This window comes from Coregonus lavaretus, assembly GCF_964263955.1.
Source record: "Coregonus lavaretus genome assembly, chromosome: 2".
Lineage (NCBI taxonomy): Eukaryota > Metazoa > Chordata > Actinopteri > Salmoniformes > Salmonidae > Coregonus > Coregonus lavaretus.
In genome coordinates this window covers 20,938,351-21,082,529 of record NC_139989.1, presented here as the reverse complement: position 1 = coordinate 21,082,529, position 144,179 = coordinate 20,938,351, and the positions used below count along the sequence as shown (strand labels likewise).

At 42.7% G+C, this 144,179-nt stretch overlaps 3 protein-coding genes across 4 annotated transcripts in view; 1 reads left to right on the top strand and 2 right to left on the bottom strand.

Annotated features, from left to right (window-relative positions):
• Positions 1-237, bottom strand: part of rnf32 (ring finger protein 32) — a gene marked incomplete at both ends in the record, with an annotated part of 64,782 nt that extends 64,545 nt beyond the window's left edge. Inside the window, one exon of the mRNA XM_084173341.1 lies at positions 186-237. Within this exon, the coding sequence (XP_084029467.1) occupies positions 186-237 (52 nt within the window). The remainder of the gene's footprint in view (positions 1-185) is intronic.
• Positions 238-61,434: 61,197 nt separating this feature from the next.
• LOC311145070 (sonic hedgehog protein-like) lies at positions 61,435-68,597 on the top strand (the record flags this gene model as incomplete). The annotated part of the gene is made up of 3 exons (XM_084181253.1): positions 61,435-61,743; positions 65,582-65,843; positions 67,903-68,597. 3 exons carry the CDS (start codon positions 61,435-61,437, stop codon positions 68,595-68,597), a joined length of 1,266 nt encoding a protein of 421 aa, XP_084037379.1.
• Positions 68,598-78,346: 9,749 nt separating this feature from the next.
• On the bottom strand, positions 78,347-128,028 carry LOC311144790 (RNA-binding protein 33-like). 2 transcript variants are annotated; one of them, XM_084180918.1, is made up of 19 exons: positions 127,863-128,028; positions 127,233-127,311; positions 125,594-125,642; positions 124,967-125,037; positions 124,589-124,838; positions 122,849-122,953; positions 116,842-117,022; positions 116,385-116,617; positions 101,621-101,951; positions 99,049-99,113; positions 95,278-95,413; positions 94,287-94,666; positions 93,277-93,582; positions 92,733-93,044; positions 89,279-89,950; positions 87,082-87,249; positions 84,193-84,399; positions 83,688-83,776; positions 78,347-83,521 (listed from the first exon to the last, which is right to left on the bottom strand). In XM_084180918.1, the coding sequence occupies exons 1-19, from the start codon at positions 127,879-127,881 to the stop codon at positions 83,473-83,475; spliced, it is 3,702 nt and encodes a 1,233-aa protein (XP_084037044.1). In that variant the 5' UTR covers positions 127,882-128,028; the 3' UTR covers positions 78,347-83,472. The 2 variants fall into 2 exon arrangements, with proteins under 2 accessions (XP_084037044.1, XP_084037045.1); XM_084180919.1 differs by having other exon boundaries at positions 94,299-94,666.
• Between the last annotated feature and the right edge of the window lie 16,151 nt (positions 128,029-144,179).

The following is a 144,179-nucleotide window of genomic DNA, read 5'->3' as shown; positions in this document are numbered from 1 at the left end:
ACGAGCGACAGCTGCCTCTGATTGGGAATCACACCCGGCCAAACATAGAAACACACAACATAGAATGCAAACATAGAAATACTAACATAGATATCCACACCCTGACTCAACATACTAGAGTCCCATAAGTCAGGGCGTGACAGCCAGCTGGTTTGCGCATGCTCTGAGAACTCGCCCTGGAATACCGTCTGGCCCCGTGGCCTTGCGAGTGTTGACCAGATTAAAAACCTTACTCATGTCGGCCTCGGAGAGCGAGATCACCCAGTCCTCTGGGATGGTGGGGGCCCTTGTCCACAGCTTGGTGTTGTTTTTGTCGAAGCGTGCATAAAATGCATTGAGTTAATCTGATAGGCATCGTTGGATAGATCACAGCTAGGCCTACATATGTAATCTGTAATGGACTGTAGCCCCTGCCACATGTCGAGCGTAGGAGCTGGTGTAATAGGATTCCACCTTGCTCCTATATTGTCCTTTTCCCTGTTTGATGGCTCTGCGGAGGTCATAGCAGGACTTTAGCAGGTCCTCTGCCGTAGCCTCGGGGTTAGCTGCGATAGCCCTGTGTGCGGTAGCTCTGTCCTTTAGCTTAGCACGTACCTCGTGTTAATCCAGGCCTTTGATTGGGGAAGCAGCAAACCTTCACTGTGGGGACAACGTCGGCAATGCATTTCCTGATGAAACCCGAGAAAGAAGTGGTTAGCTCGACGATGCTATTGGTGGAGTCCTGAAAACATATTCCAGTCAGCGATAGCAAAGCAATCCTGCAATATAGCCTCCGATTTGGAGGATCATTTCTCTATGGAGCACGCCATGGGTACTTCCTGTTTGATCTTGTTTGTAAACAGGAAGCAGGAGTATAGAAACATGATCTGATTTGCCGAAGGGGGAACGAGGGGGGGCCTTATATACTTGCTTGTGGGTTGAGTAACAGTGATCTAGGACTTTATCGCCCATAATGGCGAAGGAGACGTGGTGATAAAAGTTGGGCATCACGTGTCTTAGTGACACAGAATTACAATCGCCAACAACAAGAAAAGCAGCCTCCGGGTGCTTGTTTATTGCCTTGTACAGGTTCATTAAGTGCCAGCTTGTTGTTGTTGTTGTCCTAAGGTGGAATATACACTACCGGTCAAAAGTTTTAGAACACCTACTCATTCAAGGGTTTTTCTTTATTTTTACTATTTTCTACATTGTAGAATAATAGTGAAGACATCAAAACTATGAAATAACACATATGGAATCATGTAGTAACCAAAAAACTGTTAAACAAATCAAAATATATTTTATATTTGAGATTCTTCAAATAGCCACCCTTTGCGTTGATGACAGCTTTGCACACTCTTGGCATTCTCTCAACCAGCTTCACCTGGTAGTCTATACAGCAGTCATGATAACAGATGAAAACTATTTTGGGAGGTAGAAGGGTTGGCATTTGACAATCAGGTATTCCAAGACTGGTGAACAATAGGATGAGACTTCCACTGCGCTAGAGTCTGCACACCATCTGTTGTTGATGAAGAGACGTACCCCTCCCCCTCTGGATCTCCCTGAATCCGATATCCTATCCGCTTGGTGAATAGAGAAGTGGTGGTCAGTTTTGCCATCGCCTTAGTCTCAACAGGACGTCCGATCTCTTGCCTCTTTTTCGCCTCCGTTTCATTTTGGGTAGCCCAAAGATTGGATCAGAGGTACATAAAGAGTCGAAGTTGAAGCCGGAATTGAGGTTAGTAACTGACGATCTAATGTTCAAAAGTTTTTGTAGATCATAAGAAATTATAGCTGATACATTTCGTGCAAAAAAAGTAAAGAGGATTTTTTTTATTCTGTCTCTCACTGTTAAAATAAACCTACCATTAAAATTATAGACTGATCATGTCTTTGTCAGTGGGCAAACGTACAAAATCAGCAGGGGATCAAATACTTTTTTCCCTCACTGTAGATACTTTTGTACCTTTTTCCTCCAGCATCTTCACAAGGTCCTTTGCTGTTGTACTTGGACTGATTTGCACTTTTCACATCAAAGTACGTTCATCTCTAGGAGACAGAACGCGTCTCCTTCCTGAGCGGTATGGCGGCTGCGTGGTCCCATGGTGTTTATACTTCCGTACTATTGTTTGTACAGATGAACGTGGTACCTTCAGTCGTTTGGAAATTGCTCCCAAGGATGAACCAGACTTGTGGAGGTCTACAATTTTGGTATCATTAAAACTCTTTTTTCAACCACTCCACAAATGTCTTGTTAACAAACTATAGTTTTGGCAAGTCGGTTAGGATATCTACTTTGTGCATGACACAAGTAATTTTTCCAACAATTGTTTACAGACAGGTTATTTCACTTATAATTCACTGTATCACAATTCCAGTGGGTCAGAAGTTTACATACACTAAGTTGACTGTGCCTTTAAACAGCTTGGAAAATTCCAGAAAATGATGTCATGGCTTTAGAAGCTTCTGATAGGCTAATTGACATCATTTGAGTCAATTGGAGGTGTACCTGTGGATGTATTTCAAGGCCTACCTTCAGACTCAGTGCCTCTTTGCTTGACATTTTTAATTTAATTTAATTTTTAAATGTCATTTCACCTTTATTTAACCAGGTAAGCCAGTTGAGAACAAGTTCTCATTTACAACTGCGACCTGGCCAAGATAAAGCAAAGCAGTGCGATAAAAACAACAACACAGAGTTACATATGGGGTAAAACAAAACATAAAGTCAAAAATACAACAGAAAATATATATACAGTATGTGCAAATGTAGCAAGTTCTGGAGGTAAGGCAATAAATAGGCTATAGTGCAAAATAATTATAATTAGTATTAACACTGGAATGATAGATGTGCAAAAGATTATGTGCAAATAGAGATATTGGGGTGCAAATGAGCAAAATAAATAACAATATAGGGATGGGGTAGTTGGGTGGGCTAATTTCAGATGGGCTGTGTACAGGTGCAGTGATCGGTAAGGTGTTCTGACAACTGATGCTCAGTGAGGGAAATAAGAGTCTCCAGCTTCAGAGATTTTTGCAATTCGTTTCAGTCATTGGCAGCAGAGAACTGGAAGGAATGGCGGCCAAAGGAGGTGTTGGCTTTGGGGATGACCAGTGAGATTTACATTTACATTTACGTCATTTAGCAGACGCTCTTATCCAGAGCGACTTATAAATTGGTGCATTCACCTTATAGCCAGTGGATTACTTTATCCTATCCCAGGTACTCCTTAAAGAGGTGGGGTTTCAAGTGTCTCCGGAATGTGATGAGTGACTCCGCTGTCCTGGCGTCGTGAGGGAGCTTGTTCCACCATTGGGGTGCCAGAGCAGCGAACAGTTTTGACTGGGCTGAGCGGGAACTGTGCTTCCGCATAGGTAGGGGGGCTAGCAGGCCAGAGGTGGATGAACGCTATGCCCTCGTTTGGGTGTAGGGACTGATCAGAGCCTGAAGGTACGGAGGTGCCGTTTCTTGTAGCAGATGCGAGCTTCAACTGGAAGCCAGTGGAGTGTGCGGAGGAGCGGGGTGACGTGAGAGAACTTGGGAAGGTTGAACACCAGACGGGCTGCGGCATTCTGGATGAGTTGTAGGGGTTTAATGGCACAGGCAGGGAGCCCAGCCAACAGCGAGTTGCAGTAATCCAGACGGGAGATGACAAGTGCCTGGATTAGGACCTGTGCCGCTTCCTGTGTAAGGCAGGGTCGTACTCTCCGAATGTTGTAGAGCATGAACCTACAGGATCGGGTCACCGCCTTGATGTTAGCGGAGAATGACAGGGTGTTGTCCAGGGTCACGCCAAGGCTCTTCGCATTCTGGGAGGAGGATACAATGGAGTTGTCAACCGTGATGGCGAGATCATGGAACGGGCAGTCCTTCCCCGGGAGGAAGAGCAGCTCCGAGATATACCTGCTGGAGCGCATACTACGGGTGGGTGTTGCTATGGTGACCAATAAGCTAAGATAAGGCGGGGATTTGCCTAGCAGTGATTTATAGATGGCCTGGAGCCAGTGGGTTTGACGACGAACATGTAGTGAGGACCAGCCAACAAGAGCGTACAGGTCACAGTGGTGGGTAGTGTATGGGGCTTTGGAGACAAAACGGATGGCACTGTGATAGACTACATCCAATTTGCTGAGTAGAGTGTTGGAGGCTATTTTGTAAATGACATCGGCGAAGTCAAGGATCGGTAGGATAGTCAGTTTTACGAGGGCATGTTTGGCAGCATGAGTGGAGGAGGCTTTGTTGCGAAATAGGAAGCCGATTCTGGATTTAACTTTGGATTGGAGATTCTTAATGTGAGTCTGGAAGGAGAGTTTACAGTCTAACCAGACACCTAGATATTTGTAGTTGTCCACATACTTTAGGTCAGACCCGTCGAGAGTAGTGATTCTAGTCGGGTGGGCGGGTGCCAGCAGCGTTCGATTGAAGAGTATGCATTTAGTTTTACTAGAGTTTAAGAGCAGTTGGAGGCTACTGAAGGATGGCATTGAAGCTCGTTTGGAGGTTTGTTAACACAGTGTCCAATGAAGGGCCAGATGTATACAAAATGGTGTCGTCTGCGTAGAGGTGGATCTGAGAGTCACCAGCAGCAAGAGCGACATCATTGATATACACAGAGAAAAGAGTCGGCCCAAGAATTGAACCCTGTGGCACCCCCATAGAGACTGCCATAGGTCCAGACAACAGGCCCTCCGATTTGACACATTGAACTCTATCTGAGAAGTAGTTGGTGAACCAGGCGAGGCAGTCATTTGAGAAACCAAGGCTATTTAGTCTGCCAATAAGAATGCGGTGGTTGACAGAGTCGAAAGCCCGCGGCAGCTTTCCAATCTCTGGGGATCTCAGACGTTACAAAAGAGTGGTTGAACAGGCTATTAATAGGGGTTGCGACAATTTCGGCGGGGGGGGGGGGCATGGGCAAGTTGCAGCGGAGGGTGCAGAGCTGGTGGCCGGGGTAGTGGTAGCCAGGTGGAATGCATGGCCAGCCATAGCAAAATGCTTGTTGAAATTCTCGATTATTGTAGATTTATCGGTGGTGATAGTGTTTCCTAGCCTCAGTGCAGTGGGCAGCTTGGAGGAAGTGCTCTTATTCTCCATGGACTTTACAGTGTCCCAAAACGTTTTGGAGTTAGTGCTACAGGATGCAAATTTCTGTTTGAAAAAGTTAGCCTTTGCTTTCCTAACTGCTTGTGTATATTGGTTCCTAACTTCCCTGAAAAGTTGCATATCGCGGGGGCTATTTGATGCTAATGCAGTACGTCACAGGATGTTTTTGTCCTGGTCAAGGGCAGTCAAGTCTGAGGAGAATCAGGGGCTATATCTGTTCTTAGTTCTGTATTTTTTGAATGGGGCATGTTTATTTAAGATTGAGAGGAAATTACTTTTAAAGAACAACCAGGCATCCTCTACTGACGGAATGAGATCGATATCCATCCAGGATACCTGGGCCAGGTCAATTAGGAAGGCCTGCTCGCTAAAGTGTTTTAGGGAGCGTTTGACAGTGATGAGGGGTGGTCGTTTGACCGCGGACCCGTTACGGACGCAGGCAATAAGGCAGTGATTGCTGAGATCCTGGTTGAAGACAGCGGAGGTGTATTTAGAGGGTAAGTTAGTCAGGATGATATCTATGAGGGTACCCATGGTTACGGATTTAGGGTTGTAACTGGTAGGTTCGTTGATAATTTGTGTGAGATTGAGGGCATCTAGTTTGGATTGTAGGATGGCTGGGGTGTTAAGCATATCCCAATTTAGGTCACCAAGCAGTACGAACTCTGAGGATAAATGGGGGGCAATCAATTCACATATGGTGTCCAGGGCACAGCTGGGGGCTGAGTGGGGTCTGTAGCAACGGCAACAGTGAGAGACTTATTTCTGGAAAGGTGGATTTTTAGAAGTAGAAGCTCAAACTGTTTGGGCACAGACCTGGATAGTATGATAGAGCTCTGCAGGCTATCTCTACAGTAGATTGCAACTCCACCCCCTTTGGCAGTTCTATCTAGACGGAAAGTGTTATAGTTGGGGATGGAAATTTCAGAATTGTTGGAAGCCAGGATTCAGACACTGCTAGAACAGCAGGGTTGGCGGAGTGTGCTAAAGCAGTGAATAACTCAAATTTAGGAAGGAGACTTCTGATATTAACATGCAAAAGCCAAGGCTTTTACGGTTACAGAAGTCAACAAATGATAGCGCCTGGGGAGTAGGAGTGATACTGAGGGCTGCAGGGCCTGGGTTAGCCTCTACATCACCAGAGGAACAGAGGAGGACTAGAATAAGGATACGGCTAAAGGCTTTAAGAACTGGTCTTCTAGTGCGTTGGGTACAGAGAATAAAGGGGGCAGATTTCCGGGCGTTGTAGAAAAGATTCAGGGCATTATGTACAGACAAGGATATGGAAGGATATGAGTACAGTGGAGGTAAACCTAAGCGTTGGGTAACAATGAAAGAGATAGCATCACTGGAGGCACCGATTGAGTCGGTCTCGGCGTGTATGGGGGGTGGGACAAAGGAGCTATCTAAGGCAGGTTTAGCTGGGCTGGGGGATCTACAGTGAAATAGTACAATAAGAAATAACCGAAACAGCAATAAGCAAACCATATTGACATTGGAGAGAGGCATAAAGCAATCACAGGTGTAATTTGAGAGAGCTAAGACAACAGCTGGTAATGGCGACACAGTTTGGGCTGAGGCTAAACATAAACAGGATGCGGTACCGTAAAAAGGAACAGTCCAGCAGGCATCAGCTGTATAGCTGAGTTATCATAAGGTCCGGTGAACAGCAATAGGATAGTTCGGAGGTAGTTCGGGGGCTGCTAAAGCACTAGCGAGCAAGAGGCCTTGGCTAGCGTGTGCTAGTGGGCCGGGGCTAGGAGATGGAATCTTCGTGGTCGACGTCGTAACGGGAAGCCTGTTGTAACCACATCAGACGATTTCGTCGGCAGACCAGTCGTGTTGGATCGGCGGGGCTCTGTGTCAATACTAGGTGGTCCCGTCCGGTTGTCAGAGAGGTAGATAGCCGGGAGATGGGCCTGGCTCATCTCATGGGCCTGGCTCAAAGCTAGCTCAGGCTGATTAGCCAAACCACAACGGCAAAATTGTTGCAGCTAGCTGGTAGCGATGAATCCGGTGTTAAAGGTCCAGTGATTCAGTGATTCCGGCAGAAAAACCGATATGTTCTGGGTCAATAACGCGCTGTGCAGACAGTGCAGACTGGCCGAATAATAGTCCAGGCAAGAGCTGCAGGTAGGTGGTGCAGGCCACGGACAATGGTGAAAAAACGCTAACGGTAGCTAATAGCAAGTAGCTAGTTAGCTGGCTACTCCCGTTCGGTAGAACGAGAGGTAGATAGCCGGGATATGGGCCTGGCTCTAGGCTGGCTCGAGGCTTACTGGTGCTTGCGTCGGGGGCAGTGGTGATTAGCCAAACAGCAACATCCATTCGGTTGCGGCTAGCTAGTTGCGATCCGGTGATTAATGTCCAGTGATTAAATTATTCCGGCAGAAAAATCCAATGTTCTGGGTGAAATACCGCTAACTGTGGCTAATAGCAAGTAGCTAGTTAGCTGGCTAGCTAGTTTCAACTGGAGATTCTAGATAAAAGGTAAGTCAATAATAGAATCCATTCCACATTGAGTGAGGCGGGTTGCAGGAAAGTATATTTTGTAGAAGGATGAAAAGTCTGATAGGGAAATATCTACGAAAAATACAAAAAAACAGGGTATTTACAGGCTGTTTACAGACACACGACAAAAACAGGACTGCACTGCTACGCCATCTTGGAAACATCTTGGGAAAATCAAAAGAAATCAGCCAAGACCTCAGAAAAAAAAATTGTAGACCTCCACAAGTCTGGTTCATCCTTGGGAGCAATTTCCAAATGCCTGAAGGTACCACGTTCATCTGTACAAACAATAGTACGGAGGTATAAACACCATGGGACCACGCAGCCGCCATACCGCTCAGGAAGGAGACGCGTTCTGTCTCCTAGAGATGAACGTACTTTGATGTGCAAATCAATCCCAGTACAACAGCAAAGGATCTTGTGAAGATGCTGGAGGAAAAAGGTACAAAAGTATCTACAATGAGGGAAAAAAGTATTTGATTATGTACGTTTGCCCACTGACAAAGACATGATCAGTCTATAATTTTAATGGTAGGTTTATTTGAAGAGTGAGAGACAGAATAACAACAAAAAAATCCAGAAAAACGCATGTCAAAAATGTTATAAATTGATTTGCATTTTAATGAGGGAAATAAGTATTTGACCCCTCTGCAAAACATGACTTAGTACTTGGTGGCCAAACCCTTGTTGGCAATCACAGAGGTCAGACGTTTCTTGTAGTTGGCCACCAGGTTTTTTATGGGATTAAGGTCTGGAGACTGGCTAGGCCACTCCAGGACCTTAATGTGCTTCTTCTTGAGCCACTCCTTTGTTGCCTTGGCCGTGGGTTTTGGGTCATTGTCATGCTGGAATACCCATCCACGACCCATTTTCAATGCCCTGGTTGAGGGAAGGAGGTTCTCACCCAAGATTTGACGGTACATGGCCCCGTCCATTGTCCCTTTGATGCTGTGAAGTTGTCCTGTCCCCTTAGCAGAAAAACACCCCCAAAGCATAATGTTTCCACCTCCATGTTTGACGGTGGGGATGGTGTTCTTGGGGTCATAGCCAGCATTCCTCCTCCTCCAAACACGGCAAGTTGAGTTGATGCCAAAGAGCTCGATTTTGGTCTCATCTGACCACAACACTTTCACCCAGTTCTCCTCTGAAGCATTCAGATGTTCATTGGCAAACTTCAGACAGCCCTGTATATGTGCTTTCTTGAGCAGGGGGACCTTGTGGGCGCTGCAGGATTTCAGTCCTTCACGGCGTAGTGTGTTACCAATTGTTTCTTGGTGACTATGTTCCCAGCTGCCTTGAGATCATTGACAAGATCCTCCCGTGTAGTTCTGGGCTGATTCCTCACCGTTCTCATGATCATTGCAACTCCACGAGTTGAGATCTTGCATGGAGCCCCAGGCCGAGGGAGATTGACAGTTCTTTTGTGTTTCTTCCATTTGCGAATAATCGCACCAACTGTTGTCACCTTCTCACCAAGCTGCTTGGCGATGGTCTTGTAGCCCATTCCAGCCTTGTGTAGGTCTACAATCTTGTCCCTGACATCCTTGGAGAGCTCTTTGGTCTTGGCCATGGTGGAGAGTTTGTAATCTGATTGATTGCTTCTGTGGACAGGTGTATTTTATACAGGTAACTAACTTAGATTAGGAGCACTCCCTTTAAGAGTGTGCTCCTAATCTCAGCACGTTACCTGTATAAAAGACACCTGGGAGCCAGAAATCTTTCTGATTGAGAGGGGGTCAAATACTTATTTCCCTCATTAAAATGCAAATCAATTTATAACATTTTTGACATGCGTTTTTCTGGATTTATTTGTTGTTATTCTGTCTCTCACTGTTCAAATAAACCTAACATTAAAATTATAGACTGATCATTTCTTTGTCAGTGGGCAAACGTACAAAATCAACAGGGGATCAAATACTTTTTTCTCTCACTGTATATCCACAGTAAAACGAGTCCTATATCGACATAACCTGAAAGGCCGCTCAGCAAGGAAGAAGCCACTGCTCCAAAACCGCCATAAAAAAGCCAGACTACGGTTTGCAACTGCACATGGGGACAAAGATCGTACTTTTTGGAGAAATGTCCTCTGGTCTGATGAAACAAAAATAGAACTGTTTGGCCATAATGACCATCGTTATGTTTGGAGGAAAAAGGGGGGCTTGCAAGCCGAAGACCACCATCCCAACCGTGAAGCACGGGGGTGGCAGCATCATGCTGTGGAGGTGCTTTGCTGCAGGAGGGACTGGTGCACCTCACAAAATAGATGGCATCACGAGGAAGGAAAATTATGTGGATATATTGAAGCAACATCTCAAGACATCAGTCAGGAAGTTAAAGCTGGGTCGTAAATGGGTCTTCCAAATGGACAATGACCCCAAGCATACTTCCAAAGTTGTGGCAAAATGGCTTAAGGACAACAAAGTCAAGGTATTGGAGTGGCCATCACAAAGCCCTGACCTCAACCCTATAGAACATTTGTGGGCAGAACTGAAAAAGCGTGTGCGAGCAAGGAGGCCTACAAACCTGACTCCGTTACACCAACTCTGTCAGGAGGAATGGGCCAAAATTCTATATATGGACCAAACTTATTGTGGGAAGCTTGTGGAAGGCTACCCAAAATGTTTGACCCAAGTTAAACAATTTAAAGGCAATGCTACCAAATACGTAAACATTTATGCACACATGACTGTAAGTCGCTTTGGATAAAAGCTTCTGTAAAATGGCATATTATTAATATATTATTACTAATTGAGTGTATATAAACTTCTGACCCACTGGGAATGTGATGAAATAAATAAAAGCTGAAATAAATCATTCTCTCTACTATTATTCTGACATTTCACATTCTTAAAATAAAGTGATTGTGATGAGGTGGTGTTGAAGGAGTCAGGCGCAGGAGGGTAAATCACAGAATGACAGGCTTTATTCCACAAAATATAGGATAACGCAGAAATGCGTCAAACACAGTCCAGGGCACAAAACAGGCGCACTGGAAAATACAAGGCACATGGGAAATACTCCCGTCGATACAAAATACACGAGCTCCACCGAGCTTCACTAACCTCCACAATAAACAATCTCCCACACAGACAAGGAAGCAGAGGGAACACTTATACCATGACTAATGAGGGAATAAGGACCGGGTGTGTGTGATTGAAGACAAGACAAATGGAGTGATGATAAATGGATCGGCAGTTGCTAGTAAGCCGGTGACGCCGAACGCCGAAACCTGCCCGAACAAGGAGGGGAGGCAGCCTCGGCGGAAGTCGTGACAGTGATGATCCTAACTGACCTAAGACAGGGAATTTTTACTAGGATTAAATGTCAGGAATTGTGAAAAACTGAGTTTAAATGCATTTGGCTAAGGTGTATGTAAACTTCCGACTTCAACTGTACATCCGGCCTGGGTCTCTCCAATAGAAGTTGTGGGTTATAATGTATAATACTGTAGTTATTTACTCCTGTCAGATCTCCAATGTCTACCATTTTAAGTGGCTAATTCTGAATGTCTGCATCATATGAAGAAAGGAACCTTGATATGGGTAACATAACATTGGCAATGAATTAGGCAACATGATGCATGAGCATGTCTTCTTTTCTTCGCAAATATTCATGTCACATTGCACACATTGGTGGATTATGGGGTAGCTTAAAGAGCTTAAAATGAGTTCCTTTTGTATGTGATTAAGTCTGATCAGTGTGCCATATAATGAACTGCTGAAAAGCGAAGGGCCTTGTCACAGCACCTCTCTCCCTATATTTTCAAGGTCTCTGGTACTGTCTGAATAGCTGACTATGACAGACTTACCCTGATTGTAGAGAAGCCAATAGGTGTTACCATGGAAATGGCACTCAGGCCACCGTCTTTGTATGTATTAGATTATTGGGCAAGCTGCTGAAATCATAAAGACATTTGCTGGTTAACGCTATGTCAGCTTGTAGTTGCTCAGATTCAGATAATGCAAATTTACTCAGAAATATGAAATATGTCTCTTATACACTGAGTATACCAAACATTAGGAACACCTTCCTAATATTGAGTTGCTGGCCCATGTTGACTCCAATGCTTCCCACAGTTGGCTGGATGTCCTTTGGGTGGTGGGTCGACCATTCTTGATACACACAGGAAACTTTTGAGCATGAAAAATCCAGCAACGTTGCAGTTCTTGACACAAACCGGTGCGCCTGGCACCTACTACCATACCCCGTTCAAAGGCACTTAAATATTTTGTCTTGCCCATTTACCCTCTGAATGGCACACATACACTACCAGTCAAAAGTTTGGACACACGTACTCATTCAAGGGTTTCTCTTTATTTTTACTATTTTTTACATTGTAGAATAACACATATGGAATCATGTAGTAAACAAAAAAGTGTCAAACAAATCAAAATATATTTTATGTTTGACATTCTTCAAATAGCCACCCTTTGCCTTGATGACAGCTTTGCACACTCTTGGCATTCTCTCAACCAGTTTCACCTGGAATGCTTTTCCAACAGTCTTGAAGTAGTTCCCACATATGCTGAGCACGTATTGGCTGATTTTCCTTCACTCTGCTGTCTGACTCATCCCAAACCATCTCAATTGGGTTGAGGTCGGGGGATTGTGGAGGCAGCACTCCATCACTCTCCTTTTTGGTAAAATAGCCCTTACACACCCTGGAGGTGTGTTGGGTCATTGTCCTGTTGAAAAACAAATGATAGTCCCACTAAGCCCAAACCAGATGGGATGGCGTATCGCTGCAGAATGCTGTGGTAGCCATGCATAACACCTCCTCCTCCATGCTTTACGGTGGGAAATACACATGCGGAGATCATCCATTCACCCACACCGCGTCTCACAAAGACACAGCGGTTGGAACCAAAAATCTCCAATTTGGACTCCAGACCAAAGGACACATTTCCACCGGTAAAATGTCCATTGCTTGTGTTTCTTGGCCCAAGCAGGTCTCTTCTTATAATTGGTGTCCTTTAGTAGTGGTTTCTTTGCAGCAATTCAACCATGAAGGCCTGATTCACACAGTCCCATCTGAACAGTTGATGTTGAGATGTGTCTGTTACTTGAACTCTGTGAAGCATTTATTTGGGCTGCAATTTCTGAGGCTGGTAATCATTGTCCTCTGCAGCAGAGGTAACTCTGGGTCTTCCATTCCTGTGGCGGTCCTCATGAGAGCCAGTTTCATCATAGCGCTTGATGGTTTTTGCGACTGCACTTGAAGAAACTTTCAAAGTTCTTGACATTTTCCGTATTGACTGACCTTCATGTCTTAAAGTAATGATGGACTGTCGTTCCTCTTTGCTTATTTGAGCTGTTCTTGCCATAATATGGACTTGGTCTTTTACCAAATAGGGCTATCTTCTGTATACCCCCCCCCCCCCCCCCCCCCCTACTTTGTCACAACACAACTGATTGGCTCAAACTCAAAATTCCACAAATTAACTTTTAAGAAGGCACACCTGTTAATTGAAATGCATTCCAGGTGACTACCTCATGAAGCTGGTTGAGAGAATGCCAAGAGTGTGCAAAGCTGTCATCAAGGGAAAGGGTGGCTATTTGAAGAATTTCAAATATAAAATATATTTTGATTTGTTTAACACTTTTTTGGTTACTACATGATTCCATATGTGTTATTTCATAGTTTGGATGTATTCACTATTATTCTACAATGTAGAAAATAGTAGAATTAAAGAAAAACCCTGGACTGAGTAGGTTTGTACAAACTTTTGACTGGTACTGTACATAATCCATGTTTCAATTGTCTTAAGTCTTAAAAATCCTTCTTTAACCTGTCTATACTGATTGAAGTGGATTTAACAAGTGACATCAATAAGGCACCATAGCTTTCACCTGGATTCACCTGGTCAGTCGATGTCATGGAAAGAGCAGGTGTCCTTAATGTTTTGTGTACTTAGTGTATATACCCTCAATATCTGCACTAATTGACTCAAAATCCAAACAACCAGCTTCATAAATAAAATACATTTTCATTAAATTCTTGATACAGATATCAGATGAGAAGTTGGATGTTCTATCATTGGTTTAGTCAACGCGTTTGGTCTTTGGTCTGTGCTCTTGAAGACATGAGACCTTCAGTTCTTGGGTTTGTGAATGTAATCCCTGTGTTAATCACTTGCATTCCAGACACCATTAGTATTTTCCTCAGGTCTATACAATGCATCACAAAGACACTAAAGAACACAAAAACATGTCATCGGTGAGCGAGCCCTATAAGTCATTAGCAACCACGCTTAACATAATCTCAAATTTGAATGTCTCTGTTTAAAGTTGGCTGTGGGAGAGAAACGTTGAGGGACAATTATCTTGTATGTCCTCAAGAGGTCTGTTGTTTTGTAGAACAGCTTCCACACATGAGATCAGAGAAGTGGAGTATATAAATAATTACATCTGAGGGCTCTTTAGATCCAAGGTATTACCAACTGTCTGACACTTGGCAAAACAGTCAGCATGTCATGTCTTTACAACTTCTTACTGAGCCTATTAACCAACCAATATTCACCAATGAAGTCCCCTTATGATTTTGCAAGCATAAATGAGGTCTTAAGCTTCCACAGAAGATGAATGTGGAGTGCTAAATTAATTTGAAGTATTTTCTTTTGTGTGTCGACAAAAGCGACCAGGTTTGTACTGGTTCCCATAGCTGATGACAGATCATTGGGCTCCAGTGTTTGCCCAGGTGTCAGGCCTCCTAACTGAGACAGTAAAAAGGGTTTGTCTAGGTCTTCAACCTGCACGTCTACACTTTTCAGTGCCTTTATTGTATGGAGAACCTTTTTCAATAGCTCTGAATTCTTTATTTTATAAAGATGGCCAATAACCTTTTAAACACAAACTCCTGTAACAAAATCAGTTTGAGACCAGAAAGATTAGTGTTGAACAAATAACTACCATTGAAACTGTGTACACATTCACAATACGGAATACTCCAACCTCAAAAAGATCTGATGCTTGACTTGTATCCTGTTTATGTATTGCGTGAATGCTTATACTAGCTCGGTAGCTCTACTTTTCCCAACCAACATTAATCATCAAGCCCAGAATTCACCTTGCACAATATGATTACACTGTATGCCCCTGGAGTAAAGTGTATAACTGCTCAGGTGTGTAAAAAAGGTATCTCCTGAGGCGGTTGGCAACATCCCGGCAGTGTGCGTTAAGGAATTTCTCGATAGATAAATATAGACACAGCAAAGCAGCTAAAACAGTGGTGGAGGACTTCATATGACATTTGTGTGTTAATGAAAAGTGCTCTAACAGTCTGGCTAAGGTTAGGTCCCTGTGTCTCGAAGTGAAGGGGCCATCCCAGGTTTGGATCCTGTCACTCAGGTACTTTGTTATATCTGCATTCGTGAGGACTTAGCTAATGAACAGCTAAGGGCAGGATAAGACATTTCAAAATTGTTCAACTTCATATTCATCATCCCCAGCACCACCCCAACATCAACATAAATGAAAATGGCGCATTTCTATTTTTTGCATTAAAAAAGATAGAGAAAGATAAGTGTTTCCAATGACATCATCAACCAATTATTAGGCAATTACTATGCAATTAGTAGGCAATGCACATGATCACATGATTTACACTGATGATGTCATTGGAAACACTTATCTTCCTTTATCTTTTTTTTTACTACAAAACATAGAAACGCGCCATTTTCACATGTTGATGATGGGATGGTGCTGGAGATGATGAATATGAAGTTGAACAATTTTGAAATTTCTTATCCTGTCCTTAGCTGTTCATTAAGCCAGGTCTAACTTTTTCCTTACCCTCCTTAACCCTCCAAACCGCTAGTGTTAATTCACATCCACAGCTGTCTCCTATAGCATTACTTAGGCATAGCAGGGCATGTTCTACCCATTGTAGCTAAATGCTAAAGCAAATGTCTTGCTTGTCCAAATAAATTGAGCTTGATATGCATGCTTCACAATGATATTAGTGTAATAACACTCAAACACAACAGTTTGCAGTGATGTTTGACAGGCTTTGAATGCATATTATCCTATGTGTACAGGTAAATCAAAGGTGCTTTAAATCATCCTCGATGCTTAGTCTTAGGGAGTGTTATTTACGCTAATCCCTCCGTCTGTTTTCCTATGATGTATTCAGCCTTTTGAAAAACTTTCACCTTGGACCACAGATCATGTGCTTACATGCTGTTCCTACAAGTTTATATTTGTCCCCCTTTTCGACTCTTGGAAGTTGATATTAGAAAAAAAGAAGATGAAATTGACAAAGTTGAAAAATTACTTTTCTTCATTGCTACGGCTTTATGAAACAAAAGAGTGAGCAAATTATTTTTCCTCCAGAAGAAAGCGGTACAATTAGAAACCTCTGCCACTTAATTTGGCGGCTGAGTCCAGCCCAGTTAAGTTTTGTTTTTCTAAGCCTCCAACATAACAGAGTGTACCCTGCCGTCAGCACCTTGAGCAAGTAAAAGCACTTATTTATGAACTACCCCGCCAGATATTTGCTTTGCGAATCTCTGCATGAAGAAAAGAGAGAGGTTGCTGCAGTGAATAACTTTTAAAACACTGTGTTCCAAGGAAAAGCAGCAGACATGAAAGAGCAGGAGAAATGAATTGAATGTCGTTTTTTCCCCCTTCTAACTCTATAAAAAAGGCTGCCGATGGGATCTGAAGCTCTTCTTTCCAAAAGACTTGGCCAGGTGATTCATCACGGATCTCTGTCAAAAAGCGCTTTCCACAACATGAGACGGACAATGACAGTGTGATTGCATAGAGAGAATCTCTGATTGAAAGATATCAGCTGTATTCTATTCTACATTCTACCCCAGAGAAAGCAGTTTGCATTCTCAGAGAAGACGATCCACTAACAGTGTGTCAAGAGAGCTGTTTCAGGAGGTGTTGCGTAACAAAAGCTTCCCGATTTAAATTAACCAAAACAATTTTAACAGCTCCTTAAACATGAACAGAGGAGCTGGCAGTCAGATTGATTGGAGATGTAGCAAAGTAAGTAACACTCGAGGTAGTGCATGCGTTTCAGTGGCACTGAGATCTCAGCTGGGGAGTGGAGCTGAACAGATTGTGGACGACTGCCAGATCTCTTGATCACACATTCATACCTGGTTCACAACGACATACAGAGTTCACAGGAGAAAAATACTTAACTGGCTAAGTAGCCTTTTGCACTCTATTGAAAATGTTACGCAACAGGCAGAGCTCTGCAGAGCTCGCAAATTCAACTGTAACTGACAATGTTGGTTTTAATGTCAGCCTCCAGGCATTACATCTTAACACCCAATAATAACACTGATATTAGAAACTTTATTAGCCAAACCTGTGCCTCTCCTGAGGTAGATATAATATGTATGCTAGGGCCTGTCCCACACAGCTCCACAACAGGCCTCACCCATGCCTTTACCCCAGCGCTTTGCTCCACAGCACTCCACGTGAGAGCAGAATAAATATCACCTTAGATACTATTTACATTTAGGGCTGAGGACTACCATTACCTTCCCATCAATATCAGCACTTACAGGCCATAATACAGTGAGACAGGCCTCCAACCTGTAATTTTCATAGGCACTAATTCATGGTAAAAGGAAATAATATTCAACTAAACAATGATGATACTTACACATAATTGTCGGAGATGACTAGTATCGCCACTGCTAGATAAACCTCAATCTATAATTTTCATGGGATATTACATACTAAACTATGAGCAGTTTTACAAGCCATTTTACAGTCCAGCGCCCTCAGAATGAGGAAAGCGCTTGCAGAGCAAACTTTCTATTTACCAGAACTTAATACAACTTTTTATTTAATAGTACATAATATAACTTTCAATTTCTATTTAATAGAACGTTATGGCATATATAGAAACAAATAGATAGATGTCCCATGACGTACAATTGTTTACTCATGAAGTTATGTACAGTGGGGGAAAAAAGTATTTAGTCAGCCACCAATTGTGCAAGTTCTCCCACTTAAAAAGATGAGAGAGGCCTGTAATTTTCATCATAGGTACAAGTCAACTATGACAGACAAAATGAGAAAAAAAAATCCAGAAAATCACATTGTAGGATTTTTAATGAATTTATTTGCAAATTATGGTGGAAAATAAGCATTTGGTCAATAACAAACGTTTCTCAATACTTTGTTATATACCCTTTGTTGGCAATGACACAGGTCAAACGTTTTCTGTAAGTCTTCACAAGGTTTTCACACACTGTTGCTGGTATTTTGGCCCATTCCTCCATGCAGATCTCCTCTAGAGCAGTGATGTTTTGGGGCTGTCGCTGGGCAACACGGACTTTCAACTCCCTCCAAAGATTTTCTATGGGGTTGAGATCTGGAGACTGGCTAGGCTACTCCAGGACCTTGAAATGCTTCTTACGAAGCCACTCCTTCGTTGCCCGGGCGGTGTGTTTGGGATCATTGTCATGCTGAAAGACCCAGCCACGTTTCATCTTCAATGCCCTTGCTGATGGAAGGAGGTTTTCACTCAAAATCTCATGATACATGGCCCCATTCATTATTTCCTTTACACGGATCAGTCGTCCTGGTCCCTTTGCAGAAAAACAGCCCAAGAGCATGATGTTTCCACCCCCATGCTTCACAGTAGGTATGGTGTTCTTTGGATGCAACTCAGCATTCTTTGTCCTCCAAACACGACGAGTTGAGTTTTTACCAAAAAGTTCTATTTTGGTTTCATCTGACCATATGACATTCTCCCAATCCTCTTCTGGATCATCCAAATGCACTCTAGCAAACTTCAGACGGGCCTGGACATGTACTGGCTTAAGCAGGGGGACACGTCTGGCACTGCAGGATTTGAGTCCCTGGCGGCGTAGTGTGTTACTGATGGTAGGCTTTGTTACTTTGGTCCCAGCTCTCTGCAGGTCATTCACTAGGTCCCCCCGTGTGGTTCTGGGATTTTTGCTCAACGTTCTTGTGATCATTTTGACCCCATGGGGTGAGATCTTGCGTGGAGCCCCAGATCGAGGGAGATTATCAGTGGTCTTGTATGTCTTCCATTTCCTAATAATTGCTCCCACAGTTGATTTCTTCAAATCAAGCTGCTTACCTATTGCAGATTCAGTCTTCCCTGCCTGGTGCAGGTCTACAATTTTGTTTCTGGTGTCCTTTGACAGCTCTTTGGTCTTGGCCATAGTGGAGTTTGGAGTGTGACTGTTTGAGGTTGTGGACAGGTGTCTTTTATACTGATAACAAGTTCAAACAGGTGCCATTAATACAGGTAACGAGTGGAGGACAGAGGAGCCTCTTAAAGAAGAAGTTACAGGTCTGTGAGAGCCAGAAATCTTGCTTGTTTGTAGGTGACCAAATACTTATTTTCCACAATTTCCATAATTTGCAAATAAATTCATAAAAAATCCTACAATGTGATTTTCTGGATTTTTTTTTCTTAATTTCTCTGTCATAGTTGACGTGTACCTATGATGAAAATTACAGGCCTCTTTCATCTTTTTAAGTGGGAGAACTTGCACAATTGGTGGCTGACTAAATACTTTTTTCCCCCACTGTATGTAGATTTTGAGAGAGAGGTTCTGATTTGTGCTTAGTAATTATTTGCCCAATTTCAGTTTGGAGTTGCATTTCCCCCTCTTGCCCCCAGAGGGACAGAGAGAGATGCAGACACAGTAGTCATTCTCACCCATATTTTACAGTTCCATTGAATACAGTAGTTATTGAATGTAATATTGTCCAAGTGATTAATCCCCATGAGTAACTGATTGGATCAGAGAGTTGCAGCAGAAGTGCCAGCAGGATGATGGATACAGTATGTATAGTATTTGAGACAGTATTTACAATAGTTAAAACCACTTCCCCATCAGAACGCTGTGGAATTCAGGAATCACCTGATCTGAATCCAGAGCCAGATAGTCGCCAGCAGAAAGACAATCCTTCTTCTCCCAGGTAAGCTTGCTGTGACCCTGGATGGAAATACACTGCAGGCTCTGACAAAGCTCACAGGAATGTCTGATTGATCCCAAATATGGATGTGCCAATTACAACTCAGATAAGAGAGGCAGATTTATAGAGAGATGTATATATGCATTTTTCCTTTCCAATAAAATGTGTACATATGGTTTGTGGATCGCAGCTAGTGAGTGAGTTCCACCTTGATCGAGAGAGGGTGTGGCCTCTGGCTGGTCTTGCAGTGCTGTTTTAGAAGAAAATGCTATCAGCCTATCAACAGGGCCCACTTTTTATTTGATAAAAGCATAAAGCCAATTTAATGCCAGAGGTTTAGGCATAAACGTAATAAAGCAATGTTAAATGCCCAGGAGCGTTCTGGCTAAAATCATAACTTTACTTGATTTACCATTTGAATTTATTGCCATGAAGTTGGATCAAAGGTAAATAAACAGAGATGCAGTTTCCTTGAGCCAAATTAATTAAATGTTGGCCCTCCTTTACTGTCATCAATTATCATAATGTAGTTAGTTAGGAGAGAAATAATGTCAGTTTGTGCTGCAGGGTATTCTGTCTGCAGGGCACTGTGAAACACGGTGAAATCAAATGAATATTAACATATTATCCTCAAATAGTTTGTCCACCAAGCACACATAAATATATTTCTTCATTCAAGGATGTTTTTTTGAATGATCAATGCATGCGGTTCAATGTGGTTCTGGGTTGCTAAGATTTTGAAAAAAAAGTCAGCTACATCATTTTCATTGACAATATTCAGTGATTTTCCCAGGCATAACATAAATTATTGAGACAAGCTTTACAGGCATCTAATGGCCCTTTTCCCCAGACGGATGTGCAAACGGCAGATAGTGAAAATAGATGATGCAATGTTAAAAGTGTCAAGCAACTATTCAGGGGATGTAATTGCCTCTTCCTGCACCCCAGTCTTTCCTACTGGGAGTACAGTCATTGTCTGTGTGCCAAATGGCTGTCTATTCCGTACGTAGTGCACTACTAACCTATGGGCCCTGGTCAAAAGTAGTGCACTATGTAAGGAATAGGGTGACATTTGGGACGTAGCCATTAAAAGCTTCCTCCCCCTCTACCAACTCTTCACGAGCATCCCGAGTCGCTCTTTTTCCCCACACTACTTCACATAATTGAAAAGCATCTGCTGCACGATAAAAGATGCCATCGTCGCCAAATTAGCGCCATATTCAAAAAGATCTGAAAAGCCGCTGAGCGTTTACAATTGCGCCTTCAAGAGCATCAACGGCTCAATCATCCTGTGTGTGTTTTTGTTTTCCCTGTTGACAACTCTAAAAAGATGCCAAAGTAAAGGTTGTGTCTTTTTCCCCCTTCCATGTTCATTATAGTAGATGAAGTTGCAGATTCTTATCTTATCTTACTATAACACTGTCTCTGAGTGAAGTGACGATTACATCATTGGAACTTCCAGCTCAGCTCAAGGTGACACCGAGGCAGATAGCTATGACTCAACAACTCCCACTGCGATCAAGTTGATCCTGTATTGTCTTGCGCCAGCCAGTCAACCAGCCAGCCAGCCGGCCTGGGAGGGGATGTGCTGTGCTACTGTAATTGAGCTGGAGGAGCAGAGAGCCTTGGGTAGGTATGCAGGCAGTGCGACTGGAGCCATGACCCGGGTCAGGTGCTTCTAGGCTGGGCTGAAGTGCTACCGTAGCCCCAGTGAGGACATGGATCTGTCAGCAGCACCAACACCAGGCCAGATCCCTACTGCTGCAGCTGCCTGCTTCTCAAGATTGACCAACACCCCCCCCCTCCCCCCCCACCATCCGCCTCCCTGAGTTAGATCCTCTCCACCATCATCAAAGACAGAGAGAGAAACAGAGAGAGAGAGAGAGAGAGAGAGAGAGAGAGAGAGAGAGAGAGAGAGAGAGAGAGAGAGAGAGAGAGAGAGAGAGAGAGAGAGAGAGAGAGAGAGAGAGAGAGAGAGAGAGAGAGAGTTATAGGGAGAGAGACATAACTCTTGTAACACATTTGACAGAGGATGCTGTTAAGTCAAGGAGCTTGAAACGGTTTCTTCAGCCCTTGTATCGAGTGACATCCTGGCAGGGCTACAAGAAGCTCTCACTCTCCTGGTTGGGAGGGGAGGAGGAATGCAGAGCAGTGCTCCAGAGTAAGACTCCTGCTTCACACCTGCCTTCACACTGACTCCAGATCAGATCACAGAAGGAATGGAACACAGACATAGAATGTTTTAAAACTAACAAAATATGTGAAGTAGGATCAGATTTGCAACTTTTCTGTTTACACTATCCTTTCATTAGCCTTGGGTGTGGTGTAGCCAAAGCCAAATTGAGACGCCAGATCCGTCTCTTTACACTATAAAACATGAGTTGTGTGCAAAATGTCTCTTCAAAACTGGTTTCAGTACGCTATCTAAGGAGGTGGTGTAGAAATGGCGTAGAGAAGTCAGAAATAATCAAGATTCGCATCTTTACATTATTGTTAGGTATAGGCAGGTATTGTTGCGATAACTCTCGTAAATGCATTGTAGTGCAAAGAGCCCCTAGCTGTGTGTAAAAAGGCTCATAGAGTAGAGATCCTCCCACCTCATTACAGAATGGTAGACATAACAGTTCATACGTAAACAATATTAGAGAATCAGAATTGTGTTTTCACCATTCTTTGAATGGTTCTAGTTAATTGCACTTTCCAGACCATGATGAGAATAATTAATGTGAATGAATAAAAACATAACCCCTCCAGGTACCAGACACCTAGATCATTTTTCATCTTATTTAAGGACACACAAAGAAATGCTTCGTCATTTTATTTCCCTGTATTTTCTATTCCTTAATATACTTTCTCTGAGAATGCATGGCAATGGGTTCAGATGAGGCATTGGAATTGTAACTCAGCCCAGGGATTTTTTTTTTTAGAGTGCCTGAATCAAAGCAAGTTGGCACCAGTGACCTCATGTCACCATTTAAGTAATCACTCACTGAGTCACACAACAAGTCATTTTCAATTAAGAATAGTGAAATAAAGTATACAAATTGTCATATTAGACACTTTTCTCAGGTTCAAGGATGAATATGGCTAAGCTCTCAGGTAATTGAGTTAAAAACAACCCAGCAAACACATCCTGTGTTCAAAGGTTCGAGCTAGAGAACATAGAAAATAAGACATGATCTTCTATGTATAACTTCACAACAGTCCCTTCATCTTTTGTGCCAGCCAACTGTATTTAGGAAGCCACAAGAAAGTGTTTGACAGTGTGCAGGCAGGAGCAGTCCTGTAATTCCTCTTGATACCTGTGCATTAGGGCTGCTGCTACTCACAGGGAGAACACATCAAATTGAGATAAAAAATACAACTCATTAAAAGTCATATGAGTATGGAGGTAGATTTCTGTCAAAATTAATGAACATTTTGAACATTTTGACAGAAATCTACAGTATCTCCACATATCAAGCCTGTGTTTAAGACTAGGCTGACGATTTCCCCCAGAAACTCAGGACACATTAGGAAATAGGATATTCTCTACTAGTTGTTGCAGTCTCACCCATTGAATTACAATAACTTGATTAGCATAATACCAAACTACAAAGATGTCAATCATTTTGTGTGGCAATGACACACTGGATTGTTATTGAGTCATACAGTAAACTGATATCAGGTTATTACCACAATGTAAATGACACATCCAATAAGGCTTTGCTTAGGATGATGACGATCTCTACACAATATGTTTGTTCGGCTAGCGTTCGTCATTCACTTAGACGAAAATGGACCTTCTCTTCGTTATGGGATAGCGGGTGTTTTCTGGACTCACAGAAAGGGTCATTGTTTAGTTTCTGAATACATGAATAAAGAAGATGTAACAGTCTGGATCCCAAATGGCACCTATTCCCTATGTAGTGCATTACTTTTGACCAGGGCAGTTGTGCACTATATAGGAAATAGGGTGTGATTTGGGACACTGTCTTCCCAGGGTCTACTAAGCACTGTAGACAGACAAGTAAACAAGCCTTGTCCTGTGTTAGACCTCAAACAGCAAAGAATCCCTAGAAATTATGAAGGGCAAACAATGTTACGTGCTGCCACACCGATAACCCAGACAATGTTTAACCGCACGGCGTATACTTAATACACTATTTCCAAGCAGTTGCCTTTTTTAAGAGCAGATGCAGGCTAGATGACCTGAGATGGAGAAACCACATGTGAAGAGAGGAGCATAGAAACAGAGTATCATGTTTACCTTCATGACATATATGGTAATCCCCCGTCCTCCTCCCCTCCTTCTTTCCTCCCCCTATCAACTAGCAATTATATCCAGTTAGGTATTACGTGTGCTCCTCTGTTGCACCCGTCTTCTTCACAGGAACCCACCGAGTCAATTTGGACTGATAATAATAATAACGGTCTGCTGTGTTTTAGCCATTCATTTGATAAAGTGCTTTTCACCTTTTAGCTTTAATTATGCCCAGACATACCAGAGGGAGGGGTGAGCGGTGAGGAGGGGGTGAGGGGTGGAAGAGAGAGAATTAGATGATAGGAAGCAAGAGCTGTGTATCAGTCTTAGAGGGTAGAAAGAAGAAGAGAACGTCTTGAAGCATCTATTTTTTGCTTTTCGAGCCAGATACATCCTGTTGACTGAAACGGCCTTGGTTCATAACAGAGCATGTCTGCTAGCAACAGCTTAGCTGGTCCACTGAGGTGTCTGTCTTCACGTCTTATGGGGGTTTCTTTAAAGGAGATGACTAAAGCAGTCTCTCCTAAAAAGCAGAAAAAATAAGTTTATTTTGATGACCCCGCTTGACACTGTGGTGCTGCCTTCGACTTACAAAAACATGCTACTCCAAGGGTTGACTTTCAGACAGCCAGGCAGAGAGAGATATGTGAGAGACTGCATTTAAATGTTCATCTTCTGAAACGGAATCCAGTTGTCAACATATCATGTATTTGAGTTGAGGGAAAATAAATTTTTCCATGCTGGTTACATCAATGTTACAACGATGTACAGTAGGAGTCAAAAATAGAAATAGAATATATGGCAGCACATGCAGTCAGGAGCGGAGGAGAGGAAAAAATGTGTGTCAAATTATTATTATAATCCTTTATTTTTCTATTCTAACGATTATTTAGGAGACCTCAGTCATTTGGCTGGCCAATTACCATAATCCTAAATTCCATGACAGTCACAGCCAGTGGCGGTCGGTGCCGTTTAAGATGAGGGAGGACGATTTTTTTTTTTTATGAGCATGGCCTTACTTCTATTACAGCATATTGGATGACTCTCATTCAAATTCCATACACCCAGCTCAATGTAACATCGATAGGTTTAGGCTACTACATGATACTCAAATTTTCCCTACACCCATCACGAGGTTGCTACAACCTAGCCTATGAATGAAAGTTTACAACGTAGGTGCACACAGGTCGAGAGAAATTTGAATAATCAAGGTGACAGACATTGACACATTCAATACCGCCTTGCACACTATTGCCTGCATCTAGCTGATCTAGGGTGTAATCATTAGTCCAACAGTTGCAAACGAGAGTTTCTATTGGACAAATTCAGCTGTGTTTATCCCCGTTTCGTTCCATTTGCTTCTGTTTAAGAAACGTTTTTCAACAGAATCGGCGGAATGAATACACCCCTGATCACATGTAAACACAGTTCACATTCATAGCAGCCACATATAAACAGCATGATCACTTTGCTCGTTAATTCTTTCTCACATCTACGCGCTCTCCTCCTCTCACCTTTTCCCTTCACTTGTGGACTTCAGTGCACAACACATCAGCTGCTTGTGACCAGAAGAAAAACCTTTCCAAGCCAAACCTTCATATCATAAACGCTATACATAGCCTACATCGTTGTCACCATATTAACGTCATAGTCAACATAGCTACTAGAACTAACGTGTTAGTAAACCCGCTATAATCATGAAGTATAATGTACAGTTAGCAGCAAGCAGTTTAGCAGTTACACCGGCGGGCCCCGGTGGCAATAAATTAATAAAACCAAAAGCTTACCTTGACTTGGAAGAGTTCCAGTGTTGGATAGCCATAGTCAGCATAGCATCCCTCTCTGTTTGAGATGGGTGTTTGAGTAGGCTAAACTAGCAAGCTGCATTCCCTAGCTAAGTAAGTGAAAGTGAAAAGAAATACAAAAAAATATAGCTATCTCTCTCTCTCGCGTGCTTCTCCTTCATTTTTGAAGAAATTACTTTGTTCAAAACTGTTCAAACATTGTCTTTCTCTCTCTCTGAGTGAACTACTCACCACATTTAATGCACTTCAGTGCTAGCTAGCTGTAGCTTATGCTTTCAGTACTAGATTCATTCTCTGATTCTTTGATTGGATGGATAACATGTCAGTTCATGCTGCAAGAGCTCTGATAGGTTGGAAGACGTCCTCCGGAAGTTGTCATAATTACTGTGCAAGTCTATGGAAGGGGTTGAGAAGCACGAGCCTCCTAGGTTTTGTATTGAAGTCAATGTACCCAGAGGAGGACGGAAACTAGCTGTCCTCCGGCTACACCATGATGCTACCCTGCAGAGTGCTGTTGAGGCTACTGTAGACCTTCATTGCAAAACAGTGTGTTTTAATCAATTATTTGGTGATATGTGAATAGATTTTGTATAGTTTTATCTAAAAAGGATAACTTTTTTAATGCTTCACTATTTTTATGAAATTCACTGAGGAGGATGGTCCTCCCCTTCCTCCTCTGAGGAGCCTCCACTGTTCACAGCCCTACTATATAAGGAATAGGGTGCAATTTGGAACTCATTCATTGTGTAGAAGTGTGGTATTTCAGAGAATGTGTTCACCTGCGTAAGTCCCAGGGGTCTGTAAGCAAGCTGAGCACCTCTGCTTCATACTGTTGGTATACATGTGACTGTCATGTTCAATGTGAAATACCACATTTTTAGATGACAACACACGCCCACAGGTATGAGAAGGTGGGAAGAGGTGAAAGAGACAGTGTGCTTCCTCTTGGTGAAAAAAGTAACACCTCTGGCTGGCAGAGCGCATGATTATGAGAACTGAAAAAAATAAATAAAGAAACATGAAAATTGCTTAACATTTTTCCTAGCTACTTATGGGGTTTATAGACAATCTGGAATTCTTCCTGACCCGGCCTTTGTTTAGTAACAGGAAATACAGGGCTTTGGAGAATGGGATCAGTTTGCTGTGGTCAGATCAGTGTGTGTGTGTGTGTGTGTGTGTGTGTGTGTGTGTGTGTGTGTGTGTGTGTGTGTGTGTGTGTGTGTGTGTGTCGATGGATAATCAATAATGAATCATGAATATTGATGAGTGAGAAACTTACTGATGCATAAATATCATACCCCCTGTTATTGGTAATGATGAGAGGTTAGCATGTCTTGGGGGTATGACCTTTGTGCATCTGTAACTTTCTCACTCATCATTATTCATGATTCATTCATGATTAGCCGTAATCATGGTAGAATCCACATGAATGTAGAAGGATTCAGAAATATATTATATTCTTATTTAGAATAAAAGTGACTCCACAACATAATCCAAAATACAACCAAAACTGCAAATGCATCCAACAAGTTTGTAGAGTCACAAGCTTGATTTAGTCATTGCGTGCTAGGAATATGGGACCAAATACTAAACTTTTGACAAAATGAAATACAATAGTGAATTTGTCCAAATACTTAAGACACCTTCAAATGGAGGGACTAGATATATAAAGTGCTTTCATTTCTAAATGGTAAAACAGATATGTATGAAAATACCCTAAAATAAAAGGTTACATTCTGTACTGTAGCCTCATAAAACATTGATCTCAAATCCAAAACGCTGGAGTATAGAGCCAGATTAAAAGTTGTAGCTTTATTGTCCAAATAAATACGTAGGGGAGTGTATGTGTGCTATGTGCATGTGTGCCAGTATAGTGTGTGTGTGTGTGTGTGTGTGTGTGTGTGTGTGTGTGTGTGTGTGTGCATGCGTCTGTCTGTCTGGCTGCCTGTGTCTCAGGGAGGTAAAACCTTGTCCAACCGTCGGTCGCTCGACCCTTCTAAATCACCATGCGCCTGCATGAGAAATGTTTAATCTAACAAATTGGTTCCTGTTTTTTTCACTCTTTTATTTCACCAATCCGTATTCGGACTAGAAGGTGATGTCATAGTCTTGTCCTTTTAAGAGTGACTGTGGACCATATATTTTGAGAGGAGAGCGAGAGCAGATAGAAGAAAACGTAATGATCTCTTCCTCCTCTACTCCAGCCAAATCACATTGTGCCCTTTTCTTCTCAAGTTAAAGTATCCCACAGAAGACATGATGAAGATGGCCTTCAATATAATTTATACAATGGCATTGTTGAATACTTGTTTCGGATTGCCTTGAAGGGCATTTTAGAGTGTGCATTATTTCCCTATAACGCACAGTATATTTGCAAGGTAGACTTAAATGGCTATTGTTCATTCTTACAAGTTCTATGTTTGAGCTGCTTTAGAAACCAAAGGTTGAATTGAAAACATTATTGACATTGTTGAATTCGATTTTCATAATGGAAAGCTAGGACTGATGGTTTGGTTAGCTAAACTAGCAAGTCTGTTTGTTTGGTTTCCACGGCAACTACTGTAGCTATCTAGTGAACTTACCTGCTTTTACCCCTTTATTCTCCCCAATTTCGTGATTATGATCTTGTCTCATCGCTGCAACTCCCCAATGGGCTCAGGAGAGGTGAAGGTTGAGTCATGCGTCCTTCGAAACATGACCCGCCAAACCACACTTCTTAACACCCGCTCGCTTAACACGGAAGCCAGCTGCACCAATGTGTTGGACGAAACACCTTTCAACTGACGACCGAAGTCAGCCTGCAGGCACCCAGCCCGCCACAAGGAGTCGATAGAGCGCGATGAGCCAAGTAAAGCCAAACCCTCCCATAACCCGGACGATGCTGGGCCATTTGTGCGCATCCCTATGGGACTCCCGGTCACAGCCGGTAATGACACAGCCTGGGATCGAACCCGAGGCTGTAGTGATGCCGCAACACTACGATACAGTGCCTTAGGCCGCTGCGCCACTTGGGAGTCTGGATGAACACATTTCTACCAGCAAATGTGTTTAATTATAGCCGTGGTATAAAAGGGATAATCAACTCGGGGCTCTATGCGTTCTCTGGAAAATAATGCAACTCCGTGGAAGGTCAGCTCCACTCCGCTAGTGTGTCGTGGAACACACCTTCAACGTTGTTCATTATTTTCCATAGAACGCATAGCCCCTTGTTGATTATCCCTTACATAATCATTGTCTCTGCCATGTAATCCCACGGGGGTATGAAAAAAAAAAAAGTATAATAATAATATGCACTCACTAACTGTAAGTCGCTCTGGATAAGAGTGTCTGCTAAATGACTAAAATGTAAAAATGTATGTAACAAGCTAACTAACTTACTTATGTTCATAAATAAACAAACAATCTCACTATAAGTTGAGTAAACTGAACCAGTATTAGCTCAGGTAACTGAATCAGTATTAGTTCAGTTAACCATACATTTTCAGTGTATGCCTATAGATCCCCTGTATTAATGAACATGTCTCCACAGCAGCAGTAGCAGCAGAGTCATCCAGTGAAGCTGAGTTAAAGAGATTAACTCTCTCCTCCCTCCCGAGGACTGTCGAAAATATATCAGTTTGTCTCTGTGTATGGTTTGTCCTCTGACAAATCAATGGTAAGTTTCGGTGTTCCGCAAGGTTCCGCTTTAGGACCACTATTGTTTTCACTATACAATGAGGGGAAAAAAGTATTTGATCCCCTGCTGATTTTGTACGTTTGCCCACTGACAAAGAAATGATCAGTCTATAATTTTAATGGTAGGTTTATTTGAACAGTGAGAGACAGAATAACAACAAAAAAATCCAGAAAAAGGCATGTCAAAAATGTTATAAATTGATTTGCATTTTAATGAGAAAATAAGTATTTGATCCCCTCTCAATCAGAAAGATTTCTGGCTCCCAGGTGTCTTTTATACAGGTAACGAGCTGAGATTAGGAGCACACTCTTAAAGGGAGTGCTCCTAATCTCAGTTTGTTACCTGTATAAAAGACACCTGTCCACAGAAGCAATCAATCAATCAGATTCCAAACTCTCCACCATGGCCAAGACCAAAGAGCTCTCCAAGGATGTCAGGGACAAGATTGTAGACCTACACAAGGCTGGAATGGGCTACAAGACCATCGACAAGCAGCTTGGTGAGAAGGTGACAACAGTTGGTGCGATTATTCACAAATGGAAGAAACACGAAAGAACTGTCACTCTCCCTCGGCCTGGGGATCCATGCAAGATCTCAACTCGTGGAGTTGCAATGGTCATGAGAACGGTGAGGAATCAGCCCAGAACTACACGGGAGGATCTTGTACCGTCAAATCTTGGGTGAGAACCTCTTCCCTCAGCCAGGGCATTGAAAATGGGTCGTGGATGGATATTCCAGCATGACAATGACCCAAAACACATGGCCAAGGCAACAAAGGAGTGGCTCAAGAAGAAGCACATTAAGGTCCTGGAGTGGCCTAACCAGTCTCCAGACCTTAATCCCATAGAAAATCTGTGGAGGGAGCTGAAGGTTCAAGTTGCCAAACGTCAGCCTCGAAACCTTAATGACTTGGAGAAGATCTGCAAAGAGGAGTGGGACATAATCCCTCCTGAGATGTGTGCAAACCTGGTGGCCAACTACAAGAAACGTCTGACCTCTGTGATTGCCAACAAGGGTTTTGCCACCAAGTAGTAAATCATGTTTTGCAGAGGGGTAAAATACTTATTTCCCTCATTAAAATGCAAATCAATTTATAACATTTTTCACATGCGTTTTTCTGGATTTTTTTGTTGTTATTCTGTCTATCACTGTTCAAATAAACCTACCATTAAAATTATAGACTGATCATGGCTTTGTCAGTGGGCAAACGTACAAAATCAGCAGGGGATCAAACACTTTTTTCCCTCACTGCATACTCTATGTCATGGTGATGTCATTTGGAAACACAAGGTCAACTTTCACTGCTATGCGGACGACACACAGCTGTACATTTCATGAAACATGGTGAAGCCCCAAAATTGCCTAACCTGGAAGCCTGTGTTTCGAACATAAGGAAGTGGATGGCGGCAAATGTTTTACTTTTAAACTCGGACAAAACAGAGATACTAGTTCTAGGTCCCAAGAAACAAAGAGATCTGCTGTTTGATCTGTCAATTAATCTTGATGTTTGTACAGTCGTCTCAAATAAAACTGTGAAGGACCTCGGCGTTACTCTGGACCCTGATTTCTCTTTTGATGAACATATAAAGAATATTTAAATGGCAGCTTTTTTCCATCTTCTTAACATTGCAAAATCAGAAACGTTTTGTCCAAAAATGATGCAGAAAAGCTAATCCATGCTTTTGTCTCTTCTAGATTAGACTACTGCAATGCTCTACTCTCCGGCTACCCAGATAAAGTACTAAATAAACTTCAGTTAGTACTAATTACGGCTGATAGAATCTTGACTAGAACCCACAAATGTGGTCATATTACTCCAGTGCTAGCCTTTCTACACTGTCTTCCTGTTAAGGCTAGGGCTGATTTCAAGGTTTTACTGCAAACCTACAAAGCATGGACTTGCTCCTACCTACAGTGCCTTGCAAAAGTATTCATCCCCCTTGGCGTTTTTTCTATTTTGTTGCATTACAACCTGTAATTTAAATGGATTTTTATTCAGATTTCATGTAATGGACATACACAAAATAGTCCAAATTGGTGAAGTGAAATGAAAAAAATTACTTGGTTCAGAAAATTCAAAAAAATAAATAACGGAAAATTGGTGCGTGCATATGTATTCACCCCCTTTGCTATGAAGCCCCTAAATAAGATCTGGTGCAACCAATTACCTTCAGAAGTCACATAATTAGTTAAATAAAGTCCACCTTTGTGCAATCTAAGTGTCACATGATCTGTCACATGATCTCAGTATATACAGTGGGGAGAACAAGTATTTGATACACTGTCGATTTTGTAGGTTTTCCTACTTACAAAGCATGTAGAGGTCTGTAATTTTTATCATAGGTACACTTCAACTGTGAGAGACGGAATCTAAAACAAAAATTCAGAAAATCACATTGTATGATTTTTAAGTAATTAATTTGCATTTTATTGCATGACATAAGTATTTGATACATCAGAAAAGCAGAACTTAATATTTGGTACAGAAACCTTTGTTTGCAATTACAGAGATCATACGTTTCCTGTTCTTGACCAGGTTTGCACACACTGCAGCAGGGATTTTGGCCCACTCCTCCATACAGACCTTCTCCAGATCCTTCAGGTTTCGGGGCTGTCGCTGGGCAATACGGACTTTCAGCTCCCTCCAAAGATGTTCTATTGGGTTCAGGTCTGGGGACTGGCTAGGCCACTCCAGAACCTTGAGATGCTTCTTACGGAGCCACTCCTTAGTTGCCCTGGCTGTGTGTTTCGGGTCGTTGTCATGCTGGAAGACCCAGCCACGACCCATCTTCAATGCTCTTACTGAGGGAAGGAGGTTGTTGGCCAAGATCTCGTGATACATGGCCCCATCCATCCTCCCCTCAATACGGTGCAGTTGTCCTGTCCCCTTTGCAGAAAAGCATCCCCAAAGAATGATGTTTCCACCTCCATGCTTCACGGTTGGGATGGTGTTCTTGGGGTTGTACTCATCCTTCTTCTTCCTCCAAACACGGCGAGTGGAGTTTAGACCAAAAAGCTCTATTTTTGTCTCATCAGACCAGATTACCTTCTCCCATTCCTCCTCTGGATCATCCAGATGGTCATTGGCAAATTTCAGACGGGCCTGGACATGCGCTGGCTTGAGCAGGGGGACCTTGCGTGCGCTGCAGGATTTTAATCCATGACGGCATAGTGTGTTACTAATGGTTTTCTTTGAGACTGTGGTCCCAGCTCTCTTCAGGTCATTGACCAGGTCCTGCCGTGTAGTTCTGGGCTCACCTTCCTCATGATCATTGATGCCCCACGAGGTGAGATCTTGCATGGAGCCTCAGACCGAGGGTGATTGACCGTCATCTTGAACTTCTTCCATTTTCTAATAATTGCGCCAACAGTTGTTGCCTTCTCACCAAGCTGCTTGCCTATTGTCCTGTAGCCCATCCCAGCCTTGTGCAGGTCTACAATTATATCCCTGATGTCCTTACACAGCTCTCTGGTCTTGGCAATTGTGGAGAGGTCGGAGTCTGTTTGATTGAGTGTGTGGACAGGTGTCTTTTATACAGGTAACGAGTTCAAACAGGTGCAGTTAATACAGGTAATGAGTGGAGAACAGGAGGGCTTCTTAAAGAAAAACTAACAGGTCTGTGAGAGACGGAATTCTTACTGGTTGGTAGGTGATCAAATACTTATGTCATGCAATAAAATGCAAATGAATTACTTAAAAATCATACAATGTGATTTTCTGGATTTTTGAAGTGTACCTATGATAAAAATTACAGACCTCTACATGCTTTGTAAGTAGGAAAACCTGCAAAATCGGCAGTGTATCAAATACTTGTTCTCCCCACTGTATACACCTGTTCTGAAAGGCCCCAGGGTCTGCAACACCACTAAGCAAGGGGCACCACCAAGCAAGCGGCACCATGAAGACCAAGGAGCTCTCCAAACAGGTCAGGGACAAAGTTGTGGACCAAAACCAAGATGGCGTAGTAGTGCAGTCCTGTTTTTTTCGAGTGTCTGTAAATAGCCTGTAAATACCCTGTTTTCTTTGTATTTTTCGTACATATTTCCCTATCAGACTATTCATCCTTCTACAAAATATACTTTCCTGCAACCCGCCTCACTCAATGTGGAACGGATTCTATTATTGACTTACCTTTTATCTAGAATCTCCAGTTGAAACTAGCTAGCCAGCTAACTAGCTACTTGCTATTAGCCACAGTTAGCGGTATTTCACCCAGAACATTGGATTTTTCTGCCGGAATAATTTAATCACTGGACATTAATCACTGGATCGCAACTAGCTAGCCGCAACCGAATGGATGTTGCTGTTTGGCTAATCACCACTGCCCTCGATGCAAGCACCAGTTAGCCTCGAGCTAGCCTAGAGCCAGGCCCATATCCCGGCTATCTACCTCTCGGTCTACCGGACGGGAGTAGCCAGCTAACTAGCTACCTGCTATTAGCTACCGTTAGCGGTTTTTCACCATTGTCCGTGGCCTGCACCACCTACCAGCCAGCTCTAGCCTGGACTATTATTCGGCCAGTCTGCACTGTCTGCACAGCGCGTTATCGACCCAGAACATCTCAGTTTTTCTGCCGGAATCACTGAATCACTGGACCTTTAACTCCGGATTCATCGCTACCAGCTAGCTGCAACAAAATGGACGTTATGGTTTGGCTAATCATCCTGAGCTAGGCCCATCTCCCGGCTATCTACCTCTCTGTCAACCGGACGGGACCACCTAGTGTTGACACGGAGCCCCGCCGATCCTACACGACTGGTCTGCCGACGAAATCGTCTGATGTGGTTACAACAGGCTTCCCGTTAAGACGTCGACCACAAAGATTCCATCTGCTAGCCCCGGCCCGGCCTCTTGCTCGCTAGTGCTTTAGCAGCCCCCGAACTACCTCCGAACTATCCTATTGCTGTTCACCGGACCTTATGATAACTCAGCTATACAGCTGATGCCTGCTGGACTGTTCCTTTTTACGGTACCGCATCCTGTTTATGTTTAGCCTCAGCTCAAACTGTGTCGTCATTACCAGCTGTTGTCTTAGCTCTCTCAAATTACACCTGTGATTGCTTTATGCCTCTCTCCCATGTCAATATGGTTTGCTTATTGCTGTTTCGGTTATTTCTAATTGTACTATTTCACTGTAGATCCCCCAGCCCAGCTAAACCTGCCTTAGATAGCTCCTTTGTCCCACCTCCCATACACGCGGAGACTGACTCAATCGGTGCCTCCAGTGATGCTATCTCTTTCATTGTACCCAAAGCTTAGGTTTACCTCCACTTTCCTCATATCCTTCCATATCCTTGTCTGTACATAATGCCCTGAATCTTTTCTACAATGCCCGGAAATCTGCCCCCTTGATTCTATGTACCCAACGCACTAGAAGACCAGTTCTTAAAGCCTTTAGCCGTATCCTAATTCTAGTCCTGCTCTTTTCCTCTGGTGATGTAGAGGCTAACCCAGGCCCTGCAGCCCTCAGTATCACTCCTACTCCCCAGGCGCTATCATTTGTTGACTTCTGTAATCGCAAAAGCCTTGGTTTCTTGCATGTTAATATCAGAAGTCTACTTCCTAAGTTTGAGTTATTCACTGCGTTAGCACACTCCGCCAACCCTGATGTTCTAGCAGTGTCTGAATCCTGGCTTAGGAAGGCCACCAAAAATTCTGAAATGTCCATCCCCAACCATAACATTTTCCATCTAGATAGAACTGCCAAAGGGGGTGGAGTTGCAATCTACTGTAGAGATAGCCTGCAGAGCTCTATCATACTATCCAGGTCTGTGCCCAAACAGTTTGAGCTTCTACTTCTACAAATCCACCTTTCCAGAAATAAGTCTCTCACTGTTGCCGCTTGCTACAGACCCACCTCAGCCCCCAGCTGTGCCCTGGACACCATATGTGAATTGATTGCCCCCCATTTATCCTCAGAGTTCGTATTGCTTGGTGACCTAAATTGGGATATGCTTAACACCCCGGCCATCCTACAATCCAAACTAGATGCCCTCAATCTCACACAAATTATCAACGAACCTACCAGGTACAACCCTAAATCCGTAAACATGGGTACCCTCATAGATATCAACCTGACTAACTTACCCTCTAAATACACCTCCGCTGTCTTCAACCAGGATCTCAGCGATCACTGCCTTATTGCTTGCGTCTGTAACGGGTCCGCGGTCAAACGACCACCCCTCATCACTGTCAAACGCTCCCTAAAACACTTTAGCGAGCAGGCCTTCCTAATTGACCTGGCCCAGGTATCCTGGATGGATATCGATCTCATTCCGTCAGTAGAGGATGCCTGGTTGTTCTTTAAAAGTAATTTCCTCTCAATCTTAAATAAACATGCCCCATTCAAAAAATACAGAACTAAGAACAGATATAGCCCCTGGTTCTCCTCAGACTTGACTGCCCTTGACCAGCACAAAAACATCCTGTGGCGTACTGCATTAGCATCAAATAGCCCCCGCGATATGCAACTTTTCAGGGAAGTTAGGAACCAATATACACAAGCAGTCAGGAAAGCAAAGGCTAACTTTTTCAAACAGAAATTTGCATCCTGTAGCACTAACTCCAAAACGTTTTGGGACACTGTAAAGTCCATGGAGAATAAGAGCACTTCCTCCCAGCTGCCCACTGCACTGAGGCTAGGAAACACTATCACCACCGATAAATCTACAATAATCGAGAATTTCAACAAGCATTTTGCTACGGCTGGCCATGCGTTCCACCTGGCTACCACTACCCCGGCCACCAGCTCTGCACCCTCCGCTGCAACTTGCCCATGCCCCCCCCCCCCCCCCCCCTTCACACAAATCCAGACAGCTGATGTTCTGAAAGAGCTGAAAAATCTGGACCCCTACAAATCATCTGGGCTAGACAATCTGGACTCTTTCTTTCTAAAACTAGCCGCCGAAATTGTCGCAACCCCTATTACTAGCCTGTTCAACCTCTCTTTCGTAACGTCTGAGATCCCCAGAGATTGGAAAGCTGCCGCGGTCATCCCCCTCTTCAAAGGGGGTGACACTCTAGATCCAAACTGTTACAGACCTATATCCATCCTGCACTGCCTTTAGAAAGTATTTGAAAGCCAAGTTAACAAACAGATCACCGACCATTTCGAATCCCACCGTACCTTCTCCGCTCTGCAATCCGGTTTCCGAGCTGGTCATGTGTGCACTCAGCCACGCTCAAGGTCCTAAACGATATTATAACCGTGATCGATAATAGACAGTACTGTGCAGCCGTCTTCATCGACCTGGCCAAGGCTTTCGACTCTGTCAACCACCGCATTCTTATTGGCAGACTAAATAGCCTTGGTTTCTCAAATGACTGCCTCGCCTGGTTCACCAACTACTTCTCAGATAGAGTTCAATGTGTCAAATCGGAGGGCCTGTTGTCTGGACATATGGCAGTCTCTATGGGGGTTCCACAGGGTTCAATTCTTGGGCCGACTCTTTTCTCTGTGTATATCAATGATGTCGCTCTTGCTGCTGGTGACTCTCAGATCCACCTCTACGCAGACGACACCATTTTGTATACATCTGGCCCTTCATTGGACACTGTGTTAACAAACCTTCAAACGAGCTTCAATGCCATACAACACTCCTTCAGTAGCCTCCAACTGCTCTTAAACACTAGTAAAACTAAATGCATGCTCTTCAATCGAACGCTGCTGGCACCCGCCCACCCGACTAGAATCACTACTCTCGACGGGTCTGACCTAGAGTATGTGGACAACTACAAATACCTAGGTGTCTGGTTAGACTGTAAACTCTCCTTCCAGACTCACATTAAGAATCTCCAATCCAAAGTTAAATCTAGAATCGGCTTCCTATTTCGCAACAAAGCCTCCTTCACTCATGCTGCCAAACATGCCCTCGTAAAACTGACTATCCTACCGATCCTTGACTTCGGCGATGTCATTTACAAAATAGCCTCCAACACTCTAATCAGCAAATTGGATGTAGTCTATCACAGTGCCATCCGTTTTGTCTCCAAAGCCCCATACACTACCCACCACTGTGACCTGTACGCTCTTGTTGGCTGGTCCTCACTACATGTTCGTCGTCAAACCCACTGGCTCCAGGCCATCTATAAATCACTGCTAGGCAAATCCCCGCCTTATCTTAGCTTATTGGTCACCATAGCAACACCCACCCGTAGTATGCGTTCCAGCAGGTATATCTCACTGGTCATCCCCAAAGCCAACACCTCCTTTGGCCGCCATTCCTTCCAGTTCTCTGCTGCCAATGACTGGAACGAATTGCAAAAATCTCTGAAGCTGGAGACTCTTATCTCCCTCACTAACTTTAAGCATCAGTTGTCAGAGCACCTTACCGATCACTGCACCTGTACACAGCCCATCTGAAATTAGCCCACCCAACTACCTCATCCCTATATTGTTATTTATTTTGCTCTTTTGCACCCCAGTATCTCTATTTGCACATAATCTCTTGCACATCTATCATTCCAGTGTTAATACTAATTGTAATTATTTTGCACTATAGCCTATTTATTGCCTTACCTCCATAACTTGCTACCTTTGCACACACTGTATATATATTTTCTGTTGTATTTTTTGACTTTATGTTTTTTTACCCCATATGTAACTCTGTGTTGTTGTTTTTATCGCACTGCTTTGCTTTATCTTGGCCAGGTCGCAGTTGTAAATGAGAACTTGTTATCAACTGGCTTACCTTGTTAAATAAAGGTGAAATAAAAATAAAAAATAAATAAAGGGTTGGGTTATAAAAAAATATAAGTAACTTTGAACGTCCCACGGAGCACCATTAAATCCATTATAAAAAAATGGAAAGAATATGGCACCACAACAAACCTGTCAAGAGAGGGCCGCCCACCAAAACTCACGGACCAGGCAATGAGGGCATTAATCAGAGAGGCAATATCTGCAATATTAAAGCTGATCTACCCCCTAGACCATGCCTCAGGACTACCTGGCCTGATGACTCCTGGCTGTCCCCGTCCCCAGTCCACCTGGTCGTGCTGATCCAGTTTCTGCTGTTTTGCCTGTGGCTATGGAACCCTGACCTGTTCACCGGACATGCTGCCTTGTCCTGTGGACCAGCTGTTTTCGACCCTCCCTCTCCCTCTCTCTCTCTCTCACTTCCTCCTTCTCTCCCTCTCTACTGCACCTGCTGTCTCAACCTCTGAATGCTCGGCTATGAAAAGCCAACTGACATTTACTCCTGAGTTGCACCCTCTACAACCACTGTGATTATTATTTGACCCTGCTGGTCATCTATGAATGTTTGAACATCTTGAAGAACGATCTGGCCTTAATGGCCTTGTACTCTTATAATCGCCACCCGGCATAGCCAGAACAGGACTGGCCACCCCTCAGAGCCTGGTTCCTCTCTAGGTTTCTTCTTAGGTTCCTGCCTTTCTAGGGAGTTTTTCCTAGCCACGGTGCTTCTACATCTGCATTGCTTGCTGTTTGGGGTTTTACGCTGGGTTTCTGTATAAGCACTTTGTGACATCTGCTGATGTAAAAACAGCTTTATAAATACATTTGATTTGATTAGATTGTGATTTGACTGTGGTGTTGCATCTGTCAGGCGGCAGTAAATGTAGCGCTGGTCGTTTATTTACTTGATGCCCTTGCTGGAATGTCCTTGCTAAATTAAGGCGAACAGGCCTGGCACCATCCAGAGCAGCACGCTGCACACTCACATACACACACACACGCATGCACGCACAATCATACACACACACACATACACACACACACATCGTTCTTCGCAACCTCTATGGTCACAATCCCATCCAGGTATATACACTATAAATTCACTGAGGAGCCAGTGTGTTTCAAATTGTTTTAGTGTAATTTGTGGGTTTGTTGGTGGTAGAGTGGTATTTCTCACCTTTGGTGTTTTTGTGTTGTGGTAGTGTTGAGCGCACAGCTTCCCTATGGATCAGCGCATCTCTATAGTGCTCCTGAGACATCCCTCTTGTTCCTGCGGCATTCCAGGTCCGTCCTTCCTGTCGCTCCCCTTGTATGGCGCTGATTGACAAGCGTCCGCTCCTCTCAGCCGCGTAATCAATCTGCTAATTGGTGTCGGAGGGTTGGATGCTGTTGAAGCGTCCCCAGTCTTTCTTTGCCTAATTAATCTTTGTCACCACTGAGGAGAAGGAGAAGCAGTTAGGAACGTTTTTTTCTCTCCTCTTTCCCTCTCCGGCTCTCTCTTTTCGAGCTTTGTCATGACTCTCCTTAGAGACGAGTATGTTATTCCCTTCATGGTTAATGCATGTTACTGTGCAGGGTTCATTGTGTCTGGCAGGCAGGGTCTTTGAGGGGAAGGTAAATGTTAGGCTTGCTGTTTCCATTAGTAACAAACAGGCCTGGAGGAAACAGAGAGGTCAACCTGCCAGGTCTTAGTTAACTCTGTTCATCTCTATATAGTAATAGGGAATAGGGTGCCATTTGAGATTAACACAATTTCTCATTTCACAGACAGTATTAGGTATATTACACTGTAATTACCTAGAACATCCGAGTGCTTTCGTGTCTTGTTTGTACAATATACAGCTACCCTTATAGCATCATGACTATCCATAGCAGTGCATTGGAATTTCACATTGCAGCTATACCTTCAAAATGAATCATTGTCTTGTGGGGCCGTGGTGATGGGAGTATTCACATTGTCTGCGTCCCAAATGGCATCCTATTCCCTATTTAGTGCACTACTTTTGACCAGGGCCCAAAGGGCTCTTGTCAAAGGTAGTGCACTATATAGGGAACTGGGAGCAATTTGGCACGCAAGCTATGCATACTCTTTGATGGCAGGGGCCCTGGAAACAGCCCACTCCACATCTTCACCTCCTGATTATTTAACTGGCTTCACTGCCCAGGGTGCCAATCAGCTACTGATTGGATGTCAAAGACCTGCAGGAATTTCAATAGACCCTGGGCATAGTCAGCACTGTGCTGCATAGAACATGAGGACAACATGACGTCAACATCCTCTTTTACACCTTATATACATTTCTATACATCTAAAAAGAGGCAACATATTTCACTCTATTCTCTATTGTCCAGTTTATGATGATAATAAAGTCAAAGGAGTGTGTCCATCTAATTCAGCACACTTCCCCAATCTCATGGCTTGGCCCCCCAGTGCCCCCTATTGGCCCCCCACTCATCTGTTGCCTCCATGGACATAGTTTAACTTACTCTAAATGGTGAAATCCACTTTGATTAGAGAATAAAGAAAACATTGTAATTAAACATTTTTACAGATTGTGGTTTTTACAAGAACAAACATAACTGGAGGCGTTATGATTTTTTTCTCTCCCTCTCTCTCTCTGAGAGGGATGCAGTTTGATGCAGGAGTGAGCTGAGGTGTTCTGATGAGAGTGATTATTATGGGGAACAGCGAGAGTGAAGGTCCAATTCTACCCCTGTCTACCTGCTCGCTCCCTCACTATCCCCCTCCCTCGACAATAACACCGGCTGCAATTCTCACACATTGATCACAGACCCATTAGAGTTATTCAGTCCCTTTTATCTCCGCATTTTTTCCTGTGAGAAATCTTTGCTCTATAAGGGCTTGAAGCGCTGCATCAGTCTGCTGCTATGAGCTCAGAATGCATTTTTCAGAGCTGTTGACAGCAGCCATTATTACGACAACCTGCCCAGGAGGACACATCAGGCTTGCATCCCAAATGGCACCATATTCCCTACATAGTGCACTACTTTTGACCAGAGCCCTATGAGCCTTAGTAGTATATAGGGAATAGGGTGCCATTTTGGACGTAGACTAGGACATTATAGAACGGAACCTTTTCAGTTAATGTCATGTTAATAGAAGAAAAAACCGTATTGTATATTTCCATATATTCAAGATTATGGCCTGATTTGACGTTATTGCTTGTGCATGTTTTTTTCAGTGCAATGTAAGGCTCTTAACATAGTTTGGAGATCAGAAACTAGCTTAGGAATTTTATAGTAATTATAATCCTAACATTGTAAATGTAATGCCCAATTCCCAACATGTCCTTTCAAAGCATGTCCACTTAAGGTGTTGAGATCTCCATTATTCCTGAGACAGTGTTTACGAATGACAAATCTCAGAGATTCAGTGGGAGAAGTTAATATGTCTCAGATTCACTGTGGAATACATATAATGGCCGTTCCTATAGCAGTGATGATAGAAATACAATGATAAATAAATAATGATATGTGAAAATGGATGGAAATTAGACATAACTAATTAATAACATATTTTGGGAAGTTGTTGGTGCATGGTGAAGTGAATGAAGATATCATAAAACATGTCTATCAAAGGAAGCCAAGGTGGTTGGAGGCTCACATCAAAGTTTCCTGGGAGGAGATACAAATTGCCTGTGACTCCTAAGGGTCATGCTCAATGCCAGTCAGTTGAATGGTCTCTACAGTCACATCTAATTGGTATGTTTGTATAGTGCTGCTTCCCGTCCGCCTGCACATCATCATGGCACACGTTATTTAGAGATGTGTTCTGTCCAGCTCCACTCTACGCAGTAGTCGACCAGCAGAGCTTGTGACTTCACGCTCCAGACAGGACACTGGGGCCTGCGCTTAACAGTGAGTGTAATTTCTGTTCCCAATCCAGTTCACAAAGGCAGAGATGTAGGCCAAACCGAGTCCAGCTAGATCTAAATGTGATGAGAGGTATAGCGCCCAGGATCACAATCATTCCAGTGAAATGCTAAGAGTTAACTCATTTTCTGTGTGTGTGAATTGACAAGAATCCCTCTCCTTGACTCCGGCGCATTTGGGGTAGTAAATTCAACACATTTTTGAGCGCCGAAGTCTAGTCTGGTCTGGAGCGTACTCTATAATGTAGCGAGTAGGTGAGTTTTTACACACTTCCCTGTCAGTTTTCAGGGCACTTCGCAAGCAAAGGATGTGGCAAAGTCTGACGGGTCAGTCCCAACTGTAGCACCGCCGGAAACCGGACTCTTTTAGGGCTGTTCTTGGTACACAGTGTTTTGTCCTACCTCACCAAACTAAGGGCTGGATTCAATCCATATCGCAGAAGTATCACGGAAGATCCACGTAATTGTGTGACTGAAATTTAAAGGCAATGTTCCCGCGTTCATGAAGACTGCATTCATGGTAAACACTGCATATGTCGGCTTAATCCGAAATTACCTTTACATTTTAACGCGGCTCTCCCACGATACTTCTGCGATACGGATTGAATACAGCCCTTAGTTTGGTGAGGTAGGACAAAACACTGTGTACCAAGAACATTCACTCAACTGAGAACATGTACATTATTGAAACGTTTGTATGAGTAAAAACCTATGGCCAATTTATGAGAAATATGTGATTCTCCTTAACCAACATAGAAACATAGCAACAATCCATAGCAACATAGCAACATAGAAACAATCCAAGATGGCGTAGCAGTGCGGTTGTGTTGTCTTGTGTGTCCATGTAAATAGCCTGTTTTTTTGTATTTTACGTATATATTTCCCTATCACACTTTTCATCCTTCTACTAAATATACTTTCCTGCAACCCGCCTCACTCAATGTAGAACGGATTCTATTATTTACTCACCTTTATCGAGAATCTCCAGTTGAAACTAGCCAGCCAGCTAACTAGCTAACTAGCTACTTGCTATTAGCCACCGTTAGCGGTTTTCACCCAGAACATCGGATTTTCTGCTGGAATAACGGAATCACTGGATCGCAACTAGCTAGCCGCAACCGAATGGATGTCGAATGGATGTTGCTGTAGGCTAATCACCACTGCCCCCAAAGCAAGCATCAGTTAGCCTTGAGCTAGCCTCGAGCAGGCCCATATCCAGGCTATCTACCTCTCTGTCTACCGGACGGGAGAAGCCAGCTAACCAGCTAACTAGCTAATTGCTATTAGCCACCGTTAGCGGTTTTTCACGATTGTCCGTGGCCTGCACTACCTACCAGCCAGCTCTAGCCTGGACTATTATCGGCCAGTCTGCACTGTCTGCACAGCGCGTTATCGACCCAGAACCTACCGGATTTTCTGCCGGAATCACTGAATCACTGGTCCTTTAACACTGGATAATCGCAACTAGCTAGCTGCAACCAAATGAACGTTGTTGTTGGCTAATCAGCTTTGAGCTAGCCTTGAGTCAGGCACATCTCCCGGCTATCTAACTCTCTGTCAACCGGACGGGACCTCCTAGAGTCGACACGGAGCCCCGCCGATCCATCACGACTGGTCTGCTGACGTAATAATCTGTGGTTTCAACAGGCTTCCTGTTGCAACGACCACGAAGATCCATCTGCTAGCCCCGGCCCGCTAGCACACGCAAACAACAGCCGTGCTTCCTGATCGCTGTGCTGTAGTACCAATTCGAACTGCTCTCGGACTCACATATTGCTGTTCACTGGACCTTATGATCACTCAGCTGCACAGCTGATGCCTGCTGGACTGTTCCTTTACACGGTACCCTGTCCTGTTTATCTGTTTAGCCTCAGCCCAAACTTTATCGCCATTACCAGTTGTTGTCTTAGCTCTCTCTAATAACACCTGTGATTGCTTTATGCCTATCTCCCATGTCAATATGCCTTGCCTATTGCTGTTCCAGCTAGTTCTTATTATTCAATTTCACTGTAGAACCCAAGTCCCTCTCAAACTGCCTCAAATAGTTCCTTTGTTCCACCCCCCATACACGCCGAGACCGGCTGAATAGGTGCCTCCAGTGATGCTATCTCTTTCATTGTTACCCAACGCTTAGGTTTACCTCCACTGTACTCATATCCTTCCATATCCTTGTCTGTACATAATGCCCTGAATCTATTCTACAACGCCCGGAAATCTGCCCCCTTTATTCTCTGTACCCAACGCACTAGAAGACCAGTTCTTAAAGCCTTTAGCCATATCCTTAATCTAGTCCTCCTCTGTTCCTCTGGTGATGTAGAGGCTAACCCAGGCCCTGCAGCCCCCAGTATCACTCCTACTCCCCAGGAGCTATCATTTGTTGACTTCTGTAACCATAAAAGCCTTGGTTTTCTGCACGTTAACATCAGAAGCCTCCTTCCTAAGTTTGAGTTATTCACTGCGTTAGCACACTCTGCCAACCCTGATGTTCTAGCAGTGTCTGAATCCTGGCTTAGGAAGGCCACCAAAAATTCTGAAATTTCCATCCCCAACTACAACATTTTCCATCTAGATAGAACTGCCAAAGGGGGTGGAGTTGCAATCTACTGTAGAGATAGCCTGCAGAGCTCTATCATACTATCCAGGTCTGTGCCCAAACAGTTTGAACTTCTACTTCTAAAAATCCACCTTTCCAGAAATAAGTCTCTCACTGTTGCCGCTTGCTACAGACCCCCCTCAGCCCCGAGCTGTGACCTGGACACCATATGTGAATTGATTGCCCCCCATTTATCCTCAGAGTTCGTACTGCTTGGTGACCTAAATTGGGATATGCTTAACACCCCGGCCATCCTACAATCCAAACTAGATGCCCTCAATCTCACACAAATTATCAACGAACCTACCAGGTACAACCCTAAATCCGTAAACATGGGCACCCTCATAGATGTCATCCTGACTAACTTACCCTCTAAATACACCTCCGCTGTCTTCAACCAGGATCTCAGCAATCACTGCCTTATTGCCTGCTTCCGTAACGGGTCCGCGGTCAAACGACCACCCCTCATCACTGTCAAACGCTCCCTAAAACACTTTAGCGAGCAGGCCTTCCTAATTGACCTGGCCCAGGTATCCTGGATGGATATCGATCTCATTCCGTCAGTAGAGGATGCCTGGTTGTTCATTAAAAGTAATTTCCTCTCAATCTTAAATAAACATGCCCCATTCAAAAAATACAGAACTAAGAACAGATATAGCCCCTGGTTCTCCTCAGACTTGACTGCCCTTGACCAGCACAAAAACATCCTGTGAAGTTTTGGGACACTGTCAAGTTCATGGAGAATAATAGCACTTCCTCCCAGCTGCCCACTGCACTGAGGCTAGGAAACACTATCACCACCGATAAATCTACAATAATCGAGAATTTCAACAAGCATTTTGCTACGGCTGGCCATGCGTTCCACCTGGCTACCACTACCCCGGCCACCAGCTCTGCACCCTCCGCTGCAACTTGCCCATGCCCCCCCCCCCCCCCCCCCCCCCCCCCCTTCACACAAATTCAGATAGCTGATGTTCTGAAAGAGCTGAAAAATCTGGACCCCTACAAATCATCTGGGCTAGACAATCTGGACCCTTTCTTTCTAAAACTAGCCGCCGAAATTGTCGCAACCCCTATTACTAGCCTGTTCAACCTCTCTTTCGTAACATCTGAGATCCCCAGAGATTAGAAAGCTGCCGCGGTCATTCCCCTCTTCAAAGGGGGTGACACTCTAGATCCAAACTGTTACAGACCTATATCCATCCTGCCCTGCCTTTTGAACGTTTTTGAAGCCAAGTTAACAAACAGATCACCGACCATTTCGAATCCCACCGTACCTTCTCCGCTACGCAATCCGGTTTCCGAGCTGGTCATGGGTGCACCTGAGCCACGCTCAAGGTCCTAAATGATATTATCACCGCGATCGATAATAGACAGTACTGTGCAGCCGTCTTCATCGACCTGGCCAAGGCTTTCGACTCTGTCAACCACCGCATTCTTATTGGCAGACTAAATAGCCTTGGTTTCTCAAATGACTGCCTCGCCTGGTTCACCAACTACTTCTCAGATAGAGTTCAATGTGTCAAATCGGAGGGCCTGTTGTCTGGACCTATGGCAGTCTCTATGGGGGTGCCACAGGGTTCAATTCTTGGGCCGACTCTTTACTCTGTGTATATTAATGATGTTGCTCTTGCTGCTGGTGACTCTCAGATCCACCTCTACGCATACGACACCATTTTGTATACATCTGGCCCTTCATTGGACACTGTGTTAACAAACCTTCAAACGAGCTTCAATGCCATACAACACTACTTCAGTAGCCTCCAACTGCTCTTAAACACTAGTAAAACTAAATGCATGCTCTTCAATCGAATGCTGCTGGCACCCGCCCACCCGACTAGAATCACTACTCTCGACGGGTCTGACCTAGAGTATGTGGACAACTACAAATACCTAGGTGTCTGGTTAGACTGTAAACTCTCCTTCCAGACACACATTAAGCATCTCCAATCCAAAGTTAAATCTAGAATCGGCTTCCTATTTCGCAACAAAGCCTCCTTCACTCATGCTGTCAAACATGCCCTCGTAAAACTGACTATCCTACCGATCCTTGACTTCGGCGATGTCATTTACAAAATAGCCTCCAACACTCTACTCAGCAAATTGGATGTAGTCTATCACAGTGCCATCCGTTTTGTCACCAAAGTCCCATATACTACCCACCACTGTGACCTGTACGCTCTTGTTGGCTGGTCCTCACTACATATTCGTCGCCAAACCCACTGGCTCCAGGCCATCTACAAATCACTGCTAGGCAAATCCCCGCCTTATCTTAGCTCATTGGTCACCATAGCAACACCCACCCGTAGTATGCGTTCCAGCAGGTATATCTCACTGGTCATCCCCAAAGCCAACACCTCCTTTGGCCGCCATTCCTTCCAGTTCTCTGCTGCCAATGACTGGAACGAATTGCAAAAATCTCTGAAGCTGGAGACTCTTATCTCCCTCACTAACTTTAAGCATCAGTTGTCAGAGCACCTTACCGATCACTGCACCTGTACACAGCCCTTCTGAAATTAGCCTTCCCAACTACCTCATCCCTATATTGTTATTTATTTTGCTCATTTGCACCCCAGTATCTCTATTTGCACATCATTTCTTGCACATCTATCATTCCAGTGTTAATACTAATTGTAATTATTTTGCACTATGGCCTATTTATTGCCTTACCTCCATAACTTGCTACATTTGAACACACTGTATATATATTTTCTGTTGTATATTTGACTTTATGTTTTGTTTTACCTCATATGTAAATCTGTGTTGTTGTTTTTATCGCACTGCTTTGCTTTATCTTGGCCAGGTCACAGTGTCACACCCTGGCTCTGGGGACTCTTGTATGTTGAGCCAGTGTGTTAGTTTCTTTGTGTAGTGTCTATGTTTCGTTTCCTATGTTCTGTTCTAGGTTATGTGTTTCTATGTTGGCCGGGGTGGTTCTCAATCAGAGGCAACGAGAATCAGCTGTTGCTTGTTGTCTCTGATTGGGATCCATACTTAGGCAAGCTTTTGTGCACTTGTGATTCGTGGGATCTTGTTCCGTGTAGGTTTGTGTATGACCGAGGACTTCACGTTTCGTTTTGTTGTTTTGTTATTTGTATAGTGTTGCTAAGTACACTATTAAAGAGATGTACGCATATCACGCTGTGACTTGGTCCACTCATTATGATGATCGTGACAGAAGATCCCACCAAATAAGGACCAAGCAGCGTGTCCAGGAGCAAACGCCGGAGGTAACGCTAGTGGATGTCCTCCTCGGTTGGGGGAAGATCACAGAGGAGGAGGCCGTCCGCTACCGGAGGGCGATGAGGGAGGATGTCCAGGCAGGAGAGGAGAAGCGGCGCCAACCGGGCCGTCGTCGGACAGGCGAGAGGCAACCCCAATAAAAAATGTTGGGGGGTCACACGGCATGGACGACGGGGCTGCTGGAGGCAGCTACAGGGCGAGTTTGTGGATTAGGAGAGGAGGCCACCAGGTTTGGGGGGCTGGAAGGGAGGTTGGCGGAGCCTAGAGGTAGAGCAGAGCCAACTCCCCGTACTCAGGCTAGGCAGCGTGAGACTGGGCAGGTTCCGAGGTATGCGGAGCTGCGTACTGTGCCGCGAGTGGTCCGGCACAGTCCTGTACGTCCTGTGCTAGCACCACGCACGTGTCGTGCTAAGGTGGGCATGCAGCCAGGACGGAGTGTGCCGGCTCAACGCTCGTGGCCTCCAGTACCCCTCCTCGGTCCCGGATATCCTGCGCCAGTGCCACGTGCTGTAGTGCCAGTACGAGTGCACAGCCCTGTACGTCCTGTGCTGATGCCTCACACAGAGTGTGTAAAAATAGTCATTCAGCCAGGACGGGTTGTGTCAACTCTTCGCTCCAGACCTCCAGTCCGTCTCCACAGCCCGGTCCGGCCTGTTCCTGCTCCCTGCACCAAGCCTGTGGTGCGCGTCGCCAGCCCGGTCCGGCCCGTTCCTGCTCCCCGCACCAAGTCAGTGGTGCGCGTCGTCAGCCCGGTCCGGCCCATTCCTGCTCCCCGCACCAAGCCTGTGGTGCGCGTCGTCAGTCCGGCACAGCCCGTGCCTGTTTCACCGGTGCCTGGTCAGGTACCGGTCAGCTGCTCCACATCGGAGCCTAAGCAATCCGCTCCACCGATGTCCAGTCCAGCTCCAGCCAGCGGGACCAGACCAGGGGCGCTACGGGGGGGTTGTTAGAGGGTGGTGGTCACGCCCGGAGCCGGATCCGCCTCCGAAGTGGAATGCCCACCCGGCCCCTCCCCTGTTGGGTTTATGTTGGCGCGGTCGCAGTCCGCGCCTCTGGGGGGGGGGGGGGGTACTGTCACGCCCTGGCTCTGGGGACTCTTGTATGTTGAGCCAGGGTGTTAGTTTCTTTGTGTAGTGTCTATGTTTCGTTTTCTATGTTCTGTTCTAGGTTATGTGTTTCTATGTTGGCCGGGGTGGTTCTCAATCAGAGGCAACGTGAATCAGCTGTTGCTTGTTGTCTCTGATTGGGAACCATACTTAGGCAGCCTGTTGTGCACTTGTGTTTTGTGGGATCTTGTTCCGTGTAGGTTTGTGTTATTGACTGAGGACTTCACGTATCATTTTGTTGTTTTGTATTTGTGTAAGTACCTATTAAAGTATGTACTCATATCACGCTGCGCCTTGGTCCACTCATTATAACGATCGTGACACACAGTTGTAAATGAGAACTTGTTCTCAACTGGCTTACCTAGTTAAATAAAGGTTAAATAAAATTTAAAAAAAAAAAATGTTCCCAAAACCTTTAGGGACCATTAGCAAAACGTTCTGTGCTAGCTGGGGTTAGAGCATGTTGGTGTGTGAATTGCTTAGCTTCTGACAAACCTTCACATTACAGTCATTTTCAATGATTCTACATTGTAGGCACTAACAATGACAATTTATACAGAAACCCTATGATTATCATAATGATGACGTGTCTTTACAAAGATGGCGTAACTCATATGATGTGTTTAATGGTTTAATGGTCCACTGCATCAGAAAGGCCTCAATTTCTTTCCTCAAACAGGTAGCACCTGTCTAGTCTCCCTGTGATCCCCCTAGCCTGTGATCTGGGCCTTTTATAGACTTTACTACCCACAGTAGCCTACAGAAGCAGTGCACAAAGCTTTAAACCTAACCCCCTCCTTACCTGACGAAGCACCTACCTGCTGCAAGGCTGTAAAGATAAAGGGCGGGGTGTTTTCCCACCTGCACAAAGAGACCTGAGATAAGCACAACTGCCGCTATTCATGTCAGTCACACAGCACACTACTGTTGCTCCGGTAGTAGTATACACCATACTTCACCATCTCACTATCTCCCTTTTCCAATTTACTGTATGTCTGATTTGTAGAAGAATTGAAGATTTATAGCACTGGCGGTTGTGTACTTTATTGGCTTGATTGTGAAGTTCGTCTTTATGAAAACAGTCTAAAATACATTGATGTTTGGAACTCCTAAACCTACATTATGTGTTAAAACATGTCTCCCAGCTAACAATTCTATGAAGATAGAACGTTTTTGTAATGTGACCCGTAATGTTCCACTGATGTTTGAGTGTCCAGTCTTCCGTTAGTTATGGGAAAATTCTATATACAGTGCATTCGGAAAGTATTCAGACCCCTTGACTTTTTCCACATTTTGTTACGTTACGGCCTCATTCTAAAATGGATTAAATAGTATGTTTTCCCCTCATCAATATACACACAATACCCCATAAGGAAAAAGCAAAAACAGGTTAAGACATTTTTGCAAATGTATTAAAAATAAAAAACAGAAATATTTACATAAGTATTCAGACCCTTTACTTAGTATTTTGTTGAAGCACGTTTGGCAGCGATTACAGCCTTGAGTCTTCTTGGGTATGATGCTACAAGCTTGGCACACCTGTATTCTTCACTGCAGATCCTCTCAAGCTCTGTCAGGTTGGATGGGGAGCGTTGCTGCACAGCTATTTTCAGGTCTCTCCAGAGATGTTAGATCGGGTTCAAGTCCGGGCTCTGGCTGGGCCACTCAAGGACATTCAGAGACTTGTCCCAAAGCCACTTCTGCGTTGCCTTGGCTGTGTGCTTAGGGTGGTTGTCCTGTTGGAAGGTGAACCTTCGCCCCAACCTGAGGTCCTGAGTGCACTGGAGCAGGTTTCATCAAGGATCTCTCGGTACTTTGCTCCGTTCATCTTTTTATTAGATCCTGACTAGTCTCCCAGTCCCTGCCGCTTAAAAACATCCCCACAGCCTGATGCTGCCACCACCATGCTTCAGCTTAGAGATGGTGCCAGGTTTCCTCCAGACGTGACGCTTGGCCAAAGAGCTCAATCTTGTTTCTCATGGTCTGAGAGTCCTTTAGGTGCCTTTTGGCAAACTCTAAGCGGGCTGTCATGTGCCTTTTACTGAGGAGTGGCTTCCGTCTGGCCACTCTACCATAATGGCCTGATTTGTGGAGTGCTGCAGAGATGGTTGTCCTTCTGGAAGGTTCTCCCATCTCCACAGAGGAACTTTGGAGCTCTGTCAGAGTGACCATCGGGTTCTTGGTCACCTCCCTGACCAAGGCCCTTCTCCTCCGATTGCTCAGTTTGGCCGGGTGGCCAGCTCTACGAAGAGTCTTGGTGGTTCCAAACTTCTTCCATTTAAGAATGATGGAGGCCACTGTGTTCTTGGGGATCTTCAATGCTGCCTCGACACAAACCTGTCTGGGAGCTCTACGGACAATTCCTTCGACCTCATGGTTTGGTTTTTGCTCTGACATGCACTGTCAACTGTGGGACCTTATATAGACAGGTGTGTGCCTTTCCAAATCGTGTCCAATCAATTGAATTTACCACAGGTGGAGTCCAATCAAGGATGAAGGATCTCAAGGATGATCAATGGAAACAGGATGCACCTGAGCTCAATTTCGAAGTCTCATAGCAAAGGAATACTTAAATAAAGTATTTCTGTTTTGAAGGTTTTATAAATCTGCTCAAATTTATAAAAACTTGTTTTCCCTTTGTCATTATGGGTTATTGTGTGTAGATTGATGAGGGGAAAAAATAATTTTATCCATTTTAGAATAAGGCTGTAATGTAACAAAATGTGGAAAAAGGGAAGGGGTCTGAATACTTTCTGAATGCACTGTATGTTAGCAAAAACCTCTTGAGAACCTTTTTAGAATGTTTTGGCGTTAAGAGTTAGGATAACGTTCCCTTAATGTCAAACAGAACTTACCCAGAACGTGGTTACCATGTTCTCATAATATCCAATATTAATGTTCTAGACACGTTTCATGGGACGTTGCAAGAACATTCATGTGTCCAGTTTTCTGAGGGTTAGGAGAATATTCCATCAACTTCACACCAAGCATACACAGAACGTGATTGCCATGTTATCAGAATATAAGATATTAATGTTCTAGACACATTTAATTGGAACGTTTCAAGAACATTCCTGTGTCCAAGGACGTTTAAAACATAGGACATTCTGCCATGGTCCCCTGGAGTTTTCAAATTACATATTTGACACGCTATGACATACATGTTCATTTATACAGTAATTATTATTCAACAACCTCTTGATTCACGGAATTCCGATCTTCCTGCTACACCACCATGTCTGTGTCAATGACTGGTTTCACCTGTATTCCTACACTTTGCACTTCTAAGTAAATCTCAGCTCTATTGAAAGTACACTTAATAAAAAAAAATATATATATATTAGACTACTACAGTACATAGAAAACCCTAAAATTCCTCAAATAAGTAAATGAAATCAATGATGAGAGAACAGTCAGATTTAGTAATAACTGACACAGACATGGCGGTGTAGCAGGAAGATTGGAATACCATAAACCAAGAGGTTGTGAGTTCAAATCCTAAGTGAGGACATGTTGAATAATAATTACTGTATAAATTAACATGTACAATGTAATCACTGTGAGTGTCCCTAACCTTGCCAACAAACAAATGAATCAGTAGAACATTAATATTGAATAGTCTGAGAACATGGTAACCATGTTCTGGGTTAGTTCTGTTTGACATTAAGGGCTCTATTCAATCTGTAGTGCTGAAGATCCGCTTTATATTGCGATTGACAATTAAAGGCAATGTTCGCATGGTCGCGGAGACTGCATTCACGGTAAACGCTTCATTCACGGCTCAATCGAAAATTACCTTTACATTTTAACACGGATCTTCCGCGATACTTCGACGATACGGATTGAATTCAGCCCTAAGGGAATGGTCTCTTGGAAACAATCCTTGCACTTCACTGGAACATTCCCATGAAAATATTATGTAATGACCTAATGAGACTCTTAAGGGAATGTTCTCTAAAGTTGTGGGAACATTTGTTGTTAGCTAGGCTTCTACACACATATTCTAAACTTCTGAAACAATGTTCGCATTTGTTTTTTGAATCTTTGAAATGTATTTAGTTTTTTCTGTGTCGTCTTGTTTTCCGGCAGCTTACTGAGTTTACTGCCAGACTTTAGTCGTCAGGAAGGAAGGAGGGGCTACATCTTGCTCTTTGGACTATGATCCCAGCAGCCTTGAGTGTCGAAGAATCGGTTTGGTTTCACTTGGAGGTAGAGGAACAGGACTCAGAGTCAACATCCCAAATGGCACCCTATTCCCTTTATAGTGCCTTACTTTTGACTAGGGCCTATAGGTCAAGTCTGTCTCGCTGGTCAAAAGTAGTGCACTATATAGGAAATAGGGTGCCATTTAGGAGAGTACCAGAGAATTGGAGTCAGACACTGCCTGGTGAGACAGATAACGAGGACAACATGATTACATCACAGAAGGGAATGAATGATCAATGGCAGCAGCCTGCGATCGATAGCCATGCTCTTTAGGTTGGAGCCGCTGTAGCTGGGCTTTGTCTACTCCACAGCAGTTTATCCCGGCACTAATCTAACACGCCAATTGTATATCTCTACTAACAGCACTATAATTCACAGACAGAGCGAGAGAGAGAGAGACCCCCAGAGGAGAGAAACAGATAGAGATGGAGCGGCAGAGAAAGAGACAGAGACAGATTTTCTCTGCTCCTTCCATAGGAGTGGTATTATCGGTGTGGTACGTGTGGTATGGACTTGCATTGTAAAGGACACACCTAGAAGAGATGGTGCAAGTCTGTCTATCTGTCTGTCTGTCTGTCTATCTTCTGTACAGTCTTTCCATCAATAGCTTTCTGTCTGTCTGTCTGTCTGTATCTATCTGTCTGTCTGTCAGTCATTCCAGCAATAGCTTCGATTTGAGTACGTCCTCTTCCCTGAAATCAGTTTGTTTACCTGAAATAAGGCACCAGAATAGGATAGAGAATAGTATAGAACATCCACAGGTATGTATGACACATTAGACACAGGTATGGGAAGATACATTTCTACACAGTTACTAATCAGACATAAAAGCTGTTTTAATTGGGGTCAAACCACAATCGTGTGCGCAACCACTACAGAAGGTACATAAACACAAGGGTCTACAACATATCACTTCCATGTGCTCTCAAACATAAAAACATGACGAGATCAATCAGTTATTTTTAACAGGGGCATGATTGGTTATTGTTATAATTGTCCTGTGTTGTTTGAAGCGTCCACGAGGCTTCAGAGCTGAAAGTCTGTAAAAGGGAAGGTGAGCTTGAAGGTCTGAGCTTGATCTCCACGCTAACACACTGGGTGCATCCCAAATTGCACCCTATTCCCTGTTGGGTTCAGTACTTTTGACTAGAGACTGTCTGTACAGTCAGGCTCTGGTCAAAAGTAGTGTACAATATAGGGAATAGGGTGCCATTTGGGATGAACACACAGACAGTCCACAGACACGACAACAACAGAAGTGAGAAGACGGAGCCTTTGTTAAGGTGCCTTGTTTGTGAGGGAGATTATATTATTCTGGGTGGTGGTGAGGAGGGTGAGGAAGAGGGGTGAGGGGGGTGAGGTGGAGAGGTGAGTGGGGTGAGGAATGACTGGCAGGGGTCACTAGGAAGGCATGACTCAGAGGTGCAGCGCCGTCGAGGTCTAATCAGCTCGCTACTATCCAGGCTCATCCTCCGTTTGACATATCCCTTCAACACCGCTCACAGCTCTGCTCTCCTCACCTTGGTTCTCCAGTCTCCTCCACCATGGGCTGGTCTCTCAGTATGCTTCCCAAATGGCACCCTATTCCCTATTTAGCGCACTACTTTTGACCAGGGCTGATAGGGCTCTGGTCAAAAGTAGTGCACTATATAGGGAATAGGGTGCCATTTGGGATGCAATCTCAGTCTAAGCCCCACTAGCTGTCTGCCTGCTTGCCACACTCTATTGACATAACCCACTCCACTATCAGTCACTCGCCTCATTAGCTTCTGTTTTGCTGTTTTTCTGAAAGCTAGGCTAGGTGCACATGCTCACAAACACATACACACACTCTCAGAAAACTCACAATTCTTCCCAGGAGTTTGTCAATTGGACGGTTTGACTTTTGGAGGTTGAGAGTGGACTACGTAGACGGCTCTCACTCCTGGTGTGATATCTATGAAGATAAATTATCATCACAGTCGCTAGCTGGTTAGGTGGATTGAACTGTGTCAGTGTCAGTTGTATTGGTATGAGGTAGTTGTCTACATTTGACACATTTGCTTTATGATGTCTAAGCAGACATTACAAATATGCAACCTGTGACTCATGAAGTTAATGATTACTTTACCTTTGGTTAATATCATAATCAATTAGGAAATAGGCAACGACTCAGACAGAATGAGCAATACTTTGGAATCAATCCAGGACAATGTAGAACATTTCCTCCAAGCTTACTTCTGACAAAGAACCAACGAAGTGGGAATCTGATGCATTGTTGCTTCAAGGACAGAAATCATTAACATGGATGGGAAAGAGCAGATTGAGAAGACGTGTGCTTGGCTAGCATGTTAGCACACCATAATGACTAGCAGATACTGGGGTGGTTAGTGTGGTTGGCATGGGGAAGCGCAGTAGCCTGTTCCTGTGGCATAATTAAGCTATTTTGGTGTTTGCCAGGTTCCTAGGTTAATTTATTAAAGGGGGATAGGCTTGAGGTGAAATGGCACACACTTGAAGGTCTCGGGATCATTACACAGATAGTATCTGTGTCCTCAGGTTTAGAAAAAAAACACAGATTGAACAGATCATGTCGAAGCAGAGTTTTATCACCATAAACATTGACTTAGCATATCCAGATTTGTCACGCCAATGCAATTATCATTTGTTGTCTCTTGCTGAAATGGCCATTACGGTTTCACAACAGAGGAGGGACTTGATTTCATGCACATGAGTCATTATGTTTTTGCCCTTGGTTTCTGGGTATGATTTCAGTACATTTAAACACATATATGTGTGACACACCATTCTTATCACAGAAACACAGGATCTAATTAGCCATCCTCTAAAGAAATCTATAATTGGTATTTGTGTGACTCCCAGTGAAGGAATTAGGACTGATGTTACACATGGAATGTGATATGTCAACAGAAGTGGCATGAGACTCTATCCTCATCAAGTATTATCCCAGTTAAGGCCTGGATGTACTAACGTGGCTCATCTGACTCACCTGAAGAAATATCCTTTGCCCCCCCCCTCTCCCCCGAATCACAACACCATGCCCCTCCACCCCTCCCCTGTGCGTTGGGTTCACCCTACTCTGTAGTTCAAAGTGGTTTTGCCTGTCTAGCCTTGGCGCTTAATGTTTAAGTATTGGGAGCGGCTTCAGGGAGCAAATAAAACGTCTTCACAGACTCTGTGACACACAGAGCTACAATCCCAGGTACTGTTATTGTGCAATCTCCATTGTAACTCAAAAGAAATGCCTTCAGGACATATCAATCCTTTCAATACAAAAGACGACCAATGTTCTCTAAAAGCACGATTGTATCGTCTTAAGTGATTCAAAGACATAGATAGAAAGATAATTCCACCTGGGGAAAGGTTGTGGGATAACTGGCATAAGTGTGCCAGTTTCAGCTTTGCAGATTGCCAAAGGTTCAGGCCAGGATGAAAGCCCTCAAGCCCTGAATCGGGACACCTGCTATTTGAAACTATCAACCTTGTCCTTGGTGATGGTTTTCTATTGGGTCGAATAAAGAAACCTCCTTTTCCCAAACAAACAGAGAACTAGCTGGCACAGGGTGTGTGTGTGTATGCATGATTACTCTGCAGCGTTAATCCATCAAACAGGGTTTCAAAACCTCAGACAGAAGGAGAACTTAGAACAGTCATGGAAGGACTTAGACCAGCAAAATCTCTGTTCAGCCTCTTTCTTTCTACCTCGCCACATTCTTGGTTAACACTGTATTGTGCAAAAATAGCCACCTGTTTTGGTTTGATCAGATCAGAGGCAAATCGAGATCCTCCATGCCAGCTCAAACTGGTGAGGGGAACATGCTCAAACAGCCAATGAGTGCTTTATTTGGGTATGGCTGGTGTTTTCAATCCAAGCCTATGGAATATGGCCCCAATCACATCGCAGAGAAAAGGGTTGAGAAGGTAGTGTAGGCTGGATCCCAAATGGCACTCTATTCCCTATACAGGGCTCTGGTCAAAAGTAGTGCACTATGTAGCAACTAGGTTGCCATATGGGACATACCCGTAGTCACCTGGAAGGGAGATGTATGGAGATCTATGGCCACGGAGAGAACTGATGAGTCATCCATCTCACTACTCCTCACAGTGGATTATCCATCACATGCAACAGGCTCCACGGCGATACGCAATTCATAATGCCCTCAATTCCCCTTTAATGATTTAATCAAACAACTCTTAATGTTGCTGTGTCACTCCTGGTAGCAGTTAGCATGGCTCTCTGCTACTGCTCTGCTGTCCCTGGTGACTATGTTCTACTCTTTATGAGAGCTGTCTCTAAATGGGCTAGTCTCTACCGCCGTATAAACATTATGATGCTGAGATTCTGCCCCAGTGTTCAGATCATCCAGATATCTCCCGTCCTGTCCCCCTCCATTACCCTCTGTACATGGCCTCGGAGTAGGGTGAAGTTGCCCCTAGATGCTGATCTTGGGTTAGTTTTGCATTTCCCCCACTAATAGGTAAGGATTGGGGGAGGGGAAGCTGATCCTAGATCTGTACCTAGGGGAAACTTCACCCCAGAGCCTGTGTCAATGCTGGAGAAGAGATGCTTGCCTGGGCTGTGTTCTTGTTGTCAGCTGTGCTTCCAGTGGACTGGTTGGTTCCCTCGGAGCCCAGGCAGCAGCATAGCCTCCTAGTCCTCTGTACAGGTTGCATTATTCATAGACTCCAGTCTGCATTATTTACATTGCTTACCATTTTTACATTTCACACATTTAGTTACCAATTTACAGGGAGGCCTTTTTCTCTTCTCCTCGTGTGATTGAGGTAATGTACCCAGTTGGTTCGATGGTACAAGACATCATGGCGTCAGACACCAGGGCGGATGTGGTGGTGGGGTGGTGGAGTCTGAGGGTGAGTGTGACACCTGCCTCACCAGTCCCCACAACACCGCGCGGTGGTCCCTGTGGTTTTGAGGCACCTGGGTGGCATCACTGGCATGCCTGCCTGGGTCTACATCTCAGAGTAGTGATACCTGAACTCCTGTTCACTGCCTGTGACCTCAGCCCAAACACTGCCCTTGGTTTTGGAACGTCTCCTGCAGCTGTAGGCTAGTCCTCCCTATGTTTACTCAGGACTTACATGTTGACGGCTGCTGAAATGTGTCTACTGCTGAGACTAATGAGATTCTCCTGTCACTCTGGAAACAAAGAACATAGAGGCATTTCAAGGGTATGCGCACAGCTATATGTAGATAATCAAGTTATTTTTCTCGCACTCTGAAAGAGGGGGACTTTCGGTTTGGCCTGAAGCTCTGCCAATTAAGCTGGTCATCTTTTGGTAAGGGCTTCATCATGTTCCTGCGCACACTAAGTGGCATGTAGCATCACCAGCCCTTAACTGAGCTGGCATGAGCCTGGCATGGGACATGGACACAGTGTTGGCAGTGCTGGAGGTCAGCCAGGGCAGGTTTAAGTTAGACCCAACCCATCTCTCCCGTGGTTGGCAGGATCGCCCCCACTCTCGTGCCACAAAACGGTGGTGAATGCGGTCAAAGCAAAGCACAAGGAAGAACTATAGGCCTATTATATCATGCAAATATAGGTTAATCGTAACTACTCATATTTTTGCATTATCACTATGATATGGAATACCAGTGTTAACCAATAGTTCACCCAGGACACATTATTTCTATTTATAGCCATTTTTATGAATAATCTCCAAATGCTAAGTAATCCATTGTTTGTTCGACCCAAATCAGCACCTCCTTACTGAACAAAGGGTTTTGTGATTACATACAAAGCCCCTCCCATTAGACTTTTACTCAACCAAGCCCCAGATTTCTTCTGTGCTGCTTATTTATGTAGTAATACGCATATATCAGAGCAGAGAAACACTACAATTTACAAGATGCTCTTATCCAGAGCAACTTACAGTAGTGAGCGCAAACATTTTGATACTGGTCCCCCCCATGGGACTCGAACCCACAACCCTGGCATTACAAGCGCCATGCTCTACCAACTGAGCCACACAGGACCACTATTCCCGCTACAATGGCCATTCACTGTGGCAATATCCTGGCAATATCTTCAAGGCCTCTGCTAATGTTTTATATTGTGTCAGACCAGAGTGGTTCACTCATTGACAAGTCATAGTCAAGGATTTTACTTAGATAAACCCAGAAAAGATTGATGAAAGCCATCTAAACAGATCACAATCTCTATGTGAAGCTCAGATATGATCTGCCATACAGCATCAAATGGATACTGATGAACATTATATATATACATTGAGTTTTGGTCATCTCCAGAAGCATCCAATGGAAGAAAACAAATCATTATCTGCAATGGGGCATCCTAACAAAGGCCTGACCATGGAGGAGCAGAGGCAGAGCGTTAATATGTCTCCCAAGACAAACAGACACCATCTTTGAGAGCGGTCCTGCAAACGTGTGAAGACAAGAGAAAGTAAGACAATTAACGCACATACCTCGCCTGCTGCTATGGACCAGTGAATACAGTGGTTACCATGGCTTAATCTGTCAATGAAGTGGACTTTGGGGGACAAGCGTTGTGGTCTGATCCCTGGCCCAAACAGACAGCAGCATGTTTGTGTACACTTGACAAGCCATTTCCAATAACCAATGGCCCAGGATGTGGAGGAAGGAGAGGCCTGGGATAACAACCTCAGAACAACCGAAGTCTCTTCCACCCAAAACACCATTCAAACCAGGACACCCTTTTGTGCTGATCTGGTTTTATCCATATTTTTGGGATTATGGTTCCATTGATTTGGGGGAATTGATTAAGATAGGCCTAAACATAATTATATTCCATAATAGGCCTGGATGTTATTAGTTTGGAAAGAGATTGAATAATAAAAGTTTGTTTTGCGTGTATTTGTTTTTAAATGTTTAGTGCTAAGGAATTCCCCTAGTTCTAAGGCTGAAATTCTGAACCTATAGATTTATAGGCCAATGCTTCCACACAACATAAGTGTAGGGCTACTGTAACAATAAAGAAAATGTAATTCAACATTTTTATTAACAGGTGTTACACAAAGTAACAGAAAAGTGTTGGCTACTCTTATAATTTGTGTTTGCACATGGTATTGCAGTGTCGTTACAATAATTACCATTTGGCGAATTTTGGAAAGGCTCATGGAAAGCGCGCATTACGCATGAACCGTTAATATAAACTTTGAATTTGAGTTTGACCTAATTTGCCAGTTTTGTCCATTTAAAAAAAGCCTGCTTCCATGCAAAGCTTTATCTAAAGAAAATTGGATGGTGGTTCTAAAACGTGCCATGCATTCACATAGCATATGTGTGCTCCACGGCCTATGGCAGTGTCATGCGCATTGATGTTTTATTAATTTTTTTGCAAGAAAATAAACGCAAGGTTTTTCACATCCACTGACATAACATATACGACCATAGGATGTTCTCTTTTTATGCATTATCAGACTGAAACGCAATTTGTCCTGCTACTTTCTGTTCTGACTGAAAATGGGTCTAAAATGCTTAAACTAGAATTAGGGGTATCGTGCACGAGTCAAATGGTATAGTTGGACATTTGGGCATATAGTAGTTTAGTCTAAATTATATTTCATAATAGCTGTTTTAGAAAGGTTTATTTTTGTTCTCTGACCCGTCTAGTTTCCAAACAGTGGCTATGAGAAGCAACACTAATACTGGGCTGTATGGTTAACCAATTGTACAACTTCTTGACAACTTCTGGCTTATTCGTGCAGCCTAACCACCCAAACACTCTAACATAGACTCACTCTTACACAGTGAGAAACTCTCAGTCAGTCAGAGACATGCACCCGTGCGCGCACACGCATTTTCAAGCTATTTCCCAGAAGTGGGAAGTCAACGTGTTCCAAAGTTTAACTAATAATTCTAGACACACCATTTGAATCACCCACACTAAGTCAAATAACATAACAACATAGGCCTATAGGCTACTAGGTGGGTTTTCATCAATTGGTTAGTTTTAGGAACAGAGGAAGAGAGAAAAAAGGTGTAATTGATGTTTTCCCATGGAATACACCCCCTCCCCTCTAACTCACCCTTCAGGTGGAAAAAAATATTTAAATATTTTTTTACTATTTTTTGGGATAACATCAGATGGGTTTGTCTGGGCGAACCAATCAGGTCCCTCCCTGCCATAGATCGGTGCTATAATACATAGCAGTAAAAGCGGTCTGCTCGCACAAGCCGCTGTAGCTCGACTACGCAGAGATTCCGTGGCTAATTTTCCCACTTTTTACCCACGTAGCAACGTCCTTCCTTCGATGTGTTCCGTTATCATTTTAAAGAGGCGTTCATTTCCGCACCTGCCACGGTAGTGATCGGGGGGCACGGTAGCCTACAGACGAACTAGAGGAGGAGACAAGGACATTGTGGAAGCAGTGGCGCGAGAGGCAGGAGAGATATAGAAACGGCCGCCGATTGATAACATACTGAGGCTCCGAGTAATTTAGATTTTATGGACGAAATGCTGCTGTTGACAAGAATCGTTCTGGTCGGGTTGATCTGCTTGTCCTTGGTGTCCTCTGGGATGGGTTGTGGACCGGGCAGGGGCTACGGGAGGAGAAGACATCCGAAGAAGCTGACCCCTCTTGCATACAAGCAGTTCATCCCAAACGTCGCGGAGAAGACCCTAGGGGCCAGTGGCAGATATGAAGGCAAGATCACACGGAACTCCGAGCGATTTAAAGAACTGACTCCCAATTACAATACTGACATTATCTTTAAGGATGAAGAGAACACCGGTGCGGACCGGCTCATGACTCAGGTAAAACGAATACATGTTTAATGCCGTGCATCTTCTAGCACACTGTCTAACACAACCTTTCACATAAGGATGAAGATTGCGCACCACAAATAAGGACATATTTAGGTCTCAGGTCTGTGCTTTTTAAAGGAGATGTGTGAAAAGGTTCCGTTTCAATCTCAGAGCATTGCACTTTTGATTAGGTCCTGCATGGGTAAGGCTTTCATAATCAAACCAGAGACATGACATAGGCCTACTGGCATTTCGGTAAGAAACTCGGCCTTCATGATTGTGGCAGTTTATTTGAAATATTTATGTGGTCCTCTCTCCTCATATCTATATTTGTATCAAGGCCTTGTCTTGTGCAGACGCACATAGGCTGTTTATGCATTAGCCTACTATATAGCATTTAGATATTCAGCTATTGCACCGTTAAGATTTAGATTACATCTTGTTTTAAATCTTAATTTCAGTCATCTGATCTGGCATCTATGACTAAAACAGCGGTGTTGTTTATGCATGGTTGGCGCATTCAGATATTTCTTGCATACTGTTATTCACCCTTTCGCAGTATAGTGTTTATCGGCGCATGAAGACTGACATTTCTTTGAGAATGTTCTGAACACTATCACTACTTCATAAATGGGTGGGACGCGGCCAATTTGTGCAATGATATAGCAAGACTGTGCCTCGGGTAATGCATTTGCTTTGGAAAGGCTGAGTGGCAAAAAAGCATTAGTGGCAAATAAGCATTGTCGTACCTGTGAATCAGATTTCCCTTAGCCAAATGCTAGGGTGTGATGTCTTCATAAGATTCTGGGTGGCTAGCTTGCATGCATGGTCCATAAAAATATGGGTCAGAAATGCACAGTCTGGATAGCATGACTCGCGCCCATAAGGTTACTTGATTTCCAGCTACTGTTAGGCTATTTTGGGTGTTTATTGCGCTTATGTCGCACTGCTATTTTAATAATAACCGAATTACTTTAGTCCGGCCACCTTAAAATGCCACTGAACCTGAAGTAGTGTGATGGAGGTGCGCGTGCCGGACTCCCTGGACCGTATACAGCGACATGGGCACGAGCTCTGATTAAATATTCACCCTGCGTGCAGTCTCAACATCTCTCTTAAACGCTCCCTTCCCTTCTTCCAATATATACGTTATCACACTTTAAATGGAGGCTAGAGTGAAATTCAACCTTTTATTCTGTCTATAGCCCTCGGCCACTACCAGTTAAAGCTGTGGTTGAACAGGGAATTGTGCCAACGACTCTCCTTTTTGGACACACCATCCCCATTTACCGGCCTTCTTTATCGATCTGAATAGAGTAGAGGAAGTATTTTGGTTTAATTCTGATATCACTGCATAAACAAATGCGCCAAACCATAAAAAACAACATATTAATGGCATTATGAGTTACAAAATAAGGTAATTGTTTTCTGCCTTGTGCTAGGCTATAATTCAAAGAAAGTTGAATTATTTGAAATAGGACATATTTGCAATAGATAAACCAGGCAAGGCAAAGGAGGCTCATAAACATAAGCGGGAGCATTTGAACGTATGACCTTTGGTCAATGAGAAGAGGAAGCTTAAACAAAGTTCAGACAAAACATGTATTAAAGTATGGAGTGCTAAGTACTTATTTGCTGTTTAGTGGCGCACTGCCTAGCCCTAATGTATAGATGCACCTGCAACAACAGCACGAGTTAGAGATAAACAAACGTAATATCTGAATAATATGAAGAGCTAATGGTTAGCATCTAGAATATGTTTGCCATCGTCTATATTGGATGGTTGTTGTGCGTAAAGGTCAATCCAGTGGGCTGTCGTAGGGACGGCGCGGACGCACTGTGGGTGCACAGGTGCACTGAAAGTTGTAGGCTATATGATGGATTCCTGGAATAGTCTCACTATTGTTTAATCAAACCGTAATGTCAACGTAGATGAAACGTGTGTCTGTTGTGGTTTCATAAATGTAAATAAAACTCCAGGTAAAGTGATGACTATAAAAGCGTGATGCCCCAGGCTGCGACAACTCATTTTGAGTGAGCGGGTTAACCAAGCAGCCCCTCAACTACAAAGACAAGTTCGTTTCGAGGAAAGTTAATGACGTCCTCGCTTTACAGACATTTTTTAGCGCGCAGCCCCCGAAGAGTCTGTCGGGAATAAATACATCACATGGTCGTCTGTAGCAAGCACAGCTTAATGTGAACTGAATATAGCCAGGCAAACGAGGCGATATTGAGACGGACCAGTGGGTTGTTTGCACTGACAGGTACCTGATAAGTGTTTCCTCTAACCAATTCATTTGTGAGAAGATTAAGAGGCAGGCTGCGGGCGAGGCTTGTTGAACAACTTTAGTCTGAGCACAAAGCGCCGCGGAGGGATGCTGCTGGGCTTCACGGTGAATGAACAGAATTTGGCTTGATTTGCGGCACACGACCCAATGAATTAATAAATAGTTTAGGCTTCACGGCTCTTGACTCCGGCTATCGTACTCAGAATGTGCAGGAAAAGGTTTTGGAATGGCCCCTTTGCTTTTTTCACCCACTGCATGCTACAAGTGCGAGTATAATGTTGGTTTGTTTTGACGTTTCGCAGGAAAGACGGGTTAGGCTAATTGAGATATCACTGGAAGGCTAACCTTATGACCAGCATGTCTTGGGGATCCTTGCCAACAAACGGGAAAGGATGGAGTGGTGGCCCATGTGTTAGTGTGTGTGTGTGTGTCTTACTAGCTCTATATAGATAGTTCGTTTTTTAGGGAAGAGAACCAAACCACCTCCAGTTGAGTAGTCCTGTCATGTCCCAAGAACTTGGGCGACGAGAATAATTAAACTTTCCCTCTGGTTGCGGTGAAAATACACTTTGTGATGTTTTATTTTACATAGACCCTATTGGTTAAGTGTTGAGAAGGGTTGTCTTGGAGAAGGCCAAGCATCTCACAAAGGGTCCCGAGATAGGTTAGAGTGCAACATTCCAATTATAGGAAACTATTTTATAACTCAGTTATTTCTGAAGATTATCCTTAATATCAATTATTTATTCAAAGAAAACACACAGCTTAGCCTACTAAAGTCTCTTGGGTTCATTAAAGTGATATATTCTTCCCATTCAGATGCATTTTAAATATGTAATTAATTCCAGCATTTCATTTTATTGGAGTCTATCACATCTTATAGCATCTTGGGAGAGAGTACAAATAGGCCATTGAGCGGTCGCACCTGTCCAAGGACCAGATCTATATGTTTTAGGCCAGTGAAGCGAATGCAATGCCTTATCAATTTTTCATCACAAGCTTCTCTATCTGAGATGTGCCCTCTAACGCTGCTCTTCACACAGAACATTCGAGCTTAGGTAATTCAAACAAACCATTCACATTGTTGTGAGTAGGCATATATCCCATCACATATCACTCCATAGAACAACATGATGGACGATATTTATTGAATCTCAGTTGACCTTTAGTGTGGTGGAATCTTGGAGATATTCAGGTTTAACAGATGTAATGAAATGTTAACTATTTAATGATTTGCATTTTGGAAAGACCTTTGAAGACCTTGAACTATAGGAAAATGGCAACTCTATAGGTTAAGGGTTTTGGCCTCGAACCATGCATCTACAAAATAGCCCATACCTTCAGGCTTTTGAATTAAGATTATGAGCCAATATATTAATATACACTGTCTGGAACATAATCCTTAATATCATATCAGGCTCAAATATTAGCTTAATTTATTACTTAGGCTTAATACCCAGGCCTGATATACATGAAAGGGTATTAGCATCTAGTGAGCATGATTAGTGAATTTGATACATCTTAATAGACGACTAACTGGTCCATTTTCTTTCCCCCAGAGATGTAAAGACAAGCTGAACTCCCTGGCTATCTCCGTCATGAATCAGTGGCCAGGGGTAAAGCTCCGCGTCACGGAGGGCTGGGACGAGGATGGGCACCATTTCGAAGAGTCACTACACTACGAGGGAAGGGCAGTGGATATCACGACCTCCGATAGAGACAAGAGCAAATACGGCACGCTGTCCAGACTAGCAGTGGAGGCTGGATTCGACTGGGTCCACTACGAGTCCAAGGCCCACATCCACTGTTCTGTCAAAGCAGGTAGGGTGTGAAGTCAAGAAGCCGTTTGTCGCCATCACTGACATTAAAAACGAATGTGAATGGGAAACGTGGTAATAACAGGGAATATAGCCCCCGCCCTCCCCCTTCAAAACATTATTATGTTCGATTTAAACTCGCACATTTCATTTGTCTGAATTCCAGTTACTTACATTAGCCTACATCAAACCCACACAATAAGTTGCATGGACGTTGTTTAAAGGCCTATTCCTCACCGATTAACGAATAATGACATTGATGATAAAGTTTTTTTTTTTTTTTTTTTTACATTATGCTACTCCAGCTAGATAATTAATCAACATAGATTATTGGATATAAATAAACAACGTTTGTAGAAATAAACAACGTTTCTAGGATATTATTTGATGCTCTCTCGTTAGCCAACCTCCAGAGTTCCCCACAATGTGTCCTCTCGCTATTCACTTGTTATACCGTGATCACTTATCCCTTCATTTTAGGCCCATCAATTTTATTCTAGATTGATAGGCCTTTCTAGATTTCAAATAAGTAGGCCTACTCCATATTTTTCAGTTATTTATAGTAGTTGTGTTATGTATGGGTAATTGCTGCCTGTTCATGTTTAATGCATAGGCCCTACCATACTTTTTCATGATCTTATATCGCCTCACACCGTCTCTTCGATGGAACCACGACATTATATTTCACAAAATCTATCCCCACACTCATAAAATGCCATGGCCTATACTTTCATTTTGTGCCCTGTTCCTGTAAGCTAACTGATAGGCTATGGACTTCAAAATCACTGCATGTTAAGAGAAGGCTATTCGAGTTAACTAAACACATTACAGCTTTAGATGTGTAGATTTGTATTATTTTTCGATCGAAACAATCTATTCTAGGGCTATGTTTGGATCAGTGTTGGCCTTCCAAAATGTATATGAATTTTACCAAAGTACTTTAGACAAATCTTTTGGGTTAAAATCATCTCTTGAGTTTCCTAAAAACCATATGGAAATCGACTTAGGCCTATTCTTCCGAAGAGAACATTTGCGTTTTTTATTTAATGGAAAATCTATTTAAAATTCAACACACTCGTTTTGAGATCATATAGTCCGTGTCATTAGGGGTCATGTGACTTTACCAAAGGGATTTAGACTTACACATGTTGAATTCGTTTGGGGCAAATCTAGTTTTCAATTGTCACCATACTTCATGCCACAGAATCTTAAAAGAAGATTAGATCCAGAAATTCAGAGAGGGTCGGTTCTATTCTGTGGCTGTGTGTGTTTACTGACAGTGTGATCCTGGAGATCGGAATGTAAAGAGTTCTCCCAAGGCCCGAATTATTGTCATCAAGATTGACAACAAAGCGGGGGAGAGGTGGTAAAAAGAAGGGACATTGATGTTGGTCGACTGCAAGCATTTAGAGTCTGGGCCCTCATTTAAATTCAAATCTGCATCTTGAGAGGCTTGGAAAAGTGTCTCCACTGGGTAAATAGTCTTTGCGGCGCCCTTGGTTTTTTTCTGAGAGTACTAGGCTATTTGTGTGAATTGTCACATAGAGGTTTCTGCACCTGAGCAAATATGGGAAGAGAAGCTGGGAAAGGCGCAAGTGTTCTTTTCCAAGAATGGCTAGGTCCACAAGCTGATTTAGAATGACAATGTCCGCTCTATATTGGTTTTTAATTAACGTTAGAAGACCCAGGGCTTTCGGTTTTCTCATCTCACACAACAAGAAGCAGCCAATAGGCCTTCGTTTTTTGTGAAGGAGTTCCACATTCACATAATGCCAAATGAAAGCATATGGCTGGGGGGGGGGGGGGGGATATATAATGTAACCTAAATGATATTCATAAATGCGCCTAAAATCACAATTTTCATTCCTCTTTCCTTTAAAAAGTATGGATATAGCCAATAAGCTTATATGTGACAGTGGTTAATTCATAGGCTTATTAGGCCCATGTGCTATAAACATATTCCACAGTGCTGAGCTCAAAACTCGCCCTGCTCTCATGGGTAAATCAAATAATATATGGATATATATACATAATCACTAATACAATCTCTTCTATTTCAACAGAAAACTCAGTTGCTGCCAAATCAGGAGGCTGCTTCCCAGGCACCGCTTCTGTAACTCTCAAAGATGGAAGCAGGAAGGCAGTGAAAGACCTCAGAGTTGGTGACAAAGTGCTGGCAGCCAACAGTGATGGGAACCTCGCATATAGCGACTTCATCATGTTCGTGGACCAGGACTCTGCAACCAGAAGAGTGTTTTATGTGATAGAGACTAAAGAACCAGCCCAGAAAATCACCCTTACTGCTGCACATCTACTCTTTGTGGTCAACAACTCAACGGATGATCTCCACAGCATGTCAGCAGTATTTGCGAGCAAAGTCAAACCTGGACAAAAGGTGGTCGTCTTTGATGATTTGCATAACCAACTGAAGTCGGTCACCGTAGAACGGATTTACAGGGAGGAGCACGAGGGGTCATTTGCGCCTGTGACGGTTCAAGGAACCATCGTGGTAGATCAGGTGCTTGCATCATGTTACGCGGTAATTGAAGACCACAATCTTGCGCACCTGGCGTTTGCACCTGTCAGAATGAGCTACTGGCTGTCCTCGTTGCTATCCCCGAAAGTCTACTCCATGCCCAACGCCACCTTACACGAGGACGGAGTGCACTGGTACTCCAAGATTCTATATAAATTAGGAACGTGGCTCTTGGATAGCCACGCGCTTCACCCACTGGGGATGTCAATAAACTCAAGTTGAAACCTCATATGGAAAAGCAAAATAAGACTTATGTAGGACAATAAACAATAGTAGAATAAAAAAAGAGACCCCAGCGGAGTTGGGATATTTATTTCAGTGACTTTTACATGTGTCCCTTTCAAAGAATGAATGGAGCCTTAAAAGTTTTCTTTGAATAATTTATTCTCATGTGAACTCGCTGGTATCACACGGATGGATTCTAAAACTGTGTGACCAGCAAATTGTGCAGAATCTATTTTTGTATATCTCAAGTAAACCGCAAAGAAAAAGAAGACCATGTAAAAAGCAGCAAACTTCTTGACAGGTTGCAATGTTCTGTGCATATTATGTGCAACTGACTGTTCTATTTTGGGGATAAACAAACTTCGTGGGGGTCCATAAATTATATTTTTATACACAGAATTGTAAATTAGATTTTGACAGCTCGTTACCGAATCACATTTCGTTATTTGAAATAGTGTAAGATACGAGAATATATTTTAATTTAAATAGTTGGGAAAAGTCTTGGAAATCTTGTATTGTTTTGTTTATTAAGAATTCTATTATTTTGGAAAAGTTTCATTTAAATTGTCAGTGTGGGACAGATATTCTGCCTCATGTATATTTCCTCTGCTTTTGTTGTATTTCTTTTTTCTTTGAGAAAATGTGAAATGCACATTCTGACAATTCAGTAACAGTATAAGTAGTAGCCTATAGAACAAAACGTTTCGTTGAATAAATTAATAAGTAACTCCTGTAAATGTACTAAAATGTATTTTTCTTTTCATATTTTGTAATAGGGAAATAGTTTTATAGAAATTACATGCGGCATATGCACAGTTTGGATAGTTTATAGCGTTCCAGTTAACTTTCATAACAGGGCGATGTGTCAGAAATGTCTAGAGTTTATTATTTATATGTTTATTACAAAATGAGATAAAGAAAATATTAAAACCTGCAGTTGTTACATGTCTTTTTCTAATAGCTCTTGGAAATTGACATTCTGGGTCCATAGGGGAACCTAGACTACCAAAGTGAAAATCAGAATTCGAACTGTTGCTTCAATTGCATAACTTTGGCGCAAGTCTCCCTTTGACACCAATGCATGTGTCTAAAATGCGAGTTAAGCGCGTTTATGACTCGACCCATGGAATTGTTTGGTGTATAGCTATGAATTATGTTTGAATTTTGCTCAAATGAAATGTGAAGTTTAACATATCGAGATAAAATTGCAAGGTTTCCGCTCTGCTTTGAACTGCCTAATGTCTGCTTGTGAAATGTAGAGACCCTATGTCAAATTTAACGAGGATTGCCTTTCGCAAATAACTTCTGAAAAATTTACAGACAGAACCGTGTTTGTTAGCCCTAAACCTGCTTGAAGACTGTGAGGAAACGTAGTTAAATCAAATATTTGCTCAATGAAGAGTTCACTGTCACATAATACACAAATGCCTCAAGGAACAGCGACTGATGCGCTCAGACAATGGCGCAGTATTCTAAGTCCTGCTGGCTGCCCACCAACGCATGGAATACGGTCTGTATTTACTTCACACATTATGGTCATACAACTGAATGATAGGCTGGCAAATGATTATATTTACATTTGAGTAATTTAGCAGATGCTATTATCCAGAGCGATGTGCCTTGCTCAAGGGAACATCGACATATTTCACCTGGTCGGCACGAGGATTCGAACCAGCGACCTTTCGGTTACTGGCCCAACGCTCTTACCCGCTAGGCTACTTGCCGCCTTAAATCTATTCAACGTCTGTGTTCTGATCATCATAACCCATTGGATTATCGAGATACATAAAATAGATATGATTTTGACTCAACATAATGAAAACGGTGGCATCAAGTCAATCTGTTAACATGTACAAGTGCGACACCATGTGGTTTAGGTACTTGAAATGTTTCCTTACTCAGGTGACAGAGCATTGGGGGGACAAAAGCATCAACCCCCATGACTTAGGTTCTATCTAGGTTACAACACAACCCTCATGACTAAAAACAACTTCATATTGACCTTCTCAATTGTCTAAACATTCTTTAATCTTCCAATGAAGGAGTGACTAGACAAAATGGACCAGCAGCAAGAATAGGAACACAACATTTGGTAAATTGGTACGATGTCCCAGAAGACTATACTGTAGATGAGATAGCTGATGCTAAATTGTTGGTCATGTTCTGTAAAAGGCTCTAGCTGGGAAAGTGGTGCAATGGTATTGGACACAAAATATATTACCTATATTTGACATACAGTGAATTCGGAAAGTATTCAGACCCCTTGACTTTTTCCAGATTTTGTTACATTACAGCCTTATTCTAAAATTGATGAAATTATTTTTTCCCCTCATCAATCTACACACAATACCCCATAATGATAAAGCGAAAACTTTTTTTTTTTTAGCAAAAATATACAAAATTAAAAACAGAAATACCTTATTTACATAAGTGTTCAAACCCTTCGCTATGAGACTCGAAATTGAGCTCAGGTGCATCCTGTTTCCATTTATCATCCTTGAGATGTTTCTACAACTTGATTGGAGTCCACCTGTGGTAATTCAATTGATTGGACAAGATTTGGAAAGGCACACACCTGTCTATATAAGGTCCCACAGTTGATAGTGCATGTCAGAGCAAAAACCAAGCCATGAGGTTGAAGGAATTGTCCGTAGAGCTCGAGACAGGTTTGTGTCGAGGCACAGATCTGGGTTAGGGTACCAAAAAACTTCTGCAAAAGGTTTGGAACAACCAAGACTCTTCCTAGAGCTGGCTGCCTGGCCAAACTGAGCATTCGGGGGAGAAGGGCCTTGGTCAGGGAGGTGACCCGATGGTCACTCTGACAGAGCTCCAAAGTTCCTCTGTGGAGATGGGAGAACCTTCCAGAAGGACAACCATCTCTGCAGCACTCCACCAATCAGACCTTTATGGTAGAGTGGCCAGATGGAAGACACTCCTCAGTAAAAGGCACATGACAGCCCACTTGGAGTTTGCCAAAAGGCACCTAAAGGACTCTCAGACCATGAGAAACAAGATTCTCTGGTCTGAAGAAACCAAGATTGAACTCTTTGGCCTGAATGCCAAGCGTCACGTCTGGAGGAAACCTGGCACCATCCCTACGGTGAAACATGGTGGTGGCAGCATCATGCTGTGGGGATGTTTTAAGCGGCAGGGACTGGGAGACTAGTCAGGATCGAGGGAAAGATGAACGGAGCCAAGTACAGAGAGATCCTTGATGAAAACCTGCTCCAGAGCGCTCAGGACCTCAGACTGGGGTGAAGGTTCACCTTCAAACAGGACAACAACCCTAAGCACACAGCCAAGACAATGCAGGAGTGGCTTCTGGACAAGTCTCTGAATGTCCTTGAGTGGCCCAGCCAGAGCCCGGACTTGAACCCGATCGAACATCTCTGGAGAGACCTGAAAATAGCTGTGCAGCGACGCTCCCGATCAAACCTGACAGCGCTTGAGAGAATTTGCAGAGAATGGGAGAAACTCCCCAAATACAGGTGTGCCAACTTGTAGCGTCATAACCAAGGAGACTCAAGGCTGTAATCGCTGCCAAAGGTGTTTCAACTAAGTACTGAGTAAAGGGTCTGAATACTGATGTAAATGTGATATTTCAGTTTTGTATTTTTAATACATTTGCAAAAAATCCTAAAAACCTGTTTTTGCTTTGTCATTATGGGGTATTGTGTGTCGATTGATGAGGGGGAAAATACTATTTAATACATTTTAGAATAAGGCTGTAACGTAACAAAATGTGGAAAAATTCAAGGGGTCTGAATACATTCCGAATGCACTGTATACAGTGAGGGAAAAAAGTATTTGATCCCCTGCTGATTTTGTACATTTGCCCACTGACATAGAAATGATCAGTCTATAATGTTAATGGTAGGTTTATTTTAACAGTGAGAGACAGAATAACAACAAAAAAGTCCAGAAAAACACATGTCAAAAATGTTATAAATTGATTTGCATTTTAATGAGGGAAATAAGTATTTGACCCCTCTGCAAAACATGACTTAGTACTTGGTGGCAAAACCCTTGTTGGCAATCACAGAGGTCAGACGTTTCTTGTAGTTGGCCACCAGGTTTGCACACATCTCAGGAGGGATTTTGTCCCATTCCTCTTTGCAGATCTTCTCCAAGTCATTAAGGTTTCGAGGCTGACGTTTGGCAACTCGAACCTTTAGCTCCCTCCACAGATTTTCTACGGGATTAACGTCTGGAGACTGGCTAGGCCACTCCAGGACCTTAATGTGCTTCTTCTTGAGCCACTCCTTTGTTGCCTTGGCCGTGTGTTTTGGGTCACTGTCATGCTGGAATACCCATCCATGACCCATTTTCAATGCCCTGGCTGAGGGAAGGAGGTTCTCACCCAAGATTTGACGGTACATGGCCCCGTCCATCGTCCCTTTGATGCGGTGAAGTTGTCCTGTCCCCTTAGCGGAAAAACACCCCCAAAGCATAATGTTTCCACCTCCATGTTTGACGGTGGGGATGGTGTTCTTGGGGTCATAGGCAGCATTCCTCCTCCTCCAAACACAGCGAGTTGAGTTGATGCCAAAGAGCTCAATTTTGGTCTCATCTGACCACAGCACTTTCACCCAGTTTGCCAATGAACATCTGAATGATTCAGAGGAGAACTTCAGACGGGCATGTATATGTGCTTTCTTGAGCAGGGGGACCTTGCGGGCGCTGCAGGATTTCAGTCCTTCACGGCGTAGTGTGTTACCAATTGTTTTCTTGGTGACTATGGTCCCAACTGCCTTGAGATCATTGACAAGATCCTCCCGTATAGTTCTGGGCTGATTCCTCACCGTTCTCATGATCATTGCAACTCCACAAGGTGAGATCTTGCATGGAGCCCCAGGCCGAGGGAGATTGACAGTTCTTTTGTGTTTCTTCCATTTGCGAATAATCGCACCAACTGTTGTCACCTTCTCACCAAGCTGCTTGGCGATGGTCTTGTAGCCCATTCCAGCCTTGTGTAGGTCTACAATCTTGTCCCTGACATCCTTGGAGAGCTCTTTGGTCTTGGCCATGGTGGAGAGTTTGGAATCTGATTGATTGCTTCTGTGGACAGGTGTCTTTTATACAGGTAACAAACTGAGATTAGGAGCACTCCCTTTAAGAGTGTGCTCCTAATCTCAGCTCATTACCTGTATAAAAGACACCTGGGAGCCAGAAATCTTTCTGATTGAGAGGGGATCAAATACTTATTTCCCTCATTAAAATGCAAATCAACATTTTTGACATGCGTTTTTCTTGATTTTGTTGTTGTTATTCTGTCTATCCCTGTTCAAAATAAACCTACCATTAAAATTATAGACTGATCATTTCTTTGTCAGTGGGCAAACATACAAAATCAGCAGGGGATCAAATACTTTTTTCCCTCACTGTACATCACATACACACCCCAGGTGAATGGTAGTTAACAATTTACATGAATGGGGTATACGTAAGGCATTCATAATACCTTCATGTATGTTGCAGTAGCATTCATACAACATTCATAACACATTTATTCAATATCATTCATAAGTGTTCTTCAAAATAAAACTCAGTTTTTATTATAATACAAAAAGTTATATTAGTAGAAAAATCTGGTGGGAGTAAACCAGACGGTTATTGTTGTTACTGACTGGGTGGGTTAAAGCCCGGAGCATTGAATGTTAATTTCTCTTCCATAAGCCGCCTCCAACGTTGATTTAGAGAATTTGACAGTACGTCCAACCGGCCTCACAACAGCAGACCACATGTAACCATGCCAGCCCAGGACCTCCACATCCGGCTTCTTCACCTACGGGATCATCGGAGACCAGCCACCCGGACAGCTGATTAAACTATGGGTTTGCACAAGCGAAGAATTTCAGCAAAAACTGTCAGAAACCATCTCAAGGAAGCTCATCTGCATGCTCGTCGTGGCCACTAGAGTGGTGGCGGTAGAGTTATGGTACGGGCAGACATAAGCTACGGACAACTAACACAATTACATTTTATCGATGGCAATTCGAATGCACAGAGATACCGTGACGAGATCCTAACACCCATTGTCGTGCCATTCATCCGCCGCCATCACCTCATGTTTCAGCATGATAATGAACGGCCCCATGTTGCAAGGATCTGTTCACAATTCCTGGAAGCTGAAAATGTCCCAGTTCTTCCATGGCCTGCATACTCACCATACATGTCACCATTGAGCATGTTTGGGATGCTCTGGATCGACGTGTACGACAGCGTGTTCCAGTTACTGCCAATATCCAGCAACTTCGCACAGCCATTGAAGAGGAGTGGGACAACACTCCACAGGCCACAATCAACAGCCTGATCAACTCTATGCGAAGGAGGTGTGTCGCGCTGCATGAGGCAAATGGTGGTCACACCAGATACTGACTGGTTTTCTGATCCACGCCTCGTTCATTTTAAAGGTATCTGTGACTGTATTCCCAGTCATGTGAGATCCATAGATTAGGGCCTAATGAATTTATTTCAATTGACTGATTTCCTTATATGAACTGTAACTCAGTAAAATCTTTGAAATTGTTGTAATATTGTGTTTATATTTTTGTTTAGTGTATTTCAAAGATACACCCAGAGCTGGTGCCATCCCCTACTGCCATTGTGGCCTTTAGCAAGGCATTTAACACTCAAAACTGTTACAAAGGTAATGCCCTTAAGGCTGACCCCGTGCTTCTCCCAACATGCTGCGTGAATAGTTTGTCAGGAGGTTGGGTACTGTGACACTAAGAACACACATTTCAGTTGTAAAATGGATGAATAAAGTTTTACTTGAGGGGACTTTTATTTTGAATACCACTTATGTTGAATTCATATGTTGTGAATGATTCTGCAACACTCAAAGGCGTTATTTATACCCCCTTAATAGAAAGTGTTGTCGAAAGGTAACAGACAAGGAATGATGACTCCCGAGTGGCGCAGTGGTCAAAGGCACTGCATTGCAGTGCTAGCTGTGCCACTAGAGATCCTGTTTCGAGTCCAGGCTCTGTCGCAGCCGGCCGCAACCGGGAGACCCATGGGCGGCGCACAATTGGTCCAGCGTCGTCCAAGGTAGGGGAAGGTTTGGCCGGCAGGGATGTGGGTTCGTTTCCCACGGGGGGCCAGTATGAAAAAACAACAAAAATAAAACGTATGCATTCACTAACTGTAAGTCGCTCTGGATAAGAGCGTCTGCTAAATGACTAAAATTAAAAAAAAAATGACTTTCAGAGGCTGATCGATCACAAATACTAAGATTAGGCTTCACTCTCTTGAATAAATTGTTGTAGGCATATTAACCTATTACATGAATGAACTGTGATAAAAAGGTCTATAGAGCCACAGTATGGTTGGTCAATGTTTAATGCTGTACTACTGAGTAGCTCTCTACATCTTATACTGAGCAGAGTGTTAGAGCAAACGAAGACTAGAAGTACAGAGTAAATGCCCCCCAAGTCTCCAAAAGAGGTAGGGCCACTGCAAGGTTTCTGAAGTCTGACCACTGTTGCAACACGACTAGGAATTCCACTTCCTTCTCTAGAGTCACCTACATTGTGTATTGTTGTTGATATTGTGAGGCGGAAACTTGGGAGAGACAAAGCGGCACGTCTCCTCCAGAGTGTTGACCTTGGGTCTCTGGCAGATACAAAAGCGGCTGAGCGAAAGCATTCCGCAGAGCAGGTAAATAAAGCTCTCTCTAATCCCTGTGGGGGCCTCATGTTTGACTGCTGCCTGCTGCAGTTTGAACAACCAATTCAACAATTGGGGACATTTGCAAACATGAGCAGTCATCTGGCAATTTGGAAAACACAACTTGGTTTCTTAGGGGTTACGTTTCTGCAATGGCAGGGACAATGATGGCTGCTTGAAAATGGAAGTTTGCATACATTTTATTGAGGACACTTCTGATGGATTGCATCTGCTGTGGCCAACAACCATTAGGTGTCTCTGCAACACTGTAAATGGTTGGTAGTAACTTGGAAAAAGCTACACAGGCTCTTCCTCAAATAGCACATGTGCAAGAGTACATAACTCCAAATGTTCAAAGGAAGTGGTAATTACAGTGAGGGAAAAAAGTATTTGATCCCCTGCTGATTTTGTACCTTTACCCACTGACAAAGAAATGATCAGTCTATAATTTTAATGGTAGGTTTATTTGAACAGTGAGAGACAGAATAACAACAAAAAAATCCAGAAAAACGCATGTGAAAAATGTTATGAATTGATTTGCATTTTAATGAGGGAAATAAGTATTTGACCCCCTCTCAATCAGAAAGATCTGTCTCCCAGGTGTCTTTTATACAGGTAACGAGCTGAGATTAGGAGCACAGTCTTAAAGGGAGTGCTCCTAATCTCAGTTTGTTACCTGTATAAAAGACACCTGTCCACAGAAGCAATCAATCAATCAGATTCCAAACTCTCCACCATGGCCAAGACCAAAGAGCTCTCCAAGGATGTCAGGGACAAGATTGTAGACATACACAAGGCTGGAATGGGCTACAAGACCATCGCCAAGCAGCTTGGTGAGAAGGTGACAACAGTTGGTGCGATTATTCGCAAATGGAAGAAACACAAAAGAACTGTCAATCTCCCTCGGCCTGGGGCTCCATGCAAGATCTCACCTCGTAGAGTTGCAATGATCATGAGAACGGTGAGGATTCAGTCCAGAACTACACGGGAGGATCTTGTCAATGATCAAGGCAGCTGGGACCATAGTCACCAAGAAAACAATTGGTAACACACTACGCCGTGAAGGACTGAAATCCTGCAGCGCCCGCAAGGTCCCCCTGCTCAAGAAAGCACATATACAGGCCCGTCTGAAGTTTGCCAATGAACATCTGAATGATTCAGAGGAGAACTGGGTGAAAGTGTTGTGGTCAGATGAGACCAAAATCGAGCTCTTTGGTATCAACTCAACTCGCCGTGTTTGGAGGAGGAGGTGCCTATGACCCCAAGAACACCATCCCCACCGTCAAACATGGAGGTGGAAACATTATGCTTTGGGGGGGGGTTTTCTGCTAAGGGGACAGGACAACTTCACCCCATCAAAGGGACGATGGACGGGGCCATGTACTGTGAGAACCTCCTTCCCTCACCCATGGCATTGAAAATGGGTCGTGGATGGGTATTCCAGCACGACAATGACCCAAAACACACAGCCAAGGCAACAAAGGAGTGGCTCAAGAAGAAGCACATTAAGGTCCTGGAGTGGCCTAGCCAGTCTCCAGACCTTAATCGCATAGAAAATCTGTGGAGGGAGCTGAAGGATCGAGTTGCCAAACGTCAGGCTCGAAACCTTAATGACTTGGAGAAGATCTGCAAAGAGGAGTGGGACAAAATCCCTCCTGAGATGTGTGCAAACCTGGTGGCCAACTATAAGACACATCCGACCTCTGTGATTGCCAACAAGGGTTTTGCCAACAAGTACTAAGTCATGTTTTGCAGAGGGGTCAAATACTTATTTCCCTCATTAAAATGCTAATCAATTTTTTACATTTTTTACATGCGTTTTTCTGGATTTTTTTGTTGTTATTCTGTCTCTCACTGTTCAAATAAACCTACCGGCTGATCATTTCTTTGTCAGTGGGCAAACATACAAAATCACCAGGGGATCAAATACTTTTTTCCCTCACTGTACATAGGCATACTTTTATAATCATAAGCATGACTTGAGCATAATTATTTTCTACTTATAGTTAGCACATCATACTAAGCATCAATCGCACTGCCTTTAATTTCAAAGTTAATTCAAGAAAACCAAAAGATAAAATACATTGGTGTTTATTTAGGTATGGCATCACTTAATTATTCAACAATGTACATTGTAACTTGTATATTTTGTCAAATAATTGAATTTTTCAACATGTTGCATTTCAGTTTACAAATGCATCTCAAGCAAACATTTCACGGACAAACACTGACATTTTTGAACATCGTTGCGTCAAAACTTTGGGTTGTACAATCTTGATTGATCAACATTTCTTTCAACACAAATGTGAAACATACATTTTGGTATATTTTCAACAATTCAAGTCAGTTTTTTCAGTGCTTGACAATATCACACCGTACACGGTATAAGAAATCAGTGGTGTCTTTTTTACGATCCAACCAAACATTTGAATGCCGAGCATAGCTGGCATGACTTGGGTGGAGTGGAAGCGTGTGGCTTTAAGCGTGTCTGATCTGTGAACCCGGGTGTCGTCACAGAGATGTTAACCTCCATCCATTGGGCTAACAAACAAAGGTAATCCAGGCAGGGCCCCTGCTTGATACAGAGGGTTAAGAGCAGCAACAACCACAATAACAACACACCTCAACTGAGTCAATGCCAACCTTGGAGGTTGGAAGGATAGGGTTACAGGAAAAGGAGTTGTTGGAAGAAGCAGAAGTCTGGGCCAATGGGGTTTGAGGCCCAAAACCATGCTGCAAAATAAACTGAATTATCAAGAGGAGAAAAGTAGTCAATCGTGTTCTCACAGGACCTGCAAACAACCAAACAGTGTTAGCATTGATGTAAGGCGTCAGTCCGCGGGATTCAACCTGAAACGGAGAAAAGGAGTCAACTATGGACATTCAGCTGTGGTCCTGCAAAAAACAAATGCGCTTCTGGATCCCATCCAAAACACCTAAGTGAAGAATGAGAAATGTTAGTAGATTCAAAGTTTGGATATCTTTTAAACATCAGGCGTGTCTTCAACCCAACGGTCATACATTTGGGGGCCATGTTAACATTTTAAGCAGCATATACAGTAGTTATATGTTAGAAAACCATTGACATTTAAAAGAAAATAATCAATAGCAAACAAACAATTAGACGATATGAGCAGATCAAATCTGTCAATCAGTAGATGTAGCATCTTGTTTAAAACCTAAATTAGTGCAGCTTTCAAAAAATCATCAACATTAAACAGCTAAAGAGGAGTGCTCCAAACCTGATGACATAAAAAGCAAAACGTTCATCATAAAGTACATGCAAGTACAATGGCAATAAAAACCTTAGAAACAAGGTACAAATAGGTCCAATATGAACCTGGTTCTCTGTTACCAGACATAACCTTCATGTCTTTTACTAATGCGATTTAAATGGCATTGCCAATACTTTTCAAATCCATAGGATTCATAATTTAAATTCAACACAAAAAACCTTGACCCACGTGCAAAGAAGTGGCCAGTTCAAACATCTAACAAAACAAAACCTTAGTCAGTAGAGTCAAAGAGAAAGCACGAAACGGGAACAATGACAAACAAAACAACTTAAATTGTCCTCAATTGTAACATGCAGCCCTGTACGACTTACAAGGATTACAGGAAACCGCCAGGTAACACATGCAGCTCTTCCTCCTTATGCTTACAGCTAATACTATGGCATCTTAAATATTTTATTTATTATCAGTGCTGTGTGTTGGGGAGGATGGAGGTAATTAAATGTAAACTATGAATATATACACTCATATACTACGTATAAAGATACTCAAATACTTGACAAAAAAAATGAAGATTCATTGCCAGAAATAATGGCAGATTGTACCAAACTGGCATGTAATGGAACTATGTCGCCTACATTCAAAAGTACAAGTTACCTAATCTTACTGATACACCTAGTTCAAGTTTTATTGTGCAACAAGCAATTGTTAAAGGATTTGGTAAAACAGCACAGGGAGAGGAGTCAGTGTAAGAGACAATACCAGGGAGGATAAAAACTAACCATTACCTTAAGAAAAATATTAGATCACAATGAATGACAGCTGGCATCCGAATTGAGCTTCCTCACCGTAAAGACAAAGACATCAGACACACAGACAAAGTTGTGGGCTAGAATAGTTAAATCGGCGTCACATACCCATATTTTCATGGTATATATAGGCCTTATTTTATTTTCCCTTTAAAACGTCTTCAAATATCTACGAACAGAAACAGGGTCCAGGCTCCCTTTAGTTTTCGTTCTACATACAAATGAAACACTTGTAGAATAATTATAGTCTGGACACATCCGTTTTTTTTTTATATATATAAAACGGTTAACTTGATACAAAGCACATAATGAGAACTCAAAACGTTTGGAAAAATGATAAACATTCGGTGAAAGTTCTACTTGTTTGGTGTTATGTACATGATTACTAATACACTGACAATGGTTGCCCCCACACCTTCCGAAGCGGAACATGTATTGCGCTAAATGACCTGAATGAAATTATACTAAATAATGTAATTATACTGCAACTGTTTTATTCTGATCTCTTATTATGGAAGGTTTGTCACTTTTGGAAGCAAAATAAAATAAAAACCTAACCAAGCCTTGATCCAGCAATATACTGAAAGGTACTATGTTGTCCACTGATGCAAATATGCCTTTGTTGCACCAGATACCAGGTTTGAGTAAACCTGAAATCCATCAATAATAAAAAAATAAAAAAGTATGTGTGTGTGTGTGTGTGTGTGTGTGTGTGTGTGTGTGTGTGTGTGTGTGTGTGTGTGTGTGTGTGTGTGTGTGTGTGTGTGTGTGTGTGTGTGTGTGTGTGTGTGTGTGTGTGTGTGTGTGTGTGTGTGTGTGTGTGTGTGTGTGTGTGTGTGTGTGTGTGTGTGTGTGTGTATGTATGTATGTATGTATGTATGTATACGTTCATTATCTAGATAATAACTTAGTATAGAATGAGTTTGTAAATTTGTATTTTTCTTTTAAGTAAAAAAAACTTAACAGAACTTTCCTTTTGCAGCTTGGTGTTATCATCAGAATGCTAAACTACAAAAACATAGATTGGCAAGACTGCTACAACATTTTGAATTGTGGCGAAACACAAAACAATCCAGTATCCTTGTTTACCTATTGAATCAAAGTAAAATGTACTATTAAATTAAAGTTTACTATTAAATGAAAGTAAGAGTGCTGCTAAATTGTTGTCCCCCCCCCCACCAAATATATTTTAAAAAGTGGGACGGGAAAATATTTTTAGTGTAAACTTAAATGACAAAAACCAGACAAAGTATGTAGAAATTATAATTTACATATATATTTTTTAATAATATAATCTTTGAGAACTAGAAATCTCTAAAATAAAAGCTAGACAGTTAGGGAGAACAGAAAATTCTAAAAACGATGAATTTAGGAGTATTTTTGGCATGGCTGGATTACTGACCGGACACGCAGGGCACATACCCAGGGCCCCCGATTAGGGCCCCCGATTAGGGCCCCCGATTAGGGTACCCATTGCTTTTGTTATAATGTGTGAGCATAAGAAAACAGCCATGGCAAAATGCGATGTATAGAATTGCAGGAAATTAGCTGAAAAACAGCACATTTGTCTCTCCGCCGCCAATTCTGGATCGAATGAAGCTGTGGCAATGGGCCGTCCACGCCCATTACCACACCCCCCAACACGCCCACCAGATAAACCCCTTTTTGATCCAGAAAAACCTTGCCTGACCCCCCACCCACCTTCCGCGACAGTTGCCACCACTGCTAAAACAAAATCTAGGGGAAACACTGACAAACCTTTAAAATTAATCTGTAATGATGATTTATTTTGGAGCTAGCAAACCCACTAAACCGGACATGTACCAATGAAATCAGAAATGCCAACAATATACAAAACTAAACATGTTGAGTGCATCCCCAAAATTAAAATGTCTAAAACGCATTCCGAGATCACAAACTTAGGTGCCCTATTCATGTTTACCCAGTTAAAAGACTATACGAACGGCTCCCTATTAAAGTACACGTTTTTCTAATGATCAAGTAACGCTACCGGTCAAAATAGACTCACTAGCTTGAGAAGGACAATTAAACCAGTCTTTCTGCGTAACGTCAATGAACTTCAGTGTAGAGAAAATCTAACAATTACACACTATTTATCCATGTCATCCAGCCTAGTATTCCTCCGAAACTGAAAGGTGAAGACATGGTGGCCAGTCAAAACAAGGGCTTTCTTTAACAGAAGAGTGAAATTATGTTAGGAATAGGTTTAAGAACTTCCTATAATGTTGCATGGCTAATCAATCTAGATTCTATTTGAACAAAAATCCTTGGAATCGTTACCTGGTGCAAGTGCAAGTTTGAATGATCACCATAATCACCCTCAAACTGCATTAGAACAGATTGTTTTTTTAATGGCTTAAGTTCTCCACTAGGCAGTGCCATTTACCCAGAAACTAAATGATGCTTGAGGAAGGGCTCTATACGAAAAGCCACCCCATAGTTTCCAATCCACAATAATTATGAAATGCTGCCATCTATAGAAGGAAAATGGCACTTCCAGAATGGAAAATATGTAGTGGCAAGCCTCGCACCTATTCTACACCTGTTTCATTCAGCCAAGACCTACATCAGCAGCTTGCCTCGAATCAAAAACACCTGTTCAGAAAATTTGCAAAATCTCCAGGTACAAGTTAAATAGCCTATACACAGATCTCCAAAACTCTTCTCCCTAATCGTTGATATCGATGGTGTTCACAACTGAGCTGAGCGTGGGAGCAACCATTATCCAGTGTCAACCACTATTTCTTGTTGTCGTTAGTGCCCGATGCACAAACCTTTTACTCAAACCTTTTCTCATCTTTTCACAGACTATCCAGTATCTTCCCTCTAGAGTCACGTCTGTCCAAGTGTCCAGACCAGCGACCATAAACATATTGTCACATGAAACCGGCATTGAACCTCCCCCTTGACGGCAATTCAACCATGAGCAAAACATGCTGCTTTGTGTTGACGTTTTCCACAGTAGATAGTCAGCAGGTGAGGCGGTCAGGGGTGCTTGTTGTGAGGAGGATGAGGGTGCGGTGTAGGCTCTTAGCGTTCCATAGGGCTGTGGATCTGTACACGGAAGCCTCCAAGCCGCATGAGCGCCAGGCGTGACGTCCTGCACTGGGCGCTCGACACCTCCCTCTACAGCGCGCTTCAGACATCAATCAGTGACACGTCAATATGGGACAAATCTATCATATGCCTGTATGGTTCCAAAAGAAAGATGCCTCGATGAGTAAGCGTTCTAATTTGGTGTTAGGTATAAGCCCTATTCATAATGATGCATTTTGGGGAGACTACAATTTCAGAATAGTGACAGAGGATTGTGGGTTTTAAAAAGGGAGAGTGAAACAAAGTGGTTTATTTACCTGTTGAAGCTGACTTGGAAACTCAAGGCATGCTGGGGATTGTGAAATTTGGCAATGGCTTTCCTCTGCTGGGGCAGCATTTTGAACATCTGCAGCAGCATAAGCAGAACAAGGGAAGAGCAGGCGTGTTTAGAACAAGTTGCTGCTACCCCCATCTCAAGCTTCTCTTCTCTCCCACAAGAGGGAGCATGGGCGGATGGGGGAGGCATGTGTGGTTATATTACATTCTGTAGCTAGAGGGTGCTAGCAGACCACAATCGGATCCACATTACAGTCCACCAATATGAGACGGAGCATAAAAGAGGTTCCACCGGTGGAGCAGGGAAGCATGGAGGGAGAGTAGGGAATGCGTCCCAAATGGCACCCTAGAGAGTGCTCTACTTTATATATATATATATATATATATATATACACACACATACACACAAAAGTTGTGCCCTATCTAGGGAATACTAGGGTGCCATTTGGGACGCAGCACGGAGAGAGACAAGGAGAGAAGGCCTACCTGGATGGGGCCGATTGAGTTGAGCAAGTTTCGGAGCTGCGCGTCGGTGGTGGATGTGGAGAGGCCGTCTATGGACACAGTACAGGCCTGGCTGTCCCCTGCCCCTCGCTGGCTCTGTCTGGTGGGAATCAGGCGCCCACGCCCCAGCTGACCCGCTCCTCCAGCCCCCGCTGCCCCTCTGGCTCTGCCACGCCCTGGGACAACCACCTGCACCAGGCAGGGAGGAAAGAAAGGGGGAGGGGGAAAAAAGAGAGGAAACTGCTTGAACCTCTAATGCAGGTGTTGATGTTTTAATTCCGCATCCAGCCGAGTGGTAATGAGGCGCGAATTCGGAAAGCGCGTCTCATTGTATTCAGACCCCTTGAATTTTACAGTTTTTTTTACGTTACAGACAAATTGTTTCTTCCCCTCAATGTACACACAATACCCCATAATGACAAAGCAAAAACAGGTTTAATTTTTTTATATATATATATATATATGAAATCTCACATTTACTGAAGTATTCAGACCCTTTACTCAGTACTTTGTTGAAGCACCTTTGGCAGTGATTACAGCCTCGAGTCTTCTTGGGTATGACGCTACAAGCTTGGCACACCTGTATTTGGGGAGTTTAAATAGCGTCGCTGCACAGCTATTTGCAGGTCTCTTCAGAGATGTTCGATCGGGTTCAAGTCCAGGCTCTGGCTGGCCCACTCAAGGACATTCAGAGACTTGTCCCAAAGCCTCCTGCATTGTCTTGGCTGTGTGCTTAGGGTCATTGTCCTGTTAGAAGGTAAACCTTCGCCCCAGTCTGAGGTCCTGAGCGCTCTGGAGCAGGTTTTCATCAAGGATCTCTCTGTACTTTACTCCGTTCATCTTTCCCTCCATCCTGACTAGTATCCCAGTCCCTGCCGCTGAAAACCATTCCCACAGCATGATGCTGCCACCACCATGCTTCACCGTAGGGACGGTGCCAGGTTTCCTCCAGACATAAAGCTTGGCATTCAGGCCAAAGAGTTCAATCTTGGTTTCATCAGACCAGAGAATCTTGTTTCTCATGGTCTGAGAGTCTTTAGGTGCCTTTTGGCAAACTCCAAGTGGGCTGTCATGTGCCTTTTACTGAGGAGTGGCTTCCATCTGGCCACTCATCCATAAAGGTCTGATTGGTGGAGTGCTGCAGAGATTGTTGTCCTTCTGGATGGTTCTCCCATCTCCATAGAAAAACTCTGGAGCTCTGTCAGTGACCATCGGGTTCTTGGTCACTTCGCTGACCAAGGCCCTTCTCCCCGATTGCTCAGTTTGTCAGAGCGGCCAGCTCTAGGAAGAGCCTTGGTGGTTTCACACTTCTTCCATTTTAAGAATGATGGAGGCCACTGTGTTCTTGGGTACCTTCAATGCTGCAGGAACTTTTTGGTACCCTTCCCCAGATCTGTGCCTCGACACAATCCTGTCTTGGAGCTCTACGGACAATTCCTTCGACCTCATGGCTTGGTTTTTGCTCTGACATGCACTGTCAACTGTGAGACCTTATATAGACAGGTGTGTGTCTTTCCAAATCATGTCCAATCAATTGAACTTACCACAGGTGGACTCCAAGTTGTAGAAACATGTCAAGGATGATAAATGGAAACAGGATGCACCTGAGCTCAATTTCGAGTCTCATAGCAAAGGGTCTGAATACTATATACTATTCCTGTTTTTGTTTTTTTATAAAATTGCAAAAATTTCTAAAAAGCTGTTTTGGCTTTGTTATTATGGGATATTGTGTGTAGATTGATGAGGAAAAAACATAATTTAAACAATTTTAGAATAAGGCTGTAACTTAACAAAATGTGGAAAAAGTCAAGGGGTCTGAATACTTTCCGAATGCACTGTAAATGTACGTCATTTAGCAGATGGTCTTATCCAGAGTGACTTACATAATAATAATATGCCATTTAGCAGACGCTTTTATCCAAAGCGTGCATACATTTTTGTGTATGGGTGGTCCCGGGGATCGAACCCACTACCTTGGCGTTACAAGCGCCGTGCTCTACCAGCTGAGCTACAGAGGACCACACATCTACCAGGGTCTACCGTTTTTCAGCATGAGTGAAAAAAAAATCTAAATTTTCACATAAACACCTCCAGGCTGCTGAGCTGGTGCTTTTGCTTGATTGATTTATCATATTTCTACATACGGCATCAACGTCAAAACATGATGACTGCTGCCTGCGCGCATCTGTTGTATCTTCATACGAGAGCGAGGGAGGGAGGGAGCGGTGTGTTCGTTCGTCAGCCACCGCGGCGGAGAGAGGGAGCGACCCCAGAGTACAAAGAAGGAGAGAGCCAGCCAACCAGGCGTCATGGTGGCTGCCTTTCCCTGTCAGTGTCGCCGAGTAGAGAGCGTCCGTCCGGTCCCCCGAGACGGCAGGCTGGTGACAGGCGTGCAGAGGCCAGGGGACCCCGTGTAGCAGCCGTGTCACGTCGACTCTCAGCTTGTCAACATTACTACACCTGGCATACTGTCCTGTCTTAAGTTATTACCAGAGCTACTCCAATGGTACAGCTACTAATATAAATGGCAGGGGAATGCCAGAGGCATAAAAAACATAGCGAATAGTATTCAGAGAGGATTTTCTTACATCTATATTTAAGAGGAAAGTTCTATGTAGCGCTCCTGTCAAAAATACTACACCTGCCCTTAATATTACAGTATTGGCTGGTGGACCAAAAACCTAGTTGCAGACCCTGGTAAGTAACGCTATAGCATGTTAGCTAGGCCCTGTTTAGAGTCCACCGGTTCCATCCCAAATGGCACCTCAAATGGCTATGTAGGGAATAAGGTGCCATTTGGGACACAAACACTGTCTTTTTTTAATGTAGTGCTGGTAATGGTGATAGGTGTGAGTAGATATAACAACCTACCCTGTTGCCCATGCCCCCTCTGCCCCCCTGTGTGACCAGGCCCTGTATGGGCTGTTCGACGGGGGGGTTGGCCAGGGTTACCTTCCTCACTGGGCCCTGGCGGAGCTGGAGGGCTGGCCTGGTGGCCTGCTGCTGGATGGGGGCGCTGGCACCACTCACATCTCCTCCCTAGAGATCACACAGCACAGGGAAAATAAATAGACTGCAGGGCTGTGTCCTAAATGGCACCCTATTCCCCATATAGTGCACTACTTTTGACCAGAGTCCTATGGGGGTGACAACGTAGTGCACTATCGCAGGCTATAGGGTGCCATTTGGGACACATACTCTGATCAACAGACTTTCTACTAATTTCTCGGTTTTAACACAGTTACACAGTGTAGTCTGGCTGGAGTCCTTGGATTCAATGCAGGGGCCTGGCGATGCAGAGAACACAGACCGATCAAGGATTCCAGACATAAAATCGAACACCAAAATGGTTGAAAATGGTCCTGTCGAAATGCGCCCTTGAGCAATGTCTGAAGCGAGTCTGGCTTTCCTAGTCTCACACCACAATACCCATGAAGACATTAGCTTTGAGGCGGAGCACTGTGGGCCTCATGCTGAGAATGGATCCAACATGGTTACCCTCTGGTTATTAAATAGTTACAGATAGCTAGGGCTGTATAGCTTACACACATGCACACCCAAACAAGCACACACACACAGGCTGAAAGAGATGAAGGTTGTTCCTCCTCTTAATGTGACAGATCAATACTGGGAAAAGAGGGAAAAAAGGGGAGAAAGACAGCAGTGCTATCTGACTCTGACCGGTCTCCTGCTGTCATCCCACAGTAAATGGATTAATCCTCCTATAGAAATCTACAGCTGCTGATTGCACCCATCAGATGCTAAGCTGCATTACACCTGAGTGACACCGGCTTGACATGTTCCCCGTCCCATTACCCCACCCCCTATCCTCCCCACCCCCCTGGCTTTTGTATCGCGTGTTCCATTGTTGGGCCCTATTCTGCCTGATTAAACCCCCCCCCCCCCTTATCTGCACTGCCTAAACTATACAAATCCAATTCCCTCAAAAGTGGCGACTCTTTCTTACACAGGTATTATGGCGCAGAGCCGCCCTGCTAAGGGAAGATTAATTGACGCGAGTCGTGAGTTGACGTTGAACGTTTCTATGGCTCACACACCTGAGAGGCGGCTGCTGTAGAGGGAGGGAGAGAGATAACATTGTCAGGCTGCCGTCGATGACAGCGGAACAATGTGTGGTGGAGAAAGTATCTGGAGAATCTGCTTTTCAGCACAGCTATGGGCTCCCTCTCTCCCTCGGAGATGCAGCACTTCAGATAGCTCGGAACAGGTTTCTACTAACGTGGCTGACACTCAGTTATCTTAATTTATGGCAGCAGAGAGAGAGCCTGCGATTCAGCCTTTACAGCCTAATCCTCTGGGATGGGAGCAAAGCAGCTTACTCCAAAATACATCACATCTCACAACTGCCTCATCAACGACAGATATGACTGTTTTAACACAAAGCCTTTTCCAATTTACACCCGAGATTAATTCATAATTAAGGCGGCAGTAGTGATTTGAACCAATGTGAATAAACTGATCATAAACTGATTTCTGAATCTGGACCCAGTTGGCTCATAACTGTCTTGCCTGTTTCGCACTTAAAGTTCCCATGTCTATATATTTTAAAGACAATATAGGGATGCCTTTAAAAAGGACAGACACCAAACTTTAGGAGCAGTGAACTGGTGTCTCTAACACCAAATACATTTGATAAAAGTCTGATAAATGCCAGACAGTTCACTTTAATGACTCGTGCCTTTTAATATTGTAAAGATGGGTGTGGAAGCATCTTCAATACCACCACTCAAATATGTTACAAAACATGTGGTCCTCCTAGGGAGTGGGTGACATTTAAAAGTATCTGGAAATTCTTGGGTTGAATTAACTTTCAAGGAAACGATAGAAGGTACCGAACGTACCGCAGGACAAAGGCAAAACGAAACAAAGACAAAACAAAGACAAAACGAAACAAAGACACTGTTTAGGACTGCAAAATTCAGGTAGATTTTCTAAAATTCCCAGACATCCTGGTTGGAGGATTTCCTGTTTATTCCCTCCAGATTCTGGGAATCTTGCAACCCTATGTCTGTCAGTCCAAAAGCAAATCACCAAACCAGGAACTCACCCCTCCTAGAAGCTTGACCACTCTGACTTTCTGTGGGACTTGCGGCCCTGCTCCGTCTCCACTATTGGCTCGCTGCATCACAGTTCTCTTCACCCCTGACTTAGGCCCCAGAGACTGGGCCTGGCCTGAACCCATACCCGCCATCGGGACTCCCTGCATGGGCATGTTCCCCATGGGAGGGGCCCCCCCTGGTCTGATAGGGTTCAGCTGGGTAACGTTCCACCTCTGCTGCCCGTGTTGCTGTTGCCACTGGACCTGCTGGTTAGGGTTGGGACCGGGGCCCCCGGGGCCAGTGTTCTGCCCCTGCTGGCCGCCCTGCCAGCCTGGAGCCGGGGCTTGCTGACCCTGGCCCTTGGTCAGGCGGGTCTTGACGTTCTGGTGGAGCGCGAGGGGCGTCTGTGGGGCTTCCCTGCCGTTAGGAGGGAAGGCAGTAGAGCCTTGCTGGGGCTGTTGAGGTTTAGGAGGAAACTGACGCTGCTGCTGTTGTTGGTGTTGCGGCTGTTGTTGTGGTGGGTCACCTTGGCCGTTGATGCGTTCCAGTAGCTCTTTCTTGCGGACGCTGGCCTGCATCTGCCTCCTCATCTCCTTCCTCTTCAGGATCTCCTCCCGGAGACGCTTCTGCTCCTCGATCTTCAGACGGTACTGCCGCGTCTCCTCGTCCTCGTCCGGATCCTACAACCAACCGAACAATATGAGAAACATCCCAAAGACACATCAAACTCACCATGTGCTAGTAACATGGTCTGCATCCACAATGGAACCCTATTCCCATTATAGTGCACTACTTTTGACCAAAGCCCTATTGGCCCTCAGAATAGTGATGGGGAAAGAAATTGATAGTTTCATATCGTGATATTATTTTTGCCGATATATTGTATAGTATCTTTTTTACAATATTGCATAATTATTTTTACGCTAGTTTGCTGTACCAAAACTCCAGTATTTTTCCTTCATAGCTTGCTCTTTTTAAATAATGAGCCCATTTGTTTTCAGCACTTTTATTTCCATGACTGATCAAAACTCGTTTTCTCATAGCTCTCTCGTCCCTCCGCAGCAGACTTTTGCTCTCAGAACAGCCTCAATTCATTGGGGCATGGACTCTACAAGGTGTCGAAAGCGTTCTATAGGGATGCTGGTCCATGTTGACTCCATAGCTTCCCACAGTTGTGTCACGATGGCTGGATGTCCTTTGGGTGGTGGACCATTCTTGATACACACGGGAAACTGTTGAGTATGAAAACCCCAGCAGTGTTGCAGTTCTTGACACACTCAAATCGGTGCGCCTGGCACCTACTACCATACCCCGTTCAAAGACACTAAAATCGTTTGTCTTGCCCATTCACCCTCTGAATGGCACACAATCCATGACTCAAGGCTTAAAAATCCATCTTTAACCTGTCTCCTCCCCTTCATCTACACTGATTGAAGTGGATTTAACAAGTGACATCAATAAGGGATTATAACTTTCACCTGGTCAGTCTATGTCATGGAAAGAGCAGGTGTTCCTAATGTTTTGTAAACTCAGCAAAAAAAAGAAACGTCCTCTCAGTCAACTGCGTTTATTTTCAGCAAACTTAACATGTGTAAATATTTGTATGAACATAAGATTCAACTAACTGAGACAAACTGAACAAGTTCCACAGACATGTGACTAACAGAAATTGAATAATGTGTCCCTGAACAAAGGGGGGGACAAAATCAAAAGTAACAGTCAGTATCTGGTGTGGCCACCAGCTGCATTAAGTACTGCAGTGCATCTCCTCCTCATGGACTGCACCAGATTTGCCAGTTCTTGTTGTGAGATGTTACCCTACTCTTCCACCAAGGCACCTGCAAGTTCCCGGACATTTCTGGGGGAAATGGCCCTAGCCTTCACCCTCCGATCCAACACCGCGACTTGTCAGTGAAGAGCACTTTTTGCCAGTCCTGTCTGATCCAGCAACGGTGGGTTTGTGCCCATAGGCGACCTTGTTGCCGGTGATGTTGTTGCCGGTGATGTCTGGTAAGGACCTGCCTTACAACAGGCTTAAAAGCCTTCAGTCCAGCCTCTCTCAGCCTATTGCGGACAGTCTGAGCACTGATGGAGGGATAGTGCGTTCCTAGTGTAACTCGGGCAGTTGTTATAATATGCCATTTAGCAGACTTTTTTACTTATGGGTGGCCCCGGGGATCGAACCCACTACCCTGGCGTTACAAGCGCCATCCTCTACCAATTGAGCTACATCCTGTACCTGTCCCGCAGGTGTGATGTTCGGATTTACCGATCCTGTGCAGTTGTTGTTACACGTGGTCTGCCACTGCGAGGACGATCAGCTGTCCGTCCTGTCTCCCTGTAGCGCTGTCTTAGGCGTCTCACTGTACAGACATTGCAATTTATTGCCCTGGCCACATCTGCAGTCCTCATGCCTCCTTGCAGCATGCCTAAGGCACGTTCACGCAGATGAGCAGGGACCCTGGGCATCTTTCTTTTGGTGTTTTTCAGAGTCAGTAGAAAGGCCTCTTTAGTGTCCTAAGTTCTCATAACTGTGACCTTAATTGCCTACCGTCTAAGCTGTTAGTGTCTTAACGACCGTTCCACAGGTGCATGTTCATTAATTGTTTATGGTTCATTGAACAAGCATGGGAAACAGTGTTTAAACCCTTTACAATGAAGATCTGTGAAGTTATTTGGATTTTTACGAATTATCTTTGAAAGACAGGTTCCTGAAAAAGTGACGTTTCTTTTTTTGCTGAGTTTAGAATCGTGAGAATAGCAATACATATCATATTGTGAGGTCAATGGCAAAACTTCACATTATTCCCATTATAGTGCACTACTTTTGACTAGCGCTTGTCAAAAGCCATGCACTATAGGCAATAGGGTGCCATTTGAGACACAGCCACAGAGCTGCAGCATTTACCATTGGAACCGTCTAAATTGGTGTGACATTCACAGTAGCAATGAGAAGCGATACCCCAGAGAAATATACTACGATGGTATTGATTTATTTTCTAATGGACTCCGTGAACGATTCTCATCTCATTTATAACCTTATGATTGGGCCATTAATAAATAGAACTACCCCATTTAAGATCACGGTGGGCTTAGCTCGGCTTATTATCTCAGGTTACTGAATTTTACAGGCACACCGTCTGTCAAAATAATAAAACATTCTCAAATGATCTCCATGCCTTGAATATGTGATGATACAACAGAGAAAACGATAAATGAAATAAAACTTGAAGGCCATTTTCTAAATTCTTTCTATATTGCAAATGAGTCGCACATGGAAATCCCAGCCGTTTGCCTTTGTTTTCCTGTTTTAGCATGACTTCAACACTGTTTTATTTAGACACTCCTTTTGGGTGCATCCAAAATGGCACCTTATTCCCTACATAGTGCACTACTTTTGATCAGAGCTTTATTCCACTATATAGGGAATAGGGTGCCATTTACATGTGGTGCAGAACTGACCTGTACTGCTGTGTTTGGCCGAGTGCCTGTGGAATCCCTGCGAACCACCGTTCTTTCAGGTGGCCCAGGAAGCTGTGCTGCAGCCTTGTTGGCAGCAGTAGGCTGGGCTCTTCCTCTGCCACCGCCGGGTACCGGCCGAGCGTTCAGGCCTGGACGCACCCCCCCCTGCATTGCCCTGGCAACGGGCCTGACGTTGGAGGCGTTTGGCGCAGAGGCAAGGCGGACATTGTTCATGTTTTGGTTGCCAGGTGCCACGGGGAGCTCGCGGAGGTTGCTGTTGCGCTGGGGAATAACTTTGGGGGTAGGAGGGCTCTGTGGAAAGGGGGAATGATTTGTATTGACATTTGCTTGATATGCATAGCCAATATAACCAATGTGATTTTCTTTTTGTGCCCCTTGGGTTTTTGATTGAAAGTAAAGCATGTCAATTCCTTCTAAATCATTTGGAACTTGCCATAAACCCAAACAGTCCTATGACCGACTGTAAGCACAATCATTTCACAATTCTGAAACAAAAAGGGAAAAACAAAACATGGCTGCTCACCATCCTGGGTCTGATGAGGGCGTTGCGCTGCTGGAGGTTCTGGGGGCGGGGCACGCTAGGGTGCATCTGTCTGGGGCTGCCGTGCTGCTGCATCTGCTGCTGGTGGAAGGGGGGCTGGCCCTGCCCGCCGCGGTGCATCATGGGGCCTTGCCGCTGCTCGCTGGGATGGGGGTGAGGGTGGTGCTGAGGGTGAGGCTGAGACAGGTCCTGTCTGCGGTGCTGCTGATGTTGTTGTTGCTGCTGATGGGATAGAGGCAAGTCATGATGCTGGAGCTGCGAGTGGAGAAGGCCGTGCTGCATCAAGCCCTAGTTTTAATTTCAATACAAAAAGACAAAGTGGGCAGAGTGAGTGATTTTAACTTTGACAGGGTCAAAGATGTACTGTTTTGACAAATAATTACAACATTTTTTTAAATGCCACAGTTCTGAGTTGTCGTCCGTACACGATTCAAGCTTTTTCAAGGAGAAACTGTTACATGCATTTCATTAACCTCCAATCGGTGTCCTCAAATAGCCGCGGTAACAGAGGTAGAACTATGAGTGGTACACTAGAGGGCACTCTTGTCTGTGGCTCACCATACATACCGCATGGGAGGGAGGTCTCAGAAATATGAGCTGTTTTTATGACTGCTTCACTAACGGGGAATATTCAACGAGCTTGACTTATTTATGTGATCATTACTCGGGTCTCCAACATTTTAATAATCGAGAGAAAACTGGCTGAAATACACAATTGATTTAGAAAAAAAAAAAGGCCCATATTTCACATTTGACATGCATCCTAACAGGTACTGTATAATCACGGATTGTGAAGAAGCTTGGAGAAAGCAATAGTTTACGATACAAACTGAACGGATTCCCTTCCATGCCGAGTGAATGCTAAACAAATGAATTAACAAATAGATAACATACCCATTTGTGGACCAACGCTTGAATCATTCCGTACACCTCATGCACAGGCAGAGCAAAGGCCACCACCACACACGTTAATTGGTAGTAGATTCACTTACTCTCATCCGTACCTGCATCCCAAACTGGAGCTGCTGTGAGGGGAAGGGCCCGGGAGTCCCCTGCTGCTGGGGGAAGCCGGGCTGACGGTGACCCATGAAGAGCCTGGTGTTGGTGGGTCCACTGTGCCCAGTCAGGCTGGCCATGCCCTGGTGGCTCTGGGGGTGGCCCTGGGGAGGCAGGTTAGGTCTGGGGGGCTCTCTCTGGAACATCCCTAGCTGGCCCCCTGGACCCTGGCCTGGCGGGTTGAACCCTCCTGGGCTTGGCTGACTGAAGGCCATGTGGCCCTGGCCGGGGAGCTGGTGGTTGTTACTGTTCATGAGCAAACCAGGGTTCTGGGGATCGAACATGAGCAGCTGCTGCCCTGGGAACCGCCCTGGCTCTATAGAACAGGAGGGGAAATAGGAGGGAGGAAAGAACCACAACTGAGACGTCAAGTTGTTTGCTGTGTCGCCGCAATTCCACTCACTTTCAATACATCAGACAGCGACTGCCATACATCTATTTTAACAGAATATGACACCAATATTTGATGGCATTTTAATTCCACATAAGCAGTAAATGGAGAAGTGATACGCATGTACATTAGGAGCCCCGACTCATTCGAATGCATGTATGTGCACATACATATAACATTAATTGAGTTAATGGAACTCCGCAATTGCGCTTGCAGCTTACCCTGAAGGTGTATTGTGAGGGGTTAATGCCCAGAAGGGTTAGATAAACTAAGAGAGAAGATGTAACCCCTTAAAGGCAGGGAAGGAAGCATGGGTGGGTGAGCTGGGTGTGTGGGGCTAGGTAAGGAGGGCTGCGTCCCAAATGGCACCCTTGCGTCCCAAATGGCACCCTGTTCCCTATGTGGTGCACTACTTATGACCAGAGCGCGCTGGTCAAAAGTAGTGCACTATGTAGGGAATAGGGTGCCATTTGGGACAAAATAGTGCACTAAATAGGGAATAAGGTGCCAATTGGGACGCAAGGCTGTGGTCTTACCCCCGATGAAGAAGGGCTCTCTGTCCTGGGGTGTGGGGGGAGGCTGGTTCCTCCAGGGCTCCATGTGATGGGGGGGCCTCTGGGGCGGCTGGCTGAAATTACCAGGCATGTGCTGTTGCTGGAAGTCCCCCGGTCCCTGTGAGGGGGGAGAGGTGCACACAAAAACGCTCATGCATTTAATTCCACATTGAGAACCACTGTAATCACAAACTAATTAAAAACCCCAAAAAAGGGCATTTCGGGTAATAATATTATACTAGAAAGGGAGTGAGTGCTCGGAATTTAATGGCTAGGATTATTCTCATTAGGCATGATGTTGACTTGCGTAAAATGTATCAATGTGCGCACACATATTCAGAGAAAATACCATTGAGAATAAGTGAGAGTAAACCACTATAATTCACTAGAGTAGTCAATGGATCCTAGCAACATGACAAAAAATCTGCCATTTTGGTCAGGAAAACTTCCATTCGAGAAACGGTTCAAATATTGTAAAATATTGTATAAAACATTGTGAATTACAGGATCGCTATGGTAAACCTGCACTAAAGCATAAATAGAACTTTGTTGACTGAGGTGACCTGCTCGCGTTTCGGGAACAAGGACGGCAAAGCATTTTGGGCTTGGGTTAAATCAGTGTTAATTTCTTTGTTCCAGCCACCTATTTTGTATGTACAACAGCTTTCCACACAGCACACAATCCCCCCCACCGTGCTGCATCTAATCTAACTTCAAGGAAAAGCAGCAGATAACGATCCTGTAATCCGTCCTCGGAATAAAAAGGCCCCCTCATAGCCAGTCTCTCCTTTATTCTCTTAAACATGAGTCTCTGTTGAAAAATTAACCTTCAACTCAACATGTTGCACTTCCACAAATGGGGTGCTTAGACCTCCCTCCTCCTCGCCGCTTTATAAATGACTTAAGATGCTATCTAAGCTTAATCCATCTTGATTCGCCGGTAGACTGACGGCATTTAGAGAGGGATAGAGGGGTGTTTTGTATGCTGGAAGGGCGAGAGAGTCACCAAAGTTGCTTAACAGAAAGTTAATCAACGGGGCTTAACGAAGCAGAGGAGGAGAGGGAGCGGATCACATTGTTAGTTTGGACATTAACGCTCTGTTTCAAAGGTCAGTCCGGTATGCACAATGGAGGCTCGGTTGTCTACATAATACCTCTGGAAATTTGTATGAATTTGATAACGCGTCTCATCATCTGAGTGTTAATCCTTGATAAACAGGCTGAGAGGTGCTCAATGTGTAACTGATGCTGCAGATATCCCCCTCGGAAAGAGAGAGGGCTAGCTAAGACAAATGTCATACAATGGACCGGGCCAAATGTCAAACCATTCAATGAGAAATGGAAATGAAGAGGATTAGAAGTGACATTTGTTTTGGTCGTTCCCTCTTTGGACATAGTGTTTTGTACAAATTGCATATTGTTGCCACTGATGAGGGAGGGATTTCACCTTTCTAAGGACAATGGTACAGTTGACCAATGAGGCTGAAAGACATGTTAGATAAGTGCCTCCACCATCAGACAGAACATTTGCCCGATGTGACTTCAATGTCACAGTTTAAAGTTCTTTGTAGCTTGGTCAATGTGGAACCAAGGCTACTTTCATGTTATCAATATCTAACCTGATGAATAAATGGCTAAATATAATGATACATATATAAGGATTTTTTTCAGCAGCGGTGGCAAAGTTAGCGTGGGGGGTGTGTGGTAGTGGGCATGGCCAATTGCGCGGTCTCCGACCAAAGATTTTAAAGGCTATCCTCTTGGCCGCAGAGAAAACATTTGCCTGCTTTAAAGTTAATTTCCAGCAATTCTACACATTTTGCCACAGGGCAGAGAGAACATTTTAGTTTTAAAAGCTTGTTTCCTGCAATTCTACACATTTTTGCCATGGCTTATGGCGTTTTTTAATGACATCTGACTGACTCAAACATAACAAAATCAATGGGGGCCCCATGCCACGACATTTTTGGAATTTTAGATTCTCTGACTGTCTAGTTTTTATTGCCGATCGTTAGTTCTCAGATTATCTTGTTTAAAAATATATAGCTCCTTTATCTTTTCTATATACTTCATATTGGTTTTAGTCATTTACGTTTACACTGACAACGTTTTACCATTGCAATATTTTATAAAATTATATTTCTTGGCATGCCTGCAACGATTTAGAAGAGGCGGCCAGCCACTGCTAAATGAATATAGGGTACTGCACCACCAAGCACTTGATATAATGTATACTATTTCTGCTACATGCAAATTACAAACAAACATCTATTCTTGACTAGCTGTATTTTTTTATCATTATAGCCCCCTAATGAGCTCTTAATTGGAACCCCTGATTAATATTTTTCATATAACGATATTACAGATGGTGAAGAATCTCCCCCTCCCCTTCTTGAACAATTACATTTGATAATATGATAATGTATGATAATCATCCGTAATCTGGTGCCCAATGGTACATGGATGTTGCTGGGCTTTTTGTGACCTGTATTTCTAATCGTGTCTGTGGCAATAGCAGCCTAAACGCGATTGACAGCTGGGGAAACCAACAACATGCTAGACGTCAGCTAAGCCTCTCCCTCTCGCTCAAACTCGTACAAAAGTGAAAAACAGCTCTGCTACACACACTGGAGCACTCTCTCTGCTATCAATGTCCACCACCATCACAGACTGATGGAAACTGGCACTGGAAAATTGAAATGGAGAGTAGACGAGGAAGACAGAATAAAATGTTGGCAATTTCCAAATAACAGACTAACGCGAGACCCTGGCTCATTTGTTGACAAGGTTTATAAACCTTTCACCAAATGCAATTGGATGCAGCCCTTCTTTTTTAAAATTTTATAGCCGATTTGCATGAATCCATATAAAACACTCTTCCCGGGAAGGTGTCAGTCAGCACCAGCGCCACCTGATGCCTGGGCATCATTAGCTGGGAGAACTGAACCTACATCCCAAATGGCACCCTATACCCTACATAGTGCACTACTTTTGACCAGAGCCCTATGGGCCCTGGCCAAAAGTAGCACACTATGTAGGGAATAGGGTGCAATTTGGGATGCACTCGGAGTAACTTGAGGCATATTTGGCTGCCTGGCCAATCCACTTCCCCCACAATGTTGTAATCACTTTAAAAGGCATTCCTTTCCTGTCATCTCTGCAATAGGTTCTAGTTTACTCAGAGGCTCTTCAATGACTACAGATTCCTTTCTTTGACTACCTGACTATCTATTTAGCCCTGAGTATGAAACAAAAACAATATTTTGGGCATGTTTTATCCATTCAAACAGCCTTCTAAAGGACTGTTCTGCTTTGGGACAAACTTGTCCTAAAAAGTGGTATTTTCACTGGCAGATAAAAAGTGGTATTTTCACTGGCGGTAGTAGGCTTTATCCTGGGCTGCATGCCAAATGGTACCCTATTCCCATAAGGCTCTGGTCAGATGGAGCGCACTATGTAGGGAATAGGGTTCCATTTGGAGGCCTGATTTCAGGATTCCATTATGATGCCAACCTCAGAGTCTGAGCCCTAGCACATCCATGAAGAGTGCAAACTAAACTAAGCCTGTCACCATAGCCACTGCCTAAAGCCCCTATCAACCATTTCCAGTTGTGCAGACAGACTTGGTATCAGTGTTTACAGATTTGCTCTAACAGTATTTGGACCCAAGTGGGCATCTAATTGCCATAATGACATTTCTCTCACAAAAAGGTCCACATGGTTAACGGAGATGGGGGAGCAGCTGCTACTCACAGGGAACCTCTGAGGACCCACAGCAGGTCTGGGTGGCTGGCTCTGGGCAGGAGGCATTAAGGGCACTGCAGACAGAGAGAGAGAACGATGTAGAAGATTGGGGGTCCGGGGGGGGGTCAAGAAATTAGAATAGGAAGAGAGAGAACGAGTGTGGGGAGAAGGAGAGGCAGTCCATTAGACACCTCTTTGTGAGCTGTTATACAGGCACGTCTTAAGGCTCACACGTCGCACCGAATGTGGATCTAGCGTTCGTCTGAGCGCTGTTTTATATTTCACCTCCGAAATGGGCTCACACTTGTACACATCTGGACAGAGGAATGAACATAGTAAAAGCATGCGGTTGTAGTTCTCTTAAGGACCACAGGTTAAGGTGGATGGGTACATGTATTAGCTAGGCTTCTTGACTTCAGTAAATATTACATACATTTTCAATTCATAATCAGTTTGAGTTGCAACTGGTAATGCTGATTAATTTCCAATGACAGAAATACATTTAAAAAAGGACAATACGTTGTATGTACAGTTATTCGGAAAGTATTCGGACCCTTTCCCTTTTTCCACATTTTGTTACGTTACAGCCTTATTCTAAAATGTATTAAATAAAATGTTCCCCCTCAATCTACATAATGACAAAGCGAAAACAGGTTCGAATTTTTTGCAAATTTATAAAAAACAGAAATACCTTATTTACATAAGTATTCAGACCCTTTGCTATGAGACTCGAAATTGAGCTCAGGTGCATCTTGTTTCCATTGATCATCCTTGAGATGTTTCTACAACTTGATCGGAGACCACCTGTGGTAAATTCAATTGATTGGACATGATTTGGAAAGGCACACACCTGTCTATATATGGTCCCACAGTTGACAGTGCATGTCAGAGCAAAAACCAAGCCATGAGGTCGAAGGAATTGTCCATAGAGCTCCGAGACAGGATTGTCTCGAGGCACAGATCTGGGGAAGGGCATTGAAGGTCCCTTAGAACACAGTGGCCTCCATCATTCTTAAATGGAAGAAGTTTGGAACCACCAAGACTCTTCCTAGAGCTGATCGCCCGGCCAAACTGAGAAATCGGGGGAGAAGGGCCTTGGTCAGGGAGGTGACCAAGAACCTGATGGTCACTCTGACAGAGCTCTAGAGTTCCTCTGTGGAGATGGGAGAACTTTCCAGAAGAACAACCATCTCTGCAGCACTCCACCAATCAAGCCTTTATGGTAGAGTGGCCAGACAGAAGCCACTCCTCAATAACAGGCACATGATAGCCTGCTTGGAGTTTGCCAAAAGGCACTTAAAGGACTCTCAGACCATGAGAAACAAGATTCTCTGTCTCGTCTGATGAAACCAAGATTGAACTCTTTGGCCTGAATGCCAAGCGTCACGTCTGGAAGAAACTTGGCACCATCCCTACAATGAAGCATGGTGGTGGCAGCATCATGCTGTAGGGATGTTTTTCAGCAGCAGGGACTGGGAGACTAGTCAGGATCGAGGCAAAGATGAACGGAGCAAAGTACAGAGAGATCCTTGATAAAAACCTGCTCCAGAGCGCTCAGGACCTCAGAATGGGGCGAAGGTTCACCAGGACAACGACCCTAAGCACACAGCCAGGACAACGCAGGAGTGGCTTCGGGACAAGTCTCTGAATGTCCTTGAGTGGCCCAGCCAGAGCCCAGACTTGAACATCTCTGGAGAGACCTGAAAATAGCTGTGCAGCGACGCTCCCCATCCAACCTGACAGCGCTTGAGAGGATCTGCAGAGAATGGGAGAAACTCCCCAAATACAGATGTGCCAAGCTTGTAGCGTCATACCCAAGAAGACTTGAGGCTGTAATCGCTGCCAAAGGTGCTTCAACAAAGTATTGATTAAAGGGTCGGAATACTTATGTAACTGTTATATTTTAGTTTAGTTTTATAAATTTGTAAACATTTCTAAAAACCTGTTTTTTCTTTGTCATTATGGGTTATTGTGTGTAGATTAATGAGCTGGAAAAAACTATTTAATTCATTTTAGAATAAGGCTGTAACATAACAAAATGTGGAAAAAGTCAAGGGGTCTGAATACTTTCCGAATGCACTGTATGGGTTCAGGGACATTTGCCAACAACTGTAAAACACTCCTGTTATCCTGTCCACCCCCCTCCCCTCAACACACACACACAGAGTCTCTCTCTGTCACACACACACACTCTTCAACGTCAGTCTGGAAAGACAGGGCAGATAAACAGATTGAGGAATGGAGATGCTGCCAAAAAATGACGAACCTATTACTGGCTGAGAGACGTATCCTCTTGTCATTCAACCAAACAACATGACATTCTAATCCAGACACTTTTCAAAGCAGTGCACTGATAACTGCAAACCAAATTGCATCTCATGCCTTCACCTAATTTGCAAATATTCACAACATTCAACAGAAGAGGTACTATCATTACAATAAGTCAGAACCCAATGAAATGGCACCCTATCCCCTTTATAAAGCATTACTTTTGACCAGGGCCAACAGTAGTGCAGTATCTAGGGAATTCGGTTCCATTTGGCCCTGCAAACATGCGGAGCAGCCCAATGTACAGACCTACCTTGCGCAGGGGAGGACGCAGGGCCCCTGAAATGGGGGTTGATGTGGATGTTCTTGGGCTGCTGCTGCTGCTGCTGCTGCTGTTGTTGTTGCTGTTGGTGGTTGTGTGAGGGAGGGGGACTCATCATGCGGGGCGGTGGGTCAATCTGGGGCCTGACTGGTGCCCCGCGTTGGGCCATGTGCAGGGGGATGAGGGGCTGCAGGGGCTGCTGGGTCAGCGGGCCACCACCGTGCTCCTGGAAGGAGGGCCCTCGAGGGCCACCCTGGTGATGGTGCTGCTGAGGATGATGATGTTGGTGGTGGTGAGGGGGAGGCATTCTGGAGGGAGACTGCTAATTGGAGGTAATGAGAGAGAAGAGAGGAAAGACCGACACAACAAGTCAGATATGTCGAGAAACAGAGGCTATATATAGCACAGTAAATGAGCTCAATAAAATATACCTGTTTTCTCACCTATTTATTTAGCTTTAGCTCACATACAATTAGTAATTGTATGTGAGCTTGAGATAAACGTTTAGATGAGGAAACGTGAATAGTTAATTTATTACCCGTTGACCAGCCAATGTATGAACTCTAAACCAAGATATTTTCAGTTATTCATCACACAGTCCATCTTCACTAAAATGTATGAATTAATGTATGCGGTTATGCTTTAAGTGATAAATACATTAAGACTGGTCCTACAATTAATTAATAGCATGATTCATTAGACAAGAGAAATTGAATATTGCAGTCCAACTGAGCATTCCATTATCTCTCCAGTACCTCTTAAAAAAGCATAGCTACTTTGACGATCCCCCTACTTAGAATACATGTTAAAAATAACTTGCCTTTTTCATAACTGAAATTGATTTGTTTATTTGGATCCCCATTAGATTTTGCAGAAGCAGCTACTCTTCCTGGGGTCCACAAAAACCACAAAACATGAAAAATAACAAAAACACTGATTTATAACTCACACAAATTTAAACTACGATATACACTGAGTGTACAAAACATTAGGAACACCTGCTCTTTCCATGAAATAGACTGACCAGGTGAATGCAGGTGAAAGCTATGATCCCTTAGTGATGTCACCTGTTAAATCCACTTCAAATCCGTGAAGATGAAGGGGAGGAGACAGGTTAAAAAAGGGTTTTAAAGCCTTGAGACATGGATTGTGTATGTGTGCCATTCAGAGGGTGAATGGGAAAGACAAAATATTGAAGTGTCTTTGAACAGGGTATGGTAGTGTTGGATTCTAGCTTGAAATATACTTATTCATATCCTCATTCAAGGGTTTTTCTTTATTTTTACTATTTTCTACATTGTAGAATAATAGTGAAGACATCAAAACTATGAAATAACACATATGGAATCATGTAGTAATTTAAAAAGTGTTAAACAAATCAAAATATATTTTATATTTGAGATTCTTCAAATAGCCACCCTTTGCCATGATGACAGCTTTGCACACTCTTGGCATTCTCTCAACCAGCTTCATGAGGTAGTCACCTAGAATGCATTTCAATTAACAGGTGTGCCTTCTTGAAAGTTAATTTGTGGAATTTCTTTCCTTCTTAATGCATTTGAGCCGATCAGTTGTGTTGTGACAAGGTAGGGGGGGTATACAGAAGATAGCCCTGTTTGGTAAAAGACCAAGTCCATATTATGGCAAGAACAGCTCAAATAAGCAAAGAGAAATGACAGTACATCATTACTTTGAGACATGAAGGTCAGTCAATACGGAACATTAAGAACTTTGAGTTCTTCAAGTGCAGTCGCAAAAGCCATCAAGCGCTATGATGAAACTTGCTCTCATGAGGACCACCACAGGAATGGAAGACCCAGAGTTACCTCTGCTGCAGAGGATAAGTTCATTCCCAGCCTCAGAAAATGCAGCCCAAATAAATGCTTCACAGAGTTCAAGTAACAGACACATCTCAACATCAACTGTTCAGAGGAGACTATGAATCAGGCCTTCATGGTCGAATTTCTGCAAAGAAACCACTACTAAAGGACACCAATCAGAAGAAGAGACTTGCTTGGGCCAAGAAACACGAGCAATGGACATTAGACCAGTGGAAATGTGTCCAAATTGGAGAGGTTTGGTTCCAACCGTCGTGTCTTTGTGAGACGCGGTGTTTGTGAATGGATGATCTCCGCATGTGTATTTCCCACAATAAAGCATGGAGGAGGTGGTGTTATGGTGTGGGGGTGCTTTGCTGGTGACACTGTCTGTGACGTATTTAGAATTCAAGGCTCACTTAACCAGCATGTCTACCACAGCATTCTGCAGCGATATGCCATCCCATCTGGTTTGGGCTTAGTGGGACTATCACACAGCCTCCAGGCTGTGTAACGTCTATTTTACCAAGAAGGAAAGTGATGGAGTGCTGCATCAGATGACCTGGCCTCCACAATACCCCAACCTCAACCAAATTGAGATGGTTTGGGATGAGTCGGACTGCAGAGTGAAGGAAAAGCAGCCAACAAGTGCTCAGCATACAGTGGGGAAAAAAAGTATTTAGTCAGCCACCAATTGTGCAAGTTCTCCCACTTAAAAAGATGAGAGAGGCCTGTAATTTTCATCATAGGTACACGTCAACTATGACAGTCAAAATGAAAAAAAAAAATCCAGCAAATCACATTGTAGGATGTTTAATGAATTTATTTGCAAATTATGGTGGAAAATAAGTATTTGGTCAATAACAAAAGTTTCTCAATACTTTGTTATATACGCTTTGTTGGCAATGACACAGGTCAAACGTTTTCTGTAAGTCTTCACAAGGTTTTCACACACTGTTGCTGGTATTTTGGCCCATTCCTCCATGCAGATCTCCTCTAGAGCAGTGATGTTTTGGGGCTGTCGCTGGGCAACACAGACTTTCAACTCCCTCCAAAGATTTTCTATGGGGTTGAGATCTGGAGACTGGCTAGGCCACTCCAGGACCTTGAAATGCTTCTTACGAAGCCACTCCTTCGTTGCCCGGGCGGTGTGTTTGGGATCATTGTCATGCTGAAAGACCCAGCCACGTTTCATCTTCAATGCCCTTGCTGATGGAAGGAGGTTTTCACTCAAAATCTCACGATACATGGCCCCATTCATTCTTTCCTTTACACGGATCAGTCGTCCTGGTCCCTTTGCAGAAAAACAGCCCCAAAGCATGATGTTTCCACCCCCATGCTTCACAGTAGGTATGGTGTCCTTTGGATGCAACTCAGCATTCTTTGTCCTCCAAACACGACGAGTTGAGTTTTTACCAAAAAGTTCTATTTTGGTTTCATCTGACCATATGACATTCTCCCAATCCTCTTCTGGATCATCCAAATGCACTCTAGCAAAATTCAGACGGGCCTGGACATGTACTGGCTTAAGCAGGGGGACACGTCTGGCACTGCAGGATTTGAGTCCCTGGCGGCGTAGTGTGTTACTGATGGTAGGCTTTGTTACTTTGGTCCCAGCTCTCTGCAGGTCATTCACTAGGTCCCCCCGTGTGGTTCTGGGATTTTTGCTCACCGTTCTTGTGATCATTTTGACCCCACGGGGTGAGATCTTGCGTGGAGCCCCAGATCGAGGGAGATTATCAGTGGTCTTGTATGTCCTCCATTTCCTAATAATTGCTCCCACAGTTGATTTCTTCAAACCAAGCTGCTTACCTATTGCAGATTCAGTCTTCCCAGCCTGGTGCAGGTCTACAATTTTGTTTCTGGTGTCCTTTGATAGCTCTTTGGTCTTGGCCATAGTGGAGTTTCGAGTGTGACTGTTTGAGGTTGTGGACAGGTGTCTTTTATACTGATAACAAGTTCAAACAGGTGCCATTAATACAGGTAACGAGTGGAGGACAGAGGAGCCTCTTAAAGAAGAAGTTACAGGTCTGTGAGAGCCAGAAATCTTGCTTGTTTGTAGGTGACCAAATACTTATTTTCCACCATAATTTGCAAATAAATTCATAAAAAATCCTCCAATGTGATTTTCTGGATTTTTTTCCCTCAAATTGTCTGTCATAGTTGACGTGTACCTATGATGAAAATTACAGGCCTCTCTCATCTTTTTAAGTGGGAGAACTTGCACAATTGGTGGCTGACTAAATACTTTTTTTCCCCACTGTATGTGGGAACTCCTTCAAGACTGTTGGAAAAGCATTCCTCATGAAGCTGGTTGAGAGAATGCCAAGAGTGTGCAAAGCTGTAATCAAGGCAAAGTGTGGCTATTTCAAGATTCTCAAATATATTTTGATTTGTTTAACACTTTTTTGGTAACTACATGATTCCATATGTGTTATTTCATTGTTTTGATGTCTTCACTATTATTCTACAATGTAGAAAATTGTCAAAATAATGAATGAGTAGGTGTTCTAAAACTTTTGACTGGTAGTGTACACTCACTTCCACGCCCATGAGGGTCCTAGAGTTAGGCAAGGGTCATGACAATACCAGTAAGAAGAATTGGTTATCTTAGACATGCAAGGAGGTGACTCCGCCTAGTTGGAAGGTATAAAGATGTGTTTGTGTGACTTGTATGTTGTCTTTGCAGCTGTATGACTAAACTTGGTTAGCACTTTTTCAAGTCGTTCGAGTTTTTACTCTGTTTGTTTAGAACCTAACAGTAGTATGTGCCAGGCACACCGGTTTGAGTGTATCAAGAACTGCAATACTGCTGGGTTTTTCACGCTCAACAGTTTCCCATGTGTATCAAGAATGGTCCACCACCCACAGGACATCCAGCCAACTTGACACAACTGTGGGAAGCATTGGAGTCAACATGGGCCAGCAGTCAACTGAGTGGCGCAGTGGTCTAAGGCACTGCATCGCAGTGCTAACTGTGCCACTAGAGATCCTGGTTCGAATCCAGGCTCTGTCGCAGCCGGCCGCGACCGGGAGACTCATGGGCGGCGCACAATTGGCCCAGCGTCGTCCAGGGTAGGGGAGGGAATGGCCGGCAGGGATGTAGCTCAGTTGATAGAGCATGGCGTTTGCAACGCCAGGGTTGTGGGTTCGATTCCCACGGGGGGCCAGTATAAAAAAAATATGTATTCACTAACTGTAAGTCGCTCTGGATAAGAGCGTCTGCTAAATGACTAAAATGTAATGTAAATGAATGCTTGACACCTTGTAGAGGCCATGCCCCAACAAATTGAGGCTGTTCTGAGGGCAAAAAGGGGTGCAACTCAATAATAAGGTGTTCCTAATGGTTTGTACACTCACTGTACAAACAACGCAACAAAAATAATCCAAACAGTACAAATAAAAAATGGTGTGTCTGTTAGTGTGTCCCCTCATAGCCCCAGTCGTTCCACAAGTTATTTTGTAATCTGTTTTTTGAAAGGTAATTTTGCTGTTTGCTTGAGTAATTGGAGATGGAAGGGAGTTCCATGCCATCAAGGCTCTGTCTAAAACTGCACCTTGCCGTGATTTTGTTTTGGACTTGGGGACTGTGAAGAGACCCCTGGTGGCATGTCTTGTGGGGTATGTATGGGTGTCTGAGCTGAATGTTATTTGATTATGCAGAAAATGTGGAATTTGTGTCAGTAATATTTCTTATAACTAAAAGAGAAGCTGTTAATATCTTGTCAACCCTCAACCAGGAAAGACTGGCCTGCATGTTGTTGATGTTATTTCTGTATGTGCAGTTACGGGCAAGGCGTGCGGCTCTGTTTTGAACCAGCTGCAGCTTTTCTAGGTCTTTCATTGCTGCACTTGACCATATTACCGGACAGTAATCAAGATGGGACAAGACCAGAGCCTGAACAACTAATACAGTTAATGTGTCAAAAACGCAAAACATTTTTATAAACAGACATACCCCTCCCCATCTTTACAACAACTTTGTCAATATGACTTGCCCATGATACTTGACCATCCAATGTTATACATAGGAGTTTAGCTTCCTCAACTTGCTCAATGGTAACACCCTTCATGTACAACTCCAGTTGAGGTTTAGGTCTTGGAGAATGTTTTGAACAAAATACAATGCTTTTAGTTTTAGATGTATTTATTATTAAATCACCCATTTTGATACTGACTAACTCCTTATTTAAAATTTCAGTGAGCTCACTGGCTTTTGGGTGCTATGTAATAATCCGCATACATAGTAATTCTACACAATAGAAAATATAAACGCAATATGCAACAATTTCAACGATTTTACTGAGTTACAGTTCATACAAGAAATTCTGTCAATTTAAATAAACTCATTAGGCCCTAATCTATGGATTTCACATGACTGGGAATACAGATATGCATCTGTTGGTCACAGATACCTTTTTAAAAAGGTAGTGGTGTGGATCAGAAAACCAGCCAATATCTGGTCTGACCACCATTTGCCTCATGCAGCGCGACATCTCCTTTGCATAGAGTTGATCAGGCTGTTGTTTGTGGCCTGTGGAATGTTGTCCCACTCCTCTTCAATGGCTATGCAAAGTTGCTGGATATTGGCGGGAATTGGAGAATTCTGTAGTACACGTCGATTCAGAGCATCCCAAACATGCTGAATGGGTGACATGTCCTGTGAGTATGCAGGCCATGGAAGAACTGGGACATTTTCAGCTTCCAGGAATTGTGTACAGATCCTTGCAACAAGGGGCCGTGCATTATCATGCTGAAACACTTCCACCAAGGGGCACTCTGTTCACAACATTGACATCAGCAAACCGCTCGCCCACACGACACCATACACGCTGTCTGCCATCTGCCCGGTACAGTTGAAACTGGGATTCATCAGTGGCCATCGAAGGTGAGCATTTGCCCACTGAAGTCTGTTACAACGCCAAACTGCAGTCAGGTCAAGACCCTGGTGAGGACAACGAGCACACATGAGCTTCCCTGAGACGGTTTCTGACAGTTCGTGCAGAAATTATTTGGTTGTGCAAACCCACAATTTCATCAGCTGTCCAGGTGGCTGGTCTCAGACGATTCCCGCGGGTGAAGAAGCCGGATGTGGAAGTCCCTGGGATGGCGTGGTTACACGTGGTCTGCGGTTGTGAGACCGGTTGGACTTACTGCCAAATTCTCTAAAACGCTGTTGGAGGCGGCTTATGGTAGAAAAATGTACATTAAATTATCTGGCAACAGCTGTGGTGGACAATCCATGCTGTTTAATCAGCTTCTTGATATGCCACACCTGTCAGGTGGATGGATTATCTTGGCAAAGGAGAAATGCTCACTAACAGGGATGCAAAGATTTGAGACAAAAAAGCTTGTTGTGCGTATGGAACATTTCTGGGATCTTTTATTTCATCTCATGAAACATGGGACCAACACTTTATATGGCATTTATATTTTCTTTCAGTATAGCTTCGTGTAAGACCAGTGGAAAATAATTTGTAAAAATAGAGAAGATAACAGTGCCCAGAGGGACACCGCACTGTACATATCTGATATTAGAGAAGCTTCCATTGAAGAACACACTCCGGGTTCTATTGGATAAATAACTCTCCAACCATGTGATGGAAGGCGATGTAAAGCCATAGCAAGTGAGTTGTTGTCAATAATTTATGATCAATAACATCAAAGGCTGCATGAAAATCTAACAATACAGCTCCAACTATCATCTTATTACCCATTTATTTTAACCAATCAGTGATCTAAGTCAGTGCAGTACAAGTTGAGTGCCCTATATTCATGCTCAAAGTCAGTAGCTAACTTATTTGGGCTAACACATTCCTCTCCATCAGTTTACTAAGTACAGGCAGCAAACTGATTGGGCAGCTGTTAGAGCCAGCAAAGGGTGCTTTATTATTTTTAGGTAGTGGAATTACTTTAGCTCCCTTCCACACCTGTGGACACGCACTCCTTTAGGCTTTGGTTAAATATATAGCAAATAGGGGTGGCAATACAGTCTGCTACCATTCTCCATAGTTTCCCATTAAGGTTTTCTATACCTGGTATTTTATACAAAAATATATGATGGTTCACTGTTCAATGTCCTTTCACTTCAGAGTTGCTCCAATTTACTAGTGAAATTCATTGAAATGATTGGCAATATCAAATAAAATTCTATTCGACACATGCGCCGAATACAACAGGTGTAGACCTTACCGTGAAATGTTTACTTACAAGCCCTTAACCAACAATGCAGTTTTAAGAAAAAAGAGTTAAGAAAATATTTACTAAATAAACTAAAGTAATACAAATAAAAAAATAAAAAGTACAATAAAATAACAATGAGGCTATATACAAGGGGTACCAGTACCGAGTAAATGTGTGGGGGTACAGGTTAGTCGAGGTAATTTGTACATGTAGGTAGGGGTAAAGTTACTATGCATAGATGATAAATAGTCCGGGTGGCCATTTGATTAATTGTTCAGCAGTAGAAGCTGTTAAGGAGCCTTTTGGACCTAGACTTGGCGCTCCGGTAACGCTTGCCGTGCGGTAGCAGAGAGAACAATCTACAGTGGGGGAAAAAGTATTTAGTCAGCCACCAATTGTGCAAGTTCTCCCACTTAAGAAGATGAGAGAGGCCTGTAATTTTCATCATAGGTACACGTCAACTATGACAGACAAAATGAGAAAAAAAAATCCAGAAAATCACATTGTAGGATTTTTTATGAATTTATTTGCAAATTATGGTGGAAAATAAGTATTTGGTCAATAACAAAAGTTTCTCAATACTTTGTTATATACCCTTTGTTGGCAATGACACAGGTCAAACGTTTTCTGTAAGTCTTCACAAGGTTTTCACACACTGTTGCTGGTATTTTGGCCCATTCCTCCATGCAGATCTCCTCTAGAGCAGTGATGTTTTGGGGCTGTCGCTGGGCAACACGGACTTTCAACTACCTCCAAAGATTTTCTATGGGGTTGAGATCTGGAGACTGGCTAGGCCACTCCAGGACCTTGAAATGCTTCTTACGAAGCCACTCCTTCGTTGCCCGGGCGGTGTGTTTGGGATCATTGTCATGCTGAAAGACCCAGCCACGTTTCATCTTCAATGCCCTTGCTGATGGAAGGAGGTTTTCACTAAAAATCTCACGATACATGGCCCCATTCATTCTTTCCTTTACACGGATCAGTCGTCCTGGTCCCTTTGCAGAAAAACAGCCCCAACGCATGATGTTTCCACCCCCATGCTTCACAGTAGGTATGGTGTTCTTTGGATGCAACTCAGCATTCTTTGTCCTCCAAACACGACGAGTTGAGTTTTTACCAAAAAGTTCTATTTTGGTTTCATCTGACCATATGACATTCTCCCAATCCTCTTCTGGATCATCCAAATGCACTCTAGCAAACTTCAGACGGGCCTGGACATGTACTGGCTTAAGCAGGGAGACACGTCTGGCACTGCAGGATTTGAGTCCCTGGCGGCGTAGTGTGTTACTGATGGTAGGCTTTGTTACTTTGGTTCCAGCTCTCTGCAGGTCATTCACTAGGTCCCCCCGTGTGGTTCTGGGATTTTTGCTCACCGTTCTTGTGATCATTTTGACCCCACGGGGTGAGATCTTGCGTGGAGCCCCAGATCGAGGGAGATTATCAGTGGTCTTGTATGTCTTCCATTTCCTAATAATTGCTCCCACAGTTGATTTCTTCAAATCAAGCTGCTTACCTATTGCAGATTCAGTCTTCCCAGCCTGGTGCAGGTCTACAATTTTGTTTCTGGTGTCCTTTGACAGCTCTTTGGTCTTGGCCATAGTGGAGTTTGGAGTGTGACTGTTTGAGGTTGTGGACAGGTGTCTTTTATACTGATAACAAGTTCAAACAGGTGCCATTAATACAGGTAACGAGTGGAGAACAGAGGAGCCTCTTAAAGAAGAAGTTACAGGTCTGTGAGAGCCAGAAATCTTGCTTGTTTGTAGGTGACCAAATACTTATTTTCCACCATAATTTGCAAATAAATTCATTAAAAATCCTACAATGTGATTTTCTGGATTTTTTTTCCTCAATTTGTCTGTCATAGTTGACGTGTACCTATGATGAGAATTACAGGTCTCTCTCATCTTTTTAAGTGGGAGAACTTGCACAATTGGTGGCTGACTAAATACTTATTTTCCCCACTGTATGACTTGGGTGACTGGAGTCTGACAAATGTTTTGGGCCTTCCTCTGACACCGCCTTGTATATAGGTCCTGGAAGGCAGGAAGCTTGGCCCCAGTGATGTACTGGGCCGTACGCACTACCCTCTGTAGCGCCTTACGGTCGGATGCCGAGTAGTTGCCATACCAGGCGGTGATGCAACCGGTCAGGATGCTCTCGATGATGCAGCTGTAGAACTTTTTGAGGATATGGGGACCCATGCCAGTCTCTTTTCAGTCTCCTGAGGGGCGGCCCGTCAGGAAGTCCAGGATCCAGTTGCAGAGGGAGGTGTTTAGTCCCAGGGTCCTTAGCTTAGTGATGAGCTTTGAGGGCACTATGGTGTTGAACGCTGAGCTGTAGTCAATGACCAGCATTCTCACATAGGTGTTCCTTTTGTCCAGTTGGGAAAGGGCAGTGTGGAGTGCGATTGCGTATTCTGTGGATCTGTTGGGGCGGTATGCGAATTGGAGTGGGTCTAGGGTTTCCGGAATGATGGCGTTGATGTGAGCCATGACCAGCCTTTCAAAGCACTTCATGGCTACCGACGTGAGTGCTACGGGGCGGTAGACATTTAGGCATGTTACCTTCACTTTCTTGGGCACAGGGAATATGGTGGTCTGCTTGAAACATGTAGGTATTACAGACTCAGTCAGGGAGAGGTTGAAAATGTCAGTGAAGACACTAGCCAGTTGATCAGCGCATGCTCGGAGTACACGTCCTGGTAACCCGTCTGGCCCCGTGGCCTTGTGAATGTTGACCTGTTTAAAAAGGTCTTGCTCACGTTGGCTACGGAGAGCGTGATCACACAGTTGTCCGGAACAGCTGGGGGCATAGCGAGATTTCTTATTAGCGTCTGGATTAGTTTCCCGCTCCTTGAAAGCGGCAGCTCTAGCCTTTGGCTCGGTGCGGATGTTGCCTGTAATCCATGGCTTCTGGTTGGGATATGTACATACGGTCACTGTGGGGACGACGTCGTCGATGCACTTACTGATTAAGCCGGTGACTGAGGTGGTATACTCCTCAATGCCATTGGATGAATCCTGGAACATATTCCAGTCTATGCCATTAAAACAGTCCTGTAGCGTGGCATCCGCGTCATCTGACCACTTCCGTATTGAGTGAGTCACTGTTACTTCCTGCTTTAGTTTTTGCTTGTAAGCAGGAATCAGGAGGATATAATTATGGTCAGATTGGCCAAATGGAGGGCGAGGGAGAGCTTTGTACGCATCTCTGTGTGTGGAGTAAAATGCGGTCTAGAGTTTTTTTTTCCTCTGGTTGCACATTTCATTCTGGTAGAAATTAGGTAAAACTGATTTAAGTTTGCCTGCATTAAAGTCCCCGGTCACTAAGAGCGCCGCTTCTGGATGAGCATTTTCTTGTTTGCTTATGGCCTTACACAGCTGTTATTGACAAAGACACACACCCACACCCCTTGTCTTATCGGACGTAGCTCTTCTGTCCTGTCGATGCACGGAAAACCCAGGCAACTGTATATTATCCGCGTCATCGTTCAGCCACGACTCGGTGAAACATAAGATATTACAGTTAATGTCCCGTTGGTAGGATAGTCTCAAACGGAGCTCATCCAGCTTATTCTCCAGTGATTGCACGTTGGCCAATAGAACGGATGGTAGAGAGCGGGTTACCCACTCACTGACGAATTCTCACAAGGCACCCTGTTCTGCACCCCCTGTATTTCCTTATTTTCTTCATGCGAATGACGGGGATTTGGGCCTTGTTTGGGAGCAACATTATATCCTTCGTGTCAGACTCATTAAATAAAAAATATTTGTCCAGTTCGAGGTGAGTAATCGCTGTTCTGATATCCAGAAGTTATTTTCGGTCATAAGAGACGGTAGCATCAACATTATGTCCAAAATAAGTTACAAACAATGCGAAACACACAAAATAGCACAATTGGTTAGGAGCCCGTAAAACGTCAGCCATCCCCTCCGGCACCATTCTTCTTCAATATCGAAAGGTTTAATTATAAAATGACCCATCAACTTCAATGAATGATGGAGATTAATTGGATTCTGCTCATGATAACATTTAAGGTAGTCCAAAGTATTTTTCCCATTGTGTTTTATCTCATTTATATTTGTTTGGTAATATGTCTTTGTCTTTTGGTTAAGTTTAGTCACAACATTTCTCAATTTACAGTATGTCAACCAACCAGCAGCCTGACTTGTTGCCAACTTATGCTTCATTTCTTTGAACCATACAATCTTTTTTATTATCATCAATCCAGGGGGCTCTAACAGTTCGCACAGTTAGTTTCTTAACAGGTGCATGCTTGTCAACAATTGGCATGAATAATTGTACAAATACTTCCAGTGCTGCATCTGGATTCACTTCCTCATACACATCAGACCAGCATACATTTTTTACATCTTCAACAAAAGAATCCTGAGAAAACATGTTGTATGATCTGTTATAAATTACTTTAGGCCCAAACTTTGGCACTTTGCCTTCCCTTGTTATTGCCACAATGTTATGGTCACTACAGCCAATGGAAACAGATATTGCTTTGGAGCAAAACTCTGCAGCATTAGTGAAGATATGATCAATACAAGTGGATGTCACAGATCCAACACTATTGGTATGCACTCTAGTTGGTTGAGTGATAACCTGGGTCATATTACAGGCATTAGTCACAGAAGCTTCCCTCTTGAGATGACAGCTAGTTGCTAACCAGTCAATGTTCAGGTCACCCAGAAAATAGAACTCTTAACATTATCAAGCATTGCACACATATTACCCCAATACTTACTGTTCGCACTTGGTGGCCTATAGCAGCACCCCAAAAGAAGAGGCTTTAGATGTGGCAGGTTAACTTGCAACCACAACACTTCAACAACATTTGACATGAGATCCTCTAAGCTTTACAGGAATATGTCTCTGAACATATACAGCAACACCTCCCCCATAGGCATTCCTGTTTTTTCTGTAGATATTATATCCCTGTATTGCTACTCCTGTATTATCAAAGGAATTATCTAAGTGAGTTTCAGAGATGGCCAGTATATGAATGTTACCTGATGTTCGCAAGTTAGATTTCATTAACCTTATTTGTAAAGCTATGGGCTATTCTTAGCCCTTTCTTGGTAGCTTATTGGAGACATACATAATATGGAGACTAAATAAATAAGACTGTGTGTCTGAGATGTTGGGTTGAAGCTACTGACCCGGAGGCTTGGCGCTCTCATTCCTCCAAGGCTTTTGAGAGGGAGGGTGGACAATGAGCCTGTTGTAGCGGAGGTAAGTAATGTTCCCATGCTCTCTGGCAGCTTTCATAGCTGGGATAAGTTCTTTCTGCCTCTGGCGCACAGCTTCAGATAAGTTTTCCAGACCTGTGGGCAAGCGCCATCTCAATCTACGTATGATCCATCTGCAGCTTTTCAGTGATAATTTTTCTTACTTTCTCGTCAGACTCGGCCCAGTTCTCATGTGGAGACTCTGGTATGCCATCCACAACGATGTTATTCCTCCTGGATTGTCCCTCTAGATAGTCTGTTTCCCCAGTCATTGTTAATAATGATTCACAGACTGCTGATGTCATCTTGAGAGGACTTACAGTTTGTCATCTTGCTGCATGACTCTTTCAGGACATCCACCTCTACCTGGGAGAACTGCAAACTGTTCTTAAGGTACTTACATTTTGATTGGTCGTTAGTTGTTGGTTTTGGGTTGAAAGGTTACACCTTCAGATGTTATAAATTGAATTAAATGCCTTTGTTCTCTCTTATCCTGTTTCCAAACCATGGAGGAAGGTTGTATGATCAATTCTCATTCCCTAGGCTTCCAGGCCTCTGGGCTAGTAAGCATCTCTTTGTTCATGCTTTGTCCTGTAAGTTAACCTTAGGATCTATATGCTTAGAATAATGCCTTGTAATGCTTGTTAATGCTTTATGCCTTGCATGTGAATCCATTCTTTGTACAATGTTAATTAAATATCTGCCTTTGATATAGACCAATTCTTAATAGTCAACGTCAACTCATTGCATAATGCTTGCTTGTATATTTTTATATCTTTATGGAGTCAGATAAAAATGTTAATAGGCTAATTCCTTAGTCTTATTACGAGTCGCATGTTATGTATATATAATATACTGTATAAAAACATCAAATATTACTGCCCACTATAGCGGTCTCAGCCACAATGGCTAACTGCATCGCGGGCTGTGTTCAAGCTGTAAAAGAAACCTTGCTAGCTAGTTAACAGCTAGCTAGCTGCTACACCAAGCAGCTCTTCATTCTAACTTTTGGTAGGCAGGATCCCTGGACAGATATAGTGGTCGCAGCAACTGAGGCTAAATGCGTTGCAGGATCAAAATTAAAAAAGGTAACTAGTAACCAAACTTTTTCAATAGAACAATTTTTCAGATACTTTTAAAACATCAAACCGACCTCTCCCTCTTTACGCTTTCAACAACTGACGTTCAACCTTCAAAAGCGTTGCATAAATGGATGAACAACTTAAATGAACGGATTATATGCTTCAAGAGATGTCTAATAATAAAAAAGGCCACGAGAAACTAAATCCAATAGGCCATGATGACAACGGCATATGTGCCAAATGGCCTACATGGCTGTGCCTTATTAGTTCTGCAGGTAAACATTGCGACAATATTAAGCAAGCATAACTTCAAATTATCTTATACACATACACTCAAGTAAGCTAATCGTAAACAATTCTATAATATAAAAGTGACATTACAGAATATCAAGAGATATATAATCCTTTTCTATTGTGTCAGATTATTTTAATTTACCTGCATGCCCATATGTAGAGGCACCATTGGGAGCCTCAGGTCATTCATTCGTCCTCTTCCTCCACCGAAGTCTCCCATCCCAAATCCGGGGAACCTCCCTCTTAATCCTCGACCTCTGAATCCTCCTCTATCTCCTCCTCCTCTTCCTCCTCGGCCCCCAAAGCGGCCCTGCTTCCTCTGGCGCTCCTTCTCCTCAAACTCCATCAGGTCTGCTTTGGCCTCTTCAGACAGCTCTGGTGGGCAAAACACAATCACCACGAGGTGAACATTAGAACATTCAAATACAACCCATTCAGTAAGACTTGCTCAAACTGCACTTGAGCATTTTCTTTTGATCCAAATTGTGTAGGTGCATGAGTTAAACTTGAAATGCCCTTCAACCATAAGCAACGCAACCAAACAAAGCACAAAATCTATTACAGTTTATATAACACTGCATAAAAATAATAAAATGTACCTAATGTTTCAGGAATGTTTCTTCTTTTGGTTGCTGCATCCGCCAGACGCACAACACCAGACGTGACATCCTTACGCTCCGTTTTGAACCGCAACCGGCCAGACTCTCCATCATCGTCTTCCTCTTCATCCTCGTCTTCCTCCTCCTTCACTTCTTCCTTTGGCTCTGGTTCATTCTCAGCCTTTGGAAATATAGGAATCATCTTAGCCATCAATTATGAACAACCCATTAGATACAGCTAACTGCCAAAATAATGGAAACACGAGGGAAAATGAGGGATACAAAGTATATTGAAAGCAGGTGCATCCACACAGGTGTAGTTCCTGAGTTAATTAAACAATTAACATCCCATCATGTTTAGGCTCATGTATACAAATGCTGGGCAGGCCATTAATTTCGCGCAATATTATTATTTTAGGAAGACAATGCCCCCATCCACAAGGCAGGAGTGGTTACTGAATGGGTTGATGAGCATGAAAATAATGTAAACCATATGCCATGGCCGTCTCAGCGTTCTCCACCACCATCAACAAAACACCAAATGATGGAATTTCTCATGGAAGAATGGTGTTGCATCTACTGTTGTCACGATACCAACACTTTACTAACGATACGATACCAGGCCAAGTATCACGGTACCATGGGGTAAAAAATATATATATATATATCAGTGGCCTAGCGTCCTGCTCGCCCCATCCCCCCATCATGCATATGTACTACACAAAATGAAAGTCTCACTGAAAGTCACTCTTCTACTCAATACAACATTGAATTTAACTTCACACTGTTCAGTGTATAATAGAATACTGCATAGAGCTGATTGCTCATATTTGCAAAGGCGTACCTGGGATTTGGCTGGAGGAATGGGAGGAAGGAATATATTAATACACATACATAATGACCTGCATGTCATTGTGGCACTAAGGGGAAAACAGACACACACACCCTCCCTCACACATCATCTCCCTTGCTCTCATAAACTCACCACTCTCTCTCTCCCACAAACACACACTGCTCCCAACTTTTACATTTACATTACGCACCAAACAGAATTTATAGGAGCACCAGAAAGAAATTGATTTGTAATATAGTTTAGACCTATATGAATCCTACCTTTGAAGCACATCTCATGAGTAGCAGACCCTTTTCCTTTCTTCCTGTGCCAATCAAATTTTCCGAAACCTACAGTCAAGTTACCAGGTTGTTAGCTAGCTAGGTAACATGACTGAACGTCGTTTGTTATCAAACCAATAATTAGCGACCAGGGATTAGTTTAGAAACGGCCCACGACATGGTTTGTGAAATTATATAAAATGTGCGCGAATCCCGATAGAAAAAAAAGGCATCTCTGGTAATATGGGTCATATTATTTTTTACCATTTAGGCTAGTTTTCTTTGCTGTAAAGCTGCAAGCATGCCTGTCCATTTTTCCTCTGGCATTCAGAGGCTGCATGAAGGTGATCTTGCAAAGTCTAATCAGACTGACCTTTGCTCTTGGTTATAACAGGTGATGAAATTATAAAATATATCAACATTGCTCACTGAGCGCGCTGCTCCAATGTAACAAATGTACAAATCTAACAACCGAACACTCATCTGGGTCTGCATCCCGCTCGCCATCACGGCTAAATTAAACTGAACAAAAATATAAAACGCAACATGTAAAGTGTTGGTCCCATGTTTCATGAGCTAAAATAAAAGATCCCAGAAATTGTTCATAAGCATAAAAAGCTTAATTTCTTTCAAATGTTGTGCATACATTTGTTTACATCCCTGTTAGTGAGAATTTCTCCTTTGCCAAGATAATCCATCCACCTGACATATCAAGAAGCTGATTAAACTGCATGATCATTACACGTGTACCTTGTGCTGGGGACAATAAAAGGCCACTCGAAAATGTCACAACACAATGCCACAAATGTCTCAAGTTCAGGGAGCGTGCAATTGGCATGCTGACTGCAGGAATGTCCACCACAGCTGTTGACAGAGAATTGAATGTTCATTTCTCTACCATAAGCCACCTCCAAAAATCTTTTTAGAGAATTTGGCAGTAAGTCCAACCGGCCTCACAACCGCAGACTACGTGTAACCACGCCATGCCAGGACATACACATCTGGCTTCTTCATCTGAGGAATCGTCTGAGACCAGCCATCCGGACAGCTGATGAAACTGTGGGTCTTCACAAAAAGATTTTCTGCACAAACTGCCAGAAACTGTCTCAGGGAAGCTCATCTGTGTGCTCGTCGTCCTCACAAGGTTCTTGAACTGACTGCAGTTCGGGGTTGTAACCGACTTCAGTGGGCAAATGCTCACCTTCGATGGCCACTCTCACGCTGGAGAAGTGTGCTCTTCATGGATGTTGTGAACAGAGTGCCCTATGGTGGCGGTGGGGTTATGGTATGGGCAGGCATAAGCTATGGACAACGAACACAATTGCATTTTATCGATGGCAATTTGAATGCACAGAAATACCGTAACGAGATCATGAGGACCATTGTCGTGCCATTTATCCGCTGCCATCACCTCTCAGCATGATAATGCACGGCCCCATGTCGCAAGATCTGTACACAATTCCTGGAAGCTGAAAATGTCCCAGTTCTTCCATGGCCTGCATACTCACCATACATGTCACCATTGAGCATGTTTGGGATGCTCTGGATCGACGTGTACGACAGCGTGTTCCAGTTCACGCCAATATCCAGCAACTTCGCACAGCCATTGAAGAGGAGTGGGACAACATTCCACAGGCCACAATCAAACAGCCTGATCAACTCTATGCGAAGGAGATGTGGCGCGCTGCATGAGGCAAATGGCAGTCACACCAGATACTGACAGGTTCTGATCCACGCCCCTACCTTTTTTTTTTAAAGGTATCTGTGACCAACAGATGCATATCTGAATTCTGTCATGTGAAGTCCATAAATTAGGGACTAATTAATTTATTATTTCAATTGACTGATTTCTTTATATGAACGGTAACTCAGTAAAATCTTTGAAATTGTTTGAGGTTGCGTTCATATTTTTTTCCCATGTATATTTGAAAAGCTGATGGAGGAATATATGCGCATGAAGAGCAGACGGAGAGAAACAGGTGAGTGAGGGCTGGTACGGAATGTGGCTGGCTGATTACAGCTGCCACATGTGATATGCACATGAAAGTGAAGTGGATATTATTGGCCGTGCCCATACAAGAGACTAGTGGCTATTGCTTGAATTCAACAGAATTTATAAACTGTCTTTATAATAATAATAATATGCCATTTAGCAGACGCTTTTATCCAAAGCGACTTACAGTCATGTGTGCATACATTTTTTGTGTATGGGTGGTCCCGGGGATCGAACCCACTACCCTGGCGTTACAACCGCCGTGCTCTACCAGCTGAGCTACAGAGGACCACCTTTAAAAACATTTCATAACGGGCACCAGCAGGTTCTGAAAAATATGGTAGTATCATATGAAACGGTACCAAAAAAAGATTGGTATCGGAAGTATCATGACGTTTTGGTATTGTGATATTACCGCGTTACCGGTATACCATGCAACACTAGTCGCATCCCTCCAATAGAGTTCCAGACAATCTAATAAATAATATAGATTTCAGTTGTCCAAATAGACAAGTACCATTCTTTAAATAATCATAACAATCTAACAATTATTAGATCAGAGAAGCCAAAAAATTGGATCAGAGAAGCAAACATTGGAATAATATTCAAAATCTATTTTTCATGTACATAAATAAAAAAGCCTCCATGTCAAAGTGTAGGTGATATGCATACAGGCTACAGCCTCATGTCCAAACCGATGCTGACATGAGGGAGGCCCAGAAAATGTAGCCAAACTTTAATGAGATTTTTAATTAGATAAATATAGGCTAAACGCCAGTCATGTTTGACAAATATAATGAAGGATAATTAACATTAACGTCTAAATGGTCACAAGATCAGAGAGTGAAGGACAGTGCCTGTTGCGCACCACACATCACCCACATTGAATCTGAGCGGAGGCGGTCAGCATTTAGAAAATTATTTAACCATGAACTTAATTGTTTAAAACCTGGACATTTTATATCATTTTATGAAGTACGTCTGACAGTGCTTTCAGAAAGTATTCACACCCCTTGACTTTTTCCACATTTAGTTGTGTTACAGCCTGAATTTAAAATGGTTTCAATTTAGATGTTTTTGTCACTGGCCTACACACAACATTCCAAAGTGGAATTATGTTTTAGGAAATGTTTTACAAATCAAAAATGAAAAGCTGAAATGTCTTGAGTGAATAAGTATTCAACCCCTTTGTTATGACAAGACAAAATAAGTTCAGGAGTAGAAATTTGCTGAACAACTTACATAATACATTGCATGGACTCAATGTGTGCAATAATAGTGTTTAACATGATTTTTTAATGACTACCTCATCTCTGTACCCCACACATACAGATAATTGTAAGGTTCCTCAGTCGAGCAGTGAATTTCAAACACGGATTCAACCATTGACCAGGAAGGTATTCCAATGCCTCGCAAAGAAGAGGACCTATTGTTAGATGGGTAAAACATTTTTTAAGCAGACACTGAATATCCCTTGGAGCATGGTTATTAATTACACTTTATATGATGTATCACTACAAAGATACAGGCGTCCTTCCTAACTCGGTTGCCGGAGAGGAAGCAAACCGCTCAGGGACTTCACCATGAGGCCAAATGGTGACTTTAAAACAGTTTAATGGCTGTGATAGGAGAAAACTGAGGATGGATCAACAACATTGTAGTTACTCCACAATACTAACATACAGAGTGAAAAGGAGGAAGCCTATACTGAATAAAAAAAAATCGAAAATATGCATCCTCTTTGCAACAAGGCACAAAAGTGATACTGCTACAAATGTGGCAAAGCAATTAACTTTTTGTCCTGAATACAAAGTGTTGTGTTTTATTGGATTTGCCCCAAACATATTACTGAGTACCACTCTCCATATTTTCAAGCATAGTGGTGGCTGCATCATTACATTAAAATTGTAGTCATTTAGCAGACGCTCTTATCCAGAGCGACTTGCATAATATTGTGAGTGCATAATATTTTTTTTTTTTCATACTGGTCCCCTGTGGGAAACGAACCCACAACCCTGGCGTTGCAAATGCCATGCTCTACCAACTGAGCTACACGGGACTTGTTATGGGTATGCTTGTAATTGTTAAGGACTGGGGAGTTTTTCAGGATAACAAAATAAATGTAATGGAGCTAAGCACAGGCAAAATCCTAAAGGAAAAACTTGGTTCAATCTGCTTTCCACCAGACACTGGGAGATGAATTCACCTTTCAGCAGGACTATAACCTAAAACACAAGGCGAAATCTACACAGCAGTTGCTTACCAAGAAGACAGTGAATTTGGCCGAGTTACAGTTTGGACCTAAATCTGCTTGAAAATCTATGACAAGGCTTGAAAATGGTTGTCTAACAACGATCAACAACCAATTTGACAGATCGTGAAGAATTTTGAAAATAATAAATGGGCAAATATTGTACAATCCAGGTGTGCAAAGCTCTTAGAGACTTGTGTGAATACTTATGTAAATCATACAAAAATGTTTCCACTTTGTCATTAGGGGGTATTGTGTGGATCTGTCGTCCCAGTGTCTGTTTTGAACCGTAGACATATTTTTTGGGGTTGTAATTATAATGTTGCAATATTTTATAGGCTACCAAGGGTGGCAAACTATCCTCCAAGAGAGCCTTAAAGGGGCAGTGTTGTATCTTGAGACAAGCTTGAATATAAGAAGCCAATAGGCAGAGTGTAGCCTTTTATCTTGCATCATACAATGATGTAAAAATGGTGTTACAGACCTTTTTTTTTGGGGGGACGACAAGTTATTATAAAATTATTATTAAAGTCCTACTTGTCCAAAGGACAACTGGCTAAAAATGTTAAGTCCTGTATAGGGAATATATAGGGAATAGGGTGCCATTTAGGATGCAACCAGTGAGTGAGGGAGACCCGTTCTGTTCATACCTCTGTGTCTGCGAGCTGAGAGACTTCCTCCTCCTCTCCCTCTGGGGCTTCCTGTTGCTCTTCCTGCTCCTCTCCACCTCCATAGCTTGGTGAGTAATCATCCACCTACAACAACAAGTGGAGAGATCCAGAGTCAATATTCAAAATAGGCTAAGTGTCATAGATGTATTGTACATTCTACCATCCTATTATGGCCCATATTTACTGTCAATGTTAGCAGGATATTAACACTGGCCTGAGATTACAGCCTGTGTGGGTTTAGCCTAACTTTATCCCCATGGAAATGATGTGAAAGGAATAATGGTTGAGCCAAAAATACTGGCGTGTTTCCTTTTAATGAAAATATTAACAGCAAGCATCAAGGAGAAAACATTGAAATGTTATGGGGGGGGGGGGGGGGGGGGGGGGGGTTAGAAAGGGGGAGCCTCTTGAATTACCATAACAGTGGGAGCAGGCTTCATTACCAATTCCTGACAGCATTTGAAATTCTATGAGATGTAAATGTTTGACATGATATACAGAAATGTGGGGGGAGATAAAAACAACCTCTGGATCAGTGACGGTGAAAATATAATTGTGCTAGCTACTGCTTTATTGTCCCACTCTAGAAGTTCACGACTCAATGCCAGGAGGAACATCACACACACAGGAAGCTGACTACAGTTTCATGGTGCCGAAATCCGGGATTCCAGTTATACAATAATTCCGGTAATAACAAATGTTGGCTATCCAACGTGTACTTGATATACCATGTGGTCACAACTCGCGTAATTGCGCTCATTTCAAAGCACACTTTCAGTGAGAACCCACTAGGTGATTCATGACTGTCAAAAGACAGGTCACAGGACAGTGTTTGGTGTTCTGCACCATTAACCTGCCAACCCAAAACATAATATTGCAGACAAATACCCGTTGCAGCAGAAGGATAGACAGACTACCCAGAGGGAACAGAAAGGGCTTAATCCTTTAAACTGTTCCACATGTTACCTCTGAATACCACCGCAAACAGAAGTGTTAAGCCCAGGCAGTCGAGTGACTTTGTAAACATAGTTATTACAAACAATAGTGCTCTACGTACTCACTGGGGTTTTTCTAAGTAAGTATGAAGTAGAACTGTCCAACCCTACTTAGAATATCAAAGGCTTTATCTTTAGTGTGTAAAAAAAGTGATGTCTTGTCAGCCATCACACCTTAGTAAATAAGACTATTACAGACGTCACATGGATCTAGTCTTATCTTTTCCCCTCTTCACTCTTGGCTACGAGGTCTGGGAAAGAAATAAAGGAGGAAATTGCATCAATCATTTCAGGACTGTATGGGGTGTCCATAGGAAGGTCAATAATCTTTCCACCAATGTGAGATTTTATCAGATTGAGTCGAGTGCCCGATATAAAAGCCCCCCGCGTTAACCACTGCCGATTGGCAGTGCGTCTTCCTCGCACAAAGTGGCTCTTTAGCCAGACAAAGATACAGGGCCCAACGGCACCAAGCATCACAGCCGACAGACACCAGAGCATTACCTACTTACTGCCAAACAAGATGTCAGTGAAAGGAGAAATCAACTGGCGGAGAGTGATAATGAATCCCACCCCCACCTTCAACCCCTATCCAAAGCACATCCCCTTTAGCATCCACTGAATATATTTGATACGTGCCCCCTGAAACCCAAGACAGGGGAAGAAACGTTATCGTTTCAAGATACAATGGAGTAAAACAGAAAGAGGGGAGACGAGGACTCACTTGAAATTCATCGTCTAGAGGCTCATTGATTTGAATGTCTAACACTCCGTCGCCCCCAGCCTGTTCTCCTGAGTATTCCATTTGGCCGTCTGGCATCTCCATGTCATTGGGCTGGCTGTACTCGTCCACGTACTCTCCCCCCTCCTGCTGGTAGCCCCCCTCTACATCTCCTAGGTGTTCTGGGTAGTCTATGGGGTTCACCTGCTGGTCAAATTCGCATAGAGTAGCATTGAGGCTAACACCCTGGCCGCTGAAAGGCAAAAACATACAATTATAAACAAAGGACACTGTAGCTCAAAAATTGCCACATCATGTCTAAAGGACTAAGTATGGAAATGCTATTAGCATGATCAGACAACGTGGATACAATGAACTTACATGTTTTGATCTTCTTCATCACTTTGTAGAAGGTCATCGTTCAATTCCTCATCTGACACTTCTGAGGGATTCTAAAAACAAGAAAAACAACCCAGAATGGATCAGTATGTTTTAGCTCATGTTGTTCATTCCTTGCACACCCAGGCTTTAAATGGCAAGGTCGACTATTGTACAACTACAGAATATCAACCAAAAGTGATATTATGATTGAATGTGTAGGCCTACACATGTTCAAATCGGATTGCTAATCACAGATTTTAAATAAATACTTGAATCAATAAAATAGTGAGTTTAAATAAACATGGGGGGGATCTCCTCCAGTCCAAAAGGATGCTTTATTCCTATGTGTGAAGTCAATCTGAGCAGATTAAGATAATTTCTTTTTGCCTACTGTACTTGCTCCTGGTTCACATCAATAAATGCCCCTGTGGAGGAGCCCCCTGTCACAAGCCTACTGCAAAATTCAACATCACTGTGAATTCAATCTATGGGATCTAGGCTATTTCACCTATCCTACAGCTGGTAGGCTACATTAATAAATCCATGCATAATAGGTTAGCATGGCAGAGGCATCTATGAATGATATGAAGGTAATCACAAACAGAAGCGATGGAGAGTTAGTCTTACCTTTTTGGCTGTCAGCCAATCCTCCTCGAGCAAATCACTCTCAAGATCACTTTAAGAGAAGAGATAAACCAAGTCAGCATAGCTCATTTTACAAAGCTAGGTATTGGTCTACTCTCTATGCACGTTTACAGCTAGTCTAGACAGGATTATTTAATGAAGCCTAAATTATCATTCTCATGAGCATGATAAGCAAATGCCAATGTTCCACAATATTTACACTAGGCCTGACTCTGCAAGGACAGATACAAATGTTGTTCTCATAGGCTGCAGTCACTGTATCGTTCCTGGGTCATGTTCGGTTGGTCCAAAACAGGAGCAAGCACTTCAAATGTACCAAGTCAATTTCTCTCCTACTAGGTATTCTCATACAAATCTACATCATATTCAGATCATAAGCTCATTATATTGTTTCTTATATTGTTGTGAAAATGATTTAGTCTAAATTACAATAGTATACTTTTTGTATATATCGCCCAGCTCCATTCATGAACACACTTGGGAAAAATATGGGATGACATTGTCACAAGGTCTCCACAACAGAAAGTCTCTGCCTAAAATCTATTTTAGGACTATATTTTGTGCATGAGTTATGGGCTTCATAGATGGAGTAAGGAACTACTGTACTAGTATAACCTAATGTCAGAGGACATTAAAGGGAAAACGCATGCAAAACCTAGCCCTTGATCATGACTCTCAGTTCCATTACATTACAAATAAGAGTCATTGGACGAAGGCAACTTCTGTATGCGGGAGTTTTGTTTAGAGTCCCGACGCTAGGTCTGAACATTAACATGCATCGCTTGCGGTATGGTTTTGGAAGCATAAGGACCTTATCTTTCATATCTGCAGAAAATATTTTCTTTTTTAAAAACTTTTACAGGGTTAGTGTTCCCATTCGGCCATACAGCGCTTGTTTACGGAAAAACAGACGGAAGACAAGAGGCGACCGACCACCTGTGCTAATTAGCCATCTAGCATGCTCCGAACACCTGTGTGTAAGCATAACTCTGGAAGTGTAGCATAAGTGTAGTTGCGTCAGATGGATACACCCTTAGCTGTATGGATCTGTGCAAAACTGCTACAGTAAGTGTATTGTTTTTTTTATCACATTTTATTGGTCACATACACATATGTAGCAGATGTTATTGCGGATGTAGCGAAATGCTTGTGTTCCTAGCTCCAACTGTGCAGTAGTATCTAACAATTCACAACAATACATACAAATCTAAAGTAAAAGAATAGAATTAAGAAATATATAAATATTAGGACGAGCAATGTCAGAGTGGCATTGACTAAAATACAGTAGAATAGAATACAGTATATACATATGAAATGAGTAAAGAAGTATTCTTTCTCGCTGATGAAAGATAAGGGCCATACGTTTCGAAAGCCGTATCACAGGCATTGATTATTGATGTTTCTAAACGTTAAAACACAGCGGGGGGATTGTAGTTCACGAGGCATCCGTGGGCGAAGCGAATGGCTGAGAACTGTAAGGAGAAGGCATAATGCTGCCTAGAGTTTGAGAGCTACAGTATGCCATGCGTGCATACACAAAAATGTAATGTAAATGTAAGTCGCTTTGGATAAAAGCGTCTGCTAAATGGCATATTATTATTACACCAAGCAGCAGAGATACCTGTCTAAATTATCATCTTCGCCTCTCCTCCTGCGTGATCTCTCTGCACCTGGCTTGTCATAATCTTCAAAGTCATCATCTGAAAACAAAAAGACAAGGCTCTGTTAACTTGTTTGCTGTCAGGGTCTTGGCAAATGATTAAGACGTGGGAAACCCGGTGTGAAAACTCAGGCCAATCAATAACATGAATTGATCAATTAGAGAAACGAAATCCCGCAATTGACAACCACTGTTGTTTCAATGAATGACTGATGTGGTCAGCTAACTAACTATAACAGCTTACTAAGCAACAAGGGTTTAGTATTTTTAATGATATTTAGGCTCTTTTAGATAGTTCAAAGCAATGAAAATGTAGCAACAAGCTAACGTTAGCCAACTGCAAGAAATGCAACGTTAGTTAGCTAACGGTAGCTAGTTGTTAGCTAAAAATATCAGCACACTAGACAACACGGTAACATGCACATTCAAACGTTGGAACTAAATACTACACAGAATGAACTTGTATCGTGTGACGCCTAGTCATAGTGTTTACAGATTAATTATCGTAGCTAGCTACATTTTAGGCCAATGCGGCCTATCTCATCTTGCTAGCAAACCAAACGTCTACCGAAATAATTGTGGTAACTATACCTCCGGGGATGTCCGCCATTACGCAAGACGGTTTCCTCAGTGTAGGCGAAATTCTATACAATTGAAGAATACATTGAAATCTTTACTATTTTGTGTTAAAATCAAGCTAATGCTACAGCTAACGTTGTTTACCACAATCCGCAGAGAATCAGAACATAACCATTGCAGAGTGAATGAGATCTGATGCATTCTGGGATAGAATAATGTTCTTCCTAAGCGCTGAACCAAAGTCAGTTTATCTTACCTACTACCTATCGATTTAATTTTTGTGTGTAGGATAAACCGATCTTAGATCTTTTGGTAAACCTCTGCAGTTCATGAGACCCAATAAGTATGCATGAGATCTAATTACATGTATGAATAATGCATGAAACTGTAAAAGTACACATATTTTCTTAATTAGAGTAGGAGATACCATAACATGAAATATAGCCTACAATACACTAGCTATTCAATATCAGTAATTTGGGTAACGTGGGGTAACTAAGAACAATGTCCAATTGCTGACACAAAAAAACAAAGTTTGGTAAAAAAATTAGGTATGTGGATGATGGTCATGCTTTAGGCAAACAAACTATGAAGGGAAATAAGTGGGTAGAGTTTACACTTTTTACAAAATGGCATTGCACGTCTCACTATTAATATCCTCACTATGATGAGATGTTGATGTAAGGTCCCTCTTACATGTCAGAGGAAAGCCCTGAAAATTATCAAAGACTCCAGTCACCCTAGTCATAGACTGTTCTCTCTGCTACCACACGGCAAGCGGTACTGGAGCGCCAAATCTAGGTCCAAAAGGCTTCTTAACAGCTTCAACCCCCAAGCCATAAGACTCCTGAAAGAGCTAATCATGGCTACCCGGACTATTTGCATTGCCCTCCCCCACCCCACCCCACCCCACCCCAACCCCCTCTTTTACACTGCTGCTACTTTGTTTATTATTTATGCATAGTCACTTTAACTCTACCCACATGTACATATTACCTCAATTACCTCGACTAACCTTGGGGTGGGGGGGGGGGGCTGTTTACCCCACGTTACCCTTCTACCCCAATTTCCCATTCTTCTAAAATATTGTTTTTCTACCGAAGATATGGCACCTTTCAGTTTTCCAACATGCATATTGAATATATATTTTTCAATGCTATCAGTTTTCACTATTGCTTGATAGCATTATTGTGACTGATTAATATGCTTTCTCATCAAAACCATGCAGTAGCACCATCGATCTTGTCTTATTTTCTGTATCATGCTTAGTGCTGCGTTGAAGCATCCCATCAATTTAATTTGTGGTCTGACTGCATAGATACTTTCCTCTGGGATTGTGATTTGGATAGGAAACGGACAATGCTTATCAGTCTCACTGGCAGCTTTAGGAATTAAGAGAGGGGAAATGTCACAAAAATACTTTGAGGATATTGGGTTTGTCACAATGATGTTGGAGTGGAATTGTGAATAAAAAGTGAAATATCCTTAACAAAGGACTCAGTCCCTTGGGAATAACTTGAGGTTATCAATCACTCTCAGATCTATACTATTTAGGTCAGTAACTGACTGGTGTAAACATGACCAATGTAAATAGATTGTATTTTACTTGATGTTTCTAGATAAACACATGCAATTTACATTGAGGTCTAGTCATTATGCAATTCCAGAACTGAAGTTAATCTTATTGAAGTGATTCAAGTCAGTTCTTAGATTTTCCTTCTTTTTGGACCAAAGCCTTTTCAGTTAACGTTACAAAGGTTTTGGCATATCATGCTTTTTTTCTGGTTTCCATTCTAAATTCTGGAGTCTATTAAGCTCTGAAGAAGGATTCCAAGTAGTTGTCTGCCTGACTCTTCAGCCAGACTTTGCAGCTGGGTCGTTTCACCAATTCGGTGCCTTTTGAGAAGTGTAACTTGGTCAAAAAATAACTTTTGATTTCACCTAGTTAGTCATAAAGAGCACATGTTCATCTTAATAAAAAACATGTTTTCCCATCTCAAGAGGTTAAATAAAAAAATGACTATAGTAAGTGGCTATTAAGTGCCAAATAAAGTAACAGGGTTGACTGTAACAAGGTTGACCGCAACAGGGTTGACGATTTCCTCTTAAATCACCCATGAATCCCCTTGTGACAGGGGGAATGGAAGCTTGTTGTGTGCAACAGGGAATGGCAATTTAATGCAAGCTTCACAATTTGTTTTACTGTTAAAACATTTCTAGCATGTCTATCTACGGGTAACAAGGTTGACATGTTATGCTCGACCCACTCAGTTTTCCACCACAAACACCAGAAAATTGCCAAAAATAGTTAAACCAGCTCACTTGATTTTGCTATTAGATGTTCAATGTTTCTTTGGAAAAATATATTTAAAAAGGAATAGTTTCACCATTTTAAATCGAGAGTTCAGTTCACGTAACAGGGATGACCTTAAAATAAGGGACAGATGTAAATGAATCACTAATCACATTAAATAAATAATTATCTTTAGTAATTTACATTTTAGTCATTTAGCAGACGCTCTTATCCAGAGCGACTTACTGTTAGTGAGTGCATACATTTATTTTATTTTTTCATACTATATGATGTAATGACTTCGTCAAACAAAATTACTAGGGCTTTACAATGATGGTGAAAACATACAGAAAATCTGGAGTTAAGTGGGTTAAAATCTTCCTAGAATTCACAGAGGGTGCACGGAGGGACTTGTCAAAATGCAAAATTTTGGCACTTTAGCAAATCTTTATTCATATTAAAAACATGAATAAAATATGAAAAAATTATTTCTTGAATTATCCATGTGGTCTATATTAAAGGGCAATTCATTTAATATATCAGGCTTTTAAAATGCAATATTGGTGCACAATTTCTACTTAAAATATCAAAGGGATGCAAAAGGCACTGTTTTCGTGGAATGACCCAGCTACTGCTAAAGTCTAACCCCCGAATTCCTCTAGGGCTGACAAACGTCAACAAAGACCCCTAGAGACACCAAAGACAGGTGAGCAGTGAAGTGAAGCCTCATTGTATTGGCTTATTATGGGGTCCCGCAGTGAGGAAGAGGCCATTTTGTAGCACCACAAGGTCAATATCTGAAAGCCAGAGCGATGGAGGGGATCAGCCGTGAGATTTTTAATTTGAGAAGGCGTAAAGGGACTTTCCTGGTGAAAGACAGTCTGTGAATTATAATGGACTGTGGGGATTGGGAGGATAAGATGTTGAGCTGGTGAATGTTTTTCTGCTTTCGTGTGGAGTGGTGTATTGATAAAACATACAGCCTTTTCCCTATTTCTCCATAACTGTCTGTTGCTTTCCTTAGCATGGCATGCCATTTATTTTGGTGTTTGGCAGGTAGGCTTACCTCCTGACACACATTTTTTAACAAAATGTTGCCAATAGTGTCTGTAAATAAAGACTTTATGCATGCAAATACAAAAGGAAATCCTCAAGCAGTGAATAATTAAACCCTTGAGGGTTGTCAAGGATACTCCAAATGTCAGGGTGTCCAATGAACACAGAACAACATTAGCTATCAGTACTAACATGAAACCAATTATGGTAAAGTTACAACTGTAAAAACATGAATTGAAAAGATTATAGATGATCTATACGTTTCAGAAAATAAGACAATTATTTTGACTACATGCATTTTACACATACAAAACAACCATGTCATCATAACTAATAAGTACCTTCATCATGATCAACATTATTGCTATGCATATAATATATAATGGAGATACCATCTTATGAAATATTAACAACTGAACACAGCTGCTTTTAAGATGCTGTTGGATGTTTTTTCCACCAACTAAATGCTGAGAGGTTGTATAAACTCATCTCTCGATCCTGATTGTCTTTCCCAAGAATGTTGGGTTATGTCCAATAGCAAGTGCCGAAGGGAGCTGTCACATTCTATTACGGTGCCCTGAATGATTCTGTGCCCTTTTCCAAATCCAGCGGTTTTCCATAACAATGTGAGGGTGCAAAGCCAAAGGCGACAATAATTTATCATCTTCAGATAAAGGAGAAAAGTTATTCCCACAACAAATCTGTCCATTTGCCTTGTGTAGATTCACTTGACAAAGCCTCAACCTCATCTTGTTGTTTTTTTGTATGTAAGCCATTTGTATGTGCAAATAATTAATATTTATTACAACAATGCAAACTATCCTGAGAAAGCCCAATAGCATTGCAACAAAAGATGTACATGAAATGATCTATGTAACAGAACATTCTACTTGTGCAGGTTGTGATATTATCAGAAACACTTTGGAGTGGGGGGAGAAAATGTCTAAGTGCAGGTCTGCCTGACACTCTCCCATAGGCACCAATGTAATAACAGCTGGATCTGGTCTGCTTAGTTCATTTTTTATTTGTATTGTTCCAGAAAAAATGAATGAGTGGGATATCTCGCTTCCTCTTCTGTCTCTGTCACCCCCTTCTGTCTCTGGCACCCTTTAAAGTTTTGGCACTGCAATAATCTATTTTGTTTTCAGTTGGTTTCATGTGTTTGGAGTGTCAGATGGGGGCACAATGAATCTGACCTACCTTGTCATTGTTTTTGGTCAATTGTGAACTCGGTAAGCAGCTTCTAAAGTCTGTGAAAACACTGCTGTATTGTAGGAAGTGATTGAGCCATCCAGTGAAAGTAACAGAGATCTAAGAAGCCATTTGTCTTTTGCTATGAACCTGTTTCAAACAAGCAAACCTAAGCATTTATACTTAATACATAAACGTTGGTTGTTTCCCTTACAGAAAAACCACATCAACTTCACGTGATCACATGTGATCTTATGTGAAGAGAATGTGATAACGTGACAACATGTAAAAGCAACATGTGATAATGTGAAACTACACAGGGGAAAACATCATCTCGTGAAATAAATGTGACGACATGGAAATGCAAAATCTCTGTGATACCATTAAACTACAAATTTGAACACGTGAAAACATGATCTCATGTGAAATAAATGTGACAGCATGGGGATGCAAAATTTCTGAAAAAGCAATTCCACATGTGAGTTAGATTTTCATGTGAAGGTCTTTCAGCAAAAACATGTGATTCTCATTATCTCATTTCTTTATCTACCCTATGTATCTATCCAGTCATAACTTTCTTTTAACAGCTTTATCATTTGATTAAGAAATGAATGTATGGTTGAAGTAAGGGATAAACACTTGGGATAAAATAAAGTTGTTTAATTTATTTAAAACTTCAACAATGCCTCCTTGTCTTTTGTACTCTATTATTACAGTTGGCACATACTGTGGTATTCTAGTAGGAGAGTGGATAAAAGTGTAGTAGGCTAGTCTGAGTGTAGTTAGATCGCATATTTCATCACAAATATCTGCCCCACAATCCAAAGTAATAAGGTTGCTAAACTACACTAAGTAATCAGACCAATTATTTTACTAAATTTAACTTTGACTATATTTAACTGCTTGGCTTAAGTAAAACATATTAAACGTATTCCACTACCACAAATATACTTGTAAAGAGTTAAAGCAAGTCCCATCAATTTTTCTTCATGGAAAATTACCATCTAGGGTCAGGATATCCTGGGACACACTCTATTGGGATTGTCAAGAATAAAAATGTTACCTTTCATGATAAACGGTAGCCTCTGTGAAAAGATGTTACAGAACTGATAACTGTCTGTCTGCTGGCATATTGCTGAATTATTGCATATAAAATGTGCACTACATACATTAAAATAATCAGTTCAATTGTGCATTAATTCAGTGGATTCAACCAAAATAGGTGCACTACACTGACATATCCAAAATAGATGGGCTAGTCATGTGACACTTTTCCCATGCTATTTTTATGTTCAAACTTGACACAGTTAACTGTAGCCCAGACTATTGATTCATTTCAACCCCCAGCATGCGAGCACGAGGGTTATCATTATGGCCTTTGTCATTGGATGCCAGGTTCAGATTCACAATGTCATTGGCTCTTTGGCTGTCAGTCTGAAGTGTTGCTGATTTTCGCGCGGGTCGTGCACGCGCAACACCGACAGGCACGTAACTGCTCTGAGACTGTCTGGAGTCTGTCTGAAACTGAACAAATTGGAGATGGGAGTTTTAAGTCTCCATCTAAATTGATAAGAAATCATGAATTCAATATGGGAATTTACAATCACTCAACAGCGCTAGCGATTGAATTACCACGCAATATAAATCAATATTTAGGCTCACGCTTTGAAAGTTGTTTCAATGTTTATCATCAGACAATTCATTATTTACAGGTAAGACAACCAACCGTCTGTAGAGCGCAATAGACTACTATTTTATACAAGCTTACTAAATAAATGCTATCATTCATTGCTGTTAAAATTAATATGTTATGATAAAGAATCGGAAATGTGTTTTTATAACAAAAAAAGAATCAACAGACATCACATGATGTTACATTTACTTCATTGCTGTATATAACGAATGCCTTATGTGAAATGAATTATGCTCTGCCAAACAGACAACAGCATTGTTGCTTTTGAGGAAATATGCAGCCCTCATTCTTCGTCCTGTAGCCTACTTTGTGAAGATGCGCAGGTGACGCACCTTTGCTCACGTGAATACGTGAATACCGATGAACACTTTGAGCACCTCACAAGAGAAGGGCGCTTACCTGTTGAGCATCTTCAGAGCCAGAGGATGATGGCCTTTTTGAAATATGATCAGTGTGTTATGCCGCGTTCATGTGCTAGTCGGAACCAAGAAACTCGTAAATGTCCGACTTGCTAACTGGGTGAACGTGGCACGTGTATAACTACAACCAGTTAGCAAGTCGGAAATGTCCAAGTTCCGACAAGCACTTGAACGCAGCATACATGTTACCCCCAAATATTAGTCCGTTGTTGATGGATGACGAAACATTTTTACAACAACATTGTAGGCTAAAGGGGCAATCTGAACTGATGTAGTGTAGCTGTACTGCGCGTGTGTTAAAGACCACACCATTGTTGGCATGTGGAACAATTCGTTTTCTAGTGTGCCCTTAACCCGCAGGTATTCATCTTCTTCGGTCCTGAAAAAAAGCCTATGTGCCGAAGTTTATGCGTAATGGAGCGTTTCAATGGAGCAGTTATTTGAAAGGTTGGTTCTGTTTTAAAAAGTAAATTACAAGTAAGTGATGATAAGTAAATGACTGAGGTATTGTAAAAATGTCGTCTACCTGTTAAAACCTCTACGGGATCGGTGTCCCATATACGGGAGGGTTGAGCTAAAGTGCTCAAAAGTGATTAGCATGACTGTTGTAAGTAACAGCAAACCTTCCAGGACATAGACATGTCTTGTATGGGCAGAAAGCTTAAATTCTTGTTAGTCTAACTGCACTGTCCAATTTACAGTAACTATTACAGTGAAAAAATACCATGCTATTGTTTGAGGAGAGTGCACAACAACAACAAAAACATATCACATCAACTGGTTTGATACGTTCACCTCTGAAGGTAAATAATGTACTTACATTCAGTAATCTTGCTCTGATTTGTCATCCTAAGGGTCCCAGAGATAAAATGTAGCATAGTTTTGTTTGATAAAATCAATTCTTATATTCAAATGTATGAACTGGGTTCTACAGTTTGAACCCCTGCTGTCTCTGGCTCCACACCCACCCCGCCCAGCAATCTAGATGTGTGAAAGTTAGTGTATAAGCTAATGATCCATCATGTATGACATTCCTGGGAGTGTGTAAACTTACATTTTGTATTACCATATTATTTTTTGTATGTTCTCTATTGTTATGTACTTGAAAATGTATCAGTTGACCAATTCGGCACATTTGGGCAGACTTGATACAAAATAGTCCAGTATTGCAATGCCTCACTGGATCAATCTGAAACTTCGCAAACACACTGCTGCCATCTAGTGGCCAGAATCGAAATTGCACATAAACTGCAATATTATATTGTGACCTTTCTCTTATGTTTCAAATATAATGGATAAAAGAACAACAACAAAAAAAACATGTTTTTTTGGTTGTATTATCTTTTACCAGATCTAATGTGTTATTCTTCTACATTAATTTCACATTTCCACAAACTTCAAAGTGTTTCCTTTCAAATGGTATCAATAATATGAATATCCTTGCTTCAGGTCCTGAGCTACAGGCAGTTAGATATGGGTATGTCATTTTAGGCGAAAATTGAAAAAAAGGGTCCGATCCTTAAGAGGATTTAAGGCAGGATAGCACATGAGATGGCCCATAACCCCAAAAGTCAATTATAAGCTGCCCATTGCCAAAATATGTCTTTGTCATGAATTGGAGGTTGGAACCATGTCAAAACATGAGTAACAGGTAACAGTTTTCTTTATTCACAAAGTCAAAGTAATAGCCTATAGCCCACAAATTGTTACTTCAGGTAGGGCAATATAGCCCTGAAGATGAACCAAAACGTGATTTGTGTCAGCCAGTAGGTTTATTAGCCGTTTAGTCGACTGCACATGTCTAAGGTGTCATCACTTGTCATTCACTGAATTTGGTATAGGACACTAGAATTACCAGGAGTTTTTGTTGAAGAAGCCATTCGAATTGACTGTAAAAAAAATAATAATTGTGTAGCCTGAAACATTTACATGGTTCATCGATTTTTCCATTGCACGTACAATAAGCTTCTACGAATTTGACTTTTTAGATTAAAAGGTACTCTTCAGCGGGTATATCCTCATTTTTGTTGCCTCGGTCAGAGATTCTACTTTGCATGTGAAATAGACACCTTTGCTTTGTCATTGTAGCTGTCTAAAGAAACAGTAGTCACATGACTTGGAAGCTACCCTCCCACCCGCCTCTGGTTTGACAGGACAAGATGGCGGCTGCTGAAATCTCAAAGCATTGTTATTTTCCATCGCCTATTGATTCTTTGGCTATTTGATGAATGTAATGAGACAAACGATGGACAGAATACTAGAACACAGTGTGGTTATCCGTGATAAATCAGAGAAAGCATAGATTTATTTGTTACTGCTGAATGTAAAGTGAGCATTCATTGCACCAAAAGCCCTTTTTGTTTCTTTGATAATACAAAACAAATCTGGGCACTGTTAGTCTCTTTTTCCCACATCACCCCTGCTGTTCATATGCACACATGATATGGACTATCCCAGTGTCTGGTTTTGTTTATCTTTCAGCAGAAATATCCATAGTATTCAGTCTTACGCCTCTCGTCGTCACAGTAGAGGGGAGTGACAGAGTTCAGAAATTGAGCAGGGCAGCCTGGAACATTGAGATCTTGCAGGCACAGCCATCAGCATTTTTCTCATGGCACATAGTGGCTCATGGCATTATGGTTTGACATAATAACTTATGCAAGTGAGACGTGTCTTTGATGCTGACTCTGACGTAACAAATGTGGTTAATGGACACAAGATCTCTTAGCCTACATTTAATAAAGGAAAAAGTGTACAAAACCACAAATGATCAGGATGAGTTGTAATGACTAGTTAATGATGTACAGTAGACCTCTAAAGAGAGATGGTGTTGTTAAACATCCCTCAGGTGCAGTCTGACTGTACAAGTTATCGCTGGCTCTGTGATGTTTATCTGTGAGTCTTGGACAGATCACTTAATGATCACCTGTTAAAGCTTGATTTGTGTATCTGCTGTCAAACCTCACCCTCACTGAGTCTTAAAGTAACTGTCTCGAGATTCCAGATTTCTATGAAATATGACCTATAATTAATTACAGTATGAGTGATTGAATGGTGTGGGCGTGCCCCAACGACAGAATAGTGTGGGTGTATACCGGTCATAAAAAATATTAACGCTAGTAGACCGCTGATTGGCCATCTCATCCTCCTCATGAGGATGACACTATCCTATGTGAGGAAATAGCAAGCATTTTTGAAACTGTCTGTTTTAGATACAAGTTTGAGGTGGGGTTTTTTAAGTGTTTTTTCACCCTCCAATTTATGCTTTGGCCATATATGAGTATAAGATGAGTCAATAACATTATTTGGGTATGAGTTAACAGAATATGAACGTTTAAAAGTGAGATTTTCACAGGACAGTTACTTAAATGGTTTTTGAGTGGTTTCAGATTATGTTTTCAATGTAGCCTAACTTGGGCAGTTTTATCTTTGCAGTTTTGTCCCCCAACCTGACCTGAAATGGTTGACATGTACAATATTCCAATTGCAATTAGAGAGGGAGGAAAACATTGCAAGCCATGCTCATGGTGATGGTCTGTCTGTAAGCATGTTAATGGCAGTCCAATGGACCTGGTTTAAATTCAAAACCACACAATTTGTGTACGATGACAATGTAACAAAATATGCTTCCTTTGGGAAATCTCTGCTCGTCAAAATATATTTCACATTATTACTCAGTTTATTTATTTTTTGCTAACACTTCACTGAAAGCAGACAGTTACAATGGATTATTATGCTATTATAATGCTTAAGAACATTTCAGTGACACTTAAAATGGTCTCTGTCCTTAATTTCATGTTTTTAATCCTATATCAAGCATGGATTATTCTTTAGTTTTCCCATGTTAGCAGCATATTAAGATGTTTGTTGTCTTTGTTTACAGAAGGCCCTTATGACACCTTGAACCCTGTACATAAACCCCATGTCTGTGGTGATGACACAGTTCCATGGCTGATGGTAAGATTATTGTTGACCTGTTCGCTAAAGCACATTTGGGCATGTTGCAAGGAGAAAATAGCAATGCTAGGAATGCTATAAGGTTTTGGGTAAAGAGAGCAAGTATTATCGCCTTGGGGGAACATGACTCTGCTGCACAGGCTAATATTAACAGAAAATGAGTAGCAGCTTGCATCGTCAAATCTGATATGTTGCTGAGAAATGGCACATTGCATTCAGCTCTGCAGTCCAATCATTTTCAGCAATCACTTCTAATAAACTCAGATTCTTGATATCTTCACAAGATAATTACTAAATGTGGATCTGAAATCGGATAACTTTTCACCAGAGGCTTTTAGCTGGAAAAAAATACTGACGTATATCTCAGAATCGTTTTACTACTCTGCTATTGGTTCCCTTTTGCTTGCCTCACTCTAGTGGCCGCAGTCACGATTTACATTCTAGCATCATGGAAATGCCCAGAGAGAATGTGGTTCATCTTAAAGCCCTTTGATATTTTATTTTAACACTTTTTGGAGTATCTCTGTGCTCATACAATATATTACTGTAGGTTAAGTTTGGTCATTTAATCTTTTATCAGTTCACCGCACAACAGCGACACCAGCCAATGCTGCTTTCTAAATGGCTGGTTGTTTTTCCTATCCTGACTACGTAATGACGCTGTACTCTGGAAACAGGGCGTTTCCTTTGATATTGGTGTGGCATATTTTTGAATCAAAGCCTTCACTGTATTTGAAGGGGTCTCCTGGCAGTCTGCCAGAATATGGGCCCACTTGCCTCTTCCCCCATGGCTGCACAAGATCATGACTATTTGCACAGCTGTACTCTTTGCTGGGCTTAGCTGTCGAAAACTCAAGGCCAGCAGCCTCCATTTTATGGTGCAGTCGAAGGGGAAAGAGTTTGCACTGTAATGTAGCTACAGGAACAGGGCATATGATTAGGAATCAGGACAATTTCTACAAAAAAACAATATGCAACTGAACAATGTTAAATCGTCAGTGAGTGAACTAATACGAGAGGGATCCCTGAACATGGATTGATGTTTTTATCTTTATTTATTCATTTTTTTTTTCGTACAAGGTTGTTTGATTTTAGATGATGCATTGAGACGGGTAACCATTCACTTTTTATTGGGTATCCCCAAAAGTTTATTGTCAAAATCTGCATCAAATGTTATCATATGAATTTGTCCGTTTGTAGTTGACTGTCCTCGACAGTTACATTATATAGTTTTACATTTGATCGCGATCCAACATATCCTATGATTCACAATTAAGTGAAACATATAAAATATAAAACAATTAAATTAAAAGATTTCACAATATTAAAAAAATAAAATGTTTTCAGTTTTCAGGTTATTTACAACAGGTTATCCGTTGTTTTGTAATGTCCTAAATTAAACATTTAACCGCAATAAATACAGATAGTGTGACATATGCAGGCCTATATATTCCCTAATTTCAAAAATTTACCAAATCGTGTTATCTTTAGTATGAAATATTATCAGATTTTGCTTCTATAATACATATTAAGAACAAATGTGTTTAGTAGATTTTCAAACCAAATGATTATATATCGTGAACTTGAAGAATTGCAATCAAATTAGATTTACACATACGTATACAGACCACAATGTATAATATTGACTGATTCAATTATTGTAAATTACGATAGAATGATTCTTTGATAGTGGAAGTGTACGTTACTTGGCATATAATTTAATATCTTTATTTTATTTTTTTGCAATTTCACATCGTTATTTGACTGCTTTTCAAACGAAGGTTACAAAACTATTTTTGTACTGTAATATTGTATCTTTTAGCAGTCATTTGGTGTAACACAGTTAAATATGTATTGCGACTCATCATTACTGCAAAACTCAAATGGTATATATGGGGATATTATAAATACACTTTTGCAATAAAGGTAACTTTAATGTTTCAATCAATTATAACACTATAACTGACTGGATGTTGCATGAGGAATGAATTAACAAATAAACTTAACCCCTGAAGTGGACATTTGCAACTAAACCTTTAACCCTATAATACTAAATGGTGTTTGTCTTTGAGTTCATACAGTTTTGGAATAATATTTGCAGTTTTATAGTTGCCCACATAATTTTTTTATGACTTCTAATTACCTTTCTATATATTATTTGCCAACATGCTTTTGAACAAGCAAATAATTATCAGATCTTTTAAAAGTAAAAAACTATAAGTGAGAAAAAATGCTGTAAATCTCCTTACATTTAAATGTCTCTCTCTGTCCATTGTATAGTCTGGTTGAAAGTATTTCAGAATGTAAACTAAACATGTTCCCATATAGTAAAAACTGTAGCTACAAACTATTTTCTAATTGTGGGACGTAGGTTTCTGGTACCTCTGACTTTCACTCTCTGAATGCTGGCCTTGGTCTACTGTAAAAAAGTTTTATGAAGGCCAACCTGTGTTTCTATACCACCTAATACAAGAATGGCTGTCAGTGACACGTTAAGCTGGCCTGCTACTCCCTCGCCACAAAGGTATAAAGAGGACTGTTGGTTTGTGTGTGTGTTGGGGTGTGGAGGGTGGTGGTGGGGGGGCTTTGAGGGTTAGTGGTGGTGTAGGATAATCAAGCTTCGGCTTAATCAGGTTGTCTGCACTATAGTCCTCGTTTTTCACTGTTCTCTCAAACTTCTTGACCTTTAGGGTGAGACAAGGCAATGCCCAATACAGTTGAGTTTTGTGCACTGAGTTTTGTGCACTGAGATTTCTGGGGTACATTGGGGTTTGGAAAACGGGCTGATATAACAGGCATTAGATATCATTTGACATTGGGGGTTGTGGCTGAAGTATTTCCTCAACAACCCAAATCCTAAAGTTTGAACCAAGGCACTGCATGACTGAACTTTAGTAAAATATTGTACTGTACAAACAGTACAACAATAACGATAATTCTGCTGAAGAATAATATTACTTTATTTGGTGTTAAACTGTGTTATTATTATGAATACTCTGATGTTTGAAGTAAGTTACGACAGGGTTGGCTGTGTTAAAAAATACACGAGTATTCATTTGTAGGCTGATGTGATAGTTGAAAGTGTGTGTTTCGATATACACTACCGGTCAAAAGTTTTAGAAAACCTACTCATTCAAGGGTTTTTCTTTATTTTTACTATTTTCTACATTGTAGAATAATAGTGAAGACATCAAAACTATGAAATAACACATATGGAATCATGTAGTAATCAAAAAAGTGTTAAACAAATCAAACTATATTTTATATTTGCAGCACTCCATCACTCTCCTTCTTGGTAAAATAGACCTTACACAGCCTGGAGATGTGTTGGGTCATAGTCCTGTTGAAAAACAAATGATAGTCCCACTAAGCCCAAACCAGATGGGATGGCGTATTGCTACAGAATGCTGTGGTAGCCATGCTGGTTAAGTGTGCCTTGAATTCTAAATAAATCACAGACAGTGTCACCAGCAAAGCACCCCAACATCATAACACCTCCTCCTCCATGCTTTACGGTGGGAAATAGACATGCGTAGATCATCCGTTCACCCACACCGCGTCTCACAAAGACACAGCGGTTGGAACCAAAAATCTCCAATTTGGACTTCAGACCAAAGGACACATTTCCACCGGTCTAATGTCCATTGCTCGTGTTTCTTGGCCTAAGCAAGTCTCTTCTTGTTATTGGTGTCCTTTAGTAGTGGTTTCTTTGCAGCAATTTGACCATGAAGGCCTGATTCACACAGTCTCCTCTGAACAGTTGATGTTGAGATGTGTCTGTTACTTGAACTCTGTAAAGCTATTTATTTGGGCTGCAATTTTTTGAGGCTGGTAACTCTAATGAACTTATCCTCTGCAGCAGAGGTAACTCTGGGTCTTCCATTCCTGTGGTGGTCCTCATGAGAGCCAGTTTCATCATAGCACTTGATGGTTTTTGCAAATTCACTTGAAGAAACTTTCAAAGTTCTTGAAGTTTTCCGTATTGACTGACCTTCATGTCTTAAAGTAATGATGGACTGTCGTTTCTCTTTGCTTATTTAAGCTGGTCTTGCCATAATATGGACTTGGTCTTAAACCAAATAGGGCTATCTTCTGTATACCCCCCCTACCTTGTCACAACACAACTGATTGGCTCAAATAAATTCCACAAATTAACTTTTAAGAAGGCACAATAATTTAGAAAAGACACGTCCCCTGACCTTATATTAGTATTTTCTGTGTTTCATGTCCAAGTCATCACAACGTCACTAAAATTGACTGTGTAGCTTAATAGATTTACTTGAAAGCTAGAATCCTTAGTTTCTACATCAATTTTTGCACTTATACATTAAGGATATATATATACCCATTGATTCTTAAAGAATATAATTTGTAAATGCCTCATGAGCTTAGTTCAGATGTCTTACCCCATCAGAACCCCAAATATAAGCTTGTTTTACTCCAATGTTTGTAAACAAAGTAAATGTAAACAAACTGTGTATATCCTCAAAACATGGTTAAAACTATAATGTTGCTATCATGGTTGGTCAGGCCTTGCATCCATAGCTCTGTCTATGAATTTGAGTGGTTACATTTCTCCAGGCCCATCCCCCAGTTTTTTACCAAAACAGAGGTGGGGTGTCCGCTTTGTTATTTTTTCAATTAAAGATTCTAGCTTTAAGATGACATGAAACGCCAAAAATACTCATATCAGGGATATTGTCAAAATTGCTAAAAAGTAAGCATTTGGAGACACTGGTCAGGTAAACAAAACCAAAGCAAGTATTGTGGTCTTGTCCATAGACTGCTTACATGGTAAGGAAACCAAAATGTATTTTTGTAATTTGAGTGAACTATCCCATTTTTAAGGTCTTGATATTTAGGACACTTTATCACACAATGTTTCTTCTGACATTACAAGGCCAGAGCCTTCAGGAAATGAAAAATAATTGAAGGAGACGTAATATAATGCTGTATCATGCTGATACAATACAGGACACATTTCATGCTACTCATGCGTTCAAGTCGGGTCTGTTTGTACCAGGATCCTGGGCGAACTTCTCAGACATAAAGCCTACCTGATGATGATCCGCTTTCTCCTCACTAATACATGATAGAATTGATCAAGCCGTCTTGAAAGTTGTCTGCATGAGCCCTCTGTATGTCTGGGACAGGCCGATCTTTGGTTACTAGGAGGTCATCTGCAATAGGATGGGGGGGGGGGGTCTCTTTAGACAGAAAAAGATGAGCGGGACAAAGAATAAATGCCAATGAAAACATGGAGTAAACATCAGATTAAAAGTACAGTTTTGAACACACAGTAGGTGAGTGGTTCTGTGAGCATGTCAAGTGGACTGTTTGGTTGTTGTTTGCGTGCTCTTTAGTTTGAATGGTAAATAAGTGAATGGTTTGTTTCAGATGTTAAATGCACTGCTCGGTGTGAATGCTAACTTCTTTCCCATGTTCCACTGTTCTAGATGCAGCTGCTGGTTTTAGGATGTGCACACACAGCATGTCCTTCCCACCCAGCTGAGTAACACAGACAGCTCCAGCAATTTTCCCTGTTTCATTTGACTGCAAATCCTTCAGCCACTGCCTTTTAAATGGAGTGTACTCATCTATAAAACTCTCCATAATAGTAAAGAAAAAGCAGTATGGGGTGGATGAGCAACGTCTGACCTTTGACTGCAACCCCTAGCCTTGAAGACTGTCCACATTGAATAGAGAGACCTTTTGGCTGG

Coding starts and splice junctions, on each gene's coding strand:
- LOC311144790 (XM_084180918.1), bottom strand. Junction 125,038..125,593: donor ATTGGCTGACAGCCAAAAAG/GTAAGACTAACT, acceptor TCTTGTTTTTAG/AATCCCTCAGAAGTGTCAGA. Junction 116,618..116,841: donor AAACATTCCTGAAACATTAG/GTACATTTTATT, acceptor TTTGCCCACCAG/AGCTGTCTGAAGAGGCCAAA.